Consider the following 125,000-nt stretch of genomic DNA (forward strand, 5'->3'; position numbering starts at 1 on the left):
ATTATCACTCTGGATTGTTACTTTGCAGCCAATAAGGAGCAAGCTTTTTCCATACTCAAACCCAAATGAAACCTTCAGCAGCTAAACCCATGCAGGCATCTCTCTCCCTCTCTCATGTGCATCCACCCACTTGGCTTTGGAATTGGGATCCTATACAGTACACTGTCCAAGCCATGCTCACTGCATTCTCTGCCAAAGGCTTCTTGAGGGGAATAAAAGAGAAAGAACAAAGTTGAAATTAAAATCAGGCGATTTTTGGCAAGTGCTATTCTGCCCCTTTGGGCGTTTGGGACTGGGAGCAGAACAAGCAGAGAAAAAGCATAGTGTAACAGGATCTCTTATGACAGACATAGATAGATATTGCATTACAGCCAGTCCTTTTTCTGAGAAATTGCTCAAGGATTAGAACCCAGCATCCAAAAAGCATCACTGAGTTTTAGTGGCTTCAGTCAACAGGGACAGCCTAAAAATGAGGTTAAATAGCTCTTTGAGTTGAATAACATTTGAATGTGCTACATAACAAAATTGCGTAGGCGACACCTACCCAGATTTGTAGGTTAAGCTTTATACAGACATGATCTGAACGCTTTCTGAGGCAGCTGGCAATGCAATGTCAGTCAAAAGTGACATGAAAGAGCTTTGTTTTCAGACTCAACATCGTGTACTGTGTACAGTGCATATTTAACTGTTTTTTGGAAAGACAAAAATGGCACACCACTTTTGGGGGATTTATTTTGAGCTGAAATTCTTTTTCATGTGTTACCCCACCTGGCACTGGGGTAAAACGTGGCTTAATTCCACCTTTACAAGTCATTTAAGGACACGTCAATACCAATGATTGTTGGTACTCGCTACAGTGATTGCAAAAAGTCTTACAATTTATGCAGACATTATCTTATCCAGAGTGACTTACAGTTTTTACAGCTTGATTTCAGTTTAATGAAAGGTTACTCAAGGATGCCAATATTATGCAGCATAAAAAAATTGTCATTTTACTATGATGGTCCTCCAAAATATTTGCACAAGCCTTACCTCATAACAATGTCCCGATAGCTCAATAGATTGAATCGCCGGTGTAGCATCTAGGCATCTAATGGAATTATACATTGCTGCAGTATTCCATGGCACAACAGAATAGACCAACAGCTAAGGGTCACAATTAATGTTGTATGCCTATTGATTAAACCAAAAAGTGTGAGTAGGTCACAATTAATGTTGTATATGCCTGTTGATTAAACCAAAAAGTGTGAGTAGGAGAAAAGAGAAAAAGATCAATCAAACCATGTGGATCCTGGGGTCCAAATAGGAACAGTGTGGCTCCAATATGGATCTCGGACTAACTTTTAGATTTCTTTTTGAAATTCCAGTCATCTATAGCCCGATTTAAACTACAGCTTTAGCACCACATCGCATCAAATATCTACCGTTTCCATACAAATACAGTAGTGAGTAGCCCCTCGCAGTACCCTAAGATAGGTAATTATATTACAATATAAAGTATTATGATGTATAATTATGATAATACACTATATGGATTATAATTGATTATAATAGAATATAAAGTATATATTGTATTACAACTATGATAATTATAATACACTCAAATAGATTGAGAGTGATTATAATACAATACAATCTATTATAATGCATTACAGAACTATGATCCTGGTCAGCTCAGACCCACCCTGGAGTGGGTACTTTTTAGACACTCATTTAGTACTACTTTGACTCCACTTAGCCCCATTCCTTGTACTAGAAACGGTGGTACAAGTGGGCGGTGTGGGGTGAGGCCATGATAGTGGAAATCGATGTCAGTCAGGCTTTTGATGTCAGTCGTCAATGTTTCAGCCTGATCTGAGCCCCACTTACATACATGCGCGCGCACGCACACACACACACACACACACACACACACACACACACACACACACACACACACACACACACACACACACACACACACACACACACACACACACACACACACACACACACACACACACACACACACACACACACACACACACACACACACATTTTGCAAATGTTTGGGCTTTATATTATGTAAGACGGTAAGACCTGACCAGTGCAAATGGTCTACCAAATTATGTCTACAACACCTCAATCAACAAACGGAAGTTCAAAGCCATTTTAATCGTATTTTAAGTTTCCATATACTCATTTACATGTCTGAGCGTCTTCATTGTTAAAAAGCTATTTCCATTCTTATCTGCCCCAAGCAGTGTCATCATGAATTAAACAGCAATCACAGACCATGAACACAAAGCCTATTTCATTGCAGACAAACCCACACAAATGTGAAATTCATGGCTACTACATATTCACCAAGCAAGTGAAAGCCATTTTCCCAGACTTTCTGGACAAATGTTTATTTTATATTGTATAAAGTTTTCTCAGTGTACATTTCACATCAGCATTTGAAACCAAAGTGTCTCAAATCTCCTCGGGACATCTCATAATAAAACAGACCTTACAAGACGTCTCTTCTCAGAATGAAAATGAACACACTTCTCTTTAGAAGAATATCAATTGTGCACTTGTTTCCCATGTGATGTCTTGTTAGATCATCTTAACCACTTTAACCCTGGCGTCCCAATTTTGGGCATAGCATTGGCTCAAATAAAAAAAAACAAGAAACGAGGTTTAGAAAACGTTTGTGGTTAAGTGGTCAAGTGGTTAACACAGCGGCTTGCCGTGCCTCATGTTCTGGGCGCAGGTTCGACCCAGGTTGGCTCCCTCCAGTAGCAGGTCAGAGAGTCGGTCCAGGCCAATGCAGGTGGTGAGCGGGGTGACGAGGCCATAGAGAGCCCCCAGGGTAATGCTGAGTGGCCAACCCACGCACACAAGAACCACCAACCAGATGATGCTCCAGAAACATGACCCACAACTGGCCATCCTAGTCTGGGAGAGAAAGGAGTTGAGAGCACGGGAGAAAAGGTTGTGGTATACTCATAAGACACGTATTGGAATGGTCTAATTTAAAACCATACTATTATATTCAAAACATGCTAATTCACATTTTAATTAACTCCACTAATCATCACAGATCAGGAAATGTAGTTTGAGTCTTGCTGTGAGACAGGACTTCCATCTCTGAAGCCATTGGCCATGTCAGAGTATCAGTCTCTGCAGACATAACAGGAATAGAGTCCCAATGCCCGTCCACACCACTTTCGTGATGATAGGGAGATTATCAGATTGGAACGTGCCCCGTTTGATGATCTGGATGTACTTGTCAGGGTTTAGCTGTGGTCTTGACAAAGCATGATAAGCCGGCAGTGCCATGCAACAACCATAGTGCGTGTCTGGCCGGCCACTGCCAACAGCAGCGATCATGCATGACTTAATATTTAGCTGTCAACATTATAACAAATGACAATCGGTGACCCAGCATGTTGGCATTTGGATTGATTATTATCTGCAATGAAGCACAGATAACTGGAATGTGTAAATCTGCCTGATGATTTATTCAGTGTAAGGTGCAAATTATATGCACACAGAAATATTATAAAATAGGTTTGCTTTCATGCAATTAACTCAGTAGGCTATGTGATAGATGAGGGATTGAAGGGGAATAATATTTAAAAATATTAGTGCATATAGATTCATATAATCACCGTCAGGCACCAAATTTGAATGTACAAACCATTACTTTATAGGAAATGTGTTCGAATGGATCTAATTTAGTTACAAGCTCATACTAGTTTCATTGGTTCAATATAAACTCCAAAGACAAGCTTAACCACTTTTAACCCGACATCCCTTTTATTGGAATGTCATTATAGCCAAACATGCTTACATATTTTCAAAGCTATCTAGCAATCTACAAGCTCACAACTTCAGATAAATAGACCAGCTATTTTCTCTGCTTTTGCACAACACTGTCACAAACCGATAAAATATCTCATTATGAAAAATAAAAGATGAATATGGAAGTTACAAGGTTTCTGCACGACAGTGACAATATATTTGGTTATAAATTTGTACATTTGTTTTGGGCGCTCGGTTGGGGCAGTAGTCAAGTGTATGCGCACCACTGCGGAGGTTGTGGGTTACTTCCAATCCATCGTGGTGCTTTGTCGAGGGTCTCTATATATCTTTCTCAATTTGCCCGTGTTCGAGGGATGGAAGCCGGGCGGGGAGCGTGATATTTGTCACTGTACGTATTCCTACGGGCTGGACCGGCACCTGTCAGCAGGGAGTGTTTGGTGGGAGGAGAGGAATGAAATCCTACATCCTCCCGGTGGTGGCTCCTCACTAGCAGGTGAGTCAGTAGGATACAGCAGTGACAACAAACAGAAATGTGTGTGGAGAGGAAACAATTGGTATAATGACTAAACTGGGAGGAAAAGGGGTTGAAAAACAAATACATTTATTTGATTTGTACATTTATTTAAATCTTAATTATTTTCTGCTAAAGTTTGTCTTTATATAATTCAATATTGTTCTATGCCCTTACTCTTTATTTTCCCTAACCCTAGCTGTTCTTCTCCACACCCTTTACCGTGCACTACAGTGCAAAGCTTGCATTCATGTATTATAAAACTAAAACAAGAACTGAATCTGAAAGTAAAAATAAATAAATAAATGTGCACGAATATTTGGTCCGAGATCAAGCCTTGAGGTTGAGATTATATATATTGTGGTTTTATGAATGTCAAAGTCTTCCCAGTTTGCTTTGTGGTATGCAATTTCCTGTTGAGACAGTCACACCACGTAAGGCTAGGGCTGTGGTCATGAATTACACAAAACACGAGCACATCTCGTGCTTTTTGTGGACGCCGTCCAGCCTATCAAAACATTTAGAGACAATGCAGGCATTGAAAAGCCATTATGCAGAGACGGTGGAATGTTATGAGAGTCAGGAGTGCAGTCACTCCCTTACTTCTGCTTTCCGATCGATTTGTTTTCATGAAACATTTGTGCTAAATGAGTAAAATATGATCAATGCATTAAATGAATAAGATAACCCTAACCATCAAATCACGGCTTGCCAACTCATCTACTACTTGCAATATCTTGTAAACACACCTCCACAATATGACATTCCAATAAATAAAAGGAACAATTATATTGCAATGATCGGCTAGCTTAAGATAACTTTGAGTATGTTCAGAAGACAAAAAATACACTACTGCCCTAACTGTGATCATGAACAAATGTACACAACGGTTTCACTGCATGCTGTTAGTTTTTAGAGACAAACCAGCCCATAGCAATAGTTAAGAGTGCTTTGCAAAGTATCAATGAACCTAATGAATACCTGTCGCGTGAGTATAAAAGACATGTTCACCTTCAGCAATGGAAAGCTGTGGAGAAAGCGATAGCCTGTTCTCCTCCCTGACCGTGGGATGCTGCTTCCAGTCTCAAGTCCCTGCTTGGGGCTCCAAGGGATCGTCTGGGTGCACTGTGGCCACTTCCCACCACTTAGTCCTAATTTACTACAACAAGGTACCACGGGGAACAGAATGCCAAACAGTCAAGCTTGTACTAAACAGATATGTAGTAATTAGCAGCCTAAAGTTGGGGGAGGATATTACACAATGTGGACATTCATGTGACTGCAGTTGTTGCCATGGGTATTTGTAACCGCAGTTTTTGTAACCTCCCAACAATATGTACGGTAGTTTTATGTATGTCATAAAAAAGGGTTGTTGATCCTTCTCATAGCTAACGGCTATAGAATTATGGATTGCACACACTATATAATATATACACACCTGGCTTCGGTCATATCTTGAATGTCAATAATTTAGAGATATAGGGCTGTATTTTGCGTGTCTTAAGTACCAGGTCTTATTCCCTAACTTGAGTAAACTAAAGACCTGGAGGCGTGATCAATGCTCTTTGGCCACTCAGAATAGCCAAATGGCATTGATCACGCCTCCAGGTCTTTAGTTTACTCAAGTTAGGGAATAAGACCTGGTACTTAAGACACGCAAAATACAGCCCATAGTCTACTGTAGTACCAGTAAGACGCCCTGAGGGTAAGAAGCGCTGAAACAACTTAATACGGCACAGTTGAGAAGCAGGAGTTAAACTATTCATCTGGTGTCAGTGAGGCCAAATGTAGAGTTGCTGGCCGGCTCCATATATTCAGATCTAGGATGTCAAACCATGTACGGCTAGCCAGGGTTTGATGAGGTCAGTGTCGTGATCTTCATATATGGAAGTTTGCAGTGGCCGGTGTCAGGTCGGTCGGACGCACGGTTGTCCAGAACCGCCCCAAAAAGGCCTCTGCCTGGGTCTAACCCTAACCCCCTGTCCATATATGGAGCTGGCCTGTTCTGACATCATTCTGACGTCTGCATGAACTCCATATTTGGGAGTTCATGCAGTTCATTCCCCCCCCCCTCCCCCCTCGCTACGTGTCCTGCGCACCTCATGAGCAGATGCGACGCTGATCCAGGCGAGAACGCCTGTCACTCGCTCCCCGTCTGAAACGGCCTTAATACATTGTAAATTACACTAAAAGCTTTAAATAAAGTTACATAACAAATAAGACTTTGTCACAAGAGTGGTACTTGTGGAAAGGCCACAGGGCTACAAAAATAAGTGGGTTTCATTATGCAATGTGCCTATTAGATTAGATTATGAGATATTTTGTGTGTAAAAAACTTGAGCTAGAGGAAAGGGGGTTATTCAAAGTCAAACGATTAGGGTTCATCCTTTGGAGAGCATGAATTTGGTCAGGTCTCATGGCAATCCATCCATTATACATTATTTTGAGATATCTTATATGCAAGTGGAAATTGTGGCTTTACTTTACTATACGTCACTCCCAGCTGTCAACACATTGCGTTCCTGAGATTCCTCGTTGACGTAAGCTCAGCTGGCGGTGACTCGACTCCTACTAAACACGAAACATTAAATATGAATATAAAAAATAAACGTAATTAACATTTCAGTTTATGTTGTGCGACGGGCAGCTGCAGCCACCCGCCAACCCGGAAATGTAGTCTCTGGGTTGTTTGACTCGTTTCTAACGCTTATTTTGTTACTCTTTGGGTATATTTGTACGTTTCCACCTTCAGTCGATGCTTCATATCCATACGAGTGAAAAGGCCAGGATGATTGGTTTATTTTTCAAACACAGTTCTTATATGAGGCGATCTAAAATCCCCCTATGGGTATTACAATGCAAATAAAAAGTACACAAACCTGTGGACTGGCACCCTCTACTGACAGTGAAAGGCATTGGAGCCATAGTAATTGTTTGGGTTCATCCTCCAGGGAGCATGAATGTGCTCAGCAAGTTTCATGGATCTCCAACCATAAAAATGTACTCAAGTTTTCAAAATATCTCATTTTGGAATCAAAGTGTTGGGCCGACTGACCTTGCCGTTAGAACCCACCACTAGGGGACATTACAAAATAATTATTCAAATGGCTGCTAGTTCATCTGAATGAATCTACTCGCATGATCCTCAGCACCAGCATGAAAGTCAACGTGAGGACTGTTAAACATGCAGCGGCTGGAGCAGCTGTGCAACTGACCTCTCTACTCAGACAGTAGGGGTTGGGGTTGTGTAGTGTGGACAAGTCTGCCTGAGGTATGAGGTAACAGCAAGCTAACATGTGGTGCACGGTAATGACTAGAGTGTGTCTGCCTGCAGGCTGTGGCCTCATCTGTCTTCTCCACAGTTAAGTAGGACTTATATGCAAGTTATGAATGGAAAAGGGACTGGGTGACTGTATAATGTCCATACAATGCACTTTGCAATTCACCCTGCATGCATGGTGGCTGGGTGTCGTGGGTGACAGACCTATAAATGCTGCATAGTAGCAGCTTGTCTCCCAATCAAATTGTCAAATTCCAGTTATGCTTCAAAACGGTATGAAGTATTATATGTATGTCATGACGGAGATTTTTCCATATCAATATATTATATTGTGTCTTATATAAGAAAAGAGGTACTGAGAGAAAATGTCTTCTTAGTGAGCATTTTGCATACTTATTCATGTGTGTAAAGTAAAATATATGACAGACTAGAAATCCAATTGAGCATTTTGTCTAGTTTTTTAATAAAAAGTACTATTGGTTACAAAAGGTCTTTCACAAAATCAAATATATCATTGTTCTCCAGATTTTCCGTGTGTGAATTATTTGTGGCTCCAGTAGAAAACAAATAAAAAATTACTGACTCTACAGTCATGGACTTTCTCTCCTTCTGCAACGGACAGTTTCAGGTACATGAGCCTCCCAAAGCCGATACTCTTCATGAGGCAGAGATGGAACACTATGGTTCCTGCTCATCTGCGCTGTCTTCTCCATCGCTGTCGCTGTCTCTGCCGGGGTGCTCTGGCATCTTGGCGTGCTCCTCCGTCTCCTCTGGGGGCTCCGCCTTCTCTGCCGTGTCCTCCCCCAGGGTTTGCTCCATCTTCTCCTGGGGTGGAGCCGCCAACTCCATCTTCTCCTGGGGTGGAGCCGCCATCTCCATCTTCTCCTGGGGTGGAGCCGCCATCTCCATCTTCTCCTGGGGTGGAGCCGCCATCTCCATCTTCTCCTGGGGTGGAGCTGCCAACGCCGTGGCCACCTCGGGGGTTTGCGCCGTCTCCGGCACCAAGCTCTTCGCCTCGCCTTCCTGGTTCTCCTGCTCCATGGGGGTGTCCTGGTCTGGTGTGGAGATGGTCGTCACTTCCTTTACAACGGTCTTGGTTTGTTGTGGGGGTGGAGCAAGCTTCTGCTGTTGCTGTAGGCAGGGGGATAAAGATGATTGTTATATAATCCTTTCCCCTCATGTTTCTTGATATTTTTCAGCTTATTGTAATTTGTGTATTTCCACTTGAAAACATTCTATGTTGAAGCCAACTGTGTTGAGATTACATCTAGTCTAGTGTCAAAACATGGCATCCCTTCTGGTATATAACATTCATGTCTCTCTGGATGGGAACGTTAAAAGCAGCAGGGCAGGAGTTCAAACTCATTTGAGCTGCTGCATGTGTTAGGCTTGTGGCCTGGTAAGTCTCCACAACTAAAACAGTGCTCTAACACATGACCTATTTCTAGCGCTGCATTAAAGTTTAAAGTAAAAAAAAGAAGATAAAAAGCAACTAGGGAGAGAGACTGCCTTAAGAGCTGCACCATGCATGGCAAACTGTAAGACGATGCATGATTTGCAGCGATACATGTGTCTTTTAAGTGTTATATATAAAGTGTATAAATGAATTATTCATAATTAAAATAATAATTATTATTATTACAATGTTTATGTTGTGGCTCTGCAGAAGGCTAGCCATCTATAAGTTTGATTTGAAGGCTGTTTTTACCTGTCTGTACTGCTGGGTCTGGGTCTGGATCATGCGCATGTACATATTGTACACCAAGTTGGCCATCTCAGGCATGTTCTTTATGACCTGGTTGGGCTGATTAGAAGCTTCTCTCTGCATAGAGGAACAAGAAGAAGAAGAGTTAGTTAGTGCAAGATGGTTAAAGATTGTACCCAGAAGAGGGATGCTGGGGGCCTGCACCACTTTGTTATCACAAATTCTTAAATGTATTACTGTAGATTCTTGTTAACTATTGATCTGCGGGGACAATGTACAGGGAAATAATGCTGAAATCGTTCACCAGGCGCCTTGTTAAATAAAAACACATCACCTGTTGGCTGTCTCCGAAGATCAATGGTCACGCTACATCAAAAGAAGTGGTTGCACAGTTGTGTGGTTTGATGAATTAGTATGCAGGGGGAGAGGCCGCAGAGAACACATTGAGGAGGGAGGGGAAGAGTACAGTATATTCACTCAACTGGACCGTTGCATCCCAGCGAGGTAATAGGTTGAAATCACAGCGGCCTGTTGGGCAGCAAGTGGATGTGAGCACAATGAGGGCTGCAGCGTTGTAAAGCTAATCCGTCTGTGCTTTTATCGCTGTAAAACTATCACAGGCGGAGCGCCTCAAAGTGCTTCCCCAAACCCCATTTTGCAGTAATAGATGTTTTACAGTCTGTCCAGCACAGTTATCAGCTGCTGTAAATGTATAAAGCTGCATGCAGAGCTGCAAACGGTTACACGTCCACACTGTTAAACAATTTATAATAGCTATGCTCGAGGCAAATGGGAGAAAAAAAGGCTGACTTAAAAACTGCATTAGGGTACAGGCAACAGCAGGAGTTGCCTGGCTCCACATAAGACTTGGCCCAGCAATGGGGGTCACGTGTGCCCAAAACGAGCTGTGTCTCTCAGGAGCCAGTGCTGCAGTGTTAGAGGAAGTGGGGGTAGGGGTGTTTCCACTCAGTGAAACGCAATGACCAGACAGTGGCTCTTTCGCTCTGGCAGGATTTGGGGGAGCCAGTCTCCATCCAGGGGAGCAGCACAGAACTGCTGACCTTTGGGTGTTAATTATAGCCAGGGCCTGTATAGTTCCCCTGGCTAGCAGACAGCCCCTGCAGAATGCTGTTAACAGACTGGAGGCCCTTGGGCGCTAAAGCCCCAGTAAGACTTGTGACCAACGGCAAAGAAGAGGAATGAAAATTCCATTCAGAATATAGAGGCAGGATTAGACAGGGAAATGGGGGGAGGTAGGATGAAGTCTTGGACAGCGTTGCAGTATAAGGAATATAGGGCTTAAGTGGTGAAAAAAGGATAGGAAATAAGGGTGCTCTGGGAAAACACGTCTGACTCTGCACGCGCGTGCATCTCTACTCACGGGCTGTTCCTGGTTGAAGTATTCGTGTGGTCGGATGTGCAGCTGTAGAGGTCTGGCTGTGAGCTGGTTGAAAGCGGGGGTGAGCTCAAAGCAGTTCTGGAACAGAGACACTCGGGCGAAGATGTACAGACCCAGCCTGGATCTGGACATGGCTACCACCAGACGCCTCACATCCCTGGGATGAGACAAGAAGAGGGATTGGAAATAAATAACTGGGGGTGGAAACTTGAACTGAAAGGATCAGTTAGGAAGGGGAGTGAAACATATTGGAGTTAAAATGAAATAAACAGTGTAGGAGGTAGAGGTTTAGAGAAGGATAAGCTAGCTATAGTTGAGGGTGGAGATAAAAAAAGGAACAGAGGGCGGGGGAAGAGAAGAGAGAGGACAGATATGTTGACCCAGTCTCCATCCACTAGGTTTAAGGGATTAGCGAATCGAGGGGTCGATTTGACTGTCTGCGGGCAAAGTGTTTAATAAAAGATCGTTTACAGGTTGCTCTTGTGATAGTGAAACGCCACAGCGGCCTACATGCCACATTTAAGCTGCCTGAGAAAAGCGCTCACACACACACACACACACACACACACACACACACACACACACTGAAGAAGAAAAACAGATTCCACCTCAGGCAGCAACAGTATAACAGTACATACATACTGTACTTCAAGCAAACAATGTTTCGATATGTCCAATGTTGTTATTTAGTCAAACCTTTTGTTAATACTTTTAATTGGTAAAATATTTAGAAAACCCACAGACGGGTACACTTGAACCTACTCTGCATCATTAATGTCACGTATAACTATATGCTGTTGCCAAGAAGTGCATACCTTATCTGGCCAATAAATCATAGAGACAAAAATAACTTGGTTGATGCAGAGCTTTTCTCTCGGCCAAGGAAACGTGGCAGAGGTTATGATATGAGGAGGAAAGGATCAAACTTTTGGCTTTCTCACAGCGGCCACGCTGATTCAAAACAATCTCCGGTTTTATGTAGAATAATTTGGCTCTCAACTTGGCTCACCCTCAATGCATATGATGAGCACACACATACTCTCACTCACACATACACTAACGCAGCCAAAAATGCCGAATGCAGAGAGGACATGAGCAGAGCATGAGATTAAGAAGATTAATCTCTGCAATATGTACAGTGTGTGTGTGTGTGTGTGTGTGTGTGTGTGTGTGTGTGTGTGTGTGTGTGTGCGCGCGGGGGGGGGCTTACGGAAAAGAATGTGCAGGATTTAAGAGTCAGTTAATGTGTGCAGCCAATAGCATCAATACTGCATTGTAAATCTCAAGCTGAAGAGGTTGCACGGTACATGCATGAGACTCTAAAGTGCATCGACATTGCCACAGAGACAAACCGCAACAGCGGACAACCAATGAGCACGGAGCTTCAGATGAGCCAAACCAATGAATCACGAAGCACAGTAGCCGGGGGACACCGCTCGGTTTAGTGACTCCCACCTGAGTTGTTCCATGACACGACAGGGCAAGGTGGCCACATACCCTGTGTGCGTGTGTGACCCCACATGTGAGTGCATCATGTACTGTACATGCCAAAGGATGTTGGAATCTGTGTGTTTGTGTGTGTGTGTGTGTGTACGTGCGCGTGGGGGGGGAGAACTTGCAGCAGTAATGTTTTTCCCTGTCAGATCCAGGGTTAGCTTGTTCTTATGGTCAGTTGCATCCCCTGTGGTTGTCACGGCAGAAGGTTGCCATGGGGAGGGGGGGGGGGGGTGAATGGGTGCGAGGTGGAATCTATGCCAGAGTGATCCCAGCATGGGGTAAAATCCAAGAGACAGCAAAGAACCTCCCATGAATCACTGCTCTTAACAAGCCATTCACTCAACCATTCAGAAGCAGCACAAGACATGAATGAATTCCAATTGTATTTTACACTGGCTGGGGAGCCTAGGGGGGGGGGGGGGCTGGGGGGCCTACGCCCCCAGCCAGTGTAAAATACCCGGTAACCTGAGACCTCTCGTGGCTTATTGCTTAAGTTGTCTACAGGTATTTCATATTTATTAATAAAATATCTCATACTCAAAAATACAACAATTTGTTAAGATGCAAACATTTTACAATGCATTTATCACCAATGAGAACTACTTTCATGGTGCAAGCAGGGGGAGGCAGTGTCTCTTGCACTCTTCAGTGGATAACTGTAGCGTTAGCACGTATTATGGTGGGAGTGCTTCCTAAACCCATCCCTCCTAGTGTGTGGCCAGAGAATGAAATGACAACATTAAATGAAAGATAGCAGAAACGAAAGCAGGCTGCCAATAAGATAAACTACCACTCTCAATGGCCCTACTGCACTTCTCACAGGCAATGCCATCAATTTCCTGGCTTTATCTGTGAGATGAGGTCGGGGATAAAATAAATAAATAAACAAAATGGAGTCTTCAATGTTTCCTCTGCCGGCTTTCATCTACGCCCTTCGCTATCAGGGAAATGGGTGCGCGTATGCCAGCATAAAAAGAATAGAAGGATTACTTATTTGCTACTTATATGATGTTGTGCACAAATTCTACAAGCCTGATAATGTGTTGCACTGCATTAAACTGAAATCAAGCCTGTAGATCGGCTATTTTCAGTGTGAAACCGTAAAGTATAAATCAGGAATTAGGCTCCATTTGCACTTTCCAATGTGAGGCCAGGTGAGTGTGTTGGCGGTTCGAGGTGTTGATAGAGGCTGTAAGGAGCAAGTTTCCACTTGGAGTCACTATACGGTACATCAGACCAATGTGGTGCACATTAGCAGCTTAAGAGCTGAAGGCAGAGTTTGCCTCAGTGGTCTGGCATTAAGACATAAACTCATCAGCTAAACCCTAAAAATGAAAGGCTTTTTGACTAGACACTGTATGTCAATTCATGGTTATAAAGAGTAAACAAATAGACAAGAAATCAAAATATCAAGAGGAGAAGCAAGGAAGGAAAGGAGAACTATGGGACACAGGATGAAAAGACATCAAACCTACTGTACCATTGCACAGTGGTGAACCAACATGTCACTTAAAGCCTGCAAGAGACCGCTCTTATGAATTGCCTTTGATCAGTCTGTTCGTTATTCTCACCCCAATCATCAGCACAATGGCTTCTCTTAACCCGACACACACAAAAAACTTCCAAAAGACTCATTCTGCCCTCTGCCGCAGTCCCAAAAGCTGCCTTTATCCCCCGTCTGTGAAATTAAGCAGAGCTTAAGAGAGCAAGAACTAGAACCTTTTTGTGTGTGCCAACGTTGTATGCTAAAAAAGGAAAACAAGAAAAATAAATCCCTTGAGAATTGTTGTCTCTAGATAGCTAAAGTCATCTAAGGAGTGTCCTTTTTCCCCAATGATTTTATTCTTTTGATTCAAGAAGCGTAGTTCCTTCATGTGAAGTGCGTGTATTTTGGGACAGGGGGAATGGGTTTACTGCTTACCTCAGGTGTCCCACTGCTTTCGTGCGGACCAGTGAGAGGATGATGTAGTCATTCTGCTGACCCTGGAACCTGTCCACTGTTGTCACCTAAGCACACAGACATGACAATGAAGAAGCATGCACGTACAGTAATGCATAAAGATACTGCTGCTAAGCAATGCCAGTCAGAATGATGTTGATGTTTTCTACCGAGTAATCGAGCACATGCATTTTTGTGTGTAGTGGCAGGTGGGCGGGGGGGTGGATTTAGCAGAGTCGTTAAGAGTGCAAGTTAGAGAGCTTTCCATCCCAAATTCGGAGAAAATCAGAATTTTTGTTTCGTTTTTATACCACGAAGATGAACGAGTTTTTGTTGTCATTTCCGTTATCGCTGTGGGCCATATGTATAGCTGGGCGGCGTTAATGCGGCTTAGGGGGTATTCTTTCACCGCTCACAGCTTACCTGAGGCCCCAGGTCTGAGGGGCCAAAACACCTGGGTGCCGCACCGCCTCGCTAGGAGACTATTTCAGTGTGATGGAAGAATTGCGGGAAAAGCTGCTAGCTATGGGTTTATTTTCTTCCTCAGTGCAAAAGGAAACTCGTGTCAGCCCATTTGCTTTCATTCCCTGGTAATCCTCTGTCCTCTTGAGAAGTGTGCTTATTCCACAGCCCGCTTCAGAAGAGTAAAAGATCTGTGTTGAGAGTGAGAGCCTTGCATAATAAGTGCCGACATACTGCTCGTGTGCTTGCGATTAGCTGGAATGCCCAAGAAGCCAATAAGCCACGTAAAAACGGAACATGCAACAGATACTGTATGCTAGTTTTTCCTCTGTGTGTGGCATTCATATCACCATACAATTATAGGCCATGAGCAGTATGTATTAAAAATTAAGTGACTGGCTGCATACTCAATGTCCCAACCTATCTTAGCTAACAAAACAACAGTTGTACTAAAAATACACATTGGAAGAGAAGAAAAGTGATATCCCCCTTCTCTCCAGTGAATATAGCCTATACAAGCCATCAATCAATGCAGTGGTAAACATAAGTATTGGCCATATGAAGGACATCTGGAGAAGTCCTCTGTTTTCCTCTACCAGTCCATACTGGATCAATAGGACAGCAGCTGGTATCACGAGGCCACACTGCCCCAGGACCACAGCAACTAGCCCAACAACCAACATCTTTAAATAAATCATCCCACTGATCAAATGCAACATTCAGCAACTCAACCTCTTGCCAAACCCCTTGAAGCCCCCTTAGGGCCAATAGGAAGGGTGTGCATGTGATGGTGTCTGTGTGTAGTGCCATAGATGGGGTTGAAACAAGGAAGTGGACCAATATTTATTTGCGTCTCCCTGTTGCTATGTAGAACAGGTGCAGCACTAGAGGCAACAATATGCCAGTTTGTACAATAGCATGAGGAGGCATCGACTTCGTCTGTTCTAGTGAAACAGCCACCAAACCCAAGCCTGGGAGGAACACCCACCAAGTTCACCATGTGGCCTCAAATTACCCCCAGAGAAGAGGATGAAGATGCAAGCACACACACACACACACACACACACACACATGCACACTCACTTGCGCACACGCAAACCCTGAGGTAGACTGATACAGACACATACACACAAACTATCCAAAGACTGAAGGGGCTAAATATGCCACATGGTTTCAGCCAAAACAACTCCACTTGTTTTCCATTAGACTGTTGTATGGAAGACAGTTATTCTTGGCCCACAGAGAGAGGAAAGACAATGACAGGGAGGGAGGGAGAGAGAAAGAGAGAACAAGAATGAGTCCCAGATAGAGCGTCTCCCTTGGGAGTATAGCATTTTGCATGCTGTTTAGTTATTTATATGAAATCTTCCAGCGAGTGAATTGCAGAGGTCGTGTCATTGTGGCAGGCACATGTCTATACTTACAAATACATGCATAGCACGCAACCACACAGACAGAAAGTCACATATAGTCACACAAGCATGCAGGTATGTGTACACACACAGCACGCACACACACAGACAGAAAGTCACATATAATCATACAAGCATGCAGGTGCGCGGCCACACACACACACCTAATAGAAGTCATTTGACTGCGGGGAGAAGAGGACTCATTTCATTTCACCTTCCTACCCTCTTCCTGCTCATTGTCACAACCACAATGACAGTGTCTCAGCAGATGCCCTCGCCCCTCATAGTTGGAAATGTGGTTGAAAAATTAATCTGTCTCATTCCTCCTCCCTCGTTCACTCCCTGCGACCCCACTATGACTTATTCATGCACATTATGCCGCAAGGAGGCGCAGAAGTCATAGATTGTCGATCGTTCAATTTTTCACGAGGAACTCCTCGAGGGCAGAATGTTGTGGCAGTCTAACGCCTAGTGGCTCTTCGTACCCCACCGCTGGCACCGCCCTCGTCTAAAATAAGGCGTGCCGAGATATGTGCCGCATATGTGTACTGTACGACTAGTTGCAAGTGTGCCCCGGGTTCCATCACTGAATGATGTATGAACTGATTCAACTATGTTCCGTTGTTTACCAATTTCAAAACAGTCAATGTAATCCAACACTGCTCCTCTTAGAGGGGGACTGTACTGTGGCGGTGAGCTTGTGCATGCGATTCTTCATTGAATAACCTCTTTAAACTCTGTTTCAACATAATGAAAACAACAGAGTGGAATCTAGAAACAGGGTTGTGCGTCTACACCCACAGCTAATCAAACAATCCAACAAAAACAAAACAAAGGGAATTAAAAATGCATTAATGTAAACAGAGTGAAAATGATGTCAGTGTGTGTGCATGTGCAAGCAAACCATGTTTTTTAAGATTCGGCACTCTTCTGGTTTGTCTTGCTTTCTAATTATCTTCTTCTTAGTGTTTCAGTTTGTATGGATGAGACTGTGACCCATATGTATTGGCCTTCCCCTCTCCATGCTGTCATGGAGAAATGGGCTGGCTGCTGACATTCACTGGGTTCTGTCATGGAGAAGTGGGCTGGCTGCTGACATTCACTGGGTTCTGGCCGTCGTGAAGCGCATTGCGGACCGATAGCCAGATATCATGACCTTTCAGCTGCTCAGCATTCCTTCTCATCTCTCCATCTTTCATACCCTTACTCGTCTTATACAAAATGAGTGAAAGACGAAGAGATCAAAGCTAGGGAGGAGAGTGAGAGAGTTGAGAAATTCAGGGAAAGCAAAGCAGACAGAATTCAAGACGGATCCTACTGAGTAGTTTAACAATGTCCATGAATTATTTCAAGTTTGACAAGACGTTTAATTCTCAGAAAAGCAGGTCCTGTTACCCCGATTTAGGCAAATTTGTTCATGGGGAAGTTTGGGAGGTGTTTGTTCAATCTATTCTTGAAAGTATGAGCACTAGACAAGATGTCTCCAACAGCAGCAGGGGAAAGGGCTGTTTCCCCTGCTGCAATAAGCCAGCTGTGTTTTTTCACCTTTGTTATCCGTTTAGCCTAGGGTGAGTTCCTGTTATTGCTATATGAAGAGTGTATGTCTGAGTGTATTTACAGTCTGATTTGGCCTGGGACTTGGGCCGAGGGTAGCAGTGCTTTCAGATCTGCTGGAACGTTGGAGTGTGCATTTTGAAAAGAACAGTTGTTGCAACTATTCTGCTCCTCTAATGCTTCAAGATGTTCTCCAGTGTTTACACACATTTATGTTGATGCATAGTTCCAGAAATTCCATCTGCTCAATGAAATAGATATCATTTCTTCCAAAGAATTGACCTGGAAGAGATGGGTTCCTCTTTCTGGACAGGATCATTGCCTTACACTTGCTGTGCTCGAAAGCAACCGATCAGGCATCAGCATGCTTTTTTTAAGTGCTTTACTTATTTTTCTCTCTTTTCTTTTTTTCTCTGAAACCTTGATAAATACATTGTCTCAAATATGTTGTTTTTATTTATTTATTTAAACCCCAAATTAATTCATTTTTTAATTTATATTTTTACCTTTTTTTAAAACTTGTTTATTGCCATTTTAATATCATTGACAAGCAATTTGTTTCACATTACAAAATATGTCATATTTCTTTACATTTTGGAAAGAATTGCCAATTTAACACTGAGGTGCCCGCAATGTTTAAGTTCCCACTCTTCCTGCACCCTTTTGCAATGTGAAATGCCACAGAATCTGTAATCCTTTTCCATTCTGCATTGAAATATAATGATGCCCCATATCTCCTGCATATTTCCGCGTGCTGAAAATAGCCGATCTACAAGCTCACAACGTGTTGCGGAGGCGACGCATTGTGATCTTGCAGATCAGCTATTTTCAGCATGCAAGACATCGTATGGCGAAGCACAAGTCAGGCTTCACTTTGTTTTTAGCCGAGGTGACGTACACAGACACACATGGCTCCTCGATGCAAAATAAACAGTTAGTGTAAGGGACAGTAGGTCGGGACACGGTATTGATAAGCTATGAGATTTTTCCGGTGGCACGTTATGTTTAATCCAACAACAAGTTTGGGACATGTTCTGTCTGTGTGGATGATAGCCCTGGTACAGTGCGCTAGCGAGACTCGTTAACACATTGGCGATACTCAGGGCTACGTGGATGAGTGAGCAGACTGAGCACACAGCAGAGAGTTGTGAGCTGCGCGCATCATGGCAGAGACAGATTACATTAATTTGGTGTTGGACTCAGGTTTATTATGCTTTTAGCAGGACTTTTGGCTTTGTGCAGTGCTTTCATGAGCGAGATACGTACCATTAATAGTCCAAATAAATAAATAAATAAAATCGCAAAGTTTGATTTAAATGAGATTAATCGTATACCTAAAAACACAGATGAAGACTTATAGCCAAAACGTGTCCTTTCTTATGCTGTATTATAAAATGATCTTTACACTTCATGTAAAGGATGGAGGAGGGAGGACAGACACAAAACGTGGAGAAAACAAGTGTGGGTGGAGCACAACGTGGCCTGAAGGAGGATGGCCCAGCATTATGCTTCAGGGGAGAATGGAGCTCTGAGATTACACCTACACTCAATTTGACACGGAGGTTCTCTGTGTCACTCTCTCATACATACACACAAAGTACACACACAACAGACAGACAATTGCACATGCCCAGTTAACTGCGTACACACAAATACATCCTAAACATTAGAATATTGTATAGAATTGTAAATCACAATCTAGCAGTGTTACACATTGTTTTTCAAAGTGACCGTCGGAAGACTGGACTGAACCAGACACCTACTGTAGGAACCCACATAAGGCAATGGCAAACATTTACACATTGACACTGTTGAGCTTAAAGCTATGTCTGTAAAAAGGTGTTTGTTGCGTTCAAATACTGACAGCAGTTACACTATATACGTACAGTATAAGATATATTTGATGTGTCCAAGGTATGTGCTCTGCAATGTTAGTTTGTATTAATATGTCACACTACGCTTAACCACACAAAACTCCTAGTTTACACATTTACAAAGAAATTCCCTATTGACTATCCCTAGTGAGTATACGACAGAGGATAGGATAGTTGACATCAACACAAGCAACCCCCCCCCAAGCCTTAGCCAGTTCGGTTGAGTACATTGCTCTGGTCTAAGTACAGGCTTACTGCTGTACAGGCGCACACGCGTGCAGGTGCAAATTTAAGTTAGACACACAAGGCCTGTGAGAATTGAGAGCTGTGAACGTCTCTCTTGACAGAGTCGATGAAATAGCGGGTTTGTTGTTAAGGCTAAGAGATTGCAGAAGACATCTGGAGATGTGAAGAGCCAGTGTGTGTTATGCATATGTTAACTACAGCAGCATTTCTGCATGCTACATACTGTATGAAGTAAGAACATGTCTGGTGGGAATAGAGATGCCTTACTGACAGACGAGAACAAATGTTTGACGTCACTCTCAGGAGGTGCACAGGCTGTGTGTGTGTGTGTGTGTGTGTGGTCGGTTTCATTTCACTGTGCTGAAGCAAGTGGATTTATGTCTGTCATAAGAGTACCTCATGCAGGAACTATGAAGATCACATGAAAAATAAAATATATGAGTACGTCTCGGAATGTCACGTCCAATGGTGTAAACAGGAACCAACATGTTTTTAAGCTTAGGAGCATGGCCCAGTGTGCAGACTTTATTCTTCTTTGCAGATTCTAAACTCAGCCAGCACCTGGTTTTTAGTGAGTGGATGTGTGTACTTTATTGTGTTTCTTTAATAATGTATACAGATACCTGTAATTTTTTAAAATATCCTATCTTACGTTATCACTGCCCCCACTTTCCATTGTTAGGTTTATCTGTACATTATCACACGTCAGTAGCTACCAGGTCCATAACACACTTCAGCGTTGCACAGCGCTATTGACATTGCCCACCATTTCTGCGATATTTATTGTCTTTGCCCCACACCGGACCGCTCCAGAAAGCAACGCCGTTAGCTGATCACGTGACACAGTGCAATGCATGTTGGGTTACAGGTGCATGATGGGAAACCGATTTATTTATTTTTAATATAAATTAGCTTTAATTTTTATTCCTAGACAATTCTACTATTTTTACATCCAGACAGTTGCTTTGGCGTGTTGCTGTACAGAATTGACTTGTCCTTACCTTATTGGGCTGTCCGAAGAAGGGGTTCCCAGCACAGCGCTGGTTGATGACATCTCTGATCAGGTGCTTCTGTCCGTTGTAAGTGGTGAGGATGCTGATGCGGTCAGCAGGGTAACCCAGCAGACGCATGTACATGAACAGAGCCACAGAGTACTCCGCCTCACCCAGGTTCTACACAGGGGGAGAGAGGAAGAGGATACAAAAGTGGGCAATCTTTCTAAAAATCAGTTGGACAAAAGAAAATTGACTTCATGTACGGTAATGTCATCGTTTCCGAGTGGAGGGGGTCCACTGCTATTGTACCCTACTGGCTCACCTGCCGTCAGTGTTCGGATTAAAGCATTACAATGTGACGCATTAGTCAAAACTACTTTTAGTGGCAACTAGTGACCTAACTAATGACTCTTCAATTCCAAAACACTGTTATTTAATGACATTTAAATTACTTGTTACTTTATGTGGATGTAGCCGACAACATCAGAGGATTAGAGGTTTATTATAATGAATTAATTGCATTTTTATAGCGCTTTTCCAAGTGCTCAAAGCGCTTTACAATGGTTCATTCATTCATAGATTGGGAGGTGAAGCGGCGAACAGTCGACGCCAGCGTCCTCACTTCCCACATTCACACACCAATGGTGGCGAGCTCACACCGACCAACTCATTGGAAGCAATGTAGGGTTCAGTGTCTTGCCCAAGGACACTTCGACATGTAGACAGGAGGAGCTGGGATTAGAACCGTCGACCCACGGATCACGCGTTCCCGAACTTCCCGCATAACTTCCGGGTATGATGATGAGGTCATGCGCATACCCTCTATTGCTTGGCCTACATCTGTAACAGGGACCCAGTCACCTGTCTCCTACTGTAAGTGTGTGAGCAATGCACAGCTCAGTTTAGAGAATCACATACTAGCAGACAATTACTCAAATATACAAGTCACTATTGACTGCACACATCTGTGGTTGCCTAATCCCTTTTGAACACCATCCGCATCTCATTGTATCTTCCTACCTTACAGACAGACGAGACGAGACAAGCACCCACGCTCTTGTTGTTTGTGTATCTATGGTTGTCTGTATATGTTGAGTATGAACCAAGACAAATTCCTATCAACTTGTTGACATGGCAAATAAATGATTGAATCTTGAATCTCAGACAGACAGCTCACTCAGACATTCACTGACTGTCACTCACGGTCTGACTTCTCAGCCAGATGAAAGCCCTCTCTCTCGCATTCATGCATGAGTAGCCATCTGATTTGGGTTGGAATTAATTACCTTACACAAAGCACAGCAATAGCACTAGCTAGCCATCATTTAGGACATAATGTCCTGTCCTTGGTTCCCTGCATAAAAGCAAAGGAAAGGAGACAATGGGAGATTTTGTTGTAGTGAATTAGATATTAATCATCTAATAAAAAAAGGATAATCAACTTTTGGGGCGTGACAAATTGTTGGATCTTAAAAACAAGTTTCATCATTCAGTCCTCTGGAAGAACGCTATTATGTTATCACTATAATCCAATTTACATTTTAATTAGCAAAGATGAATTTAATCAAAATGTAATCAGTTTGGCTCACTGCCTACTCTTTCCATTATAAACAAAGATCTTTGTCTTTGAATTAAGTAAACATAGTGGCACCCAATAATTGAAAAGTAAACTGACAAAATGTTATTCATCTGAAACAGAACATGACTATACAATAAAATATGATGAAATTAGTTCTTAATCAGTCACAAGCATAACAAGTAGGCTAGTTCCATCCATCCATCTTCAACCACTTATCCGTAGTCCGGTCGCAGGGGCAACAGGTCCACCAGAGAGCTCCAGACTTCCCATATAGTGGAGATATAAACCCTCCAACTCATCCTTGGTCTGTCCATAGGGACGTGCATCGCACGCATGCAAGTACAAATTAATTAACACTTTTATGCCCCGGAAAACACACTGACGGGAAATGCACGATTCCATAGTTACCTGCGACCTTTGGTCGCAATGAAAACAACTACTGTACAGTACTCAAGTCAATGCACTATACTGTAGTTACTGTTCAGTAGCTAGTTGACCGCCTGTGACCCATCCAGGGCTCTGGGCTACTACAACAGGACATGTTTTAATAGGTGACCACGTTTGAATAACAAAAAAGGTCAAGCACATTCATATTTCAGTTCCAATCAAATGGGATGCAAAGAAACACCACTCTAAACACACCAACCTCTAACCGTTTTTCTTTTTTTAACCAAAGCCTCCTGGCCCTGCAGGGTGATCTACCCCCCCAAACACGACCACAAAAAAAAAGGCCAACAGTATGCATTATTCACTCCATTTTAATTAAGCAGAGACCGCAGCCTCTCAATTTTGTGCTATTGAAGTCATTCATGGGGCTTGGGTCATAGATCTCTATCCAGCCACATCAGAGTCAAAACATCAAAACCCTAAGGCAGCCTTTGTTCCTCTGGCCCTCTAGCCGGCCTGGGAGATATTGAGCATAATCAATAACAATGAGGATCACCAGCACTCTGTTACTGCATACCAACAGGGGAGAGAACCACATGTCATATGCGTGCGTGCGTGCGTGCGTGCGTGTGTCGTAGCCCGCGCTGTACAAGCTGTCGTCTCTCGAATTTTGCAGAATTTAGAATATATTTGAATATTATTGTATATGTTGGATAATAAATGATGCGCATAGTATATGGAACAGGGCATTCATCGGAGTCGTAGACCATTGTTAAGAAAAGGTTAGGTAAAGTGAACTAATATTTATTTCATGTTTTCTCAGAGTTTACGCAAGTATTACGGATTAGAGTGCCCGAATATATTGCCTGGGTTACAACAATGCTCTCAAACATAAAATAAAGACGTGTAACCTACCGGTACAGTAATCCTGTTATTGTTTTAGCAGTGCGAGGCGAGCGTCATAATAAATACAGCTTGTAAAGTGACGGAATGCTCGAGCATGGACAGTCCATGCGGGAACCCCTTTTGGTGTTTTAAGCACTATGTTATACTTTAGCTGTTGAAAAATAGCAGATTTACAAGCTACGAGCTTGTATTTCAATTTTAGAAAAATCATGAAAATGTGGCGCAAATCTTTGAATATATATATTCTTTCACAGCAATATTTTTGCTTCTGGAAGGTCGCTGGAACACCATATTTTCAGATGGGGGTCCGCGGCCAAATACAGATAATTCTGGGGGTCCTTGACATGAATATGGTTGAGCACCACTGACATGGAAACATAGGTTTTTCAGAAAACTGATTTAGAAGCAATTTTTCTTTTTTTTAATCAGGTCTAAATGGGTTAAAATACAAAGGATATGACATTGATGTCATCATGCCGGGATTGTTTCAAACTCGTAGGATTAACCACTTAATCCCCAACCTCTTATGTCTGGCACTGAAGACAGTCATCGCGCACAGAATTTACTTTATTAAACATCGCCTGGTAGCCACGACCACTAATCAAATATATATTTGATTTTCCCCCAAAATTCGACAAATATTCGATATATATAAATTTATTCCCCGGCACTAGTTGGCACCTTCCAGTTGTGCTCTTCTTGTTTGTGTTTAGTATAAATGTGATCCAATGGCCCTAGGGCACTGTTCCCCAAACAGTGGACACATTTCTGTGGGACCCTCTATTTTTTTGTTTCCTACATTTAGTTTTAAATTATTATTATTTCAAAACGTTTTCAAAAAACATTCCCAAGAACATTTTCATGAATTAAATAAATAAAACAATATTTTTTTCCAGAAAAATCTAAGAAATTCCATAATTATAAAACAAATGTTTAACAAGAACAATAGCCGATCTACAAGCGTGAGCTATTAAATCAGCTATTTCCATGAATCTTAGACTATAACCTTGCGTCACCAGGATTTTCCAAACAGCGGTAGAAAGTTGACTCGGGAGCATAAGGATAACAAGGATTCGTCAGTGATGTCACTGACTGTGGTTATATAACAGCTTAGAGTCCTTGCTACCTCTGTGTTGCATAGCATAACAGTATGTGGCATGAATGATCGTATCCTACAGCTGTAGATTATTTTGTCACGCTCATGCTAATGAAACAGAAAGGGGATTATTATTTCATTCATCTTTCATGTTGACATTCAAGTATAACTATCAGAAGATAACCCCGGTAAAGTAATGTGTTACTCTGCAAGTTTAACTTCACTTTTCACCTGTCCAAAGTCATTTCTGAAAAAGACATAGGCCTAAACCATTTTTTAATCATACTATATACATACCATTTTAGATCAATGATATAATAATATAGCAGTGGGTAGCCTACTTCCGTCATTCATTGGTTAGAACTGTCTTCTATGTTTTGGTAAGCTGATGCGAGACAAGACGACGCACCGCACCCCGTAAAGGTTTCTACTGTGCCACTGAGTAAAATCAACGACAGCATTTGCTCCACTATAGGCAATTTATGATGCAGTCATTGCAGTGAGTTAATGCCGTTTACAATGCAGCAGGCACACAGAACATAATAACCCCTGCACCCGAGGAAAGCAATTTTCTAACTATAGGAGAGGTGCATTAAGGGAAACATTTTCGCATTTTTATGAGCCATTTGATATCCATGGGGAGGCACTAGCAATGTGCCATAGTGGGGTGAGACTTGACTTAAAATGTGCTTTAGCAAATGAGCCAAACAGGGACATTGCTGCTGGCTGTCACTTGGTTGCTGGTGCTCAATGAAGAGCCTTTGGGTGCGGAGTAAGAGAATGACCGTGTGTGCGGAGTGTATAATGTGTGTGTATGTCCACGGTGGGGGTCGGAGCAGTGTTTGTACAGCTGTGACAGACATTCACCATGCACTAGACACATTGCTTCTCTAGTGTCCAATTTACTCCCCCCGATTCCTTATTATGTCGGGGGTGAGTGTGTGAGTGATGTGCCCAGTTCCCCTGAGGTGCCTGAAAATGGCAACAGGCAAATGGAGAAAGAGTTTCATGTGACTTAGTGCCTCGAGTGACACACATGGTTCGCATTTAAGAACAATAAGCAGCTTCATCGGCATGCCCACGTGTATGTTGGCAGAGTAACAGTAAGTCTGCATCTCTCTCTCACACACACACACACACACACACACACACACACACACACGAGTGCCTGAAAGGTACTTTGTCAGTCAATAATAACTTCAAACTTCTCCATTTCAATATTGTCATTAACTTGAACATTTTCTTATTGGTTTATATATTTTTGTTGTTGTCATACACCTCATTATTTTGACATAGGCATTACACTATTAATTATAATAATTATAATAAAACCTAGCACTGTGGTAATGTCATCAGCATCCATAAAAGTACCATAAAAGTCTGGTACCCGAACCTAGTGTGCATAGACACAGACACACACACACACAATGTTGAAAGTCCCAGGCCCAGCAATTTAATGAAAGACAATATGGAAGGACAAACCCATTAGTTTGTGCTGTGCTGTGATTTTAGCTGAATATTGTGTGTACTGTAGGTAGACTGTCTACAAGAGTATGGACTATTGACCTGGCAGAATAAAGTATCTGTATGTGCATGCAGACTTACTGACTCCCCATTTTCCTCCGTAGTCTGAAAACTCACCTCTTCAGACTCCATCTTAGCCCGTAGCACTTGCACTAGCCTCAACGACCTTACAGGCACGTATGCAAAGGTTCAATTTATGTAGACAACTATGTATTTGATGTATTACCATGTGTTGTTCTTGCTTACTGTAAAACGCTCTGGATTAAGAGCGTCTGCTAAATGCCTAAATTGTGTGTGTGTGTGTGTGTGTGTGTGTGTGTGTGTGTGTGTGTGTGTGTGTGTGTGTATTATTGACCTGGTAGAAGTAAGGGTTGGGCTCAGATTCTCCAACCCCATTGAAGTCCTCCACATTGACGAGCTGGAAGTCAAAGGTCAGGCCGGGGTTGGGCACTTGAAACTGTGGCAGAAGCTGGACATGGGGCAGGTTCCCCAGCTGCTTGTAGCGCCAGTTATACAGGTTACACAGGCTGGTGGGAGAGAGATGAAAACATTATTACTTCTATCCTCAAAACCCCCTTACAGTACATGACCATTCATTTAATATTTTGCACTGGCTAGGTTGGTGCATAGATAAGCAGAAACATAATATCAAAATGTTTACACACTATACAATATATCAGAGCTCGACAAATACATCAGGCCGATAAGCATTTTTTGACCAGTAGTCAAGGATGAGACTCCCAGCTCAGACCAGTAGTCAAGGATGAGACTCCCAGCTCAGACCAGTAGTCAAGGATGAGACTCCCAGCTCAGACCAGTAGTCAAGGATGAGACTCCCAGCTCAGACCAGTAGTCAAGGATGAGACTCCCAGCTCAGACCAGTAGTCAAGGATGAGACTCCCAGCTCAGACCAGTAGTCAAGGATGAGACTCCCAGCTCAGACCAGTAGTCAAGGATGAGACTCCCAGCTCAGACCAGTAGTCAAGGATGAGACTCCCAGCTCAGACCAGTAGTCAAGGATGAGACTCCCAGCACAGACCAGTAGTCAAGGATGAGACTCCCAGCTCAGACCAGTAGTCAAGGATGAGACTCCCAGCTCAGACCAGTAGTCAAGGATGAGACTCCCAGCTCAGACCAGTAGTCAAGGATGAGACTCCCAGCTCAGACCAGTAGTCAAGGATGAGACTCCCAGCTCAGACCAGTAGTCAAGGATGAGACTCCCAGCTCAGACCAGTAGTCAAGGATGAGACTCCCAGCACAGACCAGTAGTCAAGGATGAGACTCCCAGCTCAGACCAGTAGTCAAGGATGAGACTCCCAGCTCAGACCAGTAGTCAAGGATGAGACTCCCAGCTCAGACCAGTAGTCAAGGATGAGACTCCCAGCTCAGACCAGTAGTCAAGGATGAGACTCCCAGCTCAGACCAGTAGTCAAGGATGAGACTCCCAGCACAGACCAGTAGTCAAGGATGAGACTCCCAGCTCAGACCAGTAGTCAAGGATGAGACTCCCAGCTCAGACCAGTAGTCAAGGATGAGACTCCCAGCTCAGACCAGTAGTCAAGGATGAGACTCCCAGCTCAGACCAGTAGTCAAGGATGAGACTCCCAGCACAGACGGATACTCGGATAGGGATGAAAGGGAAGGTTTGTTGGGCGCAAGTTACCTACAGTAGCTTATGTCACCCAGGTGACAAATTACATTGTTGGTATTCAAATCTAGAGTCTCAGTGTGGCAGTCAGAAGGAATTCAATAGTAATATTCTGTGTTTTATGTTTTGACAAACACAGGTAATATTTATTCTGTGCGTATATAGGGCATTGTTACTCCCTAATTGATTGGCAGTATTGACTTATTCAGTGACATGATTTTTGTATATATTAAATAACATTTTACATTAATGTTGTCAACTAATTTTAGAAATGAACTATAAAATGCATGCATATGTAAAATAGATGGATAAAAAATATATAAAAAAACATAAAGGTCATTTGACCTTTTGCTTTGTTTCCGGAATGCTAATATAGACATTTTTCATTGTACTGTACAGTATGTTTTGTTTGCTGGACCTAAAGAATGCTCACTGTCCCTGCAGTGTTCGGTAATGGGCATCATAATAAAAGGCAACAATAATATACATAGAGTAGCAGAGGTAAACAATCTAGGACGGCCATTACTTATGCAATACAGTTAATTAAGGATTCATTCCATAGCTATGGTCTATTAGTCAAATAATTACCACTGTGTCCATGTGCATTAGCAGTTAATTATTTAATGGTACTGAGAGGTTAGATACAGTAGTGTGTGTATCTCTTTCTGCAGGACGTGATTGCTATTATGATGAGAAATAACAGTAATCATCTGCCTCCATACATAATTTGTAACATCATTAAACGGTTATCAATGAATTTACAGAATCCATATACCGGTAGACTCTGCTGTCCAAACTTTCTTGACATTCTTGTTCAATGTTAAGCAATGTGACACACCTTGCACGGGCTCTGCCCTGGGCGTCCAGATCAACCGGGGGCACGCCTAGGCGTACAAATCGAGTGAAAAGGGACTGCTCCATGTTAGAGTACTTCTGGAAGGCCATGTTCTTGATTACAGGAGGCAGCTGGTGGTGGTCTCCAATCATGATCCAGCGCTTCAGCCTGCTGTAGCCGTCCTCTGGGTTCTATACAGTGGGAAGTGGTGGGGGAAGAAGAGTGGTTACGTTAAGAACAGAAACTAGTGAAACAACCACAGGATATTAATCTTCGTTGTGGGTCTGGAATTAACTTAGATCAAGAATAAGTATTAAACGGAATGTTGAATCGGCGTGGGACATGTCATTAAGATCATCATTTTAGTTTTGTGAGTCAAACATCACTGCTATATTGTGGTATTGGTATAGCGGCTAAACCAACACCAAATGTGTCCATCAGAGAAAGAGGCTAAACTTCAACCTCTTTCTTTGCAAAGAACATTAATAGATGAACCACTGCTAGGAAAGGTCTCTGGTTAAACGGGGCTCTTGTTCCCACAAAGATGATACAGTCATTGTGCTGGTAGGGGGTCCATGTTCTCTACAGCTGCTGGTTTGCAGCTGATTGCCGTCGCTGAAGATGTCGGCTTGAACAAACTATTGGCATTCTTAGAACATGACTACAACATCGCATGCCAGTATGGATGTATTTTCCCCATAGCGGTTAAACGTTTAAGCCTTTCGAAATCAGGGAGTTAAATGTTAAGGAAAATGTTGATTTGTCATACCCCTACTGTAATTAATGTTCCATTCCAACCTCGTCCTTTTCATTGTCGGTCTACCCTCCTCTCACTTGTTATTCACTTTCAGCTGCACTGCTTGGGTGGTTTTAACAGGCAGGAAGAAAAATCTTACTGGCTTGCACCTTTCGCCTGCCAACGAGAGGCTTCATATAACATCTGTTTTTCATGCTGCCACCTACGCTTACTCTCAGCCCATGTCTTTTTTATCATGCTAATCAGGTTGTGAACTGCTGTCATATCCGTGTTAAGTCAGAATGCAGGATGGCTGCAGAGAGGGCTGCAGCAGCCAGCAGGTACACCTGAACAAAACGTGTGGCTAAAAATATTTAAAGCAGTTGAAAAAATAAGCTATTATACATCATAGTGATATACTACTCAATGTAGTATAAAGTATAAGCTCTCTGACTTAAGGCCTAACCTGGTTGCTCGGATGGCCTTTACACACCATCTGGTCGGGTCCCCGACTCCCCGCAACAAACTCCCAGGCCATCAAGGCAGCTGTGTTTCAAATTTAACTTCATTTCCTGCAATATGACATTATCATACTGTGGACCCGAGGGTTGCACGCTTAGCTGTATCATGAGCTGTGCCTAGTGTTACAGGAAGCAGTGAAGCATGAATACACTGTACAGTATTTCACTCATGACTGCTCTCCGCTGCTGCTACTAATTAGACGAGGTTTAATTGAAGCTTGACCCCAGACAAACCTGATATGCCAATGCTCATAACTCTGGAAGTGATTCAATCACTGATAAAGGAAGGGTTCAATAAGAGGGAGGGGGAATAAGATGTTGCGTTATGATGTTCTTAGTATACAGCTCTGACTGTGGCTCTCGGAAGAAAAGAAAGATGGAGACCAGAGAAACTCTGACAAGGTAGTCGGACAGGCTGCTGTGTCCAATGGTCTTATCTGTAAATAGACATTAGTGCCATCTCAGACAATTAGGTATAAGTTTCAAACACAAGACCCATTACTCTGTATAGATGGCTTCATCTAAGAGCTTTCATGTTGCTAGGATACAAAGCCAAAACCCTCATCCATATCCAGTAGTTTAGCTAACAATTGAAGGGTTGAAGCCCATAAGACAATTTCTCAACTATCTTTTTTTTTTCTTAAGTCTGAACATTAACCACTCAACATTACTAGCCGAGCTCAAAACTGACAGAAAGGGCTTTATTATATCCATTTAACAGCATCATTCTATGCCAACAAAACAGCAAGAGTGAGGCACGGTAGGAACTAGGAAATAGAAGTCACTGCTGAAAAAGAAAACATTTGTGTACCGCACTGTACTGTAGCAGACTGTGCTGTACCAGACTGTACTGTGCTGTACAATACTCTACTGTACAATACTGTGTCGTACTGTACTGTACCATACTGTACCATTATTACCATACTGGGCTGTACTGTAGCAGACTGTACTATACCATACTGTGCTGTACTGTACTGTACAATACTTTACCATACTGTACTGTACTGTACTATTCTGTGCCGTGCTGTACTGTACTGTACTGCTGCGCCCTGTGTGTGTGCGTGCAGTGGAACGAGGTGTGATGTAATTTGCATCGCCGTCAAATGTTGCGCAATAACATGATATTTCATGCAAATGCAAACTGTACAGTAGTTATGACAGTTGCGTGGGTGGATGTCTGGACAGGCATGCTGTAGGTGTTGTCCATGGTGAGGTTTGGTAGGAGAAGATGAACAAAGGCGCACGTATAAACGGGGGTGCGCGACTTTAATTAGTGTGGAAAGATGTAATTAGTGTGGGGAGATAGATTTTAAGGTGCAGTTCACCTGCAGCAGTAGAGGGATGAAGGTCTCTATCTCCAGGATCTGAGCTGCTTCTTCCATCAGGATGTTGTCATACTGATGAAAACAAAAATAATACAGGATGAACCAGGTTCTTAAAGTATAGCTCTGCTGTCGGGCAGAAACCACCTAACTACAAAATATTGAAAACCTGAAATAAATTGTTAGCTGGTTTCTGCCGGACAGCGATGATATGTTAAAGGTAGTGAGTGATATTCTTTGGTTAAAACATTAAGTATTTTGTTAAAAGGTTAAAACTCTATATTCTATGATAGTAATACTTTCTATAATGTGTTCAGTATCTGGATTCTCCCAATCTCTCCAGTGCTTTAATAAACAGAAAATACATTTTCAGGTGGGTTGAAAATTGCATCCAATCAGGTGAGTGTCCATTTATCAGCTTCATTGTTCCAGTTCCAAATTTGTTTTGCATTTTCTGTTTATTAAAGAGAGGTAGAGATGGGGAGACCCCTGTTACTGAATAGTATCAGTCTCAGAATATAGAGCTATTGAACACTACTTTTAACAAAACACAAGTGTGCATTCATGAGTGAAAATAGAGAAACTCACCTTGAACCCAAGTTCCACCAGATCATGGCGTTTTAAAGCAGCATGTGTACAGGTCATGGCGATTATTTTGGCTTCCTTGACCAGTAGGTACTTGGAGCGGTCCAGCCCACTTCTCAGCAGCTCAAAGGCCCTGAACTCCTGACAGACAGAGGAAAAAGCATCTGGAGTCAATCACTGTGTTATGGACAAGAAAGTCACAGAGGGTAGGTATTGGTAATCTCATTATGAATTTGACTGAAATCAAAGATTTCAGGATAACTCTAATCTCACATTTGGTTTAGTTTGTAAAGTAATCAAGTTAATAGTTTGTTTGTTGAAGTGTTTTGTTTTTTGGGGGTCTTTACATTTATATTATAGCAACTTCACATCACCAGAAATGTATTACATTGCAAGTCATGCAAATGGAGCACACACGTGCACTCATGAAGCACCACGTTAGTTTATACAGGGGCACATGAGTCGCATGCTAATACTATAACATGCTACTATTCTCATCTCAGGTGATCATTGCCACGCAACGTCAAAGCTTGCCTCCTCCACCCCAGCCTCCACCTTTTGATGTCAAGTCTGGCAAGAGTCTGGAATAGGCTCAAATACTTGGGAAATATATATGCTGATTCAAGCAAAAAAACGTATGTCAATGATGCTGATGTATGTATTGCTCAAAAGTGTAAACTGAATGTTGAACTGTAATTTGCATGTACACAGCTCTAAGTGAACTGGAATTCAATGTTGATATAGCTCTAATCTGATTCATGGCTTTAATGTTAAAAATGCATTCAAGTTAATCTCATTAACTGTCTTAATAGGTGCTGTTCTTGCTAATGCTCAGATTTTTGCTTAGCATTCTGCTTCGACAAAATTCAGAGCGCGGAGCATTTAATGCCAAGTTCAACTGTATACCATTTGTTGCAATAAATGCTGAACCTACTTTGACGTGAGTCACGTGAGTGTCTCCTGAGTAAATGGATGCTTTTTGACGAGAAGACCCAGTAATTATATCGCAAAACATAAAGACTCATTTATACTCCATAGCACAATGGTGTCCCTTTTGCCATGTTGTTTCTGCTGAACTCAGTTAAAAAAACACAGAAGTCTCCACACTAATTTGGTGCACAGTTGAATCTGAGTTCAGCACTGGCAGAGAATCTCATTTGCTGGCCCCACAACCCAAAATAAATGCAGATTTGCATTAACCCATTCTGACCGGGCACCCATTTTGGTGTTAGCATCATGTTATGCTTTACCTATTGAAAAATAGCAGATCTACAAGCTCATATCGCGCCACCGAGTGGCGCGATACGAGCTTGTAGGTCTGCTATTTTTGAAAATTTCGAAGAACGACTGACATTTTTAGAATCTGATCTCAGGTCAGAATGGGTTCATCAGACCAGTGTGTGTCCAGTGGAAACCTCGTATGAATCTGATCTCAGGTCAGAATGGGTTAATCAATATATGACCATTTCTGGAAAGAAAACACTGAGAATTGTGGATCCATGCCATGGAAGTCTTCCATCTCTGTTCTAGCATATTCTAAACTGTGGAAGAGGTACTCCTACTCATTACTGTAAGCATTTAGCTGACAGTGACATACAAGTGCAAGAGCAAAGTAAATGAAACCTATAACAAATGACAGGGTAAATGGTCAGTGGTCACCTAAGTAGAGTGCAAACTAGAAAAACCTACTTTAGCGAAACAAAGTATCTAGGATAACACAACAACTGTATGCACAACATGCTATGTAAATAACATTCTTGGCATTTGTGAACGGGTGTAATCTGTAATCTCAATAACATGTCAAATGGCATAAAAAGGGGAGTAAGTCTGCAGTACTCGTAACATAGTTTGGGATCAGAGACTAAGATGCTTAGAGAGTTGGCCAAGTTGTTAAGGGAAGGTCTGGGCATTCCTGTATGAGCTACTCCTCAAACAATTTGTAGATGATAATATTTGTCAGTCTGTGAAAGATGATGGCTAGCATTATCAAAGCTGAGCTAGAGCAATAACTGTAAGGCCCTATAGGAAAAAGAAGCTCAGCTCATTAAGTGTCTGAAGTGTAACATTTAACGGATACATCAGTGACTGTCTACATAACATAATACAATTACACTGGCTTTTGACAAACAGCAGTGGCTTACCTTGACAGTAACCACAGTTTCCCATTATTTATTTGAAATATCTGATTAAAGACTTTCCTTGGAGACAAATCACAATGGCAAACTAAAAGGCTTTGGTGAAAAACAACACCTTAATGGGTGGGTAACCTAACCTACCCTTTTAGCAAAGTGATTCAGATTGGACTAATTTATGCCTTGGGGAGTGTAAACCAGGTGTAGGTTACTGCTCAATAGTATCTCGAGAAGCACTTCCACCCAGATGCTTTTGCATGACTTATTTAAACACCAAAAAGGACTCTTAACCACTTAAAACCTATATACTTTGAAAATAACTGATCTACAAGCTCACAATGGGTTGTAAGCTTGTAGATATGCACTGTATTTTGCATAATATTAACCTAATACACTCGCCAAAATGTTGGCCTATTTTTGCAGAAGATAGATGTTCCTCTATCTTGACATGCCCAAAATCTGGAAGCAAGGGTTCATGTAATTAACTTCTAAAGACTGATAACAGGCCGGCACTGTGGAAGCCCTGCTACAGGGGAAGAGGGGCAGTATCGTTAAAACAAGACATCCATGCTATTTTCAGGTTGCCGTGCTGGCTGTAGTGGGGCAGTGAGGGGAGGGCATGAGGTTTTAAATATTTGATGCATTACTATTTTAGCATTAATATTAAACCAATCAAAACATGCAATATTAACTAGCTCTATTTTTAACCCTAGTGGCACCAGAGTGGTTTGAATGTCGAAATCAAGCTGCGCCAGGACTGGCAGACAGTGTCCGAGGGGAGGGGGGTGAAAGAGGTAAACATTAAACAACAAGGACAGTAAACCTGGAGGAGGAAACCAGAGATGGAGCTGTCTGCACTGGAAGTACAGCGGAATCACATTGTGTTCCCGCTCCTTTTCCTGTGTCTGTCTAATCTGTCTGTTCTTAATAAAAAACTGTCAACGATGCATTCTCTGGAAGGATGGCAGTTCTCTCCATCATATTGTATGGCTTTCCCTATCCTACAGTGGAGAAAGCAAATAAATGTCTTCTAAGCAGATGGATTTCATTGCAGTGTGGGTGTGGCTGAGCAGGGATCTGAGGTCCTGTGTTTGATGCAGTGACACAGGGGGCAGCCAGATAAATCAAGGTCAACACACGTGTTGGGATATTACCTCCAACCAATAACGTCTTTATTGCTTCTCAGAGGCCTTGGTGGGGGTTCCCATTAATCTCTAATGTTATTGTTATTTCTATAGAAATACTGAATGGGCTAAAGAAAGATGGCACTGATCTTCAGAGTGTGCATGATTTAACGTGTGTTTGTGTGTGTGTGTGTGTGTGTGTGTGAGACTGTGTGTGCGACTGTGTGTGTGTGTGTGTGTGTGTGTGTGTGTGTGTGTGTGTGTGTGTGTGTGTGCGTGCGTGCATGCGTGTATGTGTGCCTTGCACGTGTTAGAAAGAGTCTGAGAGAAATACAGAGTATAGAGAGAGGAAGAGAAATGAATAGCCTTTATCATTACATCTTGCAATTAGATAGCTTATCTCATCCGGCAATGGCAAACTAAAAGGCTGTGGCTCAGATTTATTTTCAGCAAAATAATCAGCACACGCGCAGCTATCTTAAAGGATGATTTGCTCCCAGCAATTTAAACCAAGAGACAGATGAAATCAGAGGGATGCCAACCTAACACGGCTGCTACAGACAGAGAGGCTGTGTCCAACCAATCACCGCAAATCTAAGATAACCCGTCACCATGGTGGGAGGCAAGGGAAGAAAAGCACAGTCAGGTCACGTGCGCAGCGGGAAGAAGCTCCACCTGGAAACACAGCTGGCTAATGGCCTGTGAGCAATACCCAAAAAGTGCTGACATAAGCCGCGTGCGATGACTGAACAAGTGTGCGTGTGTGCAAGCATGCATGCTTCCGTCCATATGACCTCCTTTCATCCCACCAAATGTACAGCAGAGGTTTTCAACTTTTCTTTTTTTTGCCCAAGGAACACCAATGGACAAATCACACAAAAAATATATATGTATTCATATCTCTGCCAAGTAGCCTCTAAAACGTGTTATCACTCTTATTACTCTGTAAACATTTACTAATGCCAAATAAAAGGTTTTACACACCACTTGGGAATCACTATTCTACAGAATGTGTGCATATTTGCGTGTGATAGCATGGGAGTGGCCTGCCTGCTTACCTCCAGCTGAGTGAATATCTTCTTGATGTGGCGGTAACAGCCCTCAGCGATGTCCATGTCCTCTTCATAGGATCGACCCCTGAACACAGGCTGGGGTGCGTTGGAGAAATACTTGCGAAAGGGGAAGTGAGCGGCCACTGCATCCGTCTCCACCTCCTTGCTCTGCTTGGGCTTGACCTTGCTCATGTACTCTTCCCAACGGGATATCACCTGCAAGTGGGCGGGAGCACGATAAACACACCATAAGCCTACTGTAGATCCACAATTACCCCTGCGAACATCACATGAAAAGATACAGAAAAGCCTACAGGGGACTTAATTGGTGTTACAAATGTGCACTGCCATCTGCTTGAAAGGACAATTATGGCCAACAAGCCAAACCTATTTCCATCTATACAGTCTCAATCAATCCGTTACAAACGGTACAACATATTCCATGTACCAGCAACCCTACAACTTCAGTGGTCACATAGCAAAGCCTCAAATACCAAGGACTCAATCGAAATGGACAGACAGTGGAGACTATAAGCGCTACAAAAACATAAAATGAACTAGATAAAGTGCCCCTCGGCTCGAGATTAGTTGGTAACAGACGGACGGACGCACATACAATCCTACAAACTTTGAAAGCCAATGTTAGCTAATTATGATGGAATATGAAATATTGGACAGATCCGTCTTGAACACATGACTATAGAGATACTGTGTAACGATTTTGGGGATTTTTGGACAGAATCTGGAGGAGTAATATCAAGAAATATGTTTTACAAAAGTCGGCCTCCTGGTGGCGCTATATAAGAGGCCGTTCTGGAGAATTTGTGGCAGAGGTTCATTGCTGGCATCCAGGGAGTGCGTGTGCAAAATTTGGCATCGACCAGGTTAACGGTACTGGAGATTAGCTGGTAACAGACGGAAGGACACACACACACAGACAGACTCACACACGGACGGAGTGCAAAACATACTCTCTCCCCATGCCTTCAACCTGGTGGAGATAATAAGGAATGTGTGTGGCGAGTGGCGACAATTATCATCCTGTATAAATATCTCCACTGTGTATTTCGGCTATTCGTTCCGTTCATGATTAGACTGGCTAGACGTCACTAGGTGGACAGCCACTTCTGTTCATTAAGAACCTGCAGGTTATTACATAAGCTGGACTGCTGAAGATGACAGCTACACCTTCAGCTCGGCTTTGTTGCAGACATCTATTTTTGGGGCACTTCTAATGATGCATGGCGATGCGGCAAGTAATTGTCTGTGGTGCCATTTTTTCGTGGAGCCTGCCGCCCGGGAGGAGGGCGATAATTAGATGACAGGAATAAACAGAGGGATATTATCTGGGTATTTGCTGTCAAGGCAATATGAGCAGTGAACCCCGGGAATGGAAAATTCAATACTGTCTGGGTTTGATCGGCATACATGTTTAGTCCACTGAAACTCTTGTGTCGTCAAAGGGCAGTCTGGCATGTAGTCGCAGTATTCTTGTTCTAGTTTCTAAACTTGGAACATGCTTGAACATATTAATTCTGTTGTGAAAATGTAAATGTTCATTACTTCTTCAACTGTGCAAGTCTGGTGATGTTTCAATGACTACGTAAAGGCAAACAAATGCAACATATCAACAAAGTAAAGCCAGTAATGGAAAAAGCCCCATGTATAATATGAATGAAGCTTTGAATAAAGTATGAAATGTATTGACAGCAGTATAGTCCTTTAACAATGTCCAGAAACGGTTTCAACTTTCCAGGTACAGTATATCAATGGCCCGGGCCTGGAGAGCTGACGGTGAGGGCATTACCTACTTTATCCCATTAAAGGGGAATTCCATTTAAACGATTTTTTTTTGACAGCCAGCAATGGGTAGAAGGCTCCCAAAAAATGTAGTCTCTGTGACATCTAGGGGCCACAATGTGCATTCAAAGATTTTCCTAGAAGCTTTGTCATTGACAATCGACCAATGACAAAGCTTCTAGGAAAATCTTTGAATGCAGATTGTGCCCCTAGATGTGTCACACTCAGAGACTAAATATTTTGGGGACGTTTTACCCATTGCTGGCTGTCTGAATACAAAAGGACAGACAACAGAATGAACAGATACATAACAAATGCAGAACAAAACAACAAACACCAGTACTCAACATCAGAGGCGTCTGGGAAAAATGTGAGGACCTGTGCGAACATTAATTAATTCATGTTTATTTTGGCATTCAAAGTATTAACTAATTGAAATTAACACCCCGAAATGTAGCCCGAGAATAGGCTATAAGAAAGCCTTTTATAAATTATATCACACAGGTGTTGCCAAATAACTAATTATCTTGCCAGTCAGTTGCATAATTATGACATATCTAGGTCATATCAATTTAATCAACAGAGGCTGCAGAGCAGTGCTGCTTCTCACTCTGCACACACTGACTGACCAGCTAAAGTTTATGCCTACTTTAAACCATAATATGACAAACCTTGGATTAATTATTCTGAAAACGAGCAGCAAGGTAAGTAATTCACACATTCAGGCAGGCGTTGGGTGTTATTGGATGCACTGCGAACGACAGCAGTGTGTGTAGCTGACTGCTGACCACTGCGCTAAACATTATGACAGGCGTGTGGCGAGAGAGAGAGAATCCGCCGTTCCCACTTCAGAGAACAGAGAATTGAAAAATATATAAATCACTCGGATGTTACTCACAATTAAACTTGATAATCCCGTCTAGATCAGTTTTAGCGCGGGGCCACCACGTAGTGCGCTACTTGATAGATGACGCAGACACGCAATGTCAGTGAGACTAAATGTGAAATATAATCATGTAAGCAAAACTAGATTTTAGGACGCACACGCATTGTCAGCGAGTAGGCCTATTAATGTGAAATATATAAACATGTAAGCAAAATTATAAATATTAGGTCTGACATGGAAAGTGATTGTTAACATTTATAAGCCTATTAAAAAGAGGCGCGAGGCCCTGTGCGACGGCACCGTCTGCACTACCCAAAAAGTGGCCCTGCTCAACATTCATGTTGTATGCTAATGAAAGTAGCATAAAGCAAAGTAGGTTAGAAACGGTTGCCAGACACTGGTATATATATATATTTTTTAATTATATTTATTGTTCATAGTTCATACACACACAACCTTTATTTTTTCTTTTCTTTCACATCAGCATGTATGATTTTTAGACTCAATTATTATTTTTACCACTAATCTCCCCAATCAGAGTTAAATGAATGTGAGTTTAAATTAATGTAGAATTAAGAGGATGTAATTTGCATACAGATGTGAGTGGACTTAATTTAACTGTAAACTTTTTTTTATACATTTAAATTTAAAAGAAAAATCATCTCTCTCATACATAGTCTGGATTTTCGATGGCTAGGCGACCACCGAACTACAACATGACGTTACGAGCCGAGGTGAAGAGCAAACCACTGCCACCGCTCCAGCCCTTCTCTGTTTTTACTCACTACCCCTTATAGCGTTTTCTCGCCATCAGTCGAGTGAAACCGGCGGGATCATTTGTTTATTTTTGGAACACAGTTCTTATTTGACACAATGTAAAAAATGAAAAATAAAGTCTATGGGAATTCAGAATGGGGGCGGGGAAAAAAAACATGACCCAGGTATATGTATAAATTAAAACACGACCCAGGTATATGTATAAATTACGTCAGTCTTCGGTGCTCTATAGCAGTGATGCCGGTGTTCCAGAGCTCGGCTGTGAGCTTCAGCCTCTCCTCCAGAAGGTTCTTCTGCGCCGAGGCCACCATGACCTGGGTCTCTGTGGTCCGCACGTCTCCCTTGGCCTCCATGATGGAGAAGATCCTCTCGATGCCGACGCCCACGCAGGGCACCTTCCTGACCTTGGGGTCGAACATGCCCACCAGGCCGTCGTAGCGGCCGCCTCCGGCCACGCTGCTCGCCGCCTCTGCGCCGTTCTGAGCAGCGCCTTCCTCCGCGGCGGGGGACGTGGCGGCCTGCTGGCTCAGTATGACCTCGTAGATGACGCCTGTGTAGTAGTCCAGACCTCTGGCCAGGCTGAGGCCAGAGGTCACCTTGTCTGTGAGCTGGAACAGTTCCAGGTAGCTGAACAGCTGACTCATGTCCTTGAGGCCGGCGACCGCCGCTGGGCTCTGGCTCATTTTAAGGTCCTGGAGGAGACGCTCTGCCAGGTCCATACCAACCTGCATGCTCACATACTCCCCGATCTGGTCCGCGACAGCCCCTTCTCTTTGACCATCTCCTCCTTCACCTCGTCCCAGGACATCTTGTCCAACTTGTCAACCGTTGAACAGATGGTTCGGAATTTGTCATCTGGCACGCCACACACTGCAAACATCCCGTCCAGAATGCGCCGGTCGTTCACCTTGATGCGGAAGTCTCCCAGGTCCAATTCACTGAGGATTTCATGAACGATCTTCAGACACTCTGCATCGGGGAAATCATGTCAAAATGGCATTGATAGAACTCCCTGTAGCGGCCCCTGGTCATGGCTGGGTTGTCCCGGCGGTAGACCTTGCTATCTGATAGCGCTTGATGTTGGTCACCTTGTTCATGGTGAGGTAGTGAGCAAAAGGCACGGTGAGGTCATATCTGAGGGACAGAAGCTCTCCTCCTTGGTCCTTGAGGTCGTAGATGAGTTTCGAGTCCTCGCCATGCTTGCCCGTCAATGTCTCCTTCAACTCAAAGACGGGCGTGTCGATGGTCTCGGCGCCGTGGCGTTTGAAGCAGCCGATGATGGTGTTGAACACCATCTCCCTGATGGCCATCTGCTTGGTCGTGTAGTCCCTCGCCCCCTTTGGTGTTTTACAGCCACACGCACGGAAAGAGGGCAAGCCCAGTGCATACATCCCAACAATAGTACAATCTACGAGCTCCACTATGCACTGTATGCACTGGGCTTGCTTGTAGATCGGCTATTTTCAATGTCAAACAGCTATTTTCAAACAGTGTTTCGAGTAATAAAAAAATGGGCGGGAACCCCTCTGTATTTTAAGCATTATGCTATACTTTAGCTATTGGGAAATAGCAGATCTACAAGCCCACAGAATGAACTTGTAGGTCCGCCATTTTTGAACGATAGTGAAAATGTAGTGAAAATCTTTAAATGTATATTTTTTCAGAGCGAACGTTTTTAACTCAAATCTTTGCTTCTGGGGGGTCCCTGGAACAACGTATTTTCAGATGGGGGTCGGCGGCCAAATACATATATTTTTGGGGGTCCTTGACATGAAAATGTATGAGAACGACTGACACAGAAACACGGGTCCCCCAAGAAAACGGTCAGGACTCAGGAGACACTTTGTAGAATCGTCCTCAGGTCTAAAATGGGTTAAGTCGGGGCACACACATGCACATCCCCCCCTGCTCTTTGCTCGCCTTCTCTGCCTTTAGTTTGCAAACCACCTCACCTTGCGTTTTAATGGCCTCTTGAACCTCTGTTTTATTATTGCCTGCCATTATTATTTATGTGTGTATTATTGTTTGTTTGTTTGTTTCATCAGCAGCATGTGCCACCACCGGTTAACATGAAAAAGCTAATGCTACAAGCTAACACACACTTCCTCTCCTCTGGTATATTTCTGAGTGGAGCCCCTGATTGTATATTTAAGTTCTTTGAGTTTGAGATGTCAAAACTCCACCCAGCGTTTGTCAGATGGCGGCGCTCTATTTTCTTACCTGGTAGAGATAGAAGTGTCCAGCAGTTTCACAGGTGTAAGAAACATCTCCCGGCACATCTAAGCTCTCCTGTAGTCTCCCCACTTCTCTGAGCAGCTCCAGTCTTCTGGCCAGGACATAGTTGACTCTGCCGTACCTGGACACACAAAAACACAGCACACTTAGCGTGTTCTTATGTAGAAACATACAACACAGTGGAGAGGAAAGTTGAGCAGTTTGCCAACACTAGTTTGCCACCACTTACCTTCTACATGCGTGTTCCTAACGTCCAACACAAATCTAAATGAACTACACACTGTATGTAGTTCATTGTAACAGCAGACCTAAAAACAACTTGCACAATATAGGTCTGCATGATGGCTGATTTCTCAGAAAAAAATAGTGCACCTAGATACATCATTTTAAGCCATCTGAATCTAATTTCTGAGACTTAAGTCCGTTTGTCAGCCCTTTGAAGTGCCTTAAATGTAGATCACCCAATTTCTTTATATTAAGGACCTACATGCATTCTGTCCAAGAAATGTACCTGGGGAGTACCATGGGGCACTGGTGTCATGAGATATTTCAAATTGAAGTAACAATTACAAAAGAAAGTGCTCTACTCACAGTTCATATCTCCATCCTACGGCATGCAAATTTGGAAGTCAATCATAGACAATTGGAATGGAATAAAATAACTGACTGATAAATCTTGATAGTTATAGACCAAAACGTTAAGTGGCCTCTTATAGCAGCACCATGAGGCAGATAGGAAAGATTAGTCATGATTTGTGACATTTTGTGGAAAATGGGCCTCTTCCGCAAACTTTGAAAGCTAATTGAAACATCTGACACATCCATCTTGATCACTTGACTACAGAGATCATGTGTACCGATTTATGTGAGTATTGGACAAAATATGTAGGAGTAGTAGCAGCAGCAGTAACGGAAAATCTTGTCAGGCGGAAATGGGTGTGTATGGGGAGTTGCGACATCAGCCAAGGTATGACCAAGGGTTCAAGAGTTATAGGGCTTGTTACTGGTTCTTCCATGGCCTACTGGTAGTGTGCTTGCAAAGTTTCACACCAATCGGCACAGTGGGGCCAGAGATGAGCTGTTTATAGACAAACTAACAAACCGGGACCAGGCCGAAAACATCATCTCCCAGCTTTCGGCTGTCTGGCCTGGCGGAGATGAGATTATAAGAAGCCCTGTTGTTCACTTTAAGAGCTGAGCTTCATATCACACTGCTTTGACAGGAAATGCTGTCAATAGAACTGAAGACTCAGCCTAAAAAGTTTTAAACAGGGAGAGTTTTCACCTCAAAATATGTTATTCGATATTTAGATGCCAGAAAGACCGTAAGACATCAAATGTATAAACAAATATGACAGTTGCAGATATGATAGCAAGATTAAATTCAAATTATTCTTGTCCAAACAGTTGGTCTTTTGACTAAATGTTTTATGCAATTTCCGTTTTCATTTTGGACAGAAGATCATAAGGTAAATGCAATATTTCTAGAGTAAGACTAAAAATATCCCATCATGAATCCCATTGTACGTACGTAAAGTGATTTGTAGGTGGCAATGAGACAGTAACGTAAAGTAATGAGACAGTAACGTAAAGTGATTTGTAGGTGGCAATGAGACAGGCCACACACCTACACATGGTAACGTAAAGTGATTTGTAGGCAATGAGACGGGCCACACACCTACACATGGTAACGTAAAGTGATTTGTAGGCAATGAGACAGGCCACACACCTACACATGGTAACGTAAAGAGATTTGTAGGCAATGAGACGGGCCACACACCTACACATGGTAACGTAAAGAGATTTGTAGGCAATGAGACGGGCCACACACCTACACATGGGGTCCAAGGTAGGGTGGCATGGTAATACTGGAGGTAAGCTCTATTTATAGACCCTCTGCAAAGCTCCTCAGTCAGCAGATGACTCAAACACAATCCCACTGTCCTGCCTGCCTGCCTGGTCGGGATAAAATTAAATAAAATGGTGAGTGACCTTGTTTCACAGAATGTGAAACTGTGATGCACAGAAAGCCTCGTCATTTATAATACATCAACTGTAACTATATTTAATTGTGTTTCTAATCTAATAAACCAGATTTTGACAAACTGTCACAAAAAAGGCATTGATATGACATCAAAAAAGGTGTCACCTGAAGGAAAATATTGTATAGCAATACTCGTTTGTGCAGACATACTTCCAGCTGAGATGAAAGTAGGTGCAGCAGGGAAAAGAGAGATATTGTTAATTACTGTATTAGAAGCAGTGGGGAAATATAGTTAAGGGTAGCTTATCCTTCCAGCCTTACAATTTCCATCCCGTATAAATAGAAATCTGGAGAGTCAAGAGAACCAAATAACGTGTTATATGTGTTATTTAGTTATCTTGACTCTCTCCAGATTTCTATACCATCGGTGGGTTGGAACGAGTCTGGTGTCCGTATATAGGGAGGCAGGCTATTCTACACGTACGGCCTCAAAGCTTAAAACCTCTTCATTCTTTAATGGATGTCTATGGCTGCATAATTTAAAAGACAATTGTCAATTTTGTTAGTTTGTGTCAGTAAGAAGACCCAGGCTGGATCAACGGATCTGGATCTTCAAAAAATAAAACCAGTAAGACGCCCTGAGGGCGAGGTCGCACCAGGGGGGCAGACAGACAGATATTTTGTGAAGCCACTAAGGAAATCGGGACTTCCTGAAAGTTCATAATAATGGCCTGTTGTGGCGCTGTCATTGTCACTTTCTGCTTCCAGTCACTATTTTAAAGTCTCATTTCTCATGTCATAATATTCTTTTTGGAAAACTATGGTCCCATTTATTAAAAAAATTACCATAAAGTCGCGTATGTTCTGAGGGGCGTGGCTACCGTTACAGTATGATCAGGAGCCACCCCCCGTTCGAGTCAAAATAAAAACCAATGAAGAAGAAGGGGAAGGGGAAGTCTCGCCTCGTTGTCTGGGCTAGCCAATGGCCAACTGGGCCCAAACGGATCTACAAAGATGGCGACTTACAGTCCAAGGACTGACAGGCTTCATTTTACGTCCATATAAGACACGGAGAACGCTTTGTCTATATTTTTTACAGGCATCTGCCTGGGTGACGGCAGACTGCTGGGCGAGTGCTGGCGCTTTGGCATGGGGGGGGGGGGTCATATCAACATATGGAATGAATTATGTACTGGCCATATATGGAGCGTGTCTTGAATGTAAAGGGTTTGATGAGGTCAGATCAACATATGGAATGTCAGAACAGGTCAGCTCCATATATGGAGATTTAAGGGTGGCAGTATCTTGAGTGTACAGGGTTTGATGAGGTCTGGCCATATATGTGCAGGGCCTTGCATGATTTCCTGTGCCATCGGTGTATGAATGTGTGTGAATGGCTGTGGGTGAATGCACAATCTATGTAAAGCATTTCAGATAAAGGCACTAGATAAATGCACTATTTACCACCCAAAATAAATAAACAAGGTCTGGGTACACAGGCTAGTGCTATAGAAACAGTCCTAAAAACATTCCTAGCATCCTTATTCTGCGCCAAAAAAAGCAAACCTACAAAAGGCTATTTTTGGTGAAGATATTTAGTGTAGATAGAAAACAGGAGGATCGAGGCCTAGTATAGAGCCCTTGGGAATATTGTCTCATCTCTGTCTCACTAGCGAGGGCCGAGTCACTGTCCCTCAAGGCAGACTATAATGCACAAACATACACACAGTGCAAGGTGCTACCTTGCACTGTGTTCTTGTTTGAGAGTTGTTCGATTTGATTTGATTTATTAGACATCAAGGTTAAAAGAAAAACACATGTTACACACTTCTCACAGAAAGTCAAGGATAAACACACAATAAAGTCAGTGACTTATTTCCATTGCGGTCCTTGGTCTGAGACAAACAAAACAAAACATAACATAAAACAGGCATTACAGCAATAAATAACAGTCGAGAACTATAATGCTAAATACTGATTAGGCCATAAATAAAATAACTGACTGATAATAAATACTAAATAGACCATGCTATTCTGCAATGTTTTCTAAAAGCCATACATGCTTTGACCCCTTGTTTTTTTTTTTCTCTTAAATTTTTACCCACGATTTTGTAACCCAGTTTTCTTTTTTCACCCAGTGCCAATTATCTAATGTAATCCTGGGCGCTACACTTCCTCTGCCAACCTGGGGGGGCAGCGGACTGACCTCATGCCTCCTTCTATGCATGAGGAGTCCAAGCTGCTTCTTTTCACCTGACAGAGGGGAATTTCCCCGGCCGGACGTAGCGTGTGGAAGGGACACGTTATTCCGAACAGTTCCTTTCCCCTCCATCAGGCGCCCCGGCTGGCCAGGGGGAGGTATGTTTTTGTGAGGGTATCTACCCTAGGGGACACGGGGAGAACATGCAAACTCCACACAGAAAGGCCCTTTAGCCAACCCCCGCCTCGGGTATGGGCGGAGGAGGGAACACGCCGCCAGTGCCCACAGCGTCCCCAGCGGGAATCGAACCCAGGACCTTCTAGCTGTGAGGCGACAGCACTACCAACTGTGCCACCGTGACCCCTTGTTTGAAAAGAAGATTGCTGATGCTCTTTATTGCCAGGGGTGCCAAGTTCCACTTTATTAAAATTAAAATGAGCATTATTAAAATGAGCATTTTCCATTTCAGTTTTGAACATGGGCAAGTACGTACAGGTCTGGAATGCAGACTCTGGTTCCGTGGGAAAGAATTTTGCCAATCTTCTTGCTATGTTCTGCCACTCATGGACTTTGTACAAAAGCAGTCTTCATGTATTTTTTGTGCACACCATCCATACAGTCCAGTAGAAGAGCAAGGTTGCACAGTAGTATACTGTGACATTTTCCACCCAACAATAAGATTGAGTTGGAAGCAATAAAATCACTATTCATAAAGAGACCCATCGCAGCAGTTCTGCCTGTCCAGTTCAGCAGCATAGGGAAGAAAGGTCTGCAGAGACTAAGCATTTAGAAAGTTGAATCAACTACATTTTAAGTACCAGTAGTCAATCAAGTTAATTCATATTTTATTTCAGATAGGTCAGTGTAGACTAGAGAGACCAACCATGGCCAGAGAGCAGAGAGACCTACAAGAGAAGAGCAGGGTCTGATTTGAACATTTGCACGTACATCTCCACCAGGGGACATCTCCACCAGGCCGAAGGCGTGGACGACACTATGTTTTTCTCGCTGCCCGGTTCAAACACGCAAATTGGTATACACAGCATCTCTATAGTCATGTGATCAAAATGGATCTGTCTCATTTTTCATATTAAAACTAAAACAAAAGTACATCGCATGGATGCACCTGGGACGTATCCTCAGTGATGTATCCCAAGGTCGGGGGTTTCGGGTCTTCCAACATCATACCCCTCACTCAGGTGGCCCAGCCGGGGTGATCAAGTCCCGACTTACATCCCAGTAGCTACCATCGATCAGTCCCATTAGGGAAAAACCAGGGCCACACAATCCGTTCCTCTGGAACTACTCTGCAAGGCACTTCATTCAGGAGTCCACCTGGCCCATGGTGGTACCACAGGCTCCGCTTGCGACTTGAATGGCCCTCCTAAAGGCCTCATTGTGGGTTTGTTGGGCTTCTTCTCACGGAAGACACAGGCTGGGGTGCCAACCCATACTGCTCCCGGATGCCATTCCAGCTGCCACCCGTCTCTCCGGTGGTCACCAGACTATTCCTGGTTGTCACGTAGTCTATTGAGTAGTCTATGAGTTACTATAAATAGAATACATCGCATGGATGCACCTGGGACGTATCCTCAGTGATGTATCCCAAGGAAAACCAGGGCCACACAATCCTTACATCCTGATTGGACAAGATTAGCTTCCAAAGTTTGCAGAAGTTTGAAGTTTTGAACAAAAAGTGTGCAATTGCTGTGACACGTTGCACACATACTTTGCACACACATTCCCAGTAGGCCAAGGAAGAAATGCCACCCTTTTTTCAAATCAGCCTCATGGTGGCGCTATAACAGGCCGATTTGCATTTTTACCTATAGCTGGACCAATTGGCATGAAACTTTGTACACAAAGAAAAAACCTCCATCATTTTTCACATTGGTCTTTTATAGCGTCACCAGCGCTATCCAGACCCGATAAGAACATATCAAAAATACAATATTCATGAATTTTCCTGGTTTTCTATGACCAAATTTCAGATTCAGATTAATCTCTCAAATAGTCCAGTAAAATTGGGCTAAGGGCTGCTCTTGCTCACTCAGGCCAATGTTGAGAGGGTACCGTAATTCAGGCAGGAATGGGGGGTGACTGCAGGCTCTGCAGGGAGAGATACACTGGGAGGGCTGCGATGCCTAATGAAGCTAAACCAGACATATGGACCATCGTAGGGGTATCGAGTGGCCCCTGTCACTGTGTTGGCTCAGAACAATTATGTGCAGGGCAGCTGGATTGCTTTTATGTACAGTATGTGTGTGGTCAGCCTTTGGTGCAACCGACTTTGTAGTGCAGATGCGAAGAGTGTAAATCTGTAACCGTGTAATGTATATTCACAGTGAATGAAACCCTTATGCATGCACACAATGATGTATGCGCTTTAGTTGAAAGTTCACACATTTCCCCCCTACATTTCCATGTTTGTTCACGAGCATGTGTGTGCAATGAATGCACGTGTGCGTGCGTGTGTACAACACATCCATCTGTTCCCTGCTGTCCTCACCTGCTGAAGTCTTTCTCCGTCTCCAGTGCCTCCTCTCCGTGTCCCAGACGCAGGAGGTGGCGTTCGTCAATGTCCAGAGCCATGATCTTCTCAAATAGCTGGTTCAGAGCCTGGTGGAATACAAACAGCGTGAAGAAGGGCTCAGGCACATCATTTGTTGTATTTTATATCATGTTCTATTTTGAGGGTCTCCTATATACAGCTTTTGTCCCCACACGTCTCAAGATTTGCCTTTGAAAATGAAAGGGGAATTCAGGTCAAAATTCCGCTAAATATGACTAAATATGACTTGATTAAACATCAAAAAATTAAACGTCCATTGACATTGAAGGGAAAATTTACGTCATATGTAAACGAGCAAATCAGCTAACCAATCACAGGCAACAGGCATTCTGATTGGCCAGTACGAGATGCTGATCCATGATGATGTATAATAAGAGCACCCCTCACTTCACGCAGGCGTGATTTATTTACCTCTATACCTCTTTTTCCTTGTGGAACAGTTTTGCCACTGTTAGAACGCAGTAGAGAAGTATTGTGAGTGAATGGGTGGTTAGCATCCTTTGAGGCATGATTGTATCCTTGTACACATTCCATGAGAATAAGGCTTTCAGTAATTACATTCAACCATATATTCTCCCCTTCAGCGGTGGATTCGTCGGGCAGGCTGCCATCAGTGCAAAATAGCAGCAGATTACTTTATGATTAAATACTGAGAGCAGAACACAGGGGTCACAGGGGACCTTGGATGTACATATTTCCTCCATAATTCGGACATGGCTTTTTCACCTGATTAATGGGCACCTCTGGGGCAGAGAGGAATTCTCAATAGAAAGCTTCACTGTTTTTCACTGGCCTAATGAGAAACTTTGAACAGATGAGTGGGTGTGGTTTATGTGTGTGTGTGTGTGTGTGTGTGTGTGTGTGTGTGTGTGTGTGTGTGTGTGTGTGTGTGTGTGTGTGTGTGTGTGTGTGCACATTAATTTAACAATACTTTACCTGGTTTGAGTGTGTGACGATGAGGGTCCTCTGCTCAGGGAAATTGTGATAGAGGTTGGAGATGATCTGGACAGCAACATCTGTCTTTCCTGTTCCTGGCGGTCCCACAACCTTGAGAGATAGGACAGAGAGAGCAGAGAATCACAGTTAGCAGTTAAGTCACGTTGAAAAAAATGCCCTTGAATCAGGGATAGCTTTGCAGTTGTGACAGTGAGGTCCATGTGCCTGTCAGAATGGGCTAGCCCAGCTCCCTGTTGCTAGTGCCACATGGGCAGTGGTGGAAAGTATCTAAGTACATTTACTTAAGTACTGTACTTGAGTCAAAATGTTAGTACTTTTACTTCTATTCCACTACATCGCAGAGGCAACTATTGTACTTTTACTACACTACAATTATTTCAAAGATTTTGATTATTATTGCAAAACACAAGAGCTCTACTGTATTTATATACTTTTCTGCCATTTGTAAATAGCCGATCTACAAGCTCACAATGCGTAAGGGCAGCACGATTATTCGACATAGCGATTTTTTTATTTGGACGATGTCAAAAAAGTGAAAATCGACAAATAGTTTTTCACTTTAACTAGGGAATTTACGGTAAATTCATCTCACACTCGCCCGCGGGCGGCTACCTTAGTAACTTCCTCCTCCCTCTTCCTACCGTGCAGGGACAAAACCTGAAAGAAAGGAGCATTAACATGTCTACCACGGGGAGCGATAGGAACGAGGATTTTGTTGCTAAAAAAGGCAAGACAAAGTCTGTTGTCTGGAAAAGGTTCGGCTTCTTCCCCGGTGTAAAAGTTGTAAAACGTCGGTGCCTGTGAGAGACACGAGGCAACACGAGTAACTTGTTCCAGCACCTGGAAGATAAACACAAGCCTAGTGCCGAATGGGAAGGCCTCATTCACATTATAAGACGCACACAAGAGACACTTGTCTTCTTCGTGTCCTGTGTCTTCTGTCCCCCCCCCCATGCAACAAGGTTGTGTCATCAAACCACGTGACTCCTATTGGAAATGCATTGCGAGCTGTGCAACACACAGAAGACACAGGACACAAGGGTCTCTTGCGTGTGTCGTAGGTGTGAATGAGGCCGAAGAGTGCAAAGCATTGCGGGCTGCTGCTGCACAACAGAAGCTTATCAACACCTACCAACCTCCCAACCTACTGTCCCTTAACACTGTTTATTTTGTATTGAGGAGCCATGTTTCTCTCACTGTCTGTGTACGTCGCCTCGGCTAAGTGAACTCTTACTTATGCTTCGCCGTATGACATGTTGCATGCTAAAAATAGCTGATCTGAAAGCTCACAACGCATCGCCTCCGCAGCACGTTATGAGCTTGTAGAAAAAGAAAAGTTACAGTATTGTACAAAATTGAGTATTTTTCCACCACTGCTAGTGCCACATGGATAACCCTCGTGCAGCAGAATGCCAGATCAGCCACACAACACGGAATGCCAGATCAGCCACACAACACAGGAGGCAAGGACACAGAACCAGGCAGAACCAAGGACGACGGTAGCTTCCGAGCACACCTTTTGTGTGTTTTGTTATCGGAATACCACCACCCCCGCAGCACACGGGTCGGGTACACAAATTATTCTAATTCACTTCAAAAGATAAATATTCATGAAGCATTTTAGGCCTAGCCAGTGTCATCTCAGGTGAGCATTTGCCTCTAAAATTAGTGACCACAATATAACCTTGCTCCAGTTTACAGAATTACACACAAGAACCTCTGTGGTTTCGCTAATGCTAAATAGCAGATCTACAAGCTCACCACTCGTCACGAATGCAGCTCGTTGTGAGCTTGTAGATTCCATGCCTTTACCAATCCGCGGGATTGTGAGGCTAGTGCCAGTGAAATGCGAGCCACATCCGCCCGACCCGGAAATGATAGCTACATATCTGTAGTCTAGCCTAACTCTATGCTGTGTGTCAAGTGCCAACGCACAGACGATTAATTTCCTTAGTGCGAGCTCGGATTAATGTTTTATAAGCTCCCAAACATGGTACTTTATCCCATTCTGAGCAGAAAAAAACACTATTAAACAACAAGTTTGTGCTTGTTTTATAGCTGCAGTTGAAGCAAGCTCAACTTAGATTGTAGTGCTGCAGATTTTGTAGCGGCTAAAATTATCGGATGCCGCTTGCTTTGTATCTTTATGTCACTGGTTTCTATTGAAAATGAATAGTAGCCTGTAGCTTTGCATCTGCCAGTGTTAAGTTATTGACTGTCAGTCAGATTGGCTTGAGTGGCTGAAAATCCTATGTATTCCAGCAGTTAGCAGGGGAGATGTGTGTACTGTCATACCAGCCACCACTCACCCAGCATCAACATCATCACACTGCTGGATAGAAACAATGTGTGACTTATGGAGCAAATTGTTGTTCAATATGGTGTCACTCTGTAAATGCTACAATTAACTTCATCTTGCTGTTTGACATCCACACAGTCTACAACTCATGGATTTAATACAAGACATTAAAGGGACATTTCACCGCTGGAAGAAACTGCAGTAACTCAATGTTAATAGTATTTGTAGTAGATAACAGTAGCACAATTTTAAATTTGCACCCTATGGCCAAAAAAGAATGAAGTATGTGTTTGACTAGGGTTTGTCTGGATTGCTGAATTACTACAATGCCCATAATGCTTTGCTTTAGTGATCCTTGTGGAGAGGGGGGGGCTGCATGGAGGTGTGACTTTGTAGTCCAGGAAGGAAGTGAGACCAAAGGGAGGGAAAAAGAAAAAAATTATATAATTTTCATTGATATCAAACGATTAGTTGGCCTCTCCTTCTGCACCATACTCCTTGCTCTTTGCGCATGCGTGTTTGTCGTTCACTTCCCTGTATACGGCTCAGAAAGAATGCCTCGTATAAGCTCTCCGTGGTTTTGACCAGATGGATATACTAAGCTCTAATTTCTGACTTCAACATGCCTCTCGTTCAAAATATGAACACGAGGGATTATTCAGCGACTTTATCGTAATGATAGCGAGGTAAGCAAGCAAAAATATTTCTCCCGGTTTTTGTCCGGAACGGAAGGGGGGGCTTACAGAGTAAAAGCGGCCATATCTGCGCGGCACCCCGAGCTGTTATTTTGAAAGAAATCCTGGCGCTGATTGTGTTAAATATCTGTATGTGCATTGTGCATATTACTGGAGGATAGATATGATGACGTGACTTATAGAGTAGAGTTTTAACATCTGCTCTGAATTAATGTGACATAAGGTGTATTTACATTTTCAATGTGATATACAGTATCATCGATTAGACAGGATCTTTAATGAACAAATACTGTATAGACATACAAGAAATGTACAAAAACATACTAACTGAATTTTCTCTTTCTCAATAAATATTCCAGCAGATGTAGTGCAACATTTATGACACAGTTTTTGTTGAGAAGTGCAAATGTAATTTAAACGACACAGCTTTATGTTTATTAAAGGATCCCCATTAGAGACACACGAATGAGCCTCTAGTCATCTTGGGGTCTTGTTTTGCTATAATGAACTCAAACATGAATGAAACATGAGAGAATAAACTTCACGTCAATTTCGATGCCAATTATCTGTGAGGTTCATCCTGTAGCCGAGATTTACACTAAACACTTGACTGGTTGAAGTGAGATCAAAGTCAAAAATAAAAATTGTGAAAACTTTTTTTTTCTCTCTTTTTAAATTCCATAAAATGTTCGGGACTGAATTCCATGTCTTTTCCCAGATGCTTCATGATAGCAAATATTTGACAATGTTAGACACGTTTTCACTAGGTTTTCTTACCATGGTTAGTCCTGGTTGCATGCCAGCTCGAATGGCTTCAATCTGAGTAGGAGTGAACTGGATGGTGTTCCTGTAAGACATGCAGCAAAGATTTACATTTACTGTTCCCATGACATTACTATACATCTGATGTTTTTTATGGAGATGTAGCCATGAGAGTTACATAATGTGCGTTTATTATCGATGCTTCATACCACAAGCTTTGCTATGATGTTCTCTAAGCCTTCATGAAAGCAAGTTCAGTCAGGGCCTTCCCCAAAGGACTTTTTACCCCCAAGATTTTAACATCAAAGTACAAACAGAATATCATGGATGCTAATTTTCAGAAAAGAGAGCAATTATTTTGTGGTCATTATCTTCACCCGGGAGATCATGTCTTCAACCTGGTCTGTGTGTGCATGTCTATCCGCAGCTAATCTCGCAAACAACTACACTGATCAGCGTCACACAGCAAGCCAAGGAACCAAATTCTTGAATATATTTCAAATCTGTTCACAACAACCAGGTCTGCTCAAATTTGACATCACGATATGCACATCCAAACATTGTGAAGGCAATGGCATCTTCCCATCTTCCCAGAACGCCTGGTGACATGAGCATAATTGTGAATTATGTTTATTAAGAGCCTTCAGCAAACCCCTGCTAGGAGAACAATATTACGTTTACATATGATCTTTTAAAAAAAAGACCCTGGAACTTGACTTTGGCCCTTACCGTTTGGGCTGGTTGTAAGGGTATGGCCCACGGTTTGGGGTGACATGGGGCTCCACAATTAAACATTTGTCGTCCTGTTTTTCTTCTTCCTCATCAGCCTTCCTCTTTTTCCCTTTGTCAGTTTGGTTCTGGATGGGGAATGTAATTCTGGAACCAAAAGCCCAAGGTTGATGGTTAAATAAGGTTTGGGCGCAAGAAAAGAAGAAAACGGCATAGGTAAATTGTGATTAATTAGAGAGGATAGCGAGGTAATGCAATTGCTAGCAACAGTTAGAAAAATAAACAATGCACAATAAACAAAACACTCAATGCTCCTTCATTCATCATTGAACCTTAATAATAAACCTGAGCTCTGCAATCACATTAAACCTTTGTTGACCCTCACCGGAAAGGCGGTACTTGCAGTTCGCTATTCTGCTCGGTGACCTTGACGGTGTAGCCAGGGAAACAGGAGCGCAAGTGGTCGAGGGTGAGGAAGGTGTCGTTGAAGTCCAGAGTGGAGATCTGATTGGGCATTTTGGAGTAGTGGGCACTGCCTGGGTCACCGTAGCCGAGGATGATGTCGTGAAGCCAATCTGGGACGACACACTCCGTGTTCATCAGGTTTCTGATGGTCTCGAGCACTGCCTGATTTACAGGCAGACAACAAATGGGGACAGATAAAAAAATAAAATACAACATATTTTGAAAAACATATGTAGATCAGCTAGTTTTGCTGAGAGACACCGGCACGCAACCAAGTTTAAATCAGGCATTAGACTTTCACCATTTGAATTGTTTGGTTACATTGGAATTTCAGGTTACAAAACTACTAGTCTCTCAAGACAGACTGTTGACTCACGTCAACTGGGGTCGCTGTTTTTCCAGATTGCAAAACTACAGACTTTCTGGGGGTAGAAAAAAAAAGACTGGATCAGACTGCAATAGCTCTACAGTTTGACTAATGGGGGAATGGGAAGTGTGTGCATCTGTCAATTATATTTTAATGAGCTGCCAACTGTCAAATTCTTAATAGGGAACCTCGTCGGAATTTGATCTCTCATCACAGATGAGGGGAGGAGAAGAATCGTTCTGGATCTGCTATGAGATACAGTTGAGTTTCTTCTTCAAAACAGAAAGAAGCCCTCGTTTCATTTCAAAAACATCTGCCAATCTGGTGGATTTTAAATGACAAATGGAAAATATATTGGCATTTTGAGCTTCACAAACTTAAACTCCAGTTGATATTGAAAATGGAGCACAACATCCTAACATTAAAACTCCAGTCTATCTGTCCGCATCCATTTTTCTCTGCACTGCAGTGAGTTGACCAATCATCTGAAATTTCACACGGGCATTTGAGCATTGCTCAATGCATATTTGGCAAATTGGCATATGCACGGAGTGAAGGCACATTTTCTGCCACGGGGTGTGGGATCTGATCGGTCAAGGTCCCATAATCCGGCCAGACAGTGGGACCAGGCTTCAGGCTACATTACACATACTCAATGCCAGAAAGAAAGCGGGCTCAATGGTGCCAAGATATGGCACCATACTTTGATACTTTGATTTAAAAGCATGGCAAGCAGCAGACCTAGTATGTGCCTGCTGTTGTATATGTAGTCAATAAAGCACAGAAGTGGCCATGTTCCCATAGCTCAGATGGACGGTGGGTCAAAACATGGCTGGCTTTATGGTTGGAGTGTACACCCACACAATGCCAGAGAGAGAAATATGGCTCAATTGTGCAAAGTTGTAATAGCAGTTGCAATCCCAATTCTGCACATATTTGGTGTGCGTGCATCCCTGGATATGGACTAGTTAGACAAATAGCCTATATGAAAGTAAAATAAAACAAAGCCAATGCATTTAGCCTTTTCATGGCTTGTAAAAAACAAAACAAAAAAAACAACCCATGATGGCATGTGGATTAGCAGTTCTTGAAACAAGGATATAGGACGGGGATTTCCTTTTGTCTTATCATGCTCTGCCATCAGGCTCCTGCAAGGCTGCAAGCTGATCCCACTGTATGTAGTATAACTGACGGGCTTGTTGCCAGGGATGGATTCTTGGAGGGAGAGAGAGTAGAGAGGGGAGAGCATTGCAAGGTCACCCAGGGAGGAGTCTGTTTGGGGGGACTGGTGGGAGGGGTGTGGGGGCTTGATCCGGTGGTAATCCCACCAATGCCCTGCCCTGAGCCCTCCAGCTCAAAGACCCAATACATGTGATTGATCACCCAGGGGAGATGCTGGGAGGGCAAGAGCTCATGGCCTGGAGGGGAGGAAGAAGAAGCAGGCAAATATCTAAGTGCTGCTACTTAGATATTTTCCCATCTATCCCGATCCCGCTTGTGTATACTAATGTGTGTGTGCTGGCAACGGTAAACACAAAAGAGGAAGACAGATGTTTGACAGGGTAGTCTATGACTATGAGGACAACCAATTTTACAGTCTTATCCCAATATCATGATCCATCTGTGTTTCAGCATCTTGGAAAGATGCCATGTGTTTATTGGTGTCTAACGATGGGTGACAGAATGAGCTTCAAGTTGACCTGGGCAATGCCAGCCACTTTGGAAGCAGTGTCTGTCGGTCTGTCTGTCTGTGCAGTTAGAAATTAGGGATGTCTCGACCACATATTTTTTCAATTGATTTTGAATCTGCCGATACCAATTTTTCCCCAATCCAATATTTATATTTTTATACATACACCATCACAATAGTACAATATCCAAAATCAAAATATGATACGGGTATCATATTGATACTAGGGATCAATTCCCATTCCAATTCCGACAATTTGAAAATGACATGATCGTTCCCGATTTGCGATCACGTGATCAGATCGGGACAATCCTATTAGCAATGACAAGATATCTTTAATCTCTCTGCAGATATTTAACACCTATACAATCTAAGATCCTCATATTAAACAGCCCATACCTTGAAGTTATTCTCCTTGGGTTTGAGTTAAACAGCCCATACCTTGAAGTTATTCTCCTTGGGTTTGAGTTAAACAGCCCATACCTTGAAGTTATTCTCCTTGGGTTTGAGTTAAACAGCCCATACCTTGAAGTTATTCTCCTTGGGTTTGAGTTAAACAGCCCATACCTTGAAGTTATTCTCCTTGGGTTTGAGTTAAACAGCCCATACCTTGAAGTTATTCTCCTTGGGTTTGAGTTAAACAGCCCATACCTTGAAGTTATTCTCCTTGGGTTTGCGCCTCATGATAATGTTGAAGGTCTCATAGGGATCCTCTGTTCTGCTCTGGATGCTGCTGGTCATGTCCTGCTGGTACTGGTTTGGATCCAGCCACATACGGTATGTTCTGGCATCTCCTCGCAGCTTAGGTTTAGGATCGGGTCCTGGGCAATGGTGGGCACAGACATTGAGACAATTTAGGTATTTTACAATTTAAGCATTTAGCAGATGTTCTTAATCCAAAGCGATTTAAAGTAAGCAGGGTAAACACGAGGTAATACATCAAATGCATACGAATAGTAATCTAGGATCATGATTCATGGTTAAACCAAGAACATATCATTTGGTGGGTTAGGGTTAGTACTGTATGTGTACAAGATGGGTGCTTCAGAAAACCAGCATTTACTTTACTGTTGAGACCAATTTCTTTATTTGTATCTCCATTAGCTTCCTTTAAAGTAGCAAAGCTCTTCCTGGGGTCCACAAAATGGTGGTTCAAGTACCATTTGAGAAGAAATGTTTTGATCAGATATCATTTGACATGAAAAGTACATACTAGCAAAAGTAATGTGGAAGGGGACAAGAGACTAATGTACCATTAGGTGCCAGCATATATACAATGGGATGTGTCGGTTTCAGACTTATTATTTATTTGTCGCTCTCTGTGTGAATGTGCACTGTGCAAAAGTATGTGGAGTGAAATCAGTGAATTGTCTGCCAAATAATTTGCTACAAGTGAGTAGGTGCTAATGCACTACGTGAGCAATGCCATACCTTCGTCATAAATAACATAACATAGAGCATGTGCTACAGTGCTATGTGCCATGCAACTTGAGCCAGCTGCCAAATGTGGGGCACATATGTTGGTTTAACCTCAGTCTAAGAGTCAAGGGACTTGCATAATTCTCAAGCAGACAAGGCTATTTCTTGAATATGTAGCTAATGAGCTAGATTGGATCAATGTGCAATCTGTCAGTATCTTATATAACCACTGCTAATGTACATACTTTTTTGACTATGACACAAACATGCAGACATATGGCCCATTCCAGAATTTTTGGTATTTTTCACTTACCAAGACAAATTAATTTATTTTATTTAAAAAAATAAAAATGTGTATTGAGTGAGTGGCTAATAATACTAATCCTATACTAGAAAATACTGTTCCTGAAGAAACAGTGTGGGCTCGAGTAGTTCATTACTCGATCTCACATGACATCCCTCCGTCTTCCCATTGGTTGACCCGCACCACGTCAGAGCCCAGCAGGACAACGGTCCCGGGAATAATAATACTATTCGACAGGGCTCCTATTAGGTAACATATGCTACCAAATGTCTTAAAAGGCGTAGTGAAACGGAAATGGTGGACATTTTATTTTGAAGTTTCAGACGGTTTCAAGTTGAAACACCGCTTTGACATTTCTGAACCAATCAGGCAATGGGATGGTAGCCAGGGACGGTAGCACTAGCTATGCTATGCAGGACAGCATGGAGTGTGTTTGTTTACAAGTCAGATGTTCGGCCAGCTGTACCAGTTTACTGTTATGTGGCTTATTTCTACCCTATAATGTTTTCAGATACATATTTTAGCGTGATGATAAGTTGAAACAGAGTAATACACGTTCTGGATGTTATCTTGAATGGGAATAAAAACTGAGGATTTCTGTAATCAGTAGCAGCTTTGCTGAACGGATGCGCATATATGGGGAATTAAACGGGTGAGCTTCATTTTTATTGGCTTTTATCAATGTGGGCCTCGACACATCACGCAGTACGTTTTCGTTTTCAGGAAGTAATAAAAATTCGATTTTTATGGACTTTTGATATAAAAATACACATAAATTAGAATTTGCACATTTTTTTGGCATCCATTGTTGGATATGCCCATATGATGACCACGGATATGGTCTAAAAGTGTGAAAAGGGTATTTTTCATTTCACTACACCATTAACCCATTCTGACCGGGCACCCATTTTGGTGTTGGCATCATGTTATGCTTTAGCTATTGAAAAATAGCAGATCTACAAGCTCATAGCGCGCCACCGAGTGGCGCGATACGAGCTTGTAGGTCTGCTATTTTTGAAAAATTCGAAGAACGACTGACATTTTTAGAATCTGATCTCAGGTCAGAATGGGTTAATCAGACCAGTGTGTGTCCAGCGGAAACCTGGTATGAATCTGATCTCAGGTCAGAATGGGTTAAGGTGCGAGTCAAAATTGAACGAGTGCTACTTGTAGGAGGATGAAGCACAGGCGGCTATGTTAGACCTCTTAAACGGCGACCATCTCCAGATAAAACGGCAAAGTCCCGTTGCGTTCAAATTTTTTAATTACCCTTTACACGAGAATGCACATTTTATGAAAACGCTATAATGTCGCTAGGTGGCGGTTTTAGGCTGCCAAATAGACCAGTCACACACGTACAAGAAGAAGAAACAGGTAGCTCCCCCTTCACGCAACCCTATCTGGGTTTTGAATGACGCTTCCAGAACACAACGTGGTTGTGGATGTCGCTCGCTGCCTGCTTTCTACTAACGCATCGAGGTGACACACAGGCTGACGGGCAGCACAGAGCATGCAGGCAGAGCTCGCCATGGGATGGTAATATATTTTATAATACATTAGGCTACATAAACTGTGCTGTCACCTATCACAAGGCAACGATGTACTCATTGTGCTGTGATAGAAGTTGGAACAATCCATACCTCGACATGAAAACAGGAAATAATCATAGCAATGCTTTGTTTTTGGTAACTAATCTACAACACGTTGCATCAACGACACATTGTGGACTTTTAAATCGTCTCGCGTTAACACACGGCACTGTCGTACGATTAAGTAAAGATTGAGGGAGACTTCTCCTGCCTTCTGCCCCTGACTGACGGTTCTGTGATCTCGCGAGACCAGCCATCGCTACTCGAGCCCACAACAATTACAATTTGCTAAAGTCACTTTGCAAACCTTACCTGGAATGGCCCTAAGGCCTTCTATATAAGGGAGACAGACAGACAGACACAGAAAGGGACAGAGACAGGTTCCTTGAAAACAGACTAACACCTCAAAAACCAGAACTGCAATGTTAAATATCCATTTATTTCCCCCACAAAGCCAAACCAGCTCGCCTTGCTAAAAACAGCTTATCCTTCAGTTCTCCGGCTGGGCACTGCCTCACCTCAGCAGTAATAGGCCTTACATTCTGATGCCCCTCAGGCAGGAACAGGCGTTGCAATGCCCGACAGCCTAGCAGAGAGCTTTTGGCTTACTCCCATAGGGTGCTAGAGGGTGATGCTTTCACAGACATATAAATGGAATTCCTTCATGGTAGCGCAGGGAATGGGATAGTGAAACTCAATCCTGTTGGCCTCTGATGTTTGAATGTTTTTGTTACTCTGCGTGTGTATCATAAAATCCCCCGGATGATGATAGTTCAGGATTGGAAGCTACACCCAATACAACAGGGGGTAAAGTTGTTGTTGTTGTCGAACAGCTGAACCTAGGTTTGGTTGACTACATCAAGACAGGCAGGCCTGGTTTCAATGCAAGAAGCTGTGAATTATTGAAATTTACAATTTAAGGAACATTTGATTTGACGTCTTTTAGTTGACGGTGATATGAGTCACGTGATTTCCTACCAGGCATAGTTTCCAACACTAGCCACACATAATAAATTCAATGTCAAATTCAAAGTCTATGATGGGAAATGGCTAATATTGTTCATTATAATGAACTACCATGTTCACACATGATTTTCAGTAATCAATAGTACCAATTATAAAATGGTATCCAAAACGAGTTTGTCAGTTCGAACTACTAACTAAAAACTGGTTATTTGAGTATTAAAGGCGAGATGTCGCACTAATTGGAGAGCACCTCCTGGCATGATCAAAGCAGCATTTATTTATTATACACTTATACACCAGACAATTCACTTGCTGGATCAAGGTCACCACCAGGCCAAGTCAGCAGGGTACCACCCCCCGTTGTGCAAGATATGAGACTGCTGTGGCCCAGCGTGTCTTCAAGATAAGCTTTTTTCAAATACCAGTCCCACTAATGTTTGGGCAATTTGGTTTGTTTAATGGCCTGCGATCATTTGATTTATATGATATTAAATGCATTAAAGATGCTGTCTTTACAGTGCTTGCTATATTTTGTGTGAATATCATACTGTGAAGCCTGTATCGGGACACAAATTGCATCAGGGTGCACCATCTCATGCCGATGATCTTCTATGTATATTTTGCAGGAAAAGTACATTATGCGGCCTTAAAGATCGGGAGGCCCCTGGAGGCTTGAGGCCCATTTAAATTGAAACATATATAAGGCTGCCACTGGGTGCACCATAGGAATGCGGGCGATGCAGCTGTGGTCTTCAATCCAATAAAGGAAGCAGAGAGCAAAGACAGGAAGCTCTCAGGTGTTGCTGCTGACCTCAGGTTAATGGAATGCTAATGTAGACAGGTCGGGTCACGCTGTGACTGTCACCATGACAACCCTGCACTGACCTGCTCCATTGTGCTTGATGGGAGGGGGAATGTCACCGGTGTGTAACTGTTAAGAAAGTGGTGCGTGATTCAGCGTGTGTGGGTTTGTGTATATGTGCATATTGATGATTGTGAGTGTGCACTGTGCTCATGTGTCAATGTGGTTATAGACGGTTATGTCCGTGCAAACAAAATAGTGCATATATGTGGGTATGGCCATGTCAGTGTGTTTAGCTTTGTATATATACAAATGTGTACAGAGCTATGCACTGGCCTCAATGTGGTTATAACGGGGTGTGTGTGTTTGATTGGTATACATGTGTGTATGAGTGTGCATGTGCGTTTTAGATCTGTTCATGTGTGTGTGTGTGTGTGTGTGTGTGTGTGTGTGTGTGCGAGAACCTACCCTCCTCAATAACACGTCCCTTGTCATCCAGCATGCCCTGCACCTCACAGCCCCTCACGTACACCAGGCCAGTCTGTTCCACGAAGGGCTGCCGCCGGTCGAAGCGTGTGCCATAGGGCAGGCAGGGCCGCACCGTGATCAGAAAGCAAACATCATGTTTCCGCAGCCCTAGAGAAAGAAAGATGGGGGGTTAAGGGGGGGGGGGGGGGGGGGGAGAGAGAGAGAGAGAGAGCCGCGTCAGCACATGGCTTATCTTTAAAACATGAAGCTATATTATACAATGGGAAAAAAGCCAGGGAAGAGAATGAAATTATAGGGGTAAGAGAAAGCAAATTAGTTTTTAGTGCTTGGAAAAGTGAAGGAGGTAGAGCGTCGCAGTCCCGCCCCCTCGAGAGACCCGGAAAAGAAATCCCCGTTCATTTTCCTCATAGACTTTTAAGAAAGTATTTATTTAAAGACGTTTACACCACGGACAAAGCCAACTCTTGTTGTGACAAATCATGACAATAAACACGATGTTTTGCCCCCTGCACCCCCAGACACTACACAAGAACAATGTTGGTGTAACTAAGATACGTACTGGTAACTAAAATAAATAGATTTTATGCATAGCCATAGATCATCAACTAAAATACAACTTTCAAGTTTACGTAAATTTTGCTTTCATGCTTTTACACAGAAAAGATGCCAGAGCAGCTTTGTGTTTTGGCGATGTGAGTGGCTTTGGAGATGTAAATTACCTACAGCAGAGATAAGAATCTCAATGCAAAGAGCCTTAATTTGATTTATTGGCTAATTCATTTAGAACGATTTGGATAATATATTGAAAATATGTGCTGAATATCTGAAGCTTACAAAAAGGCATTTGGGACAACCCTAAGGCTGACAAGCTACAATAACATTATCTACCGTGCCTGTTCCTTGCATTCCGAGCGACAGGACAAAATGAGGAAATAAAACACAGAGGGTTGGACGGTTCCAAGAACGCCTGCACACAGACAAGGCTAGGCAGGGGTCAACAGGCCAAGGCCAGGGACGATTGGATAGAGTGCTCAGGGAAGAATTTATGGAGGACATAAACTGCTTACTTGATTGTTGTGCAACACTGCTGTTGTGATTCCCTGGCCCACAAGACAAATTTGCCTTGTGGGCATCCCGTCTGTTATAGGGTAAACTAGAAAAAGTGCCCTTCTGGCCACAGGTCTCCAACAGGAGGATAGGTGTGTGTATGTTTAGGAGTAATATGTTTTTGTGTGTGTGTGCGCGTGCGCGGGTGCACTATGGAGAGCATGTGTGAAGTTTGGATAAAATCTGAAGGAGTAATATTAGAAAATGTGTTTTACATATGACGGGCTCCTGGTGGTGCTATAAAGAGCAGGCAAAGGTTTTTCCTTGGCCTCTAAGGAGTGTGCATACCAAGTCTTACGTGCAGTTAGAGGTAAAAACACTAACCGGCCAGTTATAGCGCCACCATGAGGCCGAGTTGAAAATGTTCAAGTGGCATTTCTTCCTCTGCCTAGTGGGAATGTGCGTGCACAATTTCACGGAAATCACACAATGTGTTCATGATTTGTGGCATTTTGTTTGAAACTAAGCACTCCTGCAAACTTTGGAAGCCAATCTTAGCCAATACAGGATGGAGTCTGAAAAATCTGAAAGACCCGTTTCGTTGAATGGCTCTAGAGAGACTGTGTACCAATTTGTGTGATGTTTGAACAAAATCTGTAGGTGTACTGTCCAAAAAAGTGTTTTGCACAAACCGGCCTCCTGGTGGCACTATAAGAGGCCAATGTGAAAACCTTTGGGGCAGAGGTTCAGCTGCGGCATTCAGGGAGTGTGTGTGCAGAGTATGGCTGCGATCAAGCCAACGGTGCCGGAGATTAGCTGTCCACAGCACAGACTAAAGCTGCATTCACATGGAACCAGGCAAGTGGTAGACGGCAAACGGCAAAACCTGCTGGACGGAACGGCAAAAAGATTAAATATTTTAACATTGATGCCGTCTGCCGTTACCGTCGCCGGTTCTGGCTGCCGTGTCGTCCTGTTCCGTTTACCGCCCTGCTCCCATCCACTAAAATTAAGTCTGGTTGCTGTCTACCGCTTGCCTGAGTCCATGTGAATGCAGCATTATGGAGAGGTGCAAAACATAATATTGGCCTTGCCTTTTAGCCTGGTGGAGATAAGAGAGAGAGAGAGAGAGTGCGCGCTCGCTCGCGAATGTGTGACAGAGAGAGAGACAGACAGAGACAGTCAGTCGTGGTTGGAACCCCCTTCTGCAGAGACAGTCATACCTTCCCACTCATGTTTGATATGATCTCGTACGTTGAGGTTGACGGTGATATCAGCCCGGACACGGGCTGGCCAGTTCTCTCCTATGTTGGGTTTGGCTACCTCTACTATGGAGAAAGCGGTGATGGGCTGGGCCATCCTCGCCCAGCCCCCAAAAACAACGCCTCCATACTCTGACTGCCTGCCAGGGAGAAGTCAGACACACAACAGGCATTAAAAGTCAACATCAGACAGAACTAAGCTCAAAACAGAATGAAGTTGAACAAATTGTCTGAGAAATTAATTAAAAGAAAAAGGGGTTGAACCATGTTCAATTATTATTTTTAGAAAGTATTAATAGCATAATGGCATATTGTCAAATGTAAAGCAGAAGTGGTTGGTTACCATGGTTTCATACGCATAACCACATCCTCTATGTCCTGTCGGATCTCGTACGTAGACTCAAGACGAAACAGGTTGAAGTTCCTCAGCAGGTAGTCATGAAGTGTCAGGAACTGCAGGTTCAACTTAGGTAGGGCCAGGCAACCTGGAAAGCACCCACCAAAACACACACACGTCAGATTGGGTTCCCCACTCGAGTAATGCGATTATGAGGTGTTGCTTTGATTGTAAGGTGGTATCTTAGCAGGTGAAGGTGCCCCTGCCAGCTAAAGAGGATTCCATTGTGAGGAAGGATGCCAGATCAGTGCCAGATAAGTGCCCTTGGTATGTAGAGGATAAAACAACACGGTATGTGTGTGTGTGTGTGTGTGTGTGTGTGTGTGTGTGTGTGTGTGTGTGTGTGTGTGTGTGTGTGTGTGTGTGCGCGCGTGCGTGTGTGTGTGTGTGTGTATACTGTAAGCACGTAAGACTTATAGGGCACTGATTAGATATTAGATGTGCCGTGGTGCACGTACACATGCACACACAGAAACACATGCACACCTTCTCCAGAGTAGTACTCCGTCGGCACAATGTTCTCATCCCAGATAATCTTCTCCGTTGGATAAAGGGGCATTTGGTTAAGTTGCTCAATCTGAGAGATTCTCCGCTCATGACGAGACACCTGCGTGAGTGAGAAAGAGAAATATATTAAATTAAAACCGATACGTTTTAGCATGTGGCCTTTAAGCGTTAAGATTGCATACAGTCACACTTTTTTTTTACCGAATAGCCATTACCAAATCAACCAATAAATACATTTTAATGTGGAATTTAGCTTTGATCTTAAGTTACTACTGCACTAAATTCCATGGGCCGTAGGAGAAGTTGTACCAGAACTCCAAGTCCACCAGAGAGAGACAAGAACAAAAATGAGACTGGAACAGAACAAAGTGACAAAGAGAGAAACATAAAAATGTCCCTATCCGTCTTTCTGACTCAGTGTCTAGAATCGGTTAGTTTGTGTCAGCAGAGGATTTATTGCATTACATGCTAGGTTTTTGCACTATGCTGACTGATGACCACACCAGCACATGAAGTTTGTTTGCATATTCGTGTCCTGGAACACTACAGTGGAAGAGTTTAGGCGGATATTCCTGTGTTCTGCTCCAGGTGCTGTAGAACATCCTCTGCTCTCCACTTACAGGCTGCAATGCAAGGCTAATCCTGTTACAGCGCAGCCCTGCATGTCGGTGTCAATAAAATCACACCCGTGTGAAGTGAGGGGCGCTAATAGGGCGCTAATATATTATAGTCTAACTCATGTTGATTAGGTGATGTGAAACAAATGGTGCAAACACAAACATTAAACGCCATTAACTATAAAGGGACAGTATGACGTAAATTTTCCCTTCATTGTCAATGGCATTTACAAAACAAACATTGAACTAAAGACAAACATTAAACCTGTGTATTGGAGGGGCTAGCGCCCCTCAAAAACAGGGAGACTTGGATAGACATCTCTGTAGACTGATGAGAGCTGTTCCAAAGTTGCCATACCAGGTAGAGAGAGTTAAAACAGGGTATTTTAAGTGCATGGGACAGTACAGTTCATAGTATGACCTTCAAGTGATAGAAAAGTGTTGGTTAAACAATGGGCTCCCCTGCCTACCCAGCTTTTTTCCGTGTCCAACTAGATTAGTGAAAGCTGTTCAGAGGAATAGTGCGTTTGCTTGACTTCACATATGAGCAATGTCTAAATGAGGATCTGCCACTGGTGTGGTGTGTCCCGAGAGCACCCCCACAGGTATTTAGAGAGAGGGATAGAACACACTCATTTAAACTCAGTGCAACTCTGGTAAAAGAGCGCATTGTCCTTTCTGGGGAAGAAGAAGGGGTGAAAAAAAACATTCCTGTTCATAAATTATTCACCCAGTGAGGGAGAATGATATCTGCCGCAGAATACAGACTAGCTCATTGGCCCCATCAGGGGGTAAATCGTCTAAACTGGTCTAAATGACAGTAAAAGACCGGCTCATCATCCTTTAGCTTAATGATGGGTGTGGTCCCTGCAGTGTGTGACCTGCCTTGCTGCTGCATGGTGAGCTCTGACCACCGGCCAATCTCCTGAGCCCCGGCGGCAACTGGATGTTGTCGTCGTCGTCGTCGTCGTCCCCCCCCCCCCACCATATATGTAAGACCGATTTGGTTGTCGGGGGGCGCATAAACGAGTCCCGTGACGATGGCCACTGCGACAATCTAATCAACAAATTATGAAAAGGATCCTCTCCACGGCTTCTCAGCGGGGGCCTGGAGAGGGTCTGAGTGGGTAATTAAGAGTACCTGCAGGTCAGCCCACAAACTCCCACTATGATGAAGAGGCCTGTACACCATGTGTTTAAATGTGTATTGGGGACATTTACGGGACAAGGGCAAGTTCTTTGTCCTTTCTATTAATAACGCCCGACGCCCAAGTTTGTTCCAAAAGCGCAACAGTGAGACGTCATCAAAAATGGTCCTCCTCTGTTTAGCCGACGATAACGAAAATCTTAAAACGTTAATAACTCGCAATCTAAATCATCCCGTCTAATTACAAAAAAAACATCCTGTGTTAGACGGCGCTCCGCTGTCCATTCGCTAGTCGCGATAGATTTATTCTTACCTCCCGTTGTTGTCGATCGCCTTTGTGGCTATCGTTAGCTGCTACACACACATTCACAACAACATCCGTTCCGTCTGTAAAAGTGGTCCGTGTTTATAAATCGACTGGGTGCTATAATGTAATGGATTAAATAACCCCGGGCAATTAAAGTGTTAACTGGGCACAGGGAGGAACTCCTTATATGGTCAGAACACTCTATAGTAAGGAGGATTATCACAACAAAACAAAAACATATGTGATATGTGAAATCACTGATTATACTTTTAATGGCATATGCCATATAAAGTTGTTTAAGGAAAAACACATATTAAACCTGTATATAGGAGGGGCTAGCGCCCCTCAAAAATAAAATAAAAACAACGACCATGCTCACCCATCCTCACTCAGGATTGTATTTTTTTCCTCATAACAATTGCCCACATGAGGCAGTAATTGGATTAAAAGGGAAAATTCAAGAGGGGAGGGCGGTAAGGAAATGGCATTGCATGTATTCCAATTTCCAAGGTCAAATCTTTGTATTATTATTTTAAAATTAGAAACACTAAAGTTCTTGCTTAGTACTGCAGCAATTGTTCCTGCTCCTTGCACCTCATTCTCATGTCTCAAAGGGGTTGGAACAAACTATGCTGTCATGCCCTCATGAACACATCAGTGAGGAACAGCTACAATGACTTACCAGCAGCTCAAGAAGAACCTCCTTCTCATAGGTGGTGTCTTGCCCTTCAGCCAGTTCTGGTAAGAGGCAAAGATATGAGGCCACCCGGTGGAGTGTGTTGGGACTACAGGGGTGGAGATTCGAAGAGGGAAGATGAGAACAAAGAAAACAAGCATATAAAACAGTGTTAATGATCCTTGTCTTCTTTACATAATTTTGAATTCTTTTCTTTTTTTAAGGGGCGCTAGAAATTAAGTCAAAATTCCGCTAAATATTACGTACATTAAACATCAAAACATTAAACACCATTGACATTGAAGGGAAAATGTATGTCATATGTAAATGAGCAAATCAGCTAACCAGTCACAGGCAACAGGCATTCTGATTGGCCAGTATGAGATGATGCATCATGATGTATGATGATAAGAGCGCCCCTCACTTGTTCACACAGGTGTGATTTTCATATATTATATCGTCAGCGATTACAGGCAGACTGCCTCCAATTTCTTCTCTAAGGCAACATGTATTGATTGGTGAAATAAATGGGCATTGGTGTAGACATAATGTAATACTTAGCTCACAGGGGAAAAGATGTATCATTATATGAACTACTCTTTACAGGTGCAGAGATTTGAAGGTTTCTTCATGTATAAGCGACTCGAGTTTCTTTCAAATGGCAATTTCAACAGCACTGTATACACGAGGATGAAAAGGGGCCGTTACTCATTCCCTGTGCTCGTTAGCACTGCGGTGCAAAGCAGTTCGCTGGTTTGCTTCGACACTGCAGCCTGCTCTGTCAGCATGCGTGTCTTAAAGGGCCGGGGTGCATCGATGCGACGGGATTATGAAAATCAAAGCCCATCTCCATCTCTGAGAGCTGAGACACGACTCTCTGCATACAGATCTGTCTTAATCGAACTGACACACCGTGACACAGACATGGGGCCAGCACACAAGGAGGGACACAGTGACAGGGACTGGACAGCCACACGTGGCAATGACCTGTCGACGGTATCTACGTGTAGGGTGATGTGCATGTGCGCCCCCTCAGCCCCTGCCCCGTTTGTTTGAACATCTGGGTGACAGTTCTGCCATTGCTGCACTTTAGTCGCCCAGTCACTGGTCTGGTAGAGGAATATGTAGGGATACTTCCCTTAGTGACAAAACAACAACTCACTGCGAGTTATGGAAAGAGAGGAGACTGGATTAGGTCATGGCTGACAGCTTAGCCACAGGCATAGCTACTCTAAAAGGTAAGGGAGAGGGGGATGGTTGCCCTTAATATTACATTTATAATCAGTTTCCTCTTTAACCTGAGGACAATGATAATAACTGCTACCTGAACTGACCCTCATTCAGAGCTTATGGAAAACTTTCTCTTATGCAACATTAGATTTGTCTGTAAAACTCTGGAGCAAACATGTTTTTCTGCAGCCACACAGCCAATATTTGGACAATAATAGATACATTATTGGCAGCATTTCCTATTATCAAAATGTTTAATGAGGCACTATAGCATGATTTCCTTGTGTACTAGACGTTTTTAATAGTTCATAGTTCTAAGCCAAGGATAACCATAGGTTACAAACATAACCCCGGTTATTTGAGTATTACGAGTGAGATGTCTCGCTTACAGCCTTGCGGGGGAGTGCCCCCCAGTCGTGATCACAGAAGCATTTATTATACACTTCCAGCCAACTGGCTGGATCAAGGTCGCACAAGGCTACGTCAGCAGGGTACCACCACCCTTTGTGCTACATATGGGACTGCCGTAGACCGGGGCCTTATTCAAGAGAAGCATTTTCCTTCCTCGCTTATCATGCAAGGAGGGTGTTTTGGGGAGACAGGAGAGTGAGTATGGGAATATGGGTATGGGCATACTGCCCTATTGCCCAGAAACCTATCTCAGCCTATGGGATTAACCCCTTGTCTGGTTCTTTCTGGTTTTAACTTAAGCTTAACATACATTTGAATCATTCCAATACATGAGCCGTCACTGCACGGGACCACTCACAGTAGCAACAACCCAGCGACCTTGATCCAGTCAATGAATTGTCTGGAAGTGTATAATACATGCTTTTGTGATCACGCCATGGGGCGCTCTCACATAAGCGATTCATGAGTGAGTAATGTGGGGGGGAAAAGACAACATGATCCTTTTATGCCTTATAGCATGGCGCTTTTATGTTGTCTCAATGTTGCAATGTCTTAAGTTAACCCATTCTGACCGGGCACCCATTTTGGTGTTAGCATCATGTTATGCTTTACCTATTGAAAAATAGCAGACCTACAAGCTCATATCGCGCCACCGAGTGGCGCGATACGAGCTTGTAGGTCTGCTATTTTTGAAAAATTCGAAGAACGACTGACATTTTTAGAATCTGATCTCAGGTCAGAATGGGTTAATCAGACCTAGTGTGTGTCCAGTGGAAACCTCGTATGAATCTGATCTCAGGTCAGAATGGGTTAAGTTAACAATGTCCTTATGGTGGCACTACATGTCGCCTATTCTGGGCATGCTATAATGAAGGAACACTCTGCAAAAAACAGCAGATCTACAAGCTCAGAACGCAATGTGAGGCATTGTGTGCTTGTAGAATATGCCATTTTGGGCAAAGAGATTTGTGGATTGGGCCCAGGATAGAGCCCTGGGGGACGCAGTCAGCAAAGTAAATATGGTTTAAAGGACGGAGCAGTTAAAACATATTTGGAAGCATCCGTCAATTGCGGCGCATAGTAATTGCCTGTATTTTATTTATTTTATTTTAGACATTTCTTCTTGTCAAACTTTGGGGGTTAGCATTATTTCTGTTTTTAAGCCGGGGAGGAAAGCATCTTTTAATGTTGTGTTTACAAACTGCAACTGACAAATCCTACTCATTATACCTTTAAGTGAACCGATACATGTAAGAGTGTGTTTACGTACGTGGACAGGTTATGCAATAATGCTGTCTCTGTGAGTTTAGGACGACTGAGAGCATAAATTCGACATGGTTGTGGGTGACTGGGAGCTTAGCTGGGGGGTAGCGCAGCTGGAATGAACAGGCATTAGTATGAGTTGCTTGTATGAGAGGTGCCTTGTTAAATCTGATTGGCATATTTGGAGTGTCCCCAACTCCCCAACCCCAGAGCTGCTCTGGTGACAGTTGTGAAATGGCAAACAATGCAGAGCCTGCTATATTCATAATGCTAATACTGGGAGGAAGCGTGCAATTTCTGGAAATACACGAAAAGAGCTCAGGCAAGTCTCTACCTGATTCAGCTCAACCCGGCTCATATCCCTGTGCTCGACTCTCAGGAACTTAATGTGGGTTTTAAGCATCTATAATCCGGCACAGAAGTAAAGGGAAGAAATGGAAGTGGGGAATGCACAGACACAATTTGTGTCGCTTAATGCTTAGTCAGTTACCATTCTTTCTCATTTAATGCTGACTTGCGTCAGAGAAGCTATGATCAGGGAGGGCATAACAAACTCAGAAAAGGGCCATCTGTCATTCAGACAGATGGCGAGGGTGCAATTAGCATGGTACCTGTATTTAAATGTTGGAGGCAGTTTTCCAACCTTGTGGTGGCAGTCACGTGCCAAATGTGAAAATAGGAAAAACCTAGCCCTTTCCTTGCTCCCTTTTGTGCGCGCACACACACACACACACACTAAAAACAGTTATTCACAGGCCAGTCCATCAAAGCAAGGGGGCTTTTTGGCTCTCCAGCAGGCTAATATGAACTGACAAACACAGCTGTTCAAAGAGTTTATTCTCAAGCCACTGCAAATCGATTAAATTAATGAGGCGCGTCTTTCTCTCTGGCTTGTACCAGCTGCCTGTTCAAGGACTTCCTGGCTGCCAGTTAGCAGGAGAGAGACAGCAACAAGACATGGGGGCACGATATTGATAAACAAAAAGAAAATGCTGAATACTGACTTTGCAGTATGAATTACAATACATGTGGACACAGTGTTTTTATGAAATTTTTGAGTGCTTAGTGCTAGAAGTGAGACATGTAATATTTTGCCTAGTCATTTTCACTGGAGCCAACACCTGCATGTCTATCTAAAACAACAGATTTATGTTCTGATGCAACACAATGCCAATATTGATGTGTAAACCACCATATCCATCACGTGCATTTCAGCTGAAAGTCTTACCTGAGATGACCAAAATGTTTGGTCAGGGACTCTCGTGTGTCTACTGCTGCAACGTTGGACAGGGCAAAGTCCTCCAACTCTGGGAAATGGGCGAAGGCTGCCCTCTGGAATACAGACCACATAACACTCAGATATTTTACCTATGGACCTATCACAAACACATGTAGTCATATTAAACCAGTAGTTAACTATTTAGCCATTAACAATTGGAAAATACTGTACATAAAAATCACTCGTGTGAAGCAGGGGGGCAGTGAAGCCAATAGTGTCTGAAGCCAGTAGGAAATCCTGACTTTCCCTAAAGTTCATATAATGGCCTATTGTGGCACTGTCATTGGGCCCAAAAAACCCCACCTCCATAGAGGTCCATGTATTTGGGCCCAACTTCACCTAGACTGTATTACCTTAATAAACATGGTCATGAATACTTTCTGCTTCCAGTCACTAGTTTAAAGTCTCATTTCTCATGTCATAATTTTATTTTTGGACAATTATGGTACCATTTATTTAAAAAATGACCATAAAGTCGAGTATGTTCTGAGGGGCGTGGCTACCTTTACAGTCTATGATCGGGAACCACCCCCCCCCCCCCGCTTGAGTCAAAATAAAAACCAACGAAGAAGAAGGGGGGAAGTCCCGCCTCGTTGTCTGGGCCAGCCAATGGCCAGCTGGGCCCAAACGGATCTAGAAAGATGGCGATTTACAATTCAAGGACTGACTGGCTTCATCTTACGTCCATATCAGACCCGGAGAACGCTTTGTCCATATTTTTTTACAGTCTATGGTGTGAAGTGAGGGGCGCTCTTATCATCATACATCATCATGGCGTAAAATAGACACCGTCTATTTGTCTAACAAATTTATAATCTGAGTTGGAATGAAGTGTGATGTTACAGCAGTTAGTGATAATACACTTCTTGTAGGGATGTGCTGAATGATTAATTTCACTGACGTTTAAATAATATTTTTGTTTATTTGTACAAAAAGTAGGTAAAATGAATTATGCACGCATATTATAATTTTGACCCCTTTTTCTCCTGGCTCACCAGTCACCAGCCAGTAAGAAGCCCCCACCTGAAGAATGTAGTAATACGTTCTACTCCTACACAAATATCCTCCTCTCCGCCCGGCTTCTGTCCCCCGAACACAGGCCAATTGTGTTGTAATACTGTTGTATAGACACAAAGCCGGATGCACTGCGGTAGATTTAAACCCCTAGACTCTGCAGTGGTGAGCAGGTACACGATTTGTGTCTGCATATTTGTTTGTGATGTCATGTGTGAACGTGTGCTGAATTTTGAGTGGGGGCAATATTGTTTCGGCATTTATGCCTGCTTAGGACCTATGACACTCCAGGCAAAGTCTCTGTAGAAAGAAACTGAACACTGTGCCAGCAGCATCATGATATTGCTTGCATATTCTGAGTGAGACTTGTGTTCAATATTCGTTTTTTTACAAGAAAGGAGAAAACTCCTCTATTCTGTTCATGTACAAACTTGAGCTACAATAGTAGAAGTTTATCACATTATTATTCTGCCTGGAAATGGTCACTTTCGGAAGCCATTTCCTCAGCAGAAAATTGTTTAGCTATTTTAATGGATCCATCTGCAGGTCTGCCAGCCTGCAGGTGGATGGATGCTATCAACTTCTTATCGCCAAATACCTTGTCTCGTGTGCTTACAGTCATGTCTCACGTGAGTTGCAAGTACTGTAACTCAACTATTCTGCCAAGAAATAGCCACAAAGAGATTTGGTGTAGAGTCTACACCAAATCTTTAAAATCTCTTTAAAATTGCAAGGTCCGTATTACTGAGAATAGGGTTTAAGTGATTAACTGTTTAGTCGAATGAATGCTCATATCACCTGGCTTGTATATGACCCAGGAAGAAATCCTGTATGAAAATGGTTAGGTGGGATAACCTAGTCAAAATGAAACACTGCATGGCTTTGGTTCAACATAAAGGGTCATTCCAGTTGATATCACATCTCTGAAATGGCATCTGGTAGCTGGCAGCAAACCAGGTTGTTTACATATTCATATCTCTGTTTCCCTTTGTCTTTGTCGCGCTCTCAATCTCTCTCTACTCTGTGTGCACATAAATTCACATCGGGAGAGAGAGAGCGAGAGAAACACACACGTGTATATGTATATGTATGTATATATAGTATAGTATGTATATATACATAATTTTTATCCATTACCCATTATTTTCTTTTTTGCTTTCCTGAGCCAATCATTTAATTTAACTAATGACCCGGACAATGACCGGGTCATTAGTCAGTAGGAGACTCTGCCGGTCAGGAAATTATTGGTTTAGGAATGCAACATAAACAAGGGAATATCGTGAAATATTATTTGGGTGAATAACAGTATAATTTACAGGATAAAGCGAGCTAGAGTTGCAATGACCTGGAGTGAGGTGATTCGGTCATAGTGCAGGGTGGTCATCTCTTTCTGCGTCAGGGCGGTGCCTGTCTGGTCGTTGATCTCAAAGCCGGTGTAGAACTTCAGCATGTCCAGCAACTACACAGAAAGAAAAGACAACAGAGACAGTTTGCTTCCTGCGAAACCGCGGTCACCGATTTAAATAACTTATTAAAAATGTAAGCATAGGAATTTTTAAAACACCCAAATAATTGTACTCTTTATACTTTTTATTTTATTATATTGTCCTGTTGTCTGACCTTTGTTTCTTCTCTGACTTATGCAACTGCAAATATTTGTAGCTTGCATGGAAGATCTCCTTCATTACACTGATCTTAGGTGGTTAACACTCCACTGACAGTCATCGTACACCACCTGTTTATCCCAAAATCCCAGCTAATGTCTGGAACATCAATTATGTCCCCATTCACTCGCCTTCTGTTTTTCTGAACATTGTATAAAAAAAATGTAAAAGGTACTTCTGGCATCATACAGTTGTCTGTACTTTCAATGGAGTTGTGAAATGTAAAGATGGACTGCGACAACCCTTTAAATCAGGCCATGAATGTTAACCCATTTAGGACTGAGGCCGATAGATACAATAGCATGTACATAGCAACAGGAACCCATCCTGAATGGGTTAACATATAGCATCATGTTAACCCATGGGTTAACATCAACAACAGCACCTTGTTGAACACAATGGGTTTCAATGTGTTAAGTACTTTGTTTGGTAAAGTAAGCTATCCAAAACAGTAGTGATATGAGATCGGGCTGTTCAGTATAATGGTCATGAATATTATATAACAATGAATTCCTTTTCATGCATACTGGCGGCGTGGACGACCAGCAAGTGGTCCCTGGGTTGGGGACCACTCTCATAGACGACATATCCAGTCCACATTAGAGCCACACCATCCCCACGTGGATCACATCATTCGATTTTTCATATCTTATAACATAAGTTATAACTACTGGTGCCTTCAGAAGAATTTTACACACAAGACATTTGAGAATAGATAATTATGCATATGCATTGACCAAACAGATGGGGCATTTGTTGTTCATGTCATTCAGCTAAAACAGTCTAATACCTTCAGAACATTCCACCAATTTACTCGAATCCATTACAAAAACTCTGTTAACTTCAGTCTCAGTGGCAGGGTGAACTGCCACACTCCTACACTAGACCCGGCAGCCGTCAACATTTAAATCGGTATCACAATCTGTTAATTGATCAGGAATGTTCACATACTGTACATCGTCTGTACAAAATCACAGACGATATATCACAATGTCAATATCGATTGAATCGAATAGCTATATTTTGGCATGCACACTTGCATCCGTGTGTTACCTGGCAGAACAGGTGTCCCTCCTTCTCCCTGTTAGTGAGGTTGGACAGGTGGCAGCTGACCACTAGGTGAGAGTCATCGAGGACTGTGTTGAACCAGCGCCTGGTGGGCAGCAAGGCCTGCACGCACAGGACACACGTTAACATGGCAATGCAGGGTTCACAAATGCTGCTAATGAAACACTTATTGCTCCATTAAATATCTCCAGTAGGAAACATAAGGGATGCTGCCAACAAAGCTATAGCTGGAGAGACCAAAGATGCCACTTTTGATGCGTATGCAAATAAAACAGCAAAATTGTGCCTGATTTGCTGGGACCAGATTTCATAAATGACCATATGTCTTACGTCATCATTGAGAGCTAGTCATACATACAGTATACACACCATGTACTCTGGTCCCAGCAAATCAGGCACAATTTGCTATTTTATTTTACAAATTACATATATATACATGACGTATATGACGTAAGACATATGGTCATGTATGTAATCTGGTCCCAGCAAATCAGGCACAATTTTGCTGTTTTATTTGCATACGCATCAAAAGTGGCGGGTTGGCTGGGACGGTGCATATGTATGTAATTTGTCAAATAAAATAGCAAATTGTGCCTGATTTGCTGGGACCAGAGTACATGGTGTGTATGACTATCTCTCAATGATGACTTAAGACATATGGTCATTTATGTAATCTGGTCCCAGCAAATCAGGCACAATTTTGCTGTTTTATTTGCATACGCATCAAAAGTGGCGGGTTGGCTGGGACGGTGCATATGGACCGGGCGAAAATATTACTTGCGCGCTCTGCTTGCGCAAGTAATAATCATGTGATATGGTAGGCATGCTAACTGCTCAAGGACACACACAAAAAAAGATTAAAACAAAAAACAACTATTAGATAACATGTACATGGTGATGGTCCGTGAGAAATGTTTTACACCGATATTGACCAATGGCTAGGATTGAATGTCACCTAAAACAAATGTGTGGAGGATGCCTGTAGTAACCTTGGTCCCTTTCTGAAGTAAGAATGTTTGATGCTGATGAAGACCTTCCACTTTACAATCAATGGCAAAAACAATTAGTCACCGCATGGACTGACATCCTATCAAGGGTCAAAGGGATCATTTGACCTTGCTATAAACCAAAGTTCCCAGCATCCAGTCTGACATTGTATTGATCCTAGGGTAGAAGGCCTCCTCTAGAGATCATAGAAACGACAAACAATAACTGATAGCCTGACAATAAAACCTAAACAATGAAGGTCCTGGGTTCGATTCCCGCTCGGGACGCTGTCCTCTCCTCCGTGTCATCATTGCCCATACCCGAGGCGGGGTTGGCGAAAGGGCCTTTCTGTGTGGAGTTTGCATGTTCTCCCCATGACCCCTACCCCCTTTTTTAAACTAGCTCCTTGCCACTCGCCTTTTGTGCCTTTATTGATATTTACAGTGAAGGCGGACAGGAAAGAGGGAGAGAGAGAGAGAGAAGGGGAGAGACATGCAGCAAAGGTCGTCATGAACGGGACTCGAACATGCAACGCACTGTCAGGCCAGATCCTATATGTGGCATACGCCTGGACCACGAGGTCAGCGGTCGCCCAACCCAGTAGCTTTTGATTCCCTGATACAAACATAGCAGAATAACATGCAATCTACCAAGGAACATAAAGGGCCTTTCATTAAACTCCTTCAGTGGGCACTGGCAGTTGACAAATAAATGATAATTTGATGTTCTGACAGCTTTCCCAAAGATGAAGGAAAGAGGTCAGCCCATCACATGACAGGAGAAGAACCATCACAAAGGTAAACAGTAGCACTATGAAACAGAATACGAAATAGAATATTGACACTTAAAACGCCACAAACCAAAACACCCGTTCTCATTGGGAAGCAGCTCTTCAAAGGTGACAGGTGCAGTGAATGATACCGCACCAGTGACAAGGCAGAGTGTCTCCTTTATTCCCCGGCAGCCATCTTTGATCTCCTACACAGCACTGACAGCTGGCTCTAAAAAGGCATGAAATGGAGGATCTCCTTTTTTTCCCTGTGCATTAATTCACAGGTCATCATCAGAGAGGGGAAGTATGGATTTCAGGCAGCCGTGGCTTTGTAAAAGGATATCGCTGGAGGAGATGGAGAGGAAAGGAGATGTCTCCGGAGACAGGCGGCTGGCTGGGCCACTAGTCGCTGCCAGGAACAGCAAGGCCGGCCTGTCAATGCGCAGCCAGGAGGAAATCTATTCATCCCCACCGTCGGTAAGTGGAGACCCACACGACGCAGGCAGGAGCAGCCATCCTAACTAAGTGACACTGTGTTTTTGTGCAGGATAAGACAAGACAACCCAGATAGTAGAGATCGCACAAGTCTACACCTTATACCTCCTATCACAAGTCATTGGGCTGAAAATAACCTCTCATGCTGCATGTCACGTAGCTTTGCAGTTGGTACAAAAAGAGATTGAATGGGTGGAGCTCGGATCGCACATTTATCCCTTGACCTAAACCGGCTGTAGCATGAAGGACAAGAGGTCTTCATCTGTCTGAACCCCTTCACTGCGGATACATATTCACTCATTGAGGCTGTGTGTTATTACTTGCGCAAGCAGAGCGCGCAAGTAATAATTTCGCTTGTATTGTTTAAGTGCTTTCAAATAACCCTTAATCTAATCTTGACTAGATTAATCTAATCTAGATTAGATTGTGGGTTTCAGGTAATTCATGCAAGAGTCAGAGGTTTTATTTGAAAAAGCTCAAAGGTGGCACTTTTGGTCCTGTGTGACAGGGCTACCCAGTTATGTTACAACAGGGCGTGTCTTACCTCCAAATCTATCATGAGCTCGATAAACCTCTCACAGTAATGCACCATATCCATGGACACAGGACCTGAGGAGTACAGAGGGGAAAAAACTGATTATACATTGGCAAACGGGCACAATCGCACAGAGCAATGCAGAGGGGTGTTTATGCACCTTAGAAACGAGAGCAGAGCAGAGTGGACAACACTGTGGCATCACACAGTGTGTACGCTTTGCTAGGAGACAGGGATAGCAATGCCTGCCACAGCAGCACACCGAGAGCGAAGCCCTCATTAAGAGTGTATGTGCGTGCAGTGCACTAGTGTTGGTGCAAAAGCTAGGGGAATGCAGCAGCTAGCTAGAATGATGGTGGACCCTGCTGGGCTGCAGATTTTAATCTATTCTGTCATGTCTGAATTCTCACACACACACACACACACACACACACACACACACACACACACACTTCTTAGTGTGCAGGTGGGGGGCCTCCACGTCGGTCTGCATTACAACGGCCAGTGGCAGCTGGAGCACATGCTCTTTCAGCGACTGCACGGGTCACAGAGGAACAAATTAATGAACTTTTGTGACCGACAGGGTAACAAGAGAGAAAGAGAGAGAGACAGAAAGGTGTGTCACACTACTGGAGGTCCTGGGTAGAGGACGGATGCAACCCGAGACCCGGCGTGCACAACAAATCATGCCGCAAAGAGGCAGACGAGTGTACAGTGCATTATGGCAGGGGAAAGGTCATCCACAGCAGATCGTCATAAAGTGACCTGCTACGGCACCAAGGTCAGAAGAAGAGTCTGTCTCACCTGATCAGTGATCACGCTTAGTTACACTGTTAAATCCTGCATGATAATTTAACTGTGATAGTCTACAAAGGTTACGAATGAATAAATGAACACTGGGGATTCTACTGTGTATTTTGATTTGTTCTGGAAAATAAAAGTCCAAAAGCTCATTCAACCTGTCCTGGCAATACCCTAGGAAGGATGAGGTGAGGTGAATTAATATGCACACAAGTGATAACGACATGTTTACCTGATGCTGGAATGGACATCAGAACTTCCAGGAACTTGTTCTTAATGAGTGCTGATAAAAATGTTCTCTCTTTTTTGGCTCTGATGAGAAAACAGAAAACAGTGAGCATGAGAGACTACGAATGACACATAGCTTTCATTTCCCAGTTCTCTGTAGATAGATGCAAAGCAGTCACACGCAGACTGAAGATTGAAGAATAGTGCCTTACTGCTCAGCATCCCCAGGCTCCATCTTATCGTATTTCTTCTTGATCAGGTTCCAGAACTTCTGCAGTTTTGGAACTTTCTTCAGCTCGTGCTGGAGTCTGGACTGCAGACACGACAGACCACCACATCAATTGAAAGTACACAAAGCACCCAGTACTTTTAGAAGGTTTATCCGCATCAGATATATCATCATAACATTGGAATACTACAACATATCATAAAGCAGTTCAGGTAGGTCACAGTGATGCAAACGCTTGACATGGAGGTAAAGGTATGAGAGCTTACTGGTAAGAGACACATCCACATAGGCAGAGATATAAGCTGCTGAACCTGCTCTCTAATCAAATCCACCTCCTAGGAGAGAGGGAACAAGGAGGGAGGGGAGGGAGGAAGATGGACGGCATGAGCAAGAGAGAGCAAGAGAGGGAAGACTTGTCAAAAGTATTGTTTATGACAGATTTTTATTGCACTCCACCAGCCCTTAATAAAAGCCTGCAACTAAAATATTTAGAGAGTTCTATCGGATACAATCAAAGTGCAATGGGCTATCACAGCAGATTTCAGAGTTAGATATCCGCAGTGACTCCCTGTGGTTTAATGCGGCTGTGGAGACTACAGATGTGCATAAAACTGGCCCAAGGCACACAGTCTAGTCCAACACTGCCACCTTGAGGATGCAAAAAAGAATTACTGTTATTTGAGAGGGGAAGGAAAGGGGCATTTCCACAAGGCAGTGGCTTTTCGGCGGTTGGACAGCATTTGTAAAGAAGAAGTAGTAGTAGGTCGGGAGTGGATTATTGTCGGTATCAGCCGGTAACAAGCGGGAGTCTATCCCCATTACAATGCGCTAGACCCCTGGGAGATGGATTGCTGAGGTGGAGCGCCACACCTACCATCAGCTCCCAGTACTTCCCGCACGACTTGCTGCACCAAGCCGTGCTACTCCGAGAGCTCTACCGACTGAGCTACCTGGACACAATTAATAAACGCCCTCCATCCTTAACCTAACCTCACAGAAACTATGTTAAACTTAATGAACCATTGTGCCAACCATTTTCCAAAGCATACAATGATTGATTTGTTCCATTGTTGAAGCCACAAAACTAGAATCTTGCTTGAGATATCCAACACTAAATAACATTGTGTGTTATAATTGTGTTGTAATACATTTTAAAGTGCGGATTGATTTTGGAAAAGATTGCATTACAAAGTCCAAACAATCATGACTTACAACGGATTGAACTGTGCACAAACATGCTAGTTTAACGGCCAACACTATGAGATAAATGGGAGGTAGGGAAATGCAAGTAATTAAAAACTCACAGTACTTTGAAAGCGGACATCTTTTCAATATTGCAAATTGAACAACAGTGTACAACACTGATCTACACACAACAACGCAATTAAAGATAGTGGAACTATGAGCAAACAAGGCGCAAGCACTCAACAGATCTACAAGTTCACGTCACATTGCGTTGTGAGTGATGAGATATATGAGCTATTTTAAGTGTGAGTCATCGCCATGTGATGAGGATTCACAACATCAATTGGTTAAGTTAAATTAACAGTGAGGTTTCTACTGTACTCAGTTTGTTTCTGAAGTGCCCTGTCTTAGAGCTACAATGTGAGAACCTTATTTTTGTATATTATAGACAGCATGCAGTTGTATGCACTTCTTAAGGATTTATGTTCATTACCTTTTAGGGATGCACAGATATTGAAAATTCTTGGCCGATACCGATTCAAAATAACAATTTTAGCCGATAGCCGATACAGATAATTTAAGTTTTGACGTTATTTTCCCTTTTGTGCAAAGGAAAGAAATTCATTATGAGAAAATACTGTTCAACCAACACACCAACATAGCTGGCTACTGCCATCGGTTAATGTCAGATTTATTTGACGATACCGGGCAAATAAAACATCGACCGATACCGATATGCTTCCAATAGGTAAGTACAATAGGTTGGCTAGGCCTATACCATTTACTTATTTTAGTTTACAATTTAATAGAATGCTAAGACATTTATATTTTAAGGAAAGTGATTATATGCACATCATGTTAAACCACCATAAAATAAAGTTCATAATACGTGACTGTTCTACTTCTATGGCTTTAAAACTTTTAACTGTTTTTTTCCTAATAAAGTTGTTTAATATTTTGTTCTGTAAAGCGACTTCAAGTACTCAGAAATGTTATGTATTATAATTATAAAATTATAATAATACATACAATGTTTATAGCGCTTTTCTGTTATTATTATAGGTTGTAGTTTACGTGCACATACCAGACTGTTGAAACAGTGGTCCAGGAAGACCAGCAGGACGGTCTGCTCCTTAAGAGTCAAGCCAGACTTGTCTCCTCGTGCAAGCACAGCCTCCATCACACATTTGAAGAAGAATGGGAAATGTCTGGGCTCCTTCTTGAAAACCTGAGATTTCCACAGACAGGAGAAAATTGCAAACCATCAATTTGCTTATGCCTTCCTGATCATGTAGTCTCAACAGAGACTTATCGACATTTATATCAAATCTGTGTGAAAACATCAATCCACTCTTCCACATTTCAGCTTCTTCAGTGGGTCTAATGCAGAGTTTCTACAGCTGCACCATCTATTTATGTAGCCAAAGACTTCATCCATTGTTTTGTGACCATTAGACAGACGTTCTCATAATCGGTTCTAGTGAGCAGAAAGAATCAATAATAAGCAGACTTGGCAACCTGACTGGGTCATTATTGATTCAGAATTGAATTTTAATTCACACATTAATCATGTTACTAAGATTGCCTTCGAAATATTGCACGAATCAGAGCCCATTTGTCATTGGACGATGCAAAAACGCTAATCCACGCCTTTGTTTTTTTCTTGGCTTGATTACTGCAATGCACTTTTTTCTGGACTGCCTAAGAAAACAACTGACAGATTACAACTTGTCCAAAATGCAGCAGCCAGAGTTTTAACTAAAACTAAGATGAGAGAACATATTACTCCTGTTTTAGCTTCACTGCACTGGCTTCCGGTTGTTTTTAGGATTGATTTTAAAATGATTGTACATGTTTATAAAGCTCTCAATGGTCTCTCACCTTCCTACCTACATGACAGCCTGCCTAAATATGTCCCAAACCGCCCCCCTAAGGTCTTCCACTGCTGGCCTGCCTAAAAAAATGGCAACTAAAAAATACGGGGAAGTAGATTTTTGCTTCTACGGGCCGACGGCGTGGAACAAACTCCCACTGTACCTTCGACAGGCAGCCTCTGTAGACATTTTTAAAGCACAGCTCAAGACCCAATTCTACACTCTTGCTTTTAACTGATCTTTTAATTTTTTGTTATCCATGTCCTCCATCCATGTGCATTACTGCTACTATTTTTTTATGTTTATGCCTTGCTTTTCTTTTCTTTCTTTCTCCATTGCTCTGTAAAGCACTTTGAGCTGCATTTCATGTCATGAAAGGTGTTTTACTTATTATTTATTATTATTATGCCCCACCCACCAACGGCACTGTGCAACTGTTGAACTAGTAGGATTTGCATCCCTTTTAAACTTAATCTCACCAGATAATAGTCTAAATTCCTAAATCAGCCAGCATTTCTTACCTCCCAGGCAGGGACGTTCTCTCTGAATTTCTCATTGACAATGCAGGAGATAGACATGAGGTAAGCATTGCTTGACACCTGGGGAGTGTAGTTCACCCAAAGAAAGTTCTCAAGATACTGGCTGAAAGGCAAAATATATATATTGGTATCTGTAAACAAAGTTGTGGTATATGCTACTGAATTAAAGTGAAGGTGTCAAACAACATGCCTGAATTCAAGCAGCATGATTTTTCTTATGGCGAACCTGAAAATATAAAAACAAAACTTATGAGAGAAAGGTCTAAGATAATAAAATGCTACAAATGTTGACATTTTCTAGGGTAACACAGAAGTTACCTCCGCCATAGATTTCCAACACCAATTTGATTAGGTTGTAGATAAATTAAGAAAACGAGCAAACAAGGCTGATGATTTGCTTATGATTTACCATTTTGTTCAACATAGCAAATCTTTGAGAATCATAGTGTTTAACATTAACAGATATTAACAGCTATAATTTGTCATATAACAAAAACAAGGCCTAAAATTACAATGTGTTTCTAAGACATTATTTTCTGCATCATTTGAAAACCCAATGTAAGAAAGGGCTGTAAATCTGTCAAGGGGACTTCAGGATATTATGACTGAAACAAATCAAAGAGGTTAAATTCCCTTACTTGGACTTAAGAATCTCCTTTTCATAAACATCTTCCAACACCTAAAAAGATTAGAAAGAATTTAAACACTCATGCTGCCTTATGGCATATATGGAACACATTGTTAAAACCAGAACATAATTAGGTAAATTTGTTACAGTACTCATTCTAACAAATGCAATTGCAAACTGACTCAGCCACCCAGAAAACATTCCGATTCACAGAATCAGAATTCTCAAGCCACCACCTGAACTAGATGTGACAATGTGAGAACGCCGTTTCCCCTAGAACTTATTTTAGGCTAGGTGGTATTAGGAGGTCGGGGTGTGTGTGTGTGTGTGTGTGTGTGTGTGTGTGTGTGTGTGTGTGAGCAACTAGTCGACTATTCAACTAGTCGACTCGTTGGTACTAGTTGATAAGAAAAAAAAGTTTCAGGTTTTTTTCTCCGTTTTTGTAGGCCTCAAGATCAGGTAGGTTATAGTTGTACACAATTTTTAAAATGTACAAATATTATCACCAATTATTATTTACATAATAGGTAGGCCTAGTTAAACAACTAGTCTATTAAACTAGGCAACTAGTAGAAGTGAAAGCCCTTGTGTGTGTGTGTGTGTGTGTGTGTGTGTGTGTGTGTGTGTGTGTGTGTGTGTGTGTGTGTGTGTGTGTGTGTGTGTACACGCTCTGCACGCATACTGTACATACATCATACTTGTGCCCCACGTGCATTAAGGTTAAGCCTGATTTATACAGTACTTACCGGTATTTAACATAGCCGTTGGCTCTTAGCTATGGGACAATGGGACTCAATGAGAAGTTCGCACAACAGCTCAGCTGCAGTGTTTTATTTAGTTTAAAACACTGACATACAATAATGACGTTATTATTGTTTATATATGGGTTTTTTTTTAAGATTAGTTTTTGGGGTTTTTATGCCTATATTGGTAGATTTCAAAGTAGACAGGAAATGGGGAGAGAGATGGGGAGTGACACACGGCAAAAACCGTCGGGATCAGCACAGTGCCCAGACGGTTGAGCTTAACCGTCCGGGCCGTAAATGTTTCAAACTAAATAAAACACTGTGGAGCTAAGCTGTTGTGCGGACTTCTTCTAAATCGTATCAACCTTTGTCCAGCACCAGCGAGGGACTGAATGTGTGCAACCCTCTTGTTTTAAACTCTCAATGTATTGCCCTCGCATGAAATGCAGACTGGAAGGAAAAATCTGGTCAATGGGATATTCTCTTGGCAACATCTGTAGAGGGTGCAGTGGAGTGGAATAACTAAAAGTGTTTTTCTTCTGGTGGAAAATAAATAATTTTCTGGCCCAAAAGTGCATTTTATATGTGTGGTAGGGGGCTCAGAGTGCGCCATCCACTGTGGGAAGTAGACTTTCTTCATAACTAAACAGTCTTTGTTTTGGTGAGTAGCGAAATAGATCTTTTTAGCAGAAGTCGAGAGGCTGGTCTGCATTTCATGCGAGGGCAATACATTGAGAGTCCCATAGCCAAGATCCAACGGCTTGAGGCTATGGACCAGAGCTAACTTAACAGTAAGAAAACTAACTAAATATCAGATCTGCTATTTGTGGCACAGAACACCATTGTATGACAGTATAAATTAGGCATTACAGAGCCATGCAAAGGCTCCCAAGCACAAGAGGTAATTGATTTCTAAATGAATGGGCAGTCTATTTGGTGTAAACTTTTACATTAGGAAACAAAAATAAACAGGTGTCTGCTGCTCAACAACACAAAAGACTTACCTTTGGGTCAAAAGGCAGTTTATTCTTGGCATGGGGGGCCCAGTATTTATTAGCCAACTATAACAAGAGACAGAGACATGGGATAATAAATACATAAGACACAATTATTATCAATTGCCACATGTTCACTGTGTTGTACACAGATGCATTATCATATTGCTATCACTTCAGCAAGGTAATAAGGGTAATAAAGGCTTACTGTACATAACTATAATAATACGATGGGTAAAATGATTGCAGATGGATGGAGTTTTGCAACTCTAGATTTTTTGAATAATGGGATGAATCTAGAGTTGCAATACCCTCCATTGAATCGATACAGTACTCATCCAAATTGTTGGAGCATGGAAGCACTCGTCACTATAAACGGCCCTGCGTACCACCTGTTTTGAATTTGCACATAATGCAGGAGGCAGCAGTGCGACCCGTTAAAAAAACGAATGCTTCCAAACTGCAACAACAAAAATAATCACATGCACAGAATGTATTGACAGAAAGTAGCTCATAACAGTCTACGGTGGATTTTTATGAAACAAAAGCTCTGGGAAGTCAATGGAGGGTATTGTAACTCTTGATTCATCCCATTATAAAAAATGCAAATTGCGGCTAGGATGGAGTCATTCATTATCTCAGTCCCTCACATTTAATAAGTAAGATGCTGGCACTGAACTGAGCATAAGAATCTTGAATCACACATTTAAATAAGTAAGATGCTCAATGATGGCACTGAACTGAGCATAAGAATCAAAGTAATGTTATTGATCCGAGTTCCGACACCTGACAGTTCAGTCAGTTAACATTTACCTGCGTCACATATTCTGCATTAATCTGAGAGACAGAGGGTGCAGCAGCTTTCTTGGCAGGGGTTTGTTTCTCCATGACCACTCTCATGAACAGCTACAAGGTTCACTGTCCAGAAAAGAGGCAAACACCAGAATGAAGCTCGGTATAGCTATATTTCTAAACAACTAGGTAAAAAAGTATTTGGAAAAAGAGAAACAGGAGTCTAAAACAACATAAATCTACCGAATGGGATATGTTGGTGAATATAATCTGACAACAATGTAACAAGCATTACCATGTGACGCTGATGTGTTTATATTGGCTAACGTTAGCTTGCTAGCACTTAGTGAATAGCTATGGATGCTAAAATGAGTAAATCACGTTTGGTGGTTAAAAAATAGAGCCAAGCGGGTAAGTCGAAAACAACAACATCACAAACCTTTAAAGTTTATTCGTTACAGCATCTGTTCAAATAACTCAGGTGGGCTTTCTTGTTGCTACCATAGACTGTAAATTGCTACGCATGTACTACAGAGAGCGAACGAACGACTTGAATGCGACTCACTTCCTGTATACGTACGTCCGGAAGGATGTCCCCCCCACATACACACATGAATGTCTTTGGTTCCTAGCCTCAGTTGTTCCTACTTGATTACGCAGTGATCAAAATACGACATACCGGTACATTAATGACGTAAATTGTGAGTGACTCGGTATATGTGATATTTTTTGGCTAAAACAAAAAGATTTTTGTTAAAAGGTTAAATCACTATATTCTGATAGTAGCCTATAATCATTGTCTGATAGTAGGCCTATATCAAGTGTTTGTACAGTAACAGGGGTCTCCCTGTCTCTCCAGCTCTTTAATTAACAGAAAATACATTTTCAGGTAGGTGACAACATTTCAGCCAGTCAGGAGAGTAGCTGCAGGGTATATGAGCTTACTTTTAGTGTTCCAGTTCCATCTGCTCATTTCTTTCTTTGTCATCACTTACAATTCCACTTGTTTAATCTGTATCCTGACTGCGTTCTCTCCTGATTAGATAAAATTGCTACCCCCGTTTCATTTTCTGAAAATGCATTTTCTTTTTAATAAAAAGCTGGAGACATGGCGACTCCTGTTACTGAACACTATACTATAGCAATGAGTACCGTCACAATATAGAGCTATTTAACACTTTATTTCCACAAAAGAAATCTTGGAGTGAAAACGAACTATGATGTAATTGTGGACTAGGAATTAAAATCAATATTATTGTTTGTCTTTAAATGTCTCGATGAATTGAATACACAGGTCAGGACCTCAATGGAAATAAGCCCTTGGATTTGTTGGGTTATCCTTTTAGCATCCTTTTGTATAAATCTTTACCCTTGCGTCACAGGTCTGTGTTCCAAAATCGCTGTGTGAACCGGTCTGGAAAGGATGATAATTTACGTCATGTTGTAGTCAGATTTGTAGTCATCAGGCAGGAAACCACAAGGCGGAATAAGAAAGTAGCCATTCATAATACTGATTCCGCCTTGTGGTTTCCCTGCCAGCCGACTACAAATCATTGACTAATGACTACAACGTGACGAAAGTTACCATCCGCTCCAAACCGGATCATAAACACGAAATTGAATGCTGCCCAGGCTAATAAATCTGTACCTGTGTAGGCTACCTTTTATGCAAACTAATAAACTCAATCAATCAATCAAAAAACAATGCAAAAAATACATTTTAAATAGAGTTAAATAAGCTCCTTTATTAAATACAATATCACTTAATAAAATTCAACAAACTCACAATAAATGTATTTTTTAAAACAGTTGTGCATAATTAAACATCTAAAAGATTTACATAATCATAAAATATCATGCTCCATAATATGGAAGGAAAGATACTAGAGACATCGTTTTCACGGACTATGCGTCCGTTGGTGGCTTCTGAGATGTGCCGTTTGCGTGAATGTTTTGCTACAAATGTTACACTTGAAGGGCCTCTGGCCTGTGTGGATAACATAATGTCTTTCAAGTTTCCAAGGACTCCCAAAGGTCTTCAAGCACACCTCACAGCAATATTTTGGGACTGGCTGAGCTGTTTTATTGTGACTTTCAGCTTTGCATTTATGATGCTGAACATCCTGCTCTGTCTCAAAACTCTCAGAACATTTGTCACACTGCAACATGCCGAGTGGCTTGCACCAATAATCATCTGGTGAGTCCAGCCCGAGCACACCATTGCCACGTCCCTCACTGAACACCTTATGACTGTCTGAGTTAGCTGGAATTCCAGTAGCTTGAAATTCTGTTCCTAGGCTACAGTGTATATCATCCCTCGTCCCCTGCTGTGAAGAAGTTAAACCTGCCAACTCTTGATTTTGGACCAGTCTTTGTATTTCAGAGCTAAGCTCAGAGGCAAATGATGACTGGTCAAACGGCATACCAGTAGTCTGATTATGTTCAGCCCTTTGCTCACAATCAGCTTCCATATTCAGCTCTAGAAAATCTGCTGATGGCACTGCCAGCCCTTCAGAAACAGGAGGCAAATCATCAATGATAACGTAATGGCCAGAACTGGTATACCATGACTGAGGATGCTCTGCCACAGTCTCTCCTTCATAACCAATAAGCTGAGCAGTGATAACAGTTTCAGGTGCTTGGACATTATCAAGGTATCCATCCTGGGGATGATTGGCCCCAGTTACCTTTTCTTGGATATGATCTATTGCCATTTTGTGCACACGACTGCGCTCATGAACTTTCAAATGGACGAGCTGTGTGAAGGTTTTATCACACAAACTACATTTGTATGGCTTAATCCCATAGTGAGTGAGCAAGTGTCTGGACAACTTGTATGGAGAAACAAAGTTCTTACGGCACATCCTGCACATGTGTAATTTCCTCTTATCGCAAGATCTTTTGTGTTTGAACCTGGTCATCAAATTTTGACATTTTGTAATGGATTCTTCAGTCTTTGGAGGATTCTGCTCACATTCCCTTTGAATGCCTGAATTATGTTGTGCATATCCTGAACGTACAGTTTTCAAATATTTTTTCTGTGGTGGAACATAGACTCTGATTCTAGGGTAGGGCAGTTGTTGACTCCTTTCTTTCATGTTGGTGGTTGTCCCTTGTTGCTGAACTTTCTTAGGGTATCTCCAGTTAAAATGAGTTCTTTCATGGCCTTTCAAATGCACAGCCTGCCTAAACATTTTACCACACACAAGACACTGGAATGGTTTCAAGCCTGTATGGACCATTTCATGCCTTTGCAATTTGGAAGGAGAAGGAAAGCACTTGAAACACCGCAGACACTTGTGTTGGATTTGGTTTCTACTGTGTAAATGTTTAAGTGTCTGCCTGTCCCCAACAGTCATTTTAGTAACCATACTTGCGTGCAGGGCCTCATTTTTCTTTGTAGATGGTAAAATATGTGGCTCCCTACTAATGACTGATGACACACTTAACAGAGAACTGGTCTGACCAAGCCGATTTTCTGACAAGTCAATGTCTGACACTGATTTATGGCTCGCATTGACTTTTTTTAAATTGTTACTTTGAATTAACACTTCTTGGACATCAGCTGATGGCCTTGTACTGCATCCAGGTAGACGAGATGGAGGACGGCTAATGTACAGCGATCGTTGTTTGTGATATCTGGACCACAGGTGTGTACGGTAATGGACCCTCAAGTGTGTTTTCTGACGGAAGCTTTTTCCACATGTCTGGCAATCAAAGGGTTTTTGTCCGGTATGAGTCAACATATGCCGTTGCAGTTTTGACAGAGACGGAAATCTTTTAGAGCATGCATAGCACTGATGCAATTTGTTATTTATTCTCTGATGTGGGGTTTCGGATTGATCTCTCCTGATATTCTGGTCTGGTGATACACTCGCAGTTTCTCGAAGATCTTCATTATTACTAATATTTTCACTCCATGTCTCCTGTTTAACAATAATGTTGAGGTCAACAGGACTTGCATAGTTGGCTTCAGGAGAATAAATTCTTGGTTCAGAATTCATACAAGTTTTCGTATGAACAGACGTGGCTGCCCACGCGTCTTCAACAGGATTACAACTTTCACTTTGATATTTTAAGCGCTTATGACAGATTTGGTGACGAATTAAATTAAGTTCCAGGCGAAATGATCTGCTGCATGTAGCACAACGAAAGGGCTTCAGTTCTTTATGTGTCAAATATCCCTGCTCACATACAACTGGTGTACTTAATGTCTCACAGCAAACATTCTGCTGTTGGATTTTGTCATTTACATACTTTTGGGGTTCAGAAGTTGCCTCTGACTTGATTTTGGAAATTCCCAGGTCTTGTGGAGCACTAAGGCTTATTTTGCACTGTAGCTCCAATTCTTCTGATGAATTCCCTGGATTGTCTTGACTGGAGTGATGCTGTAGAACTGATGACTGGGGTCCTAAATCAGCAGTTACACAGTCAGTGTGAAAACTAGATTTGTGGCTTTCATTTCTATCACACATCTGTTTAGGCTCTATTTGGCGAAATAATTCTTTATGTGCTACACTTAAGTGGGATTTCAAGTGCGTCTCCTGTCTAAAAGCTTTCCCGCACAGGTTACAGGCAAAGGGTTTCTGACCAGTATGAATGAGAAAATGCCGCTTTAATTTGGATGGTGAACAGAATGTTTTTAGACAGGTAGGACATTGGTGTCTAAGAGTCATTTTGCCTCCACAAGAGCCTAGTTTGTGTGATTGTGAGTGCCTGTTTAAATGGCCCTTTTCTGAGAAGGGTTCTCCACCTGCCCCATAGGATTTATCATGAACTGGCATGTGAATCTGAAGCTGGAGAAATGAACTAAAAGACTTTAGGCAGACCTTGCAGGTAAACCCATTGTGTGTATAACACACAGGGTTATATACAGTTGAAGAATCAATGTTATCTTGTGGCACTGAATCCAATTCACCATTTGTGATATTGTTCTGAATACCTAAGCTATAATTGACATGCAGCTTAGGTTCAGAATGGTCTTTCATCTCTGGTGCAGGTGAACACGTTTCCTGTGGTGACATCTCCCTCTTCTGTCCAGGTGGGAAGGATACCATAGAAGACAGTGCTGTGGCAGGAGCACCATCATAGCTGTACTTTTCCTGAGTATTCTCGTTTGAATATTTGATATCACCACCAAGATCTGCACCCGATGGCAGATACTGTTGTAGGCTATCATTCAGGTTGTCGGTGGAAGGATTCAAAGGATGTACTCTCTGTGCATGCGACTTTAAATGCTCAGGTTGATTGAACGCATTTCCACATATTGTGCAGGTGAAGGGTTTCTGTCCAGTATGAATGCGATGGTGTCTCTGGAGCTTATATGGTGAGGGGAACGATTTTGCACAAATGGAACAATTGTGCATGTTTGGATCAGCTCAGATGCAACTTTTTCCAAGTTGATGAGTTGGTGATATACCTAAAATGAGGCAAACAAAACATAATATCAACTCAAGAATGGATATGTACAGTACAATAATGTTAAGTGTTATAACATACTGTAGATTTAGCCTATACTGGTCGAGGTTATTCACACAGTAGCAATTTACACGACATTGCTCATATAACGCATTAAATATATATGCACAGTATAATAACAATATTATAACAGCTTTATAACAACGTTGGTAAGTGTAGTTGTCAAAAACAACAAAGGTCAGACTTGCTAATGTGTTAGCATGGCGATGGCTAACCCCTAAAACGTATACGGCTAGTCGGCTACCTGTCGTTTTGTGTATATTAAAATTCTTACACTTCGGTCGACCAATAATCTCAGTAGACCCGATTTAATCCAATAAAATAATCTTCATTTCAGAGAAGAGCAGCTGCATCGCTAGTCTTCCACCAAGCATAGCTTCCAATTTAATTTCCAAGGCTCTTTTTTGGCGTCACGTCAACAAGAATGTACGTCGTTTCTAAAAGGTTCGACTGGAAACATCGACAACTTACGACAAGTGGCTTTTACGTTCGTTCCTGCCATATGGGGATGGGAATCATCACCAGGGGTGCCATCACCAAAAGGTCTTTACACTACAGTCCCGACTAAACCAAAAATATATATATACATAAATGAAGAAAACGGTGGTCTTTTTTTTTAATGAATTTGGGTATTCCTCTAAACGTGTATTGTGTGCATGAGAATGACACTGAAATGACATCAGAACTTTGTTGTGACTTATAGGCTATATGACATAAGTAACAACAATAGTATGGACGTTAAATTAATCTACCAGTTACTTCCTTACCGGCATTTCGACATACCTGGTACATACATTTCGACATACCTGGACCTGGTACAAAACTGAGTCTGTAATTTTAGTTTACTGTAGTATGTTTCAATTCCATGGGCGAATACCCTATTTCAGGGCCACTCAACTCAACAGCAAAAGTCCAAGGGACGCAAGCTAAACATTTCACTTAAAAAAAAAATCTTGTTCAAAACAATGAAAATAACAGTGGCTTCCTCTACCTCAAAGTGAAGGTATTTCAGCTCATGTCTCTGGTCCCCAATTCTTACGCAATATTGTGTAACAAAAATCTGCCCTGTCTTGTTTTTTCATCACCAGGCATATCTGGTAGCCACACTTTAAGTAAATATGGAATAAGAAATAATCTCATTACAATAGTTTGGCATCACTTCAAGGCTGGATTATTTTCCAGGGACAAGTGGAGGCAGATTTTGAGGCTCTGGGTTTTGACAGATATTCCATCTACAGGCCTGCGTGGGTCATCGGTTTTCTTAATCTCATTAATTATCAATTACTATGTTTAGCAAAATTCAGTAAAATGAGATGGTTAAAAATACAGTAAATGTATAACCAAAGGGATGACAAGCATATCCATGTTCATAATGGTGACATACAGTTGTTACCAATAGATGCCAAAACATTGAACAAAGCGTATTTAATATACAAAATCCCCAAACTAAAAGAGTCTTACAGCAGCAGGTAAACTAGCCCCGCAAGCAGAACCCGAATGTAGTAAAGTTTCTGATACTTTATGACTTTACTGCATTGGGTCCTGCTTCACGCTGGGCTGTCGCCAGTTACGCACAAACAAATACAATGTAAACAAGCCATGAGACGGACTTCTGCGCGCTTTTACCATGTTTATTCATGTATTGACTTACGAATGTGCGAACTATAAGTACCTTACATACCATACCGACACATCTCCTGTGTCGCGGAAGCCGTTAAGTATTTTTAATCCATGATTGATTAAAAATGTCGCTTCTTCCTACCTTGTTTATTGACACCTCATTGTACCGCCTATCTGGCTAGCTAGTGGTGCTACAGCTATGACGGAGCAGATCAAAGGCAGGGACGTAGCCCGCAAAGCCAACCGCACATCGGGAGGCGGTACAATAAACGGTAAATAAACAAGAAGAAATCAAAGCGACATTTTTAATCAAACATGGATTAAAAATACTTAACGGCTTCCGCGACACAGGATATTTTATCAGAGGTATGTAAGGTACTTATAGTTCGCACATCCGTAATCAAACACAATACAAAGCGCGGTAATAGCGAGCAGATCGAAGAAAGGTTGAGTTTTTTATATCCGCGTTCCAACAATCGCATTGGAAAATCTTAGCATGACCAGGGACCCTACGGGTCAGCCCGGTTCGGTTCGGATTGGGCTGACCCAGGGGGTTCCGAGAGGGGCTACAGGTAAACATGACATGCACCTGTCAATGATATTACACAGAATTAATTTTGTTTGTTGCTTACTTATAGGGCGTTAGGAGAGTCGGCCTGGTGAGTGGATGGCAAGGAAATTCTTGGGTGTCTTTTCTGCCATAAGTCCATCAGCCATGTCCATCCCCATCCAAGCCGTGGCAAAGGCCATAGTGTCCAACACTCTACTCCAGCCTCAGAACAAGACAGAGATCCTGGAGAACAAAGCCATGTACACTTTGGGCACGGGTGGAGGACAATGAGAGAAGACAGTCATACTGTCATTCAGCACGTACGTCCATCATTTCTCACTATGCCTACGGGTGATTCACATGTGATTTTCATGATCTAAGAAATTACTGTGTGAGGGTGCAGTACTTAGTTTAGACTAGTCAATTTAGTTATCAGGTTATCAAACACCACAAAAACAGAAACCTAACCTCCCACGGGGCAGCACACCTAAACCTAAACTTAACCCATGGCTAACCAACCCATGGCTAACCAATGACTAGTCTAAACTAAGTATGCACCACCCTGCCTTGTAATCAATGCCAAAAATATATTTTATAATATGCCATTTAAGCTAGGGAGTAGAAAATATGAATGTCTGATAAATTGACTGTGCAAGATTTACTAAGGGAATATTGTATGTTAACTTTTCTTTCTGATACAAAGGGATTGTATTAATGTTCTTGACATGAACCTATAGTGTTTGCCCCATTTCTTCCAATCTTGGGTATCCTACTTGCCAGATCAGTCTGTTCCTGTGTTTTCGACAGTCATGTATTCAGTGCTTGTGGCCACCATTAAGATATAACGTTCATATCTAGAATGTTTAAAGTGAGTGAAATACTCCCCATTAAAACTTACTATAAAATAGTTCCTGATCAATGTGGACTTGCTTCAAGCTAAAAAAAATAAAAATAAAAAGTACAAATGCAGTCAAGGTCCCAGCAGACTTGTCCAAGTGTGTATACACCCAGAAGTGAAGATTTTAGTTAGAAATGTTAACTGAACATTTGCAAAACAATCTTAAGATTTAAAAACTGTCATGTCATGCCCACATGCTTGAACCCCTTGAGCAGTAACAATGTTTTACGTGGATTAAAATGGTCTCATACCAATTAGTCTTTAACCATGTGTCACTAGATCATACCAGTGACTCAGTCTGAACTGAAGGGATTGTTGAAGCTGAACTAAAGTTTTGTTGAAGCTCAGCTGGGCCTCAAAAAGGGAAAACACACAAAACCTTAAGTTAAAAGAAGGATAAACCAGACAAATTAACTGCTTATACAAATTGTAATTTAATAAGTTCACACAATCACAGGAATGAATGCAAAACAGGAGCGGATCTCACATGACCCATTTCACCCCCCAATCCCATTACTTCCGGCCAACAGCAAACCGGAAGACAAGAGCCTAATAGTCTTCCTCATCATCCTCGTCCGCCCCAGCACTGTCAGCGCCCACTTCTTCGTAATCCTTCTCTAGGGCAGCCATGTCCTCTCTAGCCTCAGAGAACTCCCCCTCCTCCATCCCCTCGCCGACATACCAGTGGACAAAGGCCCTTTTGGCATACATCAGGTCAAACTTGTGGTTAAGGCGTGCCCAGGCCTCAGCGATGGCTGTTGTGTTGCTGAGCATGCAGACAGCCCTCTGGACCTTGGCCAAGTCTCCTCCAGGAACCACTGTGGGAGCCTGGTAGTTGATGCCCACCTTGAAGCCTGTGGGGCACCAGTCCACAAACTGGATGCTGCGTTTGGTCTTGATTGCAGCAATGGCAGAGTTGACATCCTTTGGCACCACATCTCCACGGTACAGAAGACAGCAGGCCATGTATTTACCACGACGGGGATCACACTTCACCATCTGATTGGCCGGCTCGAAGCAGGAGTTGGTGATCTGGGCGACCGACAGCTGTTCATGATACGCCTTCTCTGCAGAGATGACTGGGGCATAGGTGGTCAGTGGGAAGTGAATGCGAGGGTAAGGCACCAAGTTGGTCTGGAACTCTGTCAGGTCAACATTCAGGGCACCATCAAAGCGAAGGGAGGCGGTGATTGAAGACACAATTTGGCTGATGAGCCTGTTGAGGTTAATGTAAGACGGCCTCTCCACGTCCAGGTTCCTTTGGCAGATGTCAAAGATGGCCTCGTTGTCCACCATGAAGGCACAGTCTGAGTGTTCCAGGGTGGTGTGCGTGGTCAGGATGGAGTTGTAGGGCTCCACTACAGCTGTGGACACCTGGGGAGCCGGGTAGACGGCAAACTCAAGTTTGGACTTCTTTCCATAATCAACAGACAGCCTCTCCATCAGCAGGGAAGCAAAGCCAGAGCCTGTGCCACCACCAAAGCTGTGGAAGATGAGAAACCCTTGAAGGCCAGTGCACTGGTCAGACTGAAAAAAAGAAAATACATATTCACAACAGAAAAAACAAACCAATACATGGATAAAAAATACTATTTTCACAACAATTATCCAAACCGTTTACAAATTAAAGCAAAGGCCCTCACCATCTTGCGAATTCTCTCCATGACCAGGTCAATGACCTCCTTGCCGACGGTGTAGTGTCCGCGGGCGTAGTTGTTGGCTGCATCCTCCTTTCCTGTGATCAACTGTTCAGGGTGGAACAGCTGGCGGTACATTCCTTTACGCACTTCATCTGTGAATAGGTTTACAGGAGACAGTTGACAGTTAGTACTTTGACTTCTGTTCCAAGTTGTGACTAAAGTAGCAAGGGATTTGTTTAACTGTACCAATGACAGTGGGTTCCAGGTCAACAAAGACAGCTCTGGGGACATGCTTTCCTGCTCCAGTCTCGCTGAAGAAGGTGCTAAAGGAGTCATTGGCCACTTCGGTCTTATCACTGGGCATCCGTCCATCAGGCTGGATGCCATGCTCCAGGCAGTACAGCTCCCAGCAAGTGTTGCCGATCTGGACTCCAGCTTGGCCAACGTGAATGGAAAGACACTCTCGCTGCATAGGAAGAGAGGGGCGGGGGGGGGGTTCAAATAGGACTGAAGTGGCTAATGCCTGTTTTGTAATAAAAGCCTACAAAAGTAGCCAACTAATGTTTTCAAATATTGCAGTGGCGTAAATAATATTTGCCTCAGATTGAAGATACTCAAAGTAGAAGTACAGTACTTGAGTAAATGTACTTGCAAACTATTGGCAACACCATCAGATAATAATACATTTTTATTTGTATAGCACCTTTCATGACATGAAATGCAGCTCAAAGTGCTTTACAGAGCAATGGAGAAAAAAGAAAAGAAAAGCAAGGCATAAACATTAAAAAAAACAAGCAGTAATGCAATACAGTGAGGACATGAATAACAAAAAATAAAAGATCAATTAAAAGCAAGGGTGTAGAAGTGGGTCTTGAGCTGTGCTTTAAAAATGTCTACAGAGGCTGCCTGTCGAAGGTACAGTGGGAGTTTGTTCCATGCTGTCGGCCCGTAGAAGCAAAAAGCTGCTTCCCCGTATTTTTTTGTTGCCATTTCTTTAGGCAAAGCGAGCAGGCCAGCAGTGGAAGACCTTAGGGGGCGGTTTGGGACATATTTAGGCAGGCAGTCATGTAGGTAGGAAGGTAAGAGACCATTTAGAGCTTTATACACAAGTATAGCATTTCATGCTAGACAGACAGGTCAACAGCGGGTCTAAAGATACCAATGTGTGTTCAATTTAGTGTAGCAGAACCTTCAGTGAGCCAAGTCAGCCAACACAGCAGCACTTCCTTGACAAACTACATGTCAAGGAGGAACTAACATTAGACAATTATTTAGCCATGTGAATATGGCTGCACTGTCCCTTATTCTGGTGAAAACATATTTTCATACACATGCATCTATTCATGTGCACATACATGCAGATCATTTTAAGGGTCCCTACAGCAGCATAAAGAAGTACTGCATGGTTCCAATTCATTGGTTCATTTCACACAGGTATAGTCTTATATGATCTATAAAAGCATGGCCTATGCATCATTAGTTTTGGATATCAATCAGTCAGTCAGCACTCAGCAGCAACTTACTCACCATTTTTGTGAGTATGTCCTTCGAGTATAAGCTCAAACCAAAGCGTTGTTGTTTCTCACTTGAAGAATGCTTCCCACAGACAGGCAGTCAGGCGCTCTTTTTATAGGACACTGATTAGCTGGGGAGCTCTGTAGTCATCAGCCATTGGTTGACACGGAATTGTAGACTAGACAAGGTGGTGGTTGTTGGTGAAATCACCCAATCTAGAGCTAAGGGGATAACAAACTAATCTCAGTGGTATCATGACATGATGGTTTCTCTCTTGTTAAAACTATCCCTTTGGTATAACTATCTCTGGACTTAGCCGTTCGGGCAACTTCACATTAGCCTACCTAGTAAAAGTACCTTTTCCAAAGATTGTCAAGCGTTTTCCAAAATAGCTATAATCAAAATGACAGAGTGGGGTATGGGGGGTGGGAGTTTGGGAGTTTGGGAGATTGACGTACAAACGTTTTGGCATCAAAATATACTTTGAGTACCAAGTACTCAAAATTTCAGAAAATAGATCCACATGCTCATAACAAGTCACATTGTAGATCGGACTTATGTGGTTACTGTAGGTTTTGTACTAATAATAAAATCTGCAAAGTAACAAGTACTAAAGCTGTCAAATGCTGTAATTTTAGTGGAGTAGAAGAAACAAAAATGGAAAGTAAAGTAAAAGTACCACAATATTTTACTGTGCATTGTAAGCAGTAAGCACGTCTTCTATAGTACTTGAGTAAATGTACTTTAAGTTACTTAGTTTGTCCTCCCTTGAAAAACGCCTGTGCATGGTTTCTGCCTGAGGCTAATTAGTTTACACCAGCCAATGACTAGATAACCAGCTGTACTAATCGGGTTGATATACGTAATGGTCTTAACTCCAAATGTATACATCACACAGTTTTATATCTTCTAAATATCTCAAACACTACAAATTGTTTCAAAGTAAAAATCTCAAGTGTGCATTTCCACCAGTAAGGTGGATGTTTTGTGAAAGTATGAAGGAACTTCATACTTGCCTCTGACAGTAATATTGTAATTTGACCTAAAACTAACCCAAACTCAGCTGATTTTGTATCTTCAATATATCCTGAATAACAGAAAAAAGTTGCCTGGAATTGTCTGAGGGGAAAGTGTTGAAAATTGCTTGTACAGTATGGCCATAGACATCCTATATAAGGCAAATATCGTCTAGATTTCCTTTGGCCATAGCCACTTGCACAAATGAGCTGACATTTGTGATGACGGCTATGGCCGTTTTTAGCCCAATGAGTGTTTTTATGCAAAACTAATGCTTGGAATGGATTCAGCATCATGAAAACCCTCTAGTTTGACATGTCACATGTTACTTAAAGCAAAAGGAAACTTAGAAAATATTTGGCAACTTTTCTTCTGTTATTTAGGATATATTGAAGATACAAAGTCAGCTGAGTTTTTTTGTTTTTTTTTAGGTTGATCATGTATTTTCCATAGATTTCCTGTACTATAGGAGTCTACTGGCCCAACACAATCTCCAATGCCAACCTGTGGGACCTCACTACACAAGACACAATAGAAACACAGATCAGGAGGAGGAAATGGACATGGATAGGACATACATGCACTAACATGGAACCCGCAAGGCAAGAGGAAGAGAGGAATGCCTAGAGCCACCTGGAGAAGAACCACAGAGATGAATTCACAAGGGCTGTCATGGCAACAACTGGAGCGAAGAGGATGGAGGAGCCTCATCAAAGGCCTATGTTCATCAGGGAATTTAAAGGCCTATTAAAGTAAGTAAGTATAAGTACAGTTGTAAGTTGTATTTCTTAAGTTTTAAAAGTTAAATATAAAAGAAAACTATAAAACATTTCAAAGTGAAAAGCATACGTGTCCACATTCATCTGGATTTTTTATTTTATTATTACAGCTTGAATGGATTTTCTAAGTGAAAGTAGCCTATGTAGGAGTAGTTAGACCGGTGCCAAACTTTTGAGGTGAATATAGTATAGAAAGTGTATAATATCTTCAGTGTGCTCACTGCTATACTGCAGCTGTAGTGTACAGTATCGGTGTATAACTTCACGCATAATATTGACAGCAATATGCAGCAGTACACGACTGTACAGTGATATTGCAGTCTGACTAATAATAATAATATATAATAATAAAAATGTAATAATAATAACAACAACAACAACAATAGTTTTTTGTGTTCACAGCAGGCAATAATAATAATAATAATAATAATAAAAACGTCTGGGTTTCCGAGGCTAGGCACTGACTCGCTGACGCACTGGACCAGGGCTACAGCAAGCCCAAACAGCCATCAATGTATATTGATGCCAGATACATTTAGCTAATATTGCTCAAACTGAAATGCTGGAAACCGTTAACAGCTTTCTATAGTATAGACACTAGCGACACTGCGTGGCCATTTAATGTCACAGTGAATCTCAGTCATCTTTTTGATCCGGCGATGTATCGTTCCATCCATCCTTGAGCTTGGGGGCGTGTCGATGGAGAAGGATGGCGTCACACGCACTCAGGAGTCAGACCGCGAATACCAAACAAAACAGCAAACCGAGAAGGAAGGACAAGAGGAAAAGGATTAATCATTCTTGAGACATCTTGTAGCCTACTAGTTTCTTTCCTAATAATTAACAACCAACTCATTTCCTAGTGTGTTTCTGCAGCAGCTGCTTGGAAAGCATGCTGGTCTATTCCTCTCGTTTTATGTATAGCCTACTTACTGGGCAGTTGTGTGCCTGCTACTACAACCATTCTCGCTATATACTTTAATTCCCGGTAAAGCTCTTTAAATTTGGAACTATAAAATAGAGTAGGCTATTACTGAAAGGTCGTACACAAAGCAGTTTCAGGTAGCCTGCATGAATTTGTTCATGTGTAAATAAGCATGTAGGAAACAGGATGGATCTGGGTGGGCATTAGTGGGCGCAATCCATATAGTAGGTGGAAATGAATCGCCGTCTCTTTTTTCTTTTCGCAGATAAGTAAGCCTGGGACCGAGGCTACCGTGACGTCTCTTGCGTTGGTGTCAGATGACAATATTTATATTAACCACACGAGGGCAGCAGACTCCACTCAATAGCATGTGGGGTCATGGGGTGGTGGTCACGCTACACTACATAAGTCATTGTTGTGAGTGGCCATGACTAGTGGCTCTCATAATCCACGAAGGAACACATGTCAAAGAGGCTCCAAAACATGAAAACAAACAAAACCACAGTCATAATGGGAAATAGGCCACAGTTTTTGAAGGTGTCTAATTCATAGGCCTGGATTTTCTTTCTTCAAAATTTCAAAAAACATGGGCTATAACCCATCGTTTTTTTCATTTTTTTCATATGCTCAAAAATGATGAAAAACGGCGTGCCATAGTATGCCGTACAATATGGGCTATAGCCCACGGTCCAAAATTTCCTCAATTTCCGCAATTTCCAATTTCCGCAATTTCCAATTTCCACAATTTTCAATTTCCGCAATTTCCAATTTCCGCAATTTTCAATTTCCGCAATTTCCAATTTCCGCAATTTTCCGCAACACTCCGCAATTCCTCCGCAATACTCCGCAATTAAAAAAAAAAAAAACATAACCCATGAAGTACCAGAAGTACCAGTACCAGTGCCTTAGCTTTTGTGTATTCAACTATTTGGGTAACGTGAGCTTTATCCTCTAATTCAGTGGTTCCCAAAGTGGGGTCCGGGGACCCCCAGGGGTACCTGAGGGAGTTCCAGGGGGAACCCATCTATTTTGTTCATGTTCATAAAGTGCTTAAAGCAGTGGTTCCCAAACTTTTTCATGTCAAGGACCCCCAAATTGACACTACTTAGCCTGTGGACCCCCATTTGAAAAGATATGCCAGGTCTACACCTGGTCTAGGGCACCAAGTCAGCATTCATTTGAAATCGGTGCTGTAGCCTACTGCCACGACTAGGAAGAATCACACACATCAGCCTCGAGGAGGTAGCACACATGCAGTTAAAGTCCATGTGCCAGGCCACAATGACAAGGGCTGCAGTGCAGTACACTGTGCACAATGGACAATGTTGGCCACAATGACTACTTTTGTGTGTAGAGTGGTTGCAGGTTTGATAGAAAATTCACATTTGACAAAACACACCAGAAAACGAAATGTCACCCTTGTCTTTATTCATTCTCGAGAGTAAACAACACAATGATCATACAAAATGAATGGGTATAAAGCCGTAGGGCCACACTATGGCTTGGTTGAGGGTGCGATGATATACTTGGTGGTTTTGCTTGTGTCTGTCTGAAAACAACATCTTAGTCTACTGGAAAAAGACATAATGGAGTGTTTACTGTGGTGAGTGAGCAACAAGTGGTTGTCTGGCTATGTGTGTGGCGCTAAACTTTATATGGCTGAATTCTTACACTGAATGAAAAGCTGACTATTTATTTTGTATTTAACCTTTAGACTGGTCTGTTATTTCACAGAGCATCCAACTTTTGTTCAGCAATTTAATAAAGACATTTCTTTATTTTATCTATTTAGTTTTCTCTTCTAAAATTAAACTGTTTTTCTTTTTCATTCTCTTCATGTTCCATTAAATCAAGAAAAGCTGGCCAACAAAACATCACTGTCTTTAAGTTTTGCCAAAAGGCAAAGTACTTTAGTTGACATCAAAAAATTAATTAATGTATGTCCTGTAACAATTTTGATGGTTTAATTTAATGTTAATCAAGCAGTGTAGTTGTTTTGCTTTACTAAAATAATACTGATGAAATGAAATGAGGCTGCTCTTGGTTTGATGTGTTGAACCTCGAGTGAACCAGTTGCATCATTCCATAATTAGAATAGGAGGGTGTCAAAATCTCCCACTGTGGAGGAGCCTTTAAACAGAATGCGTAAACATTAACACATATTTATGGTGGTCTGGTTTGCTCACCCTCATAGATAATTGCTTGTTTATGCTATTCGACCCCCAATAAAAGTCTTCAGGATCTGCTGTTTCTGATAACAACAATGAACACAACAGCTAGATGTCTGAAGATCAATAGCCCACAGTGCTGAGTGCTCCCGCCATCACTGGCACAATGAAGAGAATAACTGGAGTGAAGACATTCCAATTCCGATCGTCAATATGGTTCATGATCTTTGAGAAAATAAATGTTCCAGGACCAATGGTTAATGGTGTTGTTTTCCTTCCAATGCACTGCATCACAAAAATCCCAATGAAACACACACACGGACGCACACGCACGCACGCGCCCTGCAGCTGTATGGGGTAACGTCCCTCTCCCATTAACCAGGCTGCCTTAGAATCGATGGAGAACATAAAGAGGCTTAATCTTTTCGGGTGCTTGGTCGTGATTGCCTATTACACGATAATAACACACCTCTGTCCCATGGAGCATGAGAGGGAAGAACACAGTCACGTTACCCACCTACAGTACATAACACATCGCCACAAAACAGTCACCAAGTAAATCTATAGGTTTCCATCTCCTGCACAGATGGTGTCAGCGGTGGCACGGCGTCTTTATGAGGGGGGAGTTAGCTAGCGTGCTAAGAGAGGCTCCATCAGACACAGCGGGAGATGCAGGGATACACTTTATCACCTCATGGTGTGAGACTTCTGGTGTCTTTCTGTCTTTTCTGGTGACCCTATAACTTTGTGTGCTCTGGTATGTGGCCCTTTAGGTTACAGAGCTTCAACAATGCTGCTCTCCAAGGCAGAGGAACAGCTGTTGCCATACAGAAGTCTGGTAGAGGACACAGTGTATTACTGGTTCTGGGTGTTGGGTTATGTCACTGAACAGATTATATACATGCTCAAAACACTGCATCATCAGAAAACATAACTGTGCATTTAACTGTAGACTCTGTCAACCTTAATTGGGAGTATGTTTTTCTTCAAATCAGGGGTATTTTTTTCTTCCCCTCCACATTTTCTCATTCCGTTTAAAGGCCCTTAAGTTCTTTGGCAGTCCGAGTCTCTCGTTGAGGTACGCCCCATTGAATTCCAGTGCTGTGGATGACTTAAGTCCAGTTTGTTGACTCTGGATGTTTTACTATATACTGAGCCAGCAGGACAGGTGGAGGATCTGGGAGTCAGGCAAGTCCAGGACCGGAACCAGAGCCACAGATGGACTGGACTGGCCGACGGTGCTTCTCAAACATTCCTTAAGACCTGGTGGGGGCGGGGGTGTGGAGGATGGAGGAAAGAAAAGGGTGGGAGGAAGGTAGGATCAGAACTTGAAGAAGTGGTCTGCATGTTAGAGATGAGCATTAGGCCCCCTCAGGGCCTGCACTTAACCCCTAAACTAGAGAACACAGGCATATTTACAAATTATTGACATTTTTAAATGCTTGGCAGATTGCAGCAGCCCCCCACTTTATTTCCCTGCAGTGCAGACATATGGTCAGCAAGCACTGAACTCTATATCTACTGAAACCTCTCCCAGACTCACTAACAGAGCGTTGTATGGCATGCAAACGTGTACACACACACACACACACACACACACACACACACACACACACACACACACACACACACACACACACACACACACACACACACACACACACGCTTGTACAGAGTGAGGAGGGAATAAGCCTGCTGTGCCCTTTTGGACAATTGAGCAGCTTGCTGGGGGGTGTTTTGTGCAATGGATCTTCCATCCCTGTTGTATTGGGACATCAGGAAACTGTGTTGGGACTGTTACTCAGCTTGAATGGAGCTGAGAGATTGTGCGTGTGTGAAAGCGTGCATGCGTGTAGGAGTGTGAGGCAGTGTGAGTGTGCAATGACTGCCTACAGATAGACAGTGCACATGTGAGAATTCATTGAGTGTCTCAGAGCCCAGGGTTGATGACAGTCTGTCCATTTAGCAGAGGCCCGCTGGGATGTCAGGCCTTTCCTCTCCTGCTCCACGCAGTCTAATTGGTCACAAGTGTTCCTGTCACGCGGCTGGCTGTCCTGGCTTATTTCTCCTAGTCTAACAGCATGTTGACTGGGGTGTGGTTACTGGGTTCAGTGTCAGGGTATGCTGTGAATATAACCGATATTCAAGCTAACAATGTCTTGCTTCGTATGAGTATGAAAATAACTCTGAAATCTGCTATTTTCGGGAAGCGATATTGAGATGCGTCAGGGGATGGGCTTTACTATCACTCAACATGATCACATCTGCCAATACATTAGTTGCATACACTACACCGTTACATGTATCTAACAAAATATATGTCAAAATGTACCATAATTGGGTAAACCTTTGTTCATAATTTCAGCAATGGCAGCCAGAGGTTCCACCAAGTTCTGACACTAATGTGAACTTGTACAGAGGGAAATGAGGACAAAAAGGTTGCAAGCACTGTTCAGCACCATTTAATAAGCCCCATCCTCTTTCATTAGAAGCAGACACAGCGTGCCAAACAGCTACACAAAGAGCCCACACAGGCTAATTAGCCAATATGCGCTACAGCTTAAAGTGGCCCCCAATGAACACTGGGCTTTTTTGGGGGTGATATTAAAAGCCTAAATATGTGTTATCTGAGCAAGAGGTACACTCTGGGAAGCGGAATCCTCTGGAGATGACTTGAACACATCGAGCCAGAGAGATCACAGAAAGGGGGAGATGACATTAGAGGAAAAGAAACACGTTTATCAGCCCTCTCACGCAAGGCCTGTTTCATATCAGGATTCAGGACTTTTTGTGTCTCTGTTAAAGCATAGGAAATAATTGCACGATTGCTCTGTTTGAGTGTTTTTGCCTTTATAGAGCTCACAGGAGCTAACGTGTGCATGAGGCTGGAGAGGGTGAAGGTGACCGTGTGAAGTTATTAAGTTATAAAAAAAAATGCATTTCTTTTATGATTCTGCGAGACAGATGAACGAAGAACTGAAATTGACTGTTCTTCTCAGCTACTACAAACCTGTGACTACTTCCCATCCTACAACACCACACCAACTGCCTTCCCTTGGTTGCATGACAATTTCCCATCCCCTAGTCTCCCAAGCCCCCCTTTGGGCAACATGGGGAGTCTCATTGAGAGGCCCAGTGGACAGAGGCCATTAGACGGATTCTAAAAGCAATCACATTAGCAATGGGATGGAACTAAACCATCTACCCAAGGGTACGCGCCATTATTCTGCTTCATGGCAAACACGCAGAGAGTTGAAAAGCCTGCTGTTAAATCTCTCTGTGTTTCAAACACCAAATCATTACTAATGCTCACAACACCCTTTTGTGCAAACCATCAATGACCATTTATGTGGACCTGATTAATATAGAAATATTGTAAGCCTAGACAAGGAGGAGGCGGGGCGATGGTGGTAGTGGGGTGTAGTGCGGTGAAAAGGAGAGAATGGGGCTTCTTGTGTGAAAATATCTGATGCCTGCTGGGCTTAGGGGGCTTTTAAGCTGTGGCCGAGGCCCAAAGCCAGTGGTTTTTAGTTGTGCTACACTGACTCCCAAACTGGTTCAAATTAACCGGTAAACGAGGTGGTAATTAGCAAGTGTTGGCTCATGAAAATTGTTCATTTAGGCCAAGGAGAATGAATGTGGCTGAGAGGCTGGGTGTGTGCAGTAGAGCTTACAGAACATCATATAGTACTAAGTACTGATGTAACAACACAAGCTGTTGTACTGTTGTACTGAACCAGGGCTGGACAATATATCAATATTATGATGATATCGTGATATGAGACTAGATATCGTCTGCAATTTGGATATTGCAATATCATGATATGACTTAAGTGTTGTCTTTTACCGTTTTTAATCACTTACTTATTTCATACAAAACAAATCTAAATTAAGATTTCAAACAATTTGGTCTAAATATTTGATTTTGTCTACATGGCCCAGCCCTACACTGTAGGCCTACTATTCAATTTGTGCTTCAGTTGAATCATTTGTGGTCCACTTCAAAATATGTTTCAAATGTCTGCCAAGTATCTGAATAATCACACGTGCTCCATTCCTTGTCCCTGCAATTATTTCCATCCGTCAATTCATCCACACTACTCTAAATGATTTTACAGCATGAATGAATGGGTGGCACCTACAAAGTAAAAGGTGAGGTCTGCGGGGCTCCTGAATCTCTCTGTCGTGAATAACACATTGAGACAAGATGTTTAAAGGTTTCATTCAAAGCATATGTCCTGTCGATCAGATGTGAATCCTAACGCAAGTAATTTATTTTGTGTGTGTGTGTGTGTGTGTGTGTGTGTGTGTGTGTGTGTGTGTGCGCACGTGTGTGTGTGCGCGGGCGTCACTTGTGTGCGTGCGTGCGTGTGTGCTTGCGTCACGTGCATGCATGCGTGTGTGCGTGCATGTGTGCAGTCACATTACGCTACAGTGTTTGGCAGCAGTCAGTCGTGTGTTGGTGACAGCTAGCGCCAGAGGTGTTACTTTTCTCCCCTTTGACTTTTGGGATTCATCACCCAGTGAGCGTACGCTGTGCCGGTGACCCATAAAAGAGCCTGTGGGTGAGCTTCCAGGGACTGGCTGAGCGTGCAGGGGAACGTAACAGATTCCAGTTCAATGATGAGTCAATATCTGGCTTGAGGGGAATGGTCTGTGTGGTATAGCACAGTTAATAGGAAAATAAAGTAAGAAACGCACATTATAAGCTTCTTTTCTTAGATGGAAAATAATTGCTCTGTTATGTTGGTTGTCCAAAAATGTCTTATTATAAAATAACTGTTTTAAACAGTATGATCCATAGGCTGTCTTTCCACTACAGGAACCCACAGGAAGAATAACAATTGGGAATCCAGAGGAATTTGTCCACCACATAAAATGCTTGTTGTAACGTACATGCTGCTTGTGCCTTGAGAAACAGGAATTATAGTCCACATATTAAACACACATTTCATGGTATGTTGTTGTCCTCTCTAATTTATAAGACTGCCTTAGTGGGCAGTGACCATAAGGGACTGGGAGTGACATGCGACATATAAACCAGACTCAAGCTCACAAAGCCGCAAGTACAAGATAAGTGCCTTCGTCTGCACTAGACAAAGAGCACTCCATAATAAACATTTCAAAATTAATTTGGATGTCACGCTTGGCGTGAACTTAAGCAGATCTCCCCCGAGATCCTCCGAGCAACAGACGAGATTGAATTATGATCATATAATTAGGTGACAAAACAAAGAGCACTGTTTGTGCTCACACATACAAACACACTCATCCCATATAGACCTATCCTTATTCCTATTCATCAACTGGTGACCATCATTTCATGTCCCCTTTCTAACGACAACGAATGATGGAGCTAAAAATGACAGTAAGATGACACGGTTTGGCGTGGATTCAAAACATTTGAATTGATTTCTTCAGTGAGGACGTGACAGGTGAGCCTTGCTTTATATATGTTCTGGTTGCCCTTTTTCCCCCTCGGACAGAGAACATCTCTCTGGATAAAACAAATACCATTCCATATTTGCCTTGATGAGGACCAAGAATACTGAGAGGGGAAGGCGGTGGCATATAAAAGTATAATGATGACAAAAGAGCGTGCCAGCTGCTCTGGGCTACCATACACAATGCAGAAACAACAAACGGCTCACGATAATTAACCCATTTTGGGCGGGAACCCCTTTTGGTGTTCTAAACATTATGTTATAATTTAGCTATTGAAAAATAGCAGATCTACAAGCTCAGTGGCGCGCTACGAGCTTGTAGGTCTGCTATTTTTTTAAATGTATTTCAGAAAAGGAGGCCTAAATGGGTTAAACACGGAGGAAGAAGTGCAGATCCTCCGGAGAGTCTGCTTCCTAGACTACTTGGCGGAGTTTACTTTGGATAGTGTCACCTTCAACTTTATTTGGAGAGAGAGAGGGGGGAGAGGAAGGGAGGGAGAGACGGAGAGAGAGAGAGAGAGAGAGAGAGAGAGAGGGGCTAAGAAAGAATTTGGTAGGAACAGAGAATTATATTTAACCATTTACCTGCCAGAATATCCGACAAGTTGTGAGTTGTTTTTTTCTTTCTGGAAATAAAAGTGTCTGGGTTTCTTGAGGCTAGTTGTGAGCTTGCAGATCAGCTATTTACACAAAGTTTGAAATATAGTGCCCAAAATATGGATGCCAGGTTGAAAGTGGTAACATAAGCTTAAACATTAAATCATGTACACATCCTGTAAAGTGAGTGTGTTGTGTATATTTAATAACATACCTGTAGCAATCGGCACTGCCAAGGAGTGATCAGACTTATAGAAGACCCTGGCGCACAGTGGCGACAGCCCAGTCTCCATCTTCTTCATGGTGTTGTTGAACATGGCACCAATTGCCCCCAGTGCATCCTTCACATCTATTACCCCTAGGTCAGAGTTAGGTGTAGCTTGGGCCAGGGAAAGGGAAAGTGTAGCGCTCTGGCTGTCACTGGACATCACAGTATGGCATTCTATGAATCCACACCCCAACACTGTAGTCATGTGACAGGAAGTCCTTTCTCTGGGATCGTCTCGGGTGGCAGTGACATGCAGCTCAACGGATGCAGCCTTGGGTAAGGCAGGCACCACAGCAACCAATAATGGACTCTGGTTCTCTGGACCCCCAAATGAGCCCTGCAAGATAGAAACACGTTTTTCAAAACTCGTTGGCAAATGCTGCTGTCACACATGCTGTAGATAACATAAAACCTAACAAAAATCGCCCCATCTCATTTCACCAAGATGGGATTTTTCTCTTGCAAAATACCAATTAACATGAGATTGCAAGGTAATAATAGGTTCCTAACAATTTGACAGGAAGGCAGGGGCCAGGGTCTACAAACACCATAAACAAAATGCATGTATCCATTGTTTGCGAGTGAAATCGACAGTCATGACAGCACCCACCAAATATGGCTTTTCACCTTTCAATGAAGATCATTCTCAGAATGTTGTGGCACCATTTCACCTAAGACATTTAGTGGAAAACTGCCTCGATTCTATCTACAAAGTAAAAATGTCTTCATTCTTCTCCTCTACTAGGGGCCATTATCAGCAACAAAATGTCTTGTAGCAGCGTACAATGTGGCCCGCTAATAATACTTGGTGGTAGCTTCATCTGCTAATGGGAGAGAAATGAGTGTTTTATACAACCGTCATTTCAGTCGGAGTCGATAGGGCAAAAACACTTAACCCCCTTTTCAATTTGCTGGATCAATTTTCATCCACTTACACCCCACTTCGTAAGTGCAGAATAATAACAGGTTACATACACTTTATTTTGAAACTCACTCACGAAAAAAGAGACATCATTGACAAGAGCAGACAGCAGCCTCTTTTCCCCTTTGACAGACGAACCCGTCATGACCCAATCCACCAGTTTCAGCAAAGCAGCACTTACCTTCAGATTAAACTTTAGCCACGGCCTAATTGTGTATCAACAGCTAACCTCTCACCTTTAAGAGTGAAAAACATTGCGGGGGCACAGTGTGTGTGTGTGTGTGTGTGTGTGTGTGTGCACGCGTGCATGCTAATGTTAGAGGAGGGTAAGGACTTCCTTAGTCCACTATAGTGTGTACACACGGTGCAGTGATCAACAACAACTGTCACAGTGGCGAACAATAGCCGTGTCATTGTGAACCTGTTAGCATGTAGGGCAAAGTGACAGCACACATACACACATCTCTGCTTTGATAAATGTTAGATTAGCGACTGGCACAAGGTAGGTATTCTCCTGGAGGGGACAGCTCGTACACTTGTCAATAGAGATCGCCCAGAATGCAGGGAGGCTGGAGAGACTCAGCCAGGCTTAAAGGCCACCATGCAGGCCTTGCAGGTACATCACCAGACCAGCCATCCACAAAGAGTTGGGAGGGATCTTGGTGTTGTGCTGCAATCCTAGCCCTGCCTGCATATTATTGACACATTTGCTGACTTTATCATCATCATCGTTATTATTATTATTATTATTATTATTATTATTATTATATGTCAGGTATGTCTTTTTGTTATGACACTCCATTATAAATGAAGAATATTAATATAATATCCAATTGTTTATTTTGCCGAAACCAACATACAGTTGCTCAGAGATAACAAGAAAAAGAAGAATGCAGAAGTAACGCTTAGAATTGGATGACGACACTACTTTAGAGTTCCAAACATTGAATCATCATAATGGGTCTTGGAAGGACATGCAACACAGATCTCCATTAGATGTACCGGTACTGTACTATTTGTTCAACTATTGTGCCCTGGTTGTTGCTGACTTTTCTTTGCTGAGGTGGTTTGGTCATTTATGTCTTTTCATGCATCCAAATAAGTTATACATGTGGTACATTTCTGTGTGAATAATATGGTGTGCTTGTACTGTATGTGTGTGCATGTTTCAAGCACCGACTGTGGTCAGAACTTAATTACAGCCAGCCTCTCTCGGCCAGGGGATGCCAGAGGGGTAGAACTCCAAATGGCTGACACCCCTGTCTGACCAGAAATCATTTATTAGATTAATCCAATAAAATAAAGAGGTGACAAAATCTTGATGTATGGTGGAGCTAAGTGCCGGAGTGGCAAGTCGGAGGGCTGGCTGGAAGGTGGCAGTGTGTGTGTGCGTGCGTGCGAGACAGGTCTGTCCCACTGTACAGCAGTTAAGGCAATCCATCTCATTACTTCATCCCCACTCCAGTTCCAGCCCAGTCTCTAGGCCCACTCCATCTACAGCCAGCAGGTAAAACCCATGAAGTCTGGATCTGCTGCGTTCAGCTCTCTATACGTTGATGGGGTGTGACCTGCTTTTCTTTATGTTTGTTTTTTTTCCACTCCCCCTCCTCCCAATCCCGTTTTCCCCTCTTTCTGTTGCCCGTGCGCCTGGAGCGTGCAGCCGGTCGGAGGGCCGAGAGGCGTGAAAGCTGAACGGTAAACACGGTAATAAGGAAGTGGTGTAAAGGCGGTGAACAGCGGGGAGCTGATGGGGCCTGGCCGCTTAGCCAGTTCCCCTACATTTCCTGCCCAGCGGGACGCCTTCAGCGTGTGGCTCTGTGGCTCAGTGCCGAGCGCCGCCAGTCCCCATAATATCCTTTCCCACTTTATTTTTCCCTCTCTCTCTCTCTCTCTCTCTCTCCCTCTCTATATATCGCTCTCTGTGCACTCACTGCCTCTCTCTATTTGAGATTCCACTCCATAGCAAAGGTCTACTACGCCATTTGTATAAATGAGACACACAATGCCATGTCTGTTAAGCAGTCCTTTTGCAGCAAGAGCCAACAGGGCATGGGTCAGGGGAGCTTTTAAGGGCACGAGGAGGCTTACAGGAAAGGGTTCGACAAATCTCTGAGTTGAGTTTTATTTATTTTATCTTTTTTTAGGTTTGCTTAAACAGGAAAATGAAGAACCTATAGTGAAAACCAAGGCATATCCTTATTAGTAATGAATATACTTTTTTTCTAGTAATATCTGTTCTTATTTCCAGTCTTCCAGAAGCAGAGCTTGAAATAATAGAAAATACAACATTGAAAATATTAAATATAATATATGAATGCCTACTCAAACAATAACAAAAAATTATCTGCAACAAAGCACTAGCTGACATATTTTTTAAACCTGTCATTGCTATAAGAAGTGAAACTTCCTATTTAACAATTATCAACGTGTCAGGAATGCATTACAGGTGGACCCAAAAGCAGACACAACGTATCACACATTCAACTTGTACACACACACACACACACACACACACACACACACACACACACACACACACACACACACACACACACACACACACACACAGACTGACCTCGCGGTTTGATTCACCGTAAATACGATTTCACACTTCTAGCAACTCCAGCATGCTCCCAATTAACCCTGCGAGCGTCTTCATCCACCTGATTTGAGAAATGATCAGTGTAGAATAACAACAACACAGCCCTGTGGCTTCACACCACTATGTTCCTATCAGTCATATGCATGCTTCACTGCTCACATATAACAGTGAAGGTCCACCAAATCAAATCAAAGGTACTTTGCTACCATTGTTGAGATACGATAGGTGTCGAAACAAAACCTACTCAAATGAATGTTACACAATGTGACTAAGTACCAGGACTCACTTGATTATATATTGGCAGAATACGTTTGTTTATGTGCTAAAAGTGAGACCATGTGTGGCCATACAATGACAGTAAAATGAATCACTAGCTACAGTACTTCTGGTTTCTGTCTCACAGAACATAGAAAGATGAAAATGATCGACAATATTTGGACCTATCAAATTTCAAGGTTACTGTGTATCATATATGTTGCTTTAATTACATTTAAAGGCCTCAGTTTGGAAGTTTAATAAGAGATGCTGGTTCCTATGGTAGTAAGTTTTGCAGGTTTTGAGCAGCCAGCCAAGGTGGTGGAGCTTACGTTTGTCCCTCTCTGTGGGAGCTGTGTTATCTCTGTTTGACCGGAGTTAAATATTCTCATTACACTCACTTCAAATGAACACCGACGCTTTGTGTAATCCCTACCCCAGGGAGAGAGAGCATTGCACTGGGTTAGGGATGAAACAGAAGGCCCCCACTGTAGCCCCTCTCTCTCTCTCCACCTCCCTAATACCTCTCCATCCTCCCTCTGCACTAGAGAGTACAGAGGAACAAGGGACACAAAAGAAAGAAAGGATGTGAGAGAGAGAGGGGAGGGCGTTAGGGGATAGAGAAATACGTGGAAGTCCTATCCAGACAGAGTGGGAGGTCGGGTAAGTTATTTAAGTCATCTCTGTCCCTGAGGGAGGACACCAGGTTACTTCACCTGTTTACAGGTGACATACCCATAGCTGTCAATCAAAGGGCTTTGTCTTTTGAAATCATTTGAAAATGAGAGCTGCTCATTTGGGACAGTCTCCGTGGTGCCTATGTGGGGTCCACCAGATGAATATTTTGATTTTCCTGGGATATAACTCAAAGGAGTGCAACAGATGCCCAGTTCTGACCACCTCACAAGAGACTAACCAAACTCATCTCAAACTATGTGGTCTGAATCTGCATGCTAATTAAACGTGGTGATATGGTTAATAAATAAACTGAAACTAAATAATTAACTGTGTTCGCCCTAACCAGGAATTACCTGTATGGAACGAGACTTTTGCAGAATTGGCAGAGAGTCAAAATTCTACCATTCCAAACCTCCCAGGAGTCGCTCATCCACAGTACTTCCAGTTCCATCCTCTCTCCCCAGACCCCAAATTCCCCAGACCAGACAGACATTACTGCAGGAGGAGCAGGACCTGTGGGGAAGCCTGATGCCCCTATTAGTCATAGAGCAGCAGTTGTAGCTGGGGAGAGGATGGGGTGGAGGGAGGTGTCAGGGGTGCGGGCGGGTGGAGGAGGTGGAGAAGAGGGGATAAGCTGCTCTGAGAGTTGAGCGGAGCTCTAAAATGGTGTGCAGGGGCAAAGGATTAGGGAAGCTCTGAGGAAGACATCTGCTTCTGTGCCAAGCTCCATATTATCAAAGACACCAGTGTTTCCCACATCATCAAGTTTTCATGAGCGTGCTCACTGGTAAATATCAGACGCAGCGGCTTGAGTCTCAGAGGAGGAGAGAGGAGGAGAGAGGCTAGGAACTTTGGCTTATTTTGAAAGTACACACACACACACACACACACACACACACACACACACACAAAATGAAAAGTGTTTCTGACAAGCATGAGTATTTAATATATTTTCTTTGCTCTGATATTTTAAGTGTAACATTGAAATTTGAATATTCCTACCTTTGAATACCACTTTATTCTGTGTGTATCTTTTCCAGGGCTTAGTGACTACTGACTATGTGCAATATATCTTTCATGGGCATCTATAAAGGAAACAGCTAGATGTGGCATGTCTCTCTCTGTCAGAAACAGGTGCGTGGGGAAATGATACAAAACCACGGAAATCGTTCTGGTCACCACATCACTCACCTTTTCTCGGGCGGCTCTCAGACTGCTCTCCCAGACGGCCCTGATGATGGGAACATCTTGACTTCTTGTGGCATAGATATGGGCCTGGAGAACATGACCCAGGGTCAATCCACTCATCACAGCGTCCAGTACTTTCTCCACATGGCTAAAGGACAATTGAGCCTGCGTCCTGATGCCAGCCTTTACCAACTGCATGGTGCAGGGGACCAAAGCGATTTGGCCTGCACAGAACACCAACTCATCCACCTGCAGAGGAGTCGCACGCACATACACACAGTAGAAATATCAACATTACTAAGGTAAGAAAGGTGACACTTAAGGTTAATGATGCCATCTTACGTGGATTGAGAACTTGAACTTCATTGTGGCACCCTTGAACACACACACACACACACAACATACACGCACGCACGCACGCACGCACGCGCGCGCACGCACGCGCACGCACGCACACACACACACACACACACACACACACACACACAACACACACACACACACACACACACACACACACACACACACACACACACACACACACACACACACACACACAGTGTTAAGGGAATAAATCTCTCTACAAGAAATCAATCCATTGCTTGAAACTCAATTACAACCTTCCACAGAATTGGTTACTGGTGTGGCGTGGAAGAGCTGCAACAGCTTGGCTTGTGATGTCAAACATGATAAATGCAGTCATCCTCTCGAATGAATAGCTTGTGAAGATGTTGTGGAGTTCAATATTGACAGAACTTTTATTTTATTTCAAAACCTGAATTGTAAACTGCATAGACACACACACACACACCATTAGACATTGTATAGAAGTGATAATGTTTTATATTATTCACTCTATAACTAGTCTAACTAAAGGGGTGAATTTAAACTTTAAATGAAAGGTGATAATCACTCAATAATCAAACTAGGTGTAAGAAACAAGCCACAGACTTCAAAAATAAATGTAATAAAAAAAGCACAACTTCATCAGCAAGGTGTAACAATCAAATTAACATAAATTACCAGTCGATATTTGGAGAACAGTGCATCAATTAACAAGTTCCAGTTCCCTCCTCATTTTGCAGTATCTCATCAGCAGTAATACTCATTTCACAGCACTAAAATAAGCAGGTGTTTCTGAGTAGCAGCATACCTGTTATTCAAGAGAATAATTAGTTATGCGATAATTAGCTGAGATTCTATGTTAAATGCCACTGTTGGAGCGAGAAGTTACACAATTCAATACAAAAATAAATGAATACGGTAAACAAAAATCTATCTGTTTAATGCAGAGAGATGAGTGGGGATGAACAGTGCTGTTGAGGTCAGGTCTTTAGAGACCCTCGTAAGGTTGCCAGTGTTTGAGCTGCTGGACAGTCACTCCTGATCAATGCAAGCAGCTGTGGGTGACATGTTGTTAATTGGCAGCCAAGCCGGGACCCTGGGGTCTGAATGGACGTGGACCTCCAGAGAGGATCAAGGAGGCCTGAATCAATTGATACACGGCTCGAAACAAGGTCCTTAGCTGATTAGCAAAGGCACATCCACGGGTATCGTGTTTCACAGGCAGATTACCAGGGTTAAAGTGTGGACCAGAGGTATTACTGAAGGCTTAGCACCTCCTCCTAAAACTCCCGGAACCCCCCTTCTCCCTCACTTGGTAGCTTGTCAGGACAAACCTGTGTCAATGTTGGTATGTTATGGACAATGTTGTTGTATTTCATATTTCATATATTTATTATTATTTTCCTTTCTGAAATATATTACATTAGCTTGTTAAAGAATATCTGCAAAAAAGAAAGAAGTAAAAACGGAGGGGGAAAAATATGCTAGCTACACAACTGTTTAGCTGGAGGGGCGACATGGTCACGGCCATTTCCATAATCAGATGGGTTTCCCATGATTCCCAGCTCCTGGGTTCACTTGTCAACTTTGATGAATCTTCGGCTTCTGCTTCTGCTGCTCCAAATTACCAGGACAGCGCAGGAGACAGGAGAGACAGAGGAGGGAGGACGAGGGGGCAGAGGGAAAGAAAAGGAGAGGAGAGGAGGCGGGTGAGGAGGTGGTAGCCGGGGCCTCCTTGCATTCAAATGGTCGGATCAATCACCGTATCATTTACCTGCGAGGGAAATGTGCCTGAGAGCCTGCCATACATCTACGTCTGCCTAACATCCCTGCATGTCAACAACAAATTGTCATTGGCATTCCATTTATGAGCCATCAAATGCCATCATATCTCCTCTCACACAGGGTGGCTCCATCAGGTTGGACGTGTGGCCAGGAGGATCTCTTAACAAGCGTCTCTCCTATGAAAAGAGCCACCCTCTCCATTTCGAATTCAAAGGGAAGGGCTACCGTTTGTTGATTTGAATATCAAAAGGGGACTACCACCAACCTACTCCCCCCCGCTCCCTTGACTGTTATAGGCAGTATCCCCAAAGCTTCTGCCAAGCAGGTGTGTGATGATCAATTATTAAGGATCCAGCTCTGGTTACTCTTAGTGGGAGGTGGGATAGGGACAGGAGGGGTTGGTTGCGGAGGGGGCACATCTTTCTGTGGTGAACTGGCAAGGTGGGGGAGCAGAGACATGGTAGAGAGGAGAGCGAATACTATTTACATAAAATTAACAGTTCAAAAGAGTGAGTTCACACACCAATCAAACTTGTTAATTGACTGTCAATGCTATGTCCCAGAATATACAACACAACTACATTATTCATCTTAGGCCCTGACAGGGAAGACAGTCCAATTTGCATGGGTGTTCTAAACGTGATCAACAACCACAATGCCACATGCATTTTTAATGGGGCAGAGATGGGGACCTTTAATATTCATAAGGGTCAAACAATTGCATGACATTAAACTTTCTATAACAAGCTAAAGTATTTTTCAAATGCTAGGACTTAGCAGTCTAAATGGCCTACAGACAAGAAAGGGCTAAATGCGTTACAGTTTTCATTGTAAATCAATGCTAAGACAAGTTCATGATGACTAGTTAATTTATCTTCCATTCCTTTTTTGCAATATATCTGCTAATATGTTATAAAATGTTATTCCGTCAAGAATAAATGAAGTTTGTGTCAAAGACACATAGCCAAAATGTGCTTGTTAATAACATTTTAGGATTCCTGTTATAGTGTAGATTACATTATGCTTAAAATATTATTGGGTATACATTTTTCTGCAAGGCAAGTGTATAAAGTTCAAAGTCAATTGCTGTGAACAAGCACAAATGCATCATTTATTATAATAAAGAGTACAGTATGAGTTCCAAAACCTATAGTACCAATTGACTTTGACACAAACTTCATCTATGACCTTATTTTCACAACAATCCCTCTAAGCCAAACAAATTTTCAATGAGCTCAGTGTCTGAGGCAAACGCAGCACGTGCCCAGCTGCTTAGCATTAATTAAAGCTGTGTTTTGGCTTCATGCTTTATCGACCTTTATTTCATGGCTTAAACACCATCATTTTTCATAAACCCAATGACGTGTCAAAAGGTCAAACAGCCCCGACGACACTCTCTCTCTCTCTCTCTCTCTCTCCACTCTCTCCCTCCCTCGCTCGCTCCAGCTTCAGACAGTATCATATATGTAAATGCACTCAGGGAGCGACTGGCTGTGTCCACTTTCAGGCCTTAACGGTGTCTTGTAACCGCCAGGAGTGTCTGAGGCGTTTCTAATTGCTGTTTTTGTCAAAGAGCTGAAAGGCATGGCCAGACAGAGATGGGCTATATTCACACTAGTGCTTTTTCAGCCTAGCGGGCCCCATCTCGCTGAGGACATCTCTGAGTGTCATTAGCAGAGCTGAGGAATGGTATGGATGAACCGCGGTGGCCTGGGTAAAATGACCTGGTATCGACGAACAGTCAGGTTTTCTGGCTGGTTCCAAGGACAGAGAGAGGTGGAAAAGCGCTCCACCACTACTATCAGATATGCTAATGGTCACATTTCCCCCCATTGATACCTTATGCATAATTTAAACAGGAAAATGATAATACAAAATGTGTAAAACGGACAAGATTAATATGGTCTAACTTTTCCCTAATGCAAGGACACATGTAACCAAGCTAAGGGGGTAAACAGTGGGTGAGTGGAAGAAACGTAATTCGATTAAAATTTGTAATATGTCATTTCATTGAAATGCCACTAAATCCATTTAGCATTGTTTACATTGATTCCATGGCTAAAAGGGGAAAATGTAATACCGCAAATGGAAGACAGAGGGGGTTGTGGGATAAGTACTGTACGTCTTCTGAGCATAAGGCAAGACTGTCCACAATCCACATCCTACCTCAAGTGTACTTTTACATACGAATTATAATTCACCACTCAAATCTTAATACTTGATTTTTAATCTCCTGGAACATACTTATTTCAAGCAACAAAAACCTTTATCCTGATGTTGTCCACCTCTTTTCTTAAAAGTTTAAAAGATTGGCAAATAGTAAAAAATGTGGGTATCAAGTGAGAGGGGGATGGTTGAAAAATAAATTGGTGGTGGTGGTGGTGGGGGGGGGGGGGGGGGGGTACAGAAAGACTGCATAATCCTCATGCAGTTGGATGGCAGTTTGTCAGGTCTGTGTGCCATGATTTCATCTTGAACTGGCTTCCAAGTCTGTGGGGTTCTTTCAGCATTAACACATTCAAAGCAGATCACGTCTGGGTGTGGGAAATGATAAGAGATGTGGTCGTGTTGTGCTATGCCCTTAGGAAATCCTGCCTTTTCTGACACCTAATTTCTAGAGAAATACAAACCATTCAACAAGAATCACAACCTAACCCTCTAGTCTAGCATCTCTCCTCATGTCACTCTGGGCTTCATGGTGTGTACACTAGTATATATATGAGACAAAAAAGGGACTCCTGCACATATATATATATATATATATACACAACATATATACAATGTGTGTGTGTGTGTGTGTGTGTGTGTGTGTGTGTGTGTGTGTGTGTGTGTGTGTGTGTGTGTGTGTGTACACCCTTTTACTTTCATCCCCATGTTTTCTTTTTCAATATTTCTTTCTCTGTTTTTGCTCCAGTTTGAGCCTAAACCTTGTATGCTGAAATGTCACACAATATCAGTTACTTAAACAGTGACATAAATAGCCAAATGAAGCGTGCAAAAGAATCAAGTATGGAGAACTTCAGAGTGCCTTCGTCCAGGTCTAAAATGGCATAGATAAATAATAATAATAGTTCATACAGGGTTTTTACAGTGGCAAAACTAGAAGAAAAAACACAAAGTACAAAATTAAGATGAAGCATTGTTGAGGCAATGTGTGGTCAGTTCAAGTGGGGATTTGGGGGACACTGGCCCAAAGCCACCCCCCTCCCCACCTTCCCCACGCTTGTGTACTGTAGTGTACTTTCTATTCTGCCTGGCTGTCTGCCCTCGACATGCCCGCTCCGGAGACAGCGAGCCGTGGAGAAGAGTAACACTGTCATGTCTGCTCTGGTCAGCTTTATGCTGATTACCGGTCTGGAGCTGAAGCGCAGTGCTATTACCAAGGTCAGGGGAGCCTGACTGTTGGATGCTCAGAGACATACTGTACATTCAAACGCCAACATCCATGCAATTATATACATAAAACACGCCACTATCAATCTCAATTATATACTCAATTGCATTTTGATTAAGTATGTTTTCAAATTAAAATGTCTATAGAAACTGTCTAAGTTTGTTTATAATATCATTGCTGTCGAGTGGAATCATCACATGTCCAAAACTGTTACTTTTCAGAATTAAAATAAAAAAATAGCACATCTGCAAGCTCAAAACGCGGCCCGAAGCGAAGCTTGTAGATCAGCTATTTTTGCTGCTTTTGTGCAACACTGTAGTCAGTCTACACTGTAATCAGTCTACAGTGTCACACAAAAGGAGCAAAAATAGGGTATTCATTTACAAAACATGAAATGTGGAGATAAGAGGTTTCTTCCCGACAGCAACCTTTACTACTGTTTATTTATGAATGAATTATGAATTATTAAATAAATAGAAATATATGTATAATAATGACATTCAAAACTGTCAAATATGTAAGGATGGAATAAAGGCGCATAGTGATGCATAATGCCACAGCAGAGCCCCAGACAGAGACACTGTGGATGGCGGAGTGATTGGAGGGGGCATGTTTTTTCATTGCGTTAGGGCAAAATGCCCTGCTGCCTTCAACTGTCCCGACCTCACATTTCTTGACAAATTGGTTTTGAGGCTTTTACGACTGATGCACATATCGCAAAAATCATTTCTGCCAAGCTTCCTCTATGACCTGCCCGTGGGACATGACAAGCCCCTACATGCATCGCTCTATCAAACCAGATCTTTCCAGGACAATGCAAATTATGACAAATTCCATCATCCTGCATTATGCGCTTTCCTGCTAATCTCCCTAATTCGAGAGAATCGGGGAGGGTCTCGCCGCTTCAGCTGAGGGGCATGTTGTCTGATTGAATGATGCTGAAACTGCAACCCTCAACCCCCCCCATTTCTTTCTTTGCTGTGACCAGACCACCTCGTGTCTTTGTCTATTCATATTATAACCTTTATGGTGGCCAATGAAACCCGTGTTTACCTTTGTACATGGCGTAAACACAGCTGCTAATGTACAGTAGAAGCACCAAGTCATACTGTACTGGACATAACGCATCAATATCACAGGTGTCACAGAACGTTGTAGCTGCATCAAAATGTAAACAATAAAAAAAGATGTGCCAAATCTATTCATAAATTGATACATAACATCAACAACTATACTTTCATGTGTGTGTGTGTGTGTGTGTGTGTGTGTGTGTGTGTGTGTGTGTGTGTGTGTGTGTGTGTGTGTGTGTGTGGGTGTGTGTGTGTGTGTGTGTGTTATCAACAGTGAAGGATGCCCTGTCCATACTGTCTGAGCCACGTCAGGTTATCACTTGCTGTAGCAGCTGGAGAGTAGAGTTCCTCTGCATCCCTATCAACAGCCATCAGTACGCACGCATGCACACACACAAGTGCACGAGCGTGCGCGCGCACACACACACACACACACACACACACACACACACACACACACACACACACACACACACACACACACACACACACGCTGTTGCTCGCAGCTTCACAAAGAAATGAGAAATAACACTAATAATAAACCAAAAAAGAGAAATAAAGACCGAGAGAGATGGAGGGATGGAGGGAGAGAGATAGAGAGAGAGTGAAAAGAGGAGTACTTCCTTGTCCTCTCAATAGATGGCAGTGTGACTGCATGTAAAAGCCAATAGACAATGTGCTGACTGAGTTACATACCAGTCCAGGCAGAGAGAGGACTATAAAGCCTTGCAGTCTCCTTGGATATCTTTCATGTTAGGAATATGATGGACATGGAAATTACAAACTGCTGTGGGATTTCACTCGCAATCTTTATGATCTTGTTATACATTGAACTTAAATTATAAATATGAAACAAATCTGCTGAAACATGTTGATAAAATGGTCAACATTTTACTAACTACAAATTTACAAAATGAAAAATAAAATGTATCTAACAAGAAAAAATGTCAAACATTATGGCATTATTTGAGAATTATAAAAAAAATGTAGGTGTGTAGATGTAAATAGTAATCCAGTTTGAATATGCATAAACTCCAAAATAAGGACAATATTTACATGCATCAAATTAAATAAATGCTGTTAGCTCTACCTAAATATCTAAAATGTACCTATAGAAATTGAATGCTCCTGATGTCCCCTTACATAACAAATCCATAATATTAATAATACATCTACAGTATATAAAAGTGGGCATGCTGATATGTCCATAGAGAGACATTGTCTATAATTCAACACCAGAATTTGTACCACAGTTAAGTGTGCTTAAGATGACAATGGCATTTGAAAAATGAATGACCCAAGCTAAAAGTTAGCAGTCGGTAGAAACACTCCATGTGAAATTCATGACAAAGTGAGTGGCCAAAAGTAAATGGGACATAAATGCTAACTCCTCTCTGAGCCATCGGTTTTACAGCGCCTTCGAAAAAAGAGAAAATAACATCTCCTTAATAAATGAAGACAAAGCGGCAATGCTAGTCCACCGTTGCATGAGGACGTAATAATCATTTCTCACCAGAGGCTCTTACTGCCATGTTTAATAATTATGTGGGAATCATAGAACTACTGTATAGCAGCATAATAATCACAGAAATAACCTAAAATAGCTCATTCCAGCCGCACTACTGAAATCTAAGTGTCTGGATGCCAGTCTCAACCACTGGCAACTGTTTTTTTATTTTTCAAACTACACAATAGTACCGTATATTTAAAAAAAACAGACTTTGTGAAAACATACGCAACCACTTAAGCACCATATTATACTTCAGCTATTAAAAAATAGGAAAGCTTTTAAGAATTTTGAAAATGTTGAAACAATTGTTCTTCCCCTATACTGACATATCCAAAATAGGGATGCCAGGGTGAAAGTGGTTAAGAAAATGAATCTGGTATCACAGTCAGTGCTTTATGTACATCTAAATTGATTACAATCTGCTCCAAAAAATGTTTTCTTCCCCCCAGTGTCTCACTTTGGGGTGGCACTGAAACCTTCCAAGGCAGGCAGCTACTTTTCTCACCCAACGCTGTGCCATGAGTGTCACTACTGTATGTGGGAGCACTGGGCATTCACTCTCTGTATTGTTTGTCTCCGTCTATTTTTGCCACCCGTCAGTGTATTTCACGAGAAGCACTTTCCAGCCCCTTCCTATCTGTGTATATGTGTGTGTGTGTGTGTGTGTGTGTGTGTGTGTGTGTGTGTGTGTGTGTGTGTGTGTGTGTGTGTGTGTGCGTGTGTGCGTGTGTGTGTGCGTTGTGTGAAGGGCCTGTCAGCTTTGCCCTCTCGTCACTGCGGGGGTAGAAACACACTCAGGCAGCTCTGAATATAGTGGCTAGTTACCATAGTAATGGGATGGTCATTCGTCTCTCCTCTTTCAGACAGTGATGGAAGTGGACAGGACACGCCGCTATGCTTTTCATCTATGCATTTGTTATTTTATGGCACAAATAAAAAGCCACGCCACTCCTCTTTACATATTCAAATAAAGGTGGAGAAAATGACACACAAATACTAGGGGTGTGGGTAATAAGTCACACACAGAGCTACAAGTAATTGCCGTGTTTTGATTGAGAGTAGTTGTGGATAGAACTGCAATAAGGAGACAAGCTGGGCAGAGATTTGCGGTACAGTGGTGGAATCTCTACATGACGAGTTTCAGATGCTGTCTTGGTATCTCAGGTCTATTCATTTTAACAATCATACACAGCAACAAGTAAACAAGCATGCACACACGCATGCATGTCTGAGTGCAAACACACGCATGAGCAAAACACATAACTGTGTTCATATTCTTTGCTTAAACTTGAATGTTCATCTCTATATCATATTTTATATATTTGCATAAAATGTAATGTTCTGTATGAGACAATATTTGGCACACATTGTTTCATAAGAAAAATAAATAAAAGCAATATGATGTTTTTCCCCTCCTCGCCCGTTCGTTTTGCATGGCTAGTAGACAGAAGAGAGTGGACTGTGGTTGGGGAGCCGGGTTAGACCTGTTCACACACACTACTGTATATTCACACACAACAGAGACCAACATCTCCATTCTCCAGTGGCTGAGCGGGT

At 42.5% G+C, this 125,000-nt stretch overlaps 4 protein-coding genes and 1 pseudogene across 6 annotated transcripts in view; all 5 read right to left on the reverse strand.

Moving 5' to 3' along the window:
* Positions 1 to 8,028: 8,028 nt before the first annotated feature.
* aqr (aquarius intron-binding spliceosomal factor) lies at positions 8,029 to 87,338 on the reverse strand. Of its 2 annotated transcripts, none has more exons than XM_080783741.1 (36): positions 87,235 to 87,338; positions 86,817 to 86,921; positions 86,013 to 86,069; positions 84,273 to 84,313; positions 83,825 to 83,860; positions 83,617 to 83,737; positions 82,306 to 82,449; positions 80,303 to 80,371; positions 80,020 to 80,120; positions 79,812 to 79,891; positions 78,788 to 78,852; positions 75,975 to 76,091; positions 74,603 to 74,716; positions 72,193 to 72,296; positions 68,067 to 68,169; positions 65,293 to 65,413; positions 64,753 to 64,894; positions 64,371 to 64,549; positions 62,080 to 62,247; positions 57,183 to 57,352; positions 54,395 to 54,636; positions 54,010 to 54,156; positions 53,296 to 53,365; positions 49,504 to 49,614; positions 48,505 to 48,614; positions 41,797 to 41,932; positions 36,120 to 36,329; positions 31,809 to 31,946; positions 31,224 to 31,295; positions 28,645 to 28,832; positions 26,514 to 26,685; positions 20,673 to 20,843; positions 14,106 to 14,191; positions 10,670 to 10,844; positions 9,292 to 9,405; positions 8,029 to 8,714 (listed from the first exon to the last, which is right to left on the reverse strand). In XM_080783741.1, the coding sequence occupies exons 2-36, from the start codon at positions 86,901 to 86,903 to the stop codon at positions 8,262 to 8,264; spliced, it is 4,614 nt and encodes a 1,537-aa protein (XP_080639867.1). In that variant the 5' UTR covers positions 86,904 to 86,921; positions 87,235 to 87,338; the 3' UTR covers positions 8,029 to 8,261. The 2 variants fall into 2 exon arrangements, with proteins under 2 accessions (XP_080639867.1, XP_080639866.1); XM_080783740.1 differs by having other exon boundaries at positions 83,617 to 83,733; positions 83,821 to 83,860.
* LOC308329160 (histidine--tRNA ligase-like) lies at positions 39,783 to 40,967 on the reverse strand (annotated as a pseudogene). Its single transcript has one exon. The product of its transcript is annotated as a histidine--tRNA ligase-like (transcript).
* A 1,256-nt stretch (positions 87,339 to 88,594) lies between the features above and the next one.
* On the reverse strand, positions 88,595 to 92,683 carry znf770 (zinc finger protein 770). The gene is made up of 2 exons (XM_080784112.1): positions 92,548 to 92,683; positions 88,595 to 92,214 (listed from the first exon to the last, which is right to left on the reverse strand). The coding sequence occupies exon 2, from the start codon at positions 92,159 to 92,161 to the stop codon at positions 88,694 to 88,696; it is 3,468 nt and encodes a 1,155-aa protein (XP_080640238.1). The 5' UTR covers positions 92,162 to 92,214; positions 92,548 to 92,683; the 3' UTR covers positions 88,595 to 88,693.
* Positions 92,684 to 95,825: 3,142 nt separating this feature from the next.
* Positions 95,826 to 97,453, reverse strand: LOC308329575 (tubulin alpha chain-like; the record flags this gene model as incomplete). Its single annotated transcript, XM_080783951.1, has 3 exons — positions 95,826 to 96,868; positions 96,985 to 97,133; positions 97,228 to 97,453. The coding sequence occupies 3 exons, from the start codon at positions 97,451 to 97,453 to the stop codon at positions 95,891 to 95,893; spliced, it is 1,353 nt and encodes a 450-aa protein (XP_080640077.1). The 3' UTR covers positions 95,826 to 95,890.
* A 5,175-nt stretch (positions 97,454 to 102,628) lies between these two features.
* Positions 102,629 to 125,000, reverse strand: part of dph6 (diphthamine biosynthesis 6) — a 75,323-nt gene continuing 52,951 nt past the window's right edge. Inside the window, exons 13-15 of the mRNA XM_080783619.1 lie at positions 115,343 to 115,588; positions 109,641 to 110,031; positions 102,629 to 104,648 (exon numbers count right to left, since the gene is read on the reverse strand). Of these exons, the coding sequence (XP_080639745.1) occupies positions 104,530 to 104,648; positions 109,641 to 110,031; positions 115,343 to 115,588 (756 nt within the window). The 3' untranslated portion in view covers positions 102,629 to 104,529. The remainder of the gene's footprint in view (positions 104,649 to 109,640; positions 110,032 to 115,342; positions 115,589 to 125,000) is intronic.

This window comes from Protomyctophum bolini (assembly GCF_963924005.1).
Source record: "Protomyctophum bolini genome assembly, chromosome: 15".
NCBI classification, from domain to species: Eukaryota; Metazoa; Chordata; class Actinopteri; order Myctophiformes; family Myctophidae; genus Protomyctophum; species Protomyctophum bolini.

Coding starts and splice junctions, on each gene's coding strand:
- aqr (XM_080783741.1), bottom strand. CDS start 86,903: ATGAGAGTGGTCATGGAGAAACAAACCCCTGCCAAGAAAGCTGCTGCA. Junction 80,121..80,302: donor TGTGGATGTGTCTCTTACCA/GTAAGCTCTCAT, acceptor TCGTGTCTGCAG/TCCAGACTCCAGCACGAGCT. Junction 62,248..64,370: donor TATCAAACATGAGTGGGAAG/GTATGACTGTCT, acceptor TTCTTTCTCTAG/GGCTGCGGAAACATGATGTT.
- znf770 (XM_080784112.1), bottom strand. CDS start 92,161: ATGCACAATTGTTCCATTTGTGCAAAATCGTTCCCCTCACCATATAAG.